Source organism: Leptosomus discolor, chromosome 2 (genome assembly GCF_034619465.1).
Source record: "Leptosomus discolor isolate bLepDis1 chromosome 2, bLepDis1.hap2, whole genome shotgun sequence".
NCBI lineage: Eukaryota > Metazoa > Chordata > Aves > Leptosomiformes > Leptosomidae > Leptosomus > Leptosomus discolor.
The window spans coordinates 23,334,745-23,456,640 of record NC_141392.1 but is presented as its reverse complement, the minus strand read 5'-3'; the positions used below and the strand labels follow the sequence as shown (position 1 = coordinate 23,456,640).

The following is a 121,896-nucleotide window of genomic DNA, read 5'->3' as shown; positions in this document are numbered from 1 at the left end:
ACATGTCTGTGTGTTTTTCCAGCTGCAGAAGTATAGTTGTCTCTGGGACTTTTAATGGCAGCTGAAGTAGTGTTGGTATTGTGAATACCAACAGTCCCTAGATGCTGGAATTGTGTATCTAAATGCTGGTTTCTAATCCAGCCCACTCATGTAATTTTTTCGAGTCATGCCTTTCTGTAGCCTTATCGTCTGCCCCGTGGTGGGATGTGCAGCCCACTTCTGAAGAGTGCTCTGGAAAGAAGCAGTGAGACAGTGGCCACTGGGCAGAATACACTATCCTGGAAAGCTGTATACAAATACAGGCTGGACCTCTCCCCACTAGGTATTTGGATGCTTCAGGATTGCAGTGCTTAGCACTGATGTGACTTAGCATGAAAGAATTGTGGGGACAGCGTGAGAAAATGAACTGATTTTTTTAAATTTCTGACAGTTTTCTTTGCTGATGATTCATTGCCTAGGCTGAACATCCTCAGTTCTTCCTTCTTCTATGAAAGCTATGACAGATTTCCCAAGGGTTTTCTTGTCCCTAGAGTAGGTACACAGGCTAGCAATATAAAGTCTTTTTTTAAGAGTAAGTATATGTTGCAGCTTTGAGAACTATTGATCCAGTACAGTGTTGGTTTGTTTGGGTTTTTTTTGAGAATCCTTTTGGAAAGCTCGAAACATTAAATAGGAGAGGGAAAGGAGTGGCAGGGAAAAGGGCTTTGAAAGGGTAGCACTCCCTGCTGCTGTCCAGAAGAATGGTACAGCAGCGTCTTCTCTGCGCGTCTGTCCTTGGCCCGGCGTGCAAAAGTAGCTTGACTGTGCAGAACAGAGGCAAATTTGTATTGCGCCAGCAAATCCTCTGAACAGAGTGGTAATGTGGATCATTTTGTAAGTCAGCTAAAGCCAAGGCTGAACAGGGTTCCAATTTTAATGAATCGCACTCTGATTGAGAATAAAAGGACAAGAATTTATTCCAACTTATTGTATTATGACTAAAATAACTTCTCCCTGTCAAGCATGGGTACAAAGTTTTCCTCTAACTCTGGAGAAGGGAGCATGGCCTGCAATACCCTTGTGAATGCGCTGGTGTGGGTGAGCAGCAGCAGATCTGCTGCTTTGTACTGGGGGGTGTGCCGTGGGCTGCAGTGGGTGCCATATGCCCAGCTCTCGAAAGGTGCGGGCTCCCCACTCTGCACAGCAGCTGCTGCCTGCCTCAACTTCTGGAGTCTTGCTGTCAGGTTCTTGGCTACTGCCAAAAAGCACAACTTTATACACCTACTGCTGATCGGCTCCTTTGTTATGTAGCCTCCTTTACAAAGCTACTCTAGTTCCAATTACCTCAAAATTCTAATAAACCTAACATTTACTAGTAATTTTAGAAGTTGCCAATACAAGATTGCACCGCACCCTAAAAAAGCATTGAGTTGAGCTGCACGCTCCTGCGCTTTGTGTTCTGAGAACATGCTGCTCATTAACTGAAAACTGAAACTGAGTTGTGTGCATTTGAAGGCTGGAATTCACATGTCTGCGATGGAAATGCTGTCAGTGCTGGATGCTGCCATGCTGCTGCAAGGGGGCGGGCCTGGGCTCAACAACTGGCATTGTACCTAGTGGTCACACAGAAAAAATGTCCATGGGGGTGCTGAGTTCATGTGAAGATCCTGCTCTTCTGCATTTTGCAGGCCCAATAACTACAAAATCTGCAGGATGAGAGTGGATCAATTGGGCAGCAGTCTTTAATTTCTTGAGTTTAGGTTTATTGACAGTGGTTGTTTTTTTCCTGGTGCAATCAAAATAAGCCTGGCAAAATCTGCCCCTATTTTCTGTACAAAAGCTGAGGACTCTTTTAAGCAAAACAACAAACTGTATGAGCTTTTATACTAGCTAAATAGGGCAGCTGTTGTTGGAGTGGTGTTCTAGCAACACCCTTTATTTCTTCTTAGAAAGGAGCTCCTGTGTTTTGCAAAGCTCTCCTCTTATCCATACTCATTTGCACCTGATGCATCTAATAAAAATGCAGCAGATTTCAAATTTGCATACATTATTTTATAATTGTGTACATTCAAGTGTAAGCCACTAAAAGCATTTGTGTCGAGACGATGTCGTAGAGAATGCAGTGATGGATACCTTAGATTTTCTCAGATAAGAAGGTGCGTTTCATTACAGCATGGGGGTGGGAACCTGAACCTGAGGGAGGATTAGGTGTTGCTGCTGTGCACAGAAAGGATGGCTAGGATTCCCCACCTCTGCCAGCAGCAACAAGCTTATTCTATTTTTATACTGGGTTTTTTTTCTGTATGCCTTTACCTTAGGTGCACTTCGGTCTCCTTGAACCTCCAAGAGAGTCTTGATAAAGGGATTGGGTTTTCATCTTCTCTGTTATGAATTGTCATGGTAAAATCTCCTAGGCAGCTGCTGGAGGGAGCGCGGGAGGGAGAGGGAAGCATATGCGTGTGCGTGTTAGCAACCCATTTTGCATATTGCTAAAAACATACTTCCCTGTGTTTCCTTTGCAATGTCTTATGGCCTGGTGAATGGTCAAGAACATTTCTTAAACCAAGCTATGATGAAAACGTTTGGTTTTCAGATACTAATATTTTGCTGAGGAAAGGTGAATCCTTTCCAGGTATTTTAACTTCATTGTCTTGCATCTTCCATACTGTTTTGTGTTGGCTTGTTGGGGTTTTTTTAACTCCCATCTTAGTGCTGGTACCTGTCTGACTAGTTTCTTTTTTCTTTAGGTTGCACACCTGAACATATTTTTGGCAGCTTTGTGCATATCTGGCACAGTACATGTGTTTGCAGTGGGAGGGTGAATGGCATCTTGGCAGTACTAGCTCTGCTTCAGAAGAAAATAGTTACAACTCCTGGCAGGAGAATCCTGAATTGTTATAAAAGGTCATAGGTTTTGCTAGTTCTCATAAAAGGTCAAAATCCTGTGCTCCCTGTGCGGTTTGGGCTGGCCCACATCCTCGGCATTTCACTTGGGAGGAGCCGGCAGCCCCTGGTCAGCCAGCTCCAGACTTCCCATCTGGCCTGAGCCCCCGGGCCAGGGCTCCTCTAGCCCACCCAGAGCTCAGGCACAGCCAGTCCCGGTCCCATGGGCGCGTGGTCCCAGGTGGGCGACATAAACTGTGGGTCGATGGCGGGTTACCGCACCAGGCTTCTCGGCGAGCCGTGGTGCCCAGCCCTCTCGTCTGGCGCGATGCAGTGTTTCCATGGCCGTATCCATGTGTGCGATGCTGTTTGTCATGCATTCAAGGGTGTTGCTGGTGGTACTTTGTTATAAGATGAATTTTAAAGGTGCTATCTGTACTGCTCCAGTAGTTCCCGCTAGTCTGTTAGGACACGTGATAATGTTTACTAATGCATAGGAATACAATTAACAATGTTAACCTGAGTCTTTGGTTAGAAGATGGCTTGTGTAAAAAAAAAAAGAGTGGTTTCCTCCTCAGATACAGTGCCTGGGTAGAGCCCATGCTTGTATTAGGACAAAATTAAGATGAAGCTACCTTTTACTCAGTTACTGTTTCACAGGCAGCAAAGCTGTGAGACTGAGCCTGACTGTTTTTCCATTTAATCATCTATGGAATTGCTAATTAAATTCCAGTTGCTGGAGCTTTATTAATGATAATGATGTGAAAGCCAGGAAAAATGCAGCTTGATTTTTTTTTTTTTTTTTTTTTTTTTTCTTCCAACTCAAGGCTGAATGTGCAGAACTGACCATTAGAAGAAAGCCATCATTTTAGTTGTTATTGAGCAATTCATATCTGAAATTACCAAGAAGCACTTGGAATGCCAGGGCATCGTCTTGCTTTTCAGTTTATAACCAAAAGCCATTCCTGCAACCTAATTGGCAGACTGTCTTTTAAGTGCTTTATAATACAATTAACATCCAGAACAGTAGTAAAGTATTTGAGCAAATGGAAATAACTTGTCTTTAAGTGACTTGCAACACCATATTTGCAACAAAGGTTATCTGACTGTATTGCATGCTCTTTTCAACTGTTATACGGATTACTTGACTTTGGAAAGAGAACTGCTAATCTAACAAAAATATATTGGTCATAATGAAGGCACATTGAACAAACTAAATTGCAGAGCTGTTTTCTGGGTTGGCATAGTGGGCCATCATCTGTCCCAGCTGCTTGTTAGTGTGTCATTTCTAAGTCTTTATGACTCTGTTGGACTTAAATTGGGTGATAAAGCCAAGGTGAAGTGCAAACCTCCTCTAGGTGTAAGCTCATTACTTTGGAGCTGGTGCTTTTCTGTGCTGTAAGGAGGGAGCTATCAAAAGCATGAATGTTTGAGCAACCAGGAGGTCGTGGCTCTGCTTCTATCACCTCTCACTGCAGATTTCAACATGTCCCTTTCTTCTCTCCTGATTGTTTAGAAAACTGCACAAGTTAGGAAGTTGGCATAATGGCCACCTGGCGCAGCATCCTGCTTCTGGAAGTAGCTTGTATGGGATGCTAAGGGAGAAGCGTAAGCAAGAGAGCATCTAAAGATCAGGTTTTTTGCTCATGCATACCCTTGCTGACTGCTCAAGACAGGGTTTACAGCGACTGCGGTTTGCATTTAGATTACCTTACATAGTATCACTGACAGACAACCCATGGAGGATCTCCTTTTGGGCCTTTCCTACTTTGCTGCCTGTCACAGCATCCCTGGGGAATGAAATGTACCATTGTAGAACGTGCCACGTGGTAAAAGTACTTCTGCCTGTTCGCAAAATGTGCCGCCTTGCAATTTCAGAAGGTGGAAGAAGTTGGAGAGGGGTTACCGCACATTACCCTCTGACCATGTAGAATGCTTTCTGGTTTTAAATTTCTGTGAGCTGGGCTACAGGGAGGTGTTGTAGAGCACTGAGGAAATCATGGTCATGAGAAGACCAGTGAGGTCAGAAATGGGACCCACTTACCCTGCCAGTGCGGGCAGCTTTACTGGAAGAAACAGCATCTGATTTGCATTGCTGGCTTTTTCCCTGCTCTGTCATGTCATTATTTTAAATACTTACATTTCTGCATGAAGTTTCTTCACGGTTCACTTCTACCAACAGATGCTCTTTCTGAAGCTAGAAGTGGAGTCTGAGTCCTGCAGCCTTACTGCAGGGTAAAGGCATATAGCCTTCATTTGAAGCAATAATGGCTTTGCCTTTGAGTTTGCTGCTGGTAAAAAGCTGCTGTTGGGAGCAGGTAGAGGCCATGCCAAGGGAGTTCTCGAACGCTATCCTTGCATTTATGTGGGCAATAGCTGTTGCCTTGCCGTGGATCTGTGGCTGAAGCCTGGCCCCTGGGCTCGGCCATTTTACTCAAGCTACCTGACAGCCTTTGGCTGGGCAGAGCGGGAGCACACGGGGAAGGGGGAATTCTCACCTGTTCTCATGGCACAGGGCATGACATGGCACCTTCACAGAAAATTTGCTTCCAGCATTTCAGATGTGTTGCCCTGTTGAACCGTTGTCTTTGGGGAGGACTCAAGCTTGCCTTTGCACATAGGGTTACAGCTTGCAGGGCTCTACAGTACCGCTAAGCCTTCCAGATGGAAATCTTCACAACTCCAGAGAGTTGCATCCTTGCTTTTTCTTCCCCAAAGTATTTGATATCTCTTTGTCAAAACCTTCTTTGCATCACTAGTGCCATACACCAGATCTCTTGTTTGTGTTGAGGTTGTCTAAGGAGGCAGAGTGAAGCCTAGAGATAGAGAAAGGATTCATTTTGATCTGAAATTTCCCTATCTGCCAAAGGGGTCCCCGTTCAGCCACTGGCTGGCTGTCTAACACAGCAGATTGTCCTCGGAGCGTTTGCTGTACAGGAAAGTCCAGTACCTGGATGCTGTTACTAGTTCAGTGGGGGCAGCTAGAGACAGCAGGGCCGGGTAAAGAACAGAAACAGCCAGGAGGTGGTTTGCTGCAAGGCCTCCACAGTGCCTGCTGTTGGGATGGGCACCCAAGGGAAGTCGTTGCCTGTCTGGAGAGCATTAGGTCCTGCCAGAGAGGAGTACACGTTACCTGTGCCCTACTGATGGGGAGACGGTGCTGGGGGCTCAGGGGGAGGCTTTTACCCATCCACTTCGAGTACAAAATCATAAGTCAGAAATGCTTGGTGAGAGTGACACATCACCATCTACTCTGTACAACGCTGTTTCCCTTGAACGTTTTCAGGAGAGTGCAGTGCTGTGCTCTTGGGATTTATCTGGCCTCCCCAAGGCACCTTTGTGGTTTCCACAGAAGCAAATTACATGGTAAACTTTTGGGGAAAGGCTGTAATTGCCAGAGGACAAGTTAAGCTAAACTAACAGGGAGGTAAAACAAAATGCCTCTGATGTGGTAGTTGTAGGACTACTGCCTGGTGGAAAGACTCAGGCAACTTTTCCTTATGTTACTTAACACACATGTGGCGATTTTAAGTAGCTGATTAAACATCTGAGCTTTCTTTTTTCACCTTTTCTGCAGCTCTTCATGAATTCCCCAATGACATCTTCACCAATGAGGACAGGAGACATGGAGCTGTGGTCCTGCACGTCCTTTGTGTAAGTTTTGTGACTTTGTGTTTCTTCTCCTGCGGATGCAGACAGGGCTCGGTGAGCTTGCCGCAGGCTGGTGCTGCCTTCTGCCCGCAGTCGGGATTGAGAGTGAGTTTCAGTAACTACACTGAGTATAACATACTTCTGTTTTACATAAATCCTTTTTAAAAGCCCCGATGCAGCCTGTGAGCGCAGATGCATGCTGTTATGTGAATAAACTCCAGCGAGTTACTTTACTGCAGCCAGACCAGCTTTGCTGAGGCCGTTGGGCAGCTGTGGTCCCCTGCCCTCCGCCTCCAAGTATGAGGATGCTGCAGGTTGGCAGGTTGAGGGAGGACGTTCATGTAATTGCCTTCAAAAATAAGTCAAGTCTTATCCCCAGAAATTTCCCCCAGAAATCCTTGTGGCACCCCTTATGACATATCTGTAGGAAAAAGAAACAGGGAATGTTTTCTGTTCAAAAATATTATCAACTGGATTAATTTGGGGAAAAAAAAAATGTTGTGGTCTTCAGAATTCTTCTGAGTATTTAAGTTGCTAGAGTGAGTTTTTCTTCCTGAATATATTAAAGAAAAGATCATAACTTCTCATTTATTAGCTGCAAGGTGTCCTGGATCCTCTTGTGTATTCTGGGTGACTTGGGGCAGGTGAGGGATTTGCCTCAAAATTCAGAAATATACCAAGAAGACTTTAATAGATGCTATTTTGAAGACTTTAGAAATATCAGAAATCTGCAATTTGGGTCTTGGAGTTTTGTGATCTCTGCCCCAAACAAGTCCACATAAGTGGTGTGCAGGGGTAAGGCCAAAACTAAAGATACTCGGGGTAAATTTATTTCAATAACCCTGGTCTGTCAGTCCACTAGACACTTAGCTGGTGTTAGAGGACCTTGCATTCAGCAGCTACAGTACTGTCACAGAGGGAAGCACTGTCCCTCCAAATCTGTTCCTCAACTTTTGTTAGGTAGATGAAGACTATTCTTTTCTTTTTTAATGTCGTCTTCGTTTAAGAACTGCCAAGTTTGTATTTCTTGGGGGAAAGAGGCATTCTTAAGCAGCCAAGAAAATAGCTGGTTCTAATGAATGTTTAAAAGCATTTAATAATTTGAAATGAGCTTAAATGAGCGGTCACCTTAGCTATGTGCAATGATTCATGATTTCTTTCTAAGTGTAAATTAGATTGTATTGCAGGTTGTAATGCAAGTGCTCTGTGTTACGATTTTATTTCAGCTAAATGGCTGCAAAAATTTGTTGAGTAACATTACTATTGACTTTGGCAAGCTCAAGGCTTCCAAGTTGCCATGGGAACATTTTGCTTTGAGACATTTTGGAAAGTGAGCACTGGACCTGACTGGATTTTTTTAGCACCCACAAGAATACTCCCAAAAATTCATACAAACCCTCTCTCAAAGTAGTGTCATGCAGCAGCTAGTCCCCCAGAGTCTCTCTGCAGTTGGTGGAGAGAGACACCTTCGGAGGATCTTCATCTCCTCTGCTGTAGGTGTGGGGTGATGCTGCAGGCTGGGTTTCACCTGCCTGGCTCTGGTCAAATCTACTGGTTTCCCCCGTGGACTGTGAGCCATTTCTGCACGGTGGTGCAACAGGATTGTTTTAAACCACTGCAGCCCCTGTGCCCTGCACCAGGGGATCAGTGCTGCACGTGGTAGCTCTTGCTCGTCCCTGGTGCTGGTAGTTAGCACGGTGCCCTCTTCTAAATGCCCAGATGCAGGGCTTGGGCTGGGCTTGAAAGAGGCACCGGGGACAGCGCTGGTGGAACTGAGAAGTGGTCCCAAGGACTGCCAGCTGGGACACCTGTCCGCATGTCTCAGGTAGCCTTTGGTCTGCTGCTTCCTGACTTTTGGGCACTTGACTTCATGACTTCAGGGACTTCAGGGACCGTTTCACAGCCACGGTCAGTGTGTCACGTAGGGCTGTTGGTGGGGTTTCGCACCTACCTTGGCCCGCGTCTCAGCTGGCGCGTGTCTGCAACCTAAGTGCTGATGGTTTGTTTTTCCAGCAGTCAGTGCTCTGTGCCTCCAACGGTGTTTGTGTTTTGACAGAAGGTCACTGCTGATCATCTCTTAATTCAAGGAGCTCTCTTAACTGTTCTTAATCCGTACAGGAAGTGTGTAAACATTGTAATGGAGTATTGAAATGCTGGTAGGCTGTTGGCACCTTTGTAACTGTACGGTGGATAATACAAAAAAGTGTTATGAGAGTTGTTTAAGAAAGGGATTAACTATATGTAGTTAAATTCATCTCTCTACTTGAAAAACAACTAGCAGACCCCTGTGCGGCCACTCTAGGCAAAAGATGATGATTATAGCAGCATGTTGGTACCTTGTAACATTTCTTAGATTTTAAGACAAAAATTATTTTTTAAAAATCTCTTTAGTTAGAGGAATAAGTTTATAATGAGACTATTAAAAATGCAAGTTGCTAAAATCATTCTTAGTCTCTGTGTGATCCATACCTCTGAATGTATTTGTCCAAGCTATTTAAAAGAGATGAGACCTGGACTGTATTTTTTCATTATTAGTAATGGTGAAATTACACAGCATTCTCATTCAGTTGACTATATAAGCTGGGTTGGGTTATTTTCCAGTATACTTTAAATTAGATTTGGATTCCATAAATGCGCTCAAGATAATTTCTTTTTCCACAGGCTTTTTTGTCAGTTCTGAATAATCTGAACATACTTTTAACTTGTATCAAAATGGGGTTTGGAGGACTGAAACTTCAAGATGAACAGGCTAATTCAGAATAAAAAGAAAGTCCGTTTTTAGTGAGAACTAGATGTAAGCATCTGCTGTCCCAACAGAAGCATGTCCAGTTTCTTCCCCTCTAGCAAGCAGCAAGACAGATACATCGGTCCATCGGTGCTCTGTCATTCTCCATAGCGATTTTATTGACTAAGAAGATGTATTGACCGTGCTCCCTGAGGTGCAGGACCCAGCTGGATTCACACTTTCTAGCACCGTGGTACTTGGGGGTGACCCCTCAACTGTCGGAGGCTGTCACAAGGTGTATGGGTCCAAGACAACGGGCATCGCTGAGAAGTTGCCTAGTGTCTTTCTGCCCCGAGCTGACAGCTCCATGAATCACAAGGAAAGCTCCCATAAGCTTCACTGTCTGTGGTCCGGCCCCTTGGGTGGAGTGAGAAGCAGAAGCAGCAATGACAGATGCTTTGCCTTCTCCTATAGCAAACTGTTTGTAACCTATTGTCAAAGAAAAAACTGATACTTGGACAAAGTAGACAACTGTCAGTATTTAGCAACCTGCCTCTTTAGTCTGGGTTGAATGGGGTTGTCATTGTATTGGGGTGACAAACCTCTAATTCTGCTTTTTACCTTCCAGCGATACAGTTTACAAATGTGTGATCAGATCAGAGCATGCACAGAAATGCACTTTGTGGGGAAAAAAAGGATATAGACAGAGAGTTGCATTGTCTCCATTGAAATTTCTTTGTGGGTTTGAGGAAATCAGACTGTAAAAGGGGCTTTGTAATGGTAGGGAGAACAATGGAGTGATGATTAGCAGGTCATCATCGTGCTTCTCATGTTTATTGACCTCCCCTTAAACTGTTTTTGTTTATTTCAGTAAAAATTTGTTCTTTCTTCCCTCTCCCTTTGCCCATACTTTCGTGATTATTTCTGAAAGACATCAAGGTAAAGCTGGGTTAACAGAAGCCAGAGAACCAGGGGGCAAACACTATAAGCTGGGGCCTCGGGCAAATGCAGTAGATGGCCGCTCAGGGGATTCCCAACATCTTCTCCCCATTGTTTAATAAGAGTGAGAACACAAAGACCCCAGCAGATCCTACAGTGGGGCTGTGCAGAATTACTTAACATAATCTGATGCTTCATGAAGATGAAAATAAATCCCTAAACATTTCAAAAATCTAGGAAAAACTGGGCAGGAGCAATTTAGCAATAGTTTTAGGTCTGAGCTGAAAATACTTCAGTTTAAAGGAAAAGTGGGCTGCTAAAACCTATTACAGGTTTGGAGCCATAGTGTTTAGTCTCTCCCTAGAAACTTCTGTGGAGCTCATCAACTGATTGCTTCACTGCTATTAATTATTTTCATGTCCCCTCTGAGAAGAGGGCATGCTGCTATGAACAGTAACGCCCCCACTAAGTCGCTGGTTTGGAGGGAGCCACGGTCTGGATTTTGGGAGTCTGGTGCTGTTCACTGCTCAGGTGTACAGCCTGCAATTTGGGAGCTCCCCAGCACTTGAAAGCTTCATTTTCCAACTTTAAAGTTGTTCCTGATGGTGTACAGGTGTCTAGGCATTTTCGTAACATTTTACTGGGTTTTAGTGTGTTCCAGCAGATGCGTACTGGTTCCCATGCAGACTCAGCCCTACCGTGCTTGTGGACCCTGGGCAATAGGCACCCGTTACCTCCACGAGACAGGGGAGGGAAATTGCTTTGCTGAGTGATTTGTAAAGTTTTTGCTGATGGCAGAGGAAGGAGGGCTTGGGTATTGCTGCAGGTTTCCCTGGAAAAGCCTAATGAGATGGGCACTGTCTTTGTCCCTGCCCTGTCACTGCTCAGCCCTCATCTGACCAGCTGTAGGCTCTGCCCCGATCCCTGTGCTATCCCAGTCTTTTGACAGTACCGCGTTCGTTCCCCTTTTCCCAGTTTTCTCCAGGCAAATCCGGAATGCGGTGCCAGGATGCGTTGTGCTGCTGGTGTGAAGAGTCGTGTGTGCAGTTGAGGTCGAGCTCCTCCCCAGGCAGAGCCAGGGCCCTGCCGGCTGAGCAGGGGTGAAGGAGCCGTGTCTGCGCTCAGCAGCCCCTCGTGCTTCTTGTGTGCCATCGTTCTGTGTAGGCGTGGGAACGGGCTGCTCCAACGGAGCACCTGCCTCCCTCGCACGAGCTGCTCAGAAAATGTAGGTCGCTCGGAATGTATCCTGTCTTTATCTGTTTCTGCACTGAGTCAAAAACCAGCCGCATCTCATTTCTACAGCACAGAGCTGTCTCGTTAGGGTGACGATTTTCCAGTGCCCTGGACATGCTTGCTTTAGCGATGCTGCACAATACAGACAGCTTGCTGCTGAGCACATCACAACACCACGGCCTGCTGCTCCCAGTGAACTTGGACTCTGTAGGTTCCTTGTTTGGTTGGGTTTTGGTTTTAATTTCTCTTCAGTAATGGAGTTTTAGGTGGTTTTGTAATTGAGGAAATTGAGGAACACCCTAGGCTTGGTTGCAGTGGTTTCAGTGTTGGCCCTTGGCTGTGCCAAGTTGCCCGGGGCAGGAGGTCTGCGGGGGTAGCAGCCAGGGACGGTCACCTCTTCCTTTCCCGACTCTCTTGGGAAGAAGACAGGGTTGCGGGAATTGATGGCTCCTAGAGCATTTAAGCTTTCTTATTGAAAGCTTCTTGCTTTAGTTCAGCAAAGCAAGTATGAAGATTGGCATGGGAAACTCAAAGGACCGCTGGACAAACATGAAAAATTATCATTTATGTCCTGTGCAATAGAACACGTATTTCACGTAAGATACTTAATCTTCTTTGATGAAGAGATTGCAATTACTTCTCTGATGCTTGTTTGTTAGAATAATTTTTAAATCAATCCTAATGTAATACTTAATCTGGGTATTTGTAATCCTTTTATGCAGGGCTATTATATTTTCATAATTTTTTAATGTCCTTTTGAGGAGGAAGAGTGTCTTTTAAGTACATTGCCTCTTTAAAGACTTCCGTATCTTCACTTCAAGCTGAACACAACTAAATGATGCTAAATGTTGCTGTTACAGCCATCACGCTCCAGCTCTGCCCACAGTACATCCGCGTTCCCCCAACGGCTGTCTTTATCTCCGATGGCTGTTTTCAGGTAGAACAGGCTTCAGCAAGTGCTGCCCTGCTGCTTTCCTTGCCTGTGCTAAACCTGCTGCTCCCATGGTGCCTGTGAGGACAGACTTCCTTGCGTTGAGGGAAGAAGCAATGGGATGCTTTGTTGGATTCTCAAGTTCGCAAAGATGGAAGCTGATACCACCTAATCAGCTGCAAAAGGTTAAATCTGTGCTGTTTGCATTCGCCACGTTTGGCATACAGAACAGACTTGCTTGCCCTGGTGCTGTCTTCCTTCTTTCCACGTAAAACAGCCTGGACTGGTGTCTGGGCTCCATCTTCACAAGTCTGACTTGGCATAAAATTAAATTTTTTGGTTGTGTTCCTGCTGCCCCAAACTCTAAACCTTATTTTGTTTTGATTGTTTAAAAACCAACCAAACAAAAAAGCGCCACCAAAAATACCTGAACAACTGTCAAGGAAGTTACAGTTCTCAAGGGCAGTTGCCAGTATTTTAATTTGTGAACCAAACTGTTTTCTAGCCAGATAGTCCCTGGACTTTGACACTTTATATGATATTGCACTCAAGCCAGTTAAATACAATTAGGGAAGACTCCCAGCCAAAACCAGATTTGTAACAATGAGATCATTAAAAATAAATGCTCAAGCATATAAGTTAGTGTGGGTTCAGCCTGATCTGTTCCATCAGCCTGGTGTTAAAATTTGTTGAAGTCACCCACAGTAATCTTACCAACTCCAGCAGGCTTTGGCTCAGTGCCTTCAGCAGATACAGCAGCACGGCGTTCCCACTACCTCCAAGACAGTTAGAGAAAGTGTGATGACGGTTTCTTCACATTTGCTTTTCTACTCTTTACTCATTTCAGTCCCCTTTTTGTCTTTTCTGTTGTACCTGATCCTACAAATGTGTAAGCACGGGTGGACAAAAGAAAATTCCCTTTTTGGGTTGTGACTGTGCCCTCTTAGGAGATGTACCTGCCTGTGAGTACCAGGACGTGGATGTGCCTTGCCGTTCTTGTTTGCACTGGAGACAGGGCAAACCCACTCCTCACATTTGAGTGCTCATTTAAAAACTCTCAGAAGGGCTTTCCTAAACTTAAACTGATGTATGTCTTGCACCTCATGTCCATCTAGACTGATCATATTTCTGGTGAGCACCGCATACAATACAGCAGCTTCACGTAATCTGAAAAAACGGTGAGAACATAGAGGAGGCAAAGACTGTGCATGTGTCTCACGTATGGAGGCAGATGCTGAAGTGACCTGATTTGGCTTTTGAGCATGTGCTTTTTTGGTTGCCTTCTCTCCATCCCCATTGCCTTGCCCCACTTTGGGAGAACTTGGCTACCACAACAGCAGCAGATTGCAGGAAACCCAAGCAGCCATATGATGCCCTGCGATTGTAGATTATGTCAAACATAGAGGATGTGCTCAGTTTATAGGGATGATGATGTACAGATTAGTGTTCTTGAAAAGTATTACTGTGTATTTCGGAAGGGAAAATGATGACATGACCCGCTGCAGACTGATATGATTAGCAGATCAAAAAATCCAGGCTGAAGTTGGGCACCCGCTATCCGTTGGATTTCAGTGAGTTTTGGCCATGTAACTGGAACTGCTTCTTATCCTTCTTCTTGTGATGCACAATGTCTGTGAGCCATTTGCTTCCTTTATCTCTGTTCATACAGTTGTCTCTTGGTATCATGTCAGCAGCTAGTGCTCCCTCTACAAGATCAAGGTCTCTGCTGCAACCGGCAGAGTTGTAGACCTGGAATTTTGCTTACGTTCATGGTCCTCTGGGCCATTTTGCAGTGTAAGGGTTTTATAAAGTGTAAGTTACATTTATTCCTGTTCATGAGTAATGACAGAGGAGCGCAAAAACTGTTCTAAGTGACAGTCTAGCACTGAATCTTCAAGATGGTGTCAAAATCATCCATTGTGATGAAATTCCCATCTCTAATCCTGAAAAAAAATCAACTTGGATTATTTTTGAGCTTGGAAAGTTTTCATGGCTTAGATTTCACAAAAATTACTGGCTTTTTGCAGCAAAGTCATAATTAAATTCTGGCAAGTTAGAATCTGGGTTTTTGGAGGGGTTGGAGGATTTAAACCTAATCCTGGAAAATTCAAATAAGAACAAAAACCCAGAGGGCATTTTTCTTGCTGCTTTCCCTCCAGAAAAAAATACTTGGGACTCCTCCCATCACCCAAGCTTCAACAGTAAGCTTCGAAAATGAGCAAAGCAGGAGGATCTGTTGGTGATGTGGTAATAACTCTGTGCTTTGACAGGATTAAGACACTGTTTTTTCTACAAATATTGGCCACTTCTCTCGGCTCTAGTTATTCACTGGAGCTGCACTGCTTGTAAAAATAGTTCTGTAATGGTACATGGCAGGTGTTACAAAAAAGATGGAGCCGTCTTTGAACTTCAGAATAGTTTTGTCTCACTTTGGGAGTGGAAAGATGAATAATGTTGTAATGTCTTTGAGTGTTACTGTGAAAAAGAAAGTGATTGATGCAGGTTCACCTGCTTTATTGGACTGGATGCCGAAAGTACTTCTTTATTGGTCTGTTTGCATCCAGGCACAGTACAGGTAGTTCTACAGGTAAGAATGTCTGTCTCTTAAAAAAAAAAAAAAAAAAAAAAAAAAAAAAAAAGGAAAAGAACACCCTAACAACTACACCCACTGAAAACCTAGCGAAATATTACAGAGGTGTACATTTCCAGTGTGAGGGGGACTTAACGTGATCAAGTCAGACAAGGGGTGTTAACTCGGGGCAGGATGGGGACCCAAGTGCCGCTGCGGGACTGTGGTGCTGTAAGCCAGCCCTGGGGCTGTGCTGTGCACTGTGCAGACCCGGCGGTGATGCTCAGTCTGCTGTTGTGGTTAACGATACGCACTGCTCCAGAGCAGCACGTGTATCTCTGTCTGTGGTGACTTCGTGCCGCATGGTGATGCAGGGGAGCATAATTTCCTTTGATGCACGGGAGCAGTGAGCCTGCAAGCCTGAGCCCGGTGTGCAGCCCCACGCAGGGTCCTACCTCTGCCAGACATGGCCAGCCAGCTCCCAGAGGGGCAATGGGAGAGGGAGAGCTCAGGTGTTCATCCCTCCTGCCTCACCGTGTGCAGCCTTTCGCGTCCCCTCTTTTTGGGTGTAGCTGGTTTGCACACAGCTGCTGCAGTTTGGTTTGTTCCAGGTTTATGCCCTGAGCCTCGCCTCTCTGTTTACATCCCCAAAATTTAAGGATCACTCTTTTGCGTCCATGCTTTGACAAGTACATAGCAATAAATAAGCCTTTGCTGATACTGTAGTCTGCTGAGAAGGAGATCCAAGATGGTAATGTAGACTCTGTCTGTGGTGGCAAGTTTTTGGTAGCACGTGCAGACAGATTGTTTTCTGGTTCCTATGGGGATGCCAGCTGTAATAGATAGGCTGCATACCTGACACAGAGGAGTGCTGCGAGGGATGAGCGCTGGCCTGTCTTGCGGGTCTTCAGAGGGTGCAGTTGTCCTCTCCTGCTTCCCCTGCTGCACAGAACACTTGACTTTAAAACTTTGCTATGGCAGTCCAGGGGCAGCTCTGCTCTCCACAGCGCGTCCCCTGGGCAACGCAGGCAGGGCTGCCCTGTTCAGGTGATGCCCTTTTTCTTGATTCTCCGTATTTCTGGCTCCATTCCTTTACTGCAGGTCTAAGTTTGTATACAGTGGTGCACAGGAATAGCCTGGGTGGCCTCAGCTATGTCTTCTCCAGTGAAGTAGAGCGGGCCAGGACGTGGGTGCAAGCCTGGCTTTGATGGTGTGCTCTGTTAGGTAGCTGACACGCTTTTCACCTTGTTTTCCCCTATGCCAATGAGCATTTTCCTATCCAGCACCAGGACACAAGTCGAGGCAGGGGATAGGGATCTTTCCCTCTGGGCAATATGGGCCAGGTTACCCTCTGTGGGGAGGATGAGAGCTTAGCTGCATGGGTGTACACCACGCTGTGCCGTTTGCCTGTCAGGGCAGAGATCAAGCCCTAGCATGTTCTGTTTAATAATACAGAAATGGCTTTCTGTTTAATAATACAGAAGTACAGGTTAAATGCTTCTTGTGTGGAATTGAAAGAGTTGATTCGCTAGATGTCCTTTCAAGTCTCATGTTCACCCTTGGGTTTCAGTCATTTGGAAGTTGTTCCTGTGTGGAGTTTAGCAAGAATTATCACTGGGATCTCAGATGACATGGCAGGGCACTTCAGTTGCAGAAAACAAACTCCTTTCCCCTTTTCAAAACACTAGCATTTCAAAAATTACTCCTCTAGGGTTTAGATTTTCACAGATTGCAATCATATAAAAGCCTTGCGCTGTACAACAGGGAGGAAAAAAGGAAGGCAAAAATATTTAAGTGTGGCTTACTGATATCCAGAGAATTAAAAAAAAAAGTAGTCTTTATAATGATGATAAAATGTTGGCAGCTTTTGATAGCTTGTAAGAACTTTTGGATTAATACTTCATGATCTTTCTATTAAATCCCAGAAAGACCCATGAATTCTTACGAGAGCTTTTTTTTTTTTTTTTAAGAAAGTATCTACCAAAACAAACCTAAGATAAATTGGGACACTGCAGTTCATTTCTGCTTGACAGTCTCTAGACTCAACATTTTTCTCTTTTCTTTTGCAGGCCGTGTATATGTTTTATGCTTTGGCAATTGTCTGCGATGATTTCTTTGTCCCTTCATTGGAAAAGATTTGCGAAGTAAGTATTAGATTATGTTACTTAAGCTTGTGTGCTGCTTTAGCAGCAGTTCTCCTTGAGAGCCTCAGAACGTGATGGTAGTGTATTTACTATTGTCTTAGAGTGTTCCCCATGCGTCTTGTTTAGTTGCTCAACACTGCATATGTGCATTGGCTCAGCTTCGTGTTCTAACTCGCAGGAGATGGTCTGGGAGTCTGCTGGTGGGTAAACTTGGCTGATGCTTCCTCTGAAAGCTAGCAGTCACCTCTCGAATAACAATTCCTATATATGCATCATACCACTTCTTAAAAATGGAGGCAATTTATAACATAGTGAAAAACATGTTCTCTAGAGTGGTGATTCCTAAACTCAGCCCCATGCTGCGGGGTCCCTGGCCGTGCAAGCTGCAGCATGAGTTTTCAGGTAATAAGCCCAGCAGAGCTTGTTAGCTTGTCCTGTGCTCTACTGCTTGCGCTGACGTACTCCTTCCTCTCTGGCTGAGAAACCATGCCCTTGAGGTAGGATCCAGCCATTGGAGACCATGAGAGGGGTGGGATGTTATTCATTGCCCATGTAGGGAACAGTGCTTTGGTTTGGTTATGGCTTCAGTCATGTCACTTGGTTCTCCTGGGACTTGGAAGATGATAACCTTTTATTTCTTGACTTTTGCATGGAAATATTCATCCACGGGGTGTTTCTGAGTTTCATACACCATTAACTTAAAACTTAGAAGCCTTCCAACCACCAGGCCGAGAAAGAAAAAAATGCACAAGGGAGTTTAGATGTGTTGGTATTTAAAAAAAAAAAAAAACAAAAAAACCCCCACAAACAAAAAACCCAACCACCACCAACAAAAAACACCACCAAAAAAAACCCCACCCAGGGCAAGATGCCAAGCTCTCAGCTGGCTGCCTGAGAGCTGGGTCCTGCCCCTGCGTGTGGTCCTGGCCCTGTGGGACAGGGAGCTGCACTTCCCTCCTGCTCCCGCTGCCCAACCAGTGAGGACCTGCACACCGCTGGTGCACTTGCTCTGGCACTTACTGGCTTCTGGTGCAGCCACCAACAGGCAGTGCTGCCTAGCCAGAGCAGGACTGCCCTGAGCAGACCCCCGCGAGAGCTGGGTTTGGCATCTTGGACTTCGGTTAGACATGATGTCTTGGTTTAGGTTCAGGACACTGCAGATGTGCAGCGCGGTCACTTCCCGGGGCCTGTCAGCTTTGCTTGTGCAGTGCCCAGTGCAGGAGTTCACAGGCTGATGGCTCTCCAGGTGCTCCAACCATTCACGCTGTGATAGTTGCTGTTGCCTCATGTTTGTGTGTCTTTGCAGGTGTCTTTTTCAAAACTCTAGGCCCTGCCCTTAGCTGGTATAAATTAAAACCTCTGGTGATTTACCCTCAGTAGAAATCATAGGTCTTGTACCTTACCTTCAAAGTCATGAGTTTCGTATGTTGCGTTGTGTTGGTTGTAAAGCAGCAGGGACAGCTAGGTCAGCTGTAAAGAGGCTCTTGAACACTTCCAGCAGATGCAAGGGACTCTGTCCCTCTTTTGCTGAGGTTGGCATGCTGAAATTTTAGAAGACAAGGAGTACATTTTAGCCTAAATCAGCTCAGACAGCTACAGGGTCAACACAGACCATGCGCCAAAATGACTGGGAGCCCTCTCCAATGTCAGTCTCAAGCGATGAAATCTTTGCACGTAGAATATACGGTTTGGTCTTGCCAGTTAGATGTCTCTGTCAGCTGGAGGACACGCCTGCTGATCTCCCTGGCAATAAGTGTCGCTCATCAGGGCACGGGCTGTCCCTGGCCCTGGGAGGAGGTGTGGGAGATGGCAGGAGAAATCATTTGTGCTGACAGCTCTGATGGAAGTTGCCTCTAAACTAAGCTGATGTTTGTAGTTCAGCACCCTGTTGTACAAGCCTTTTTCTGCATCATCATCATAAGAAAAAAAAAAAAGTCCCCAGGAAATACCACTGTTTTGGTGCATAAGTATTCAGGTAACTGAAGGGCGACAACACAAGGAGAAGCTTCTGTCCTGCGAAGTTGTTGCACACTCTGAGGCTGAATCTAGGGAAAGCCAGTGCGAGGTTTGGGGGCGGGGGGAGGGGGGGGGGGGGGGACGGACGGGACGACAACGGAGAGGTTGATGTGGAAGCAGGAATAGGAGATGCTAGAGATGTAGCCATGCTGAGTTATTTCCTCCCCTCTCCTGAGCAAGGGAACGCTGTTGGGAAACGTGGGTCTAGAAGGCCAGCTCAGGTCGCTTTAGATGAATGAAACCAGAGCTAAGTAAGCAGTGTCCAGGACAGGCTTGTATTTTGGGATGCTGTCGATATGCCCAAGGGCAGGCCTGCCACCCAGAGTGACACAGGTGGAGCCAGAAGATTGAGGGAGTTTATTGTTTCTCTTGACAGAGCATTCATTAGATCCTATCTATGAGCGTATTTTGATTAGTGGCCTTGCTTATGGCTCAGAGGTCTGATCTGGGTCTGTGGAGTGCTAGCTCCTGTTACAGCTGTGCTATGGACTCCCTTGGTGATCCTGGACAAGCTCCATTGCTTCTCTGCACCTCTGTTTCCTGCACTGGTCAGTGGAAATGTTGGTCCTCGACCGTATTTACAAATCATGGTAAGAAACATGGTGCATGGTGTTAATAGTTTCTAACTTTACTGGTGGTAAACTTCGTTATAGGGAACAAGAGACTCACAGACCAGAGAAGTCCTTCCCTCTCCTTTTACTGTCATTAGCTTTCTATAGGTGCAGGGTCTGTGCATCTCTCCACCTACCTCAGAAGGTTGGTTATAGAAGTACAAGTGTCAGAATTATGGTGCCGTATGTTCTTCTGACAAATTCTTAGATGTGTTTCGGGCCCCATGGTCCTAGAAGGCTACTTTCACTTGGCCAAATCTTTACTTTTTGGTTGTGTTCTTCTCAGTGGTACAAAACAACTCCTCGTGTACTTTAATGATTCTGAACCATCATGTTACCCAACACCACCATTAAAATAAGATGATAATAACAAGTGATTATTTCACATACACAAGTTGTGTGTGAAAGAGAAAACTTAGCAACAGAATACTAGACCTCGTAATTTCTTAATAGAAGTATGCTGTCCAGAAGAAAGATACTGTGTCATTAGAGATTATCAAAATGGGTCATATAAATGGATCAGGATTTTACTATTGTTATTGCTCCTACTTGATTCTCTCCCAAAAAAAAAGATTTTTCTCACCCTATAGGTGACCTTTGGGGGTATTCAATCCTTTTATTTATTTTTTTAATGCATAATTAAGCAGTTCTGTGATTACATGATAGCAAAAGAAATACGCATTCCTGTTTCCTGATCCAACTACTTTTCATTTTATCAGTCCAGAATGGCTTGTCTTTAAATCATCCAGCTTTTCATGGTTTGTCCTTGATGTTAGCACTCAAGAATGCATGGGAAAAGATTTGGGTCCCTTTGCAAAGGCCTCTGCAGCCTTTGATAATATCCACTCTTGCCTATTTTTCTATCAAAGGGGAGCTTTTATCACTGCCCAATGACAGCAGATGCTACACCAACCAGTACTCTCCTCACATAAAGACTCTGTGAAATGAGTAGGCTGCCTTGGAGAGCCAGGGCTGCATTGTGAGGGAGAAGACCGCCAGAGTCCTCTTCCATCACCTGATGAGATAAGACCTGTGATGTTTTCAAGGGTGTTCACTTGTTTGTTAACTCGCAAAAAATAATCATGAGAGAGAGAGAGAGGAAGAGGGGAGAGAACCCCTTGGCAGAAACTCGCATCTAAGAGGTTGTACTGGGTATGGCAGTTCATGTAATGTGCTTAGCGTGCAAACAACTGTAAATGGTAACAACTTGCTGCTGACCAAAGATCTACCATCGGTAATCCAACTGCCACTTGTCTATCCAGCACAAAAGAATTCAGACCTCCTGCCTGAATGCTTATTTGGTGTCAGAGATCAATTAATAGTTATTCTACAGTCACTCACAGTTTAGATGCACTAATTCTAAAATTCTAAAATCCTTTTCCTGGCTTAGCTTCATCTAGTTTGGAAAGCAGTTGTTGAGTTAAAACAGCAAAGAGTTTGTGATCCCAAATCTGTGTGCTGAGATGAGAATTTGTTCCAGAACACTTGCTATGGTAGACATTCACATTCTGCCTTAGTTCAGAGGTACTTACAGTAAAGCCCTGATTTTCATTTGTTCTCTAAAACAGCTTGTACTTGCATTTGCCCAGCTACTCTCCATTATTGGTGTTACACACTGTTTATGTGATGCGACTAACGTCACACGTTGATAGCAAACATTTGTCTGCAAATACCAGAGAACACATTTTTCCCTCCTACATGGTGGGCTGTGTTTTCTGCTCTGTGGTATTAACTAAATCATCATATGCATTGCAATAAATTATCTAGGAACTGTCCTCGAGGGTTTAAATTAAACCATCCCCACAGAAAGTCAGCACATCTGGTTTCCTTGGCTGATGGTCTTTTCTTTCAAAAGACACCGTCGAGTTGCAGACTGGCTATTGTAGGATGACTGTCTCTACATTTCCATAGAGAATCCTGAAGAAGAAACTGGCCTTTGGGATCTGTTTCCAGTCCTATGAACTTCTACAACAGAATCTTAGAATCATTCAGGTTGGAAAAGACCTTTGAGATCATCAAGTCCAACCACCAACCCTTCTCTGCTAAGTACACCCCTAAACTATATCTCCAAGCACCACATCTAAATGACCTTTAAACACATTAAGGGATGGTGACTCAACTACCTCTCTGGGCAGCCTATTCCCATGCCTGACAACCCTTTCAGAGAATTTTTTTTTCCTAATGTGTAGCCTAAACCTACCCTGGTGCAGCTTGAGTCCGTTCCCTCTTGTTCTGTCATTAATTACCTGTGACAAGAGACCAGCACCTACCTCTCTACAACATCTTCTCAGGTAGTTGTGGAGAGCGATAAGGTCTCCCCTCAGCCTCCTTTTCTTAAGACTAAATAGCCCCAGTTGCCTCAGCTGCTTCTCACAAGACTTATTCTCTAGGCCTTTCACCATCTTCGTTGCCCTTCTCTGCACTCTCTCCAGCACCTCAATGGCTTTCTTGCAGTGAGGGGCCCAAAACTGCACGCAGTACTCGAGGTGTGGCCTCACCAGTGCCAAGTACAGGGGGACGATCACCTCCCTACTCCTGCTGGCCACACTATTCCTAATACAAGCCAGGATGCCATTGGCCTTCTTGGCCACCTGGGCACACTGCTGACTCATATTCATCTGCTTGTCAACCAGCACCCCCAGGTCCTTTTCTGCCGGGCAGCTTTCCAGCCACTCTTCCCCGAGCCTGTAGTTTTGCAGGGGGTTGTTGTGACCCAAGTGCAGGACCGAGCACTTGGCCTTGTTGAACCTCATACAACTGGCCTCGGCCCATCAATCCAGCCTGTCCAAGTCCCTCTGTAGAGCCTCCCTACCCTCAGGCAGATCAACACTCTCACCTAATATGTCATCTGCAAACTTACTACGGGTGCATTTTTAATCCTATTTGAAATCTTTTTCCATAAAGCTGTGTTTAATCAGGTTCCACAAGTAGTGCAACAATGCCATGGTCTGCTTAAAAAGCATTCCCGGTGAGAGCACATCTTTTCCTTTTTTCCCTTGTCCCCGTAACATATGTGCAAAATTTTTTGTTATATGTGTATGGTCAGTGGATAGAGTTACCTTCTCTTACAGGCCTGGAATAGCTTTTGTGGAATCTTCGGTCCAGATAAGGCTGGTGGGAGGATTTCTGCAATCTTGTATCTGTGCAAATGTATTTTGGTAACAGTAAAGCTGCAGAGAAACTCTGCACAGCTGTGGAGGGAAGAGGAGAGAGGAAGGCTTCCTCTGTCCTACCAGGCTGGGTGTGTCACTTCAAGCAGCCAGTTCTGCTAGGGAAATGTCCCCACCACCCTCAAGCTGCCTTCCCCTTGCTTGTACAATGGCAGCCACTGACTTGCACGCATGCGAGCAAGCCAGCTTTGTGTAGTAACAGCTCAGTAGTTTATGGCCGTATGGTGGGGGGTGGCTTTTTTTAGCTACTCATTAAACTGTGGAAGGTGCCAGCAAGGCATGTGGTCTTTAACAGCCTTGTCACATTTGCTGAACAGTGACTTGTGCAGATGGAGCAGTGGGAATGCAGAAAATGTAAAGGAAGTAATTAACCAAGTAATTTTTTGGAAACAGCATATGCCAATGAAGTTTCCACAGAGTAGCAGGTCCTTTCCCTTCCAGAAACCTCCGTTTTAGATAGTCCCTGGGAACTGCTATGGGAAGGCTGTAGGAGGTAAGTATCTTCGATGGTGACCCAAGTGAAAGGGGGTGAGGAGAGGTTAAATGTCCAAGGCTGAAATGATACCAGGGAAGGCGACTGGGGGGTGAAACAAGCCTGAGTTCCAGCCCTACCCTTTCCGGACCAAAGCAGATGAGACAAGGTGTGTATTGTTGGGGTCATGGAGGAGAGAGCTGTGACTGGTGAAACTGCCTCGCTGTTGTCCAGAGCGAGGACTGCTCTTTCTCTCCTCTGTAAAGGGTGTCACAGCCACAACTTGGCCTGTCTAGAAGGAGATGCTAACTTAAGTAGCCAATGCCCGTGATGACTTCTTCCCCTATACTTAAACTCTATTGACATAAAACCTTATACGTATCAGCAGTTTCCCTTTCTTGGTGGACAATTTCAATGTTTCTACTTGAATTCCTTCAGCCTCTCAGTGTTGTAATCAATGACTCTGATGTGTTTTTCTGCAGCGCTTGCATCTTAGCGAAGATGTGGCTGGGGCAACTTTCATGGCAGCGGGAAGCTCTGCTCCTGAGTTGTTTACATCTGTCATAGGTAACTAACCTGCTGCTGCTTCCTGGAACCTCCATGTTTCCCTGGCTGTTTTTCAGAGTTGAAATGGGACTGCTAAGCACCTGTAACATTCATTGTAATACCTGGCCCTTCTCTCATGGACACGCATAGGACTAGTTGTGGCGAATCCTCGCTAGATGAAGTGGCTCTGAAAAAGTGCCATTATCCCATAGCAGGGCTGCCATGGAAGTGGTTTCATCAGACCCCGTCAAACCAGGGCCAGTAGGCGGTTCGCCTTGGCTCTCCCTTAGTCTGCCTTGCTGTAGCACAGCCAGACTGCACAGTGCTGAGCTCTGCACGTGCAGCCCTCTCCCCTCCTGTCTGCCCTCCTTCACTATCTGCCACGCCATAGCATGAAAGGATGCACCTTTGGCCTCCTGGGTTGGTACCCAGGCGAACTCTTTGTGTCCTCAGCCACAGATTCTCTGCTATCACTCTACTCTGGTTAATCTTTTAACACCACTTCCCTCTGGGAAAGCCAGAGTGGGGAGGAGAAGAGGATTTGAAGTGCTTTCTCCTGGCAACAAGTTTGTCAGAGCATCACACTGCCAAAGCAACTCTCCACTTATGGGAAGTGTGATCAAGGGATTCAGTAGTCCTTAAGTGTGTGAAACCTGGGAACCTCGTGTGGTCCTTCAATAGCCTTGAGCTAAGAGGGGACTGCAGTCAGCTGTTGTAAAAGGATGCTGTACGTATGCTACCTGGCACAAGGGGAAAGTGTCCTTGCAGTTTTACTCATCCACATCTCTGTTGGTAGGTGATCATTAGAGCAGCAGTTGGGAGGTTAAGGTGAGCTCTCCATCACTGAGGAGAATCATTCTCAGCTTATATACTTTCTCTAGAAGATACTTCTATTTCAGTTACAGCTATCAGATGCAGAGCCCAAATTAATTCATACAAAGCTGCATACTCTGCACAGAGGTCTGATTACACAAGCAAAGCCTTAAAATGTAGGAACTTAAATTGGACCAAGTTGGGGTTGTATTCCAGTTAAGAATAATGCAGTAGCAGGGTGAAAATAAAACCAGATTCCTTCAGGCAGCTTGGAGAAGCCCTAACAGTCAGATCATTATCTTGCTGTGGTGTAATCCGCCAGATACTGAGTATCACTTGGTGAGTGACTGCTTCTGTGTAATACCTTTCTGAGAAAAGGATAAAGTGGAAGAGAAATGTCTAAACTATGCTGGCCAGATAAATACTATTGGAACCTTAAAAGCAAGTGGTGAATTTAAACAGACTGACAGCTAGCAGGAGATGGAGTGTTATTTTTAGACTGACTTCCTAAGGAAAGAATTTTGTGCAGTACCATGATGCATGTGTCTGACAGTTCATCTCCCTCACTATTAACCTCATTGGCCAATTTTAACCAAATTTGACAGAAGAACTCTGAAAGAAGCTTGTAATGTAGCCTCATAACTCATCCTGAGAGGCATCATTCAACTTGCAAGTAGCTAGTGGCCAGGCAGCTCTGAATCAACTCCAACTCAAGCTTCTACTTGCCTGTTGAAGCTGCTAGGGATGGAGTTATGGGGAAGAGCAGAGGGGATATGAGGGCATGTCTTATGTGGGAGATAGTTTCTTGGAGATTTGTGTCCACTAGCTGCTCCCACAGAGCTTACTGTCTTCTATGGTGTATATTGCCATAATGTTGGATCCATGAAGTTGGTGACTTAGACAGGTCTAAAGTATTTGGTTTTCATTAGACAATCTATCCAGATCCCCTCAGAAAGCAAGTTCTGCCACCTTTATTCAACTCAGTACCTTTCTCTGCAACTTGCCCTACTAAATACGAGAAAAAGTGGCAGAACTGGTCTATGCCCTTAGATTCATTAATGGGGTGTGAGATCTGCAATTTTTTGTGGAAAAATTCTGCTCTTTCCAATTTACACAGCTTGCCTTGAACTTGTTTTTCAGGTGTTTTTATCACAAAAGGAGACGTAGGCGTTGGAACCATCGTAGGCTCAGCTGTATTTAACATTCTCTGTATTATTGGCGTGTGTGGGCTTTTTGCAGGACAGGTAAGAGCATTTAATGATTCCTAACAGTTCTTGCTTCATCCTGTGCCTTGGCTGTACTGTGAAATCAGCTGCCAGGTTCACAACCTTGCCACAGATTTCTCTGGCTTTGTTCTTTTTAATAGGGCCCTATGCTATTCATCTTGCATTTTTGAAATGAAAAGCAGAACAGCAAATATCAACTCAGGCTTTTTAAGCTGCCCAAGATATGTGGGTGGTCAAAGGAATAAAAGTTGATTATTTAACACCTCCTCTTGGTAGCTATTGAAAAATGCATTGTGACGTTTGTATCTGGTTCTTTTAGACCAAAGGAGCCAGGAAGTGTCTGTGCCTCTGGCTTATAAAAATGCACTTCAGTGAGCCATGCAAGATGCCTCTGAAAGAATGATGACACTTCTGGAACATCACAGAAGATGCTGCCTTTGTGCAAGATAGTTTCAGATGCGTGTGCTGAGCTGGCACAATGTTGTTGGTGACTGGCATGACTTACAAAGTTGTATAAGAAAGATACAGTGTTTGCTTGTAGTTTATCTCTTTATTTATATGCATAATCACTGAATGGTTTGTGTGGGAAGGGACCTCTGGAGGTCTCTGATCCAAAGCCCTCACCACCCCAACCCCCTTGACTCAAAGCAGGGCTGATTTCAAAGTTGGATCAGGTTGCTCAGGGCCTTGACCAGCCAGGTTTTAATACTTCCAAGGATGCCCCAGCTTTTTTCTTCACTAGCAGTAAGGCTATCCCTAGTATAATTTCTGACTGTTTTCCAGCATGTCATACTGCTTATGACAACACAAGCTATTCATCTGAAATTAAAGTAATTAAGTTGTGAGATCTGAGCTGCTGTCTGAATTGCAGACATGATTGACTGTATAATTAAGTATCTGAATCTGCATTTACCTTAGCACTTGCCAACATGCCCAGTATTTTTACAGTCTTATAAAATTTTATTTGAAGCGTTTCTGTGCAGACTTACTTGTAAAGAGGAGAAGCAGGATAACATTCTCAATACAGGGCGATAGGATAACTAGTTCCAGAAGAAGAACTTAAAAGAAGGGGCCTGTATAACTTGGTCAGTATGAGAAAGCATGCAGAGAGATTGGGCTTTCCTGAGAAAGTTTTAACCCCATTTTATTTGCATTAGCAATTAACCTTTTCAGGATGAAGGTGGACATTTTCACTAGGAGGAGGCTTCAGGAAGAGCCCACAGTGGTACTTTTTAGCCACCTAAGCTCCCTTGATTTGCATGGAAGGTACACGTGCTTAATATGTTAGTGGTTCTACTGTAAATCTTACTATGAAAACGCAATTGATTCAGGCCAGTTTTTAGTGACCAAAGCTTTCTCAGGGCATGAAGCGGTGTTCCTCAGAGGTGTTCTCCTATAATCGGTAGGACCTTTTGCTCAGGTTGTTTTTTTCAAGCAAATAAAGAAAAGCACAGGAGCTAATTCATCTGATTGTTACTCCCCATGGTATTGATCGCATGTCTCAAACCTACTAAAAAAACTAGCTACAGGTAACAGCTTTCAGTGGAAAAGGCTTGCTAGAGTTTGGGGGTTGACAGAGAATGTCAGTATTCTCAAGAGACCATTTACAGGTGGGAGATGTTGGTTTCTGAGGGGTATAACACAGCCAAAAAGCTCTTGCCTTTCAGGTGTGGTAGCTTTATGAAATTCAAAGGGGGGATTGGCTGCTCTAGGTCATCCTAAGTGTGCTCTGCAAATCTCTTTCAAGCCAGGAACTGAGATTTCAACTGCTTTGTCCCAACTTAGTTTTCCCTGACTCTGCTAGTGATTTGCATGTGGTTTTGTCAAGTCACTTAACCCCTATTTGCTGCAGTTTAACCCACAGAGTGTGGGTGAGAACTGGGATGATTGACATCACTGCGTGGAATCATGATTTAAATGAGCAAATAAGAAACATCAATTTAAATAATTCCAGTATTCTAAATAAAACCCCGTTTCAGTTTGTGCTTTTCATTTTTTTCCTACTCCCAACCCTTTGCCAAAAAGTCATTCACTTTTACTGGTGTGGTTCATCTTTTTGTTTTGTGTTACTACTAATAGGAATTTGGTTTTATTATCAATAATGTCTCTATAGATGCACTAACATAGGTGCTAAATTTGGTTGGCATTGGATTTCAGTTATTTCAGTTATGCTGGGGACATCAATCTCAGTTTTGAGTTGCCTTGTAATGGGCCAGGTAAGCCTGGAGGCAGACCATCGGTCTAAGCTGCCTGCTGTGCTCCTGCTCAGCTAGAGCAGGGTTTTGTCTTTTGAGCCCAGACCTGCAGAGTCAGCAGCTGGAGTCCTCTGATGTTCACATGAGACCAGTGAGTCGATGGGCAGGGATTTACCAGCCAAACTTTGCTGTCTTGTGAGCCCCTCCTCCCCAGGCTGATCAGGACACAGACCTGTTTTCTGGGACTCCTGCCCTGGAAAGCAGCATTGAGGCATCTCAGTTCGAGGCTGGAAGGCTTTCGGGTCTGACAGGTGGGAGAAGAGAAGCAGAGAATTAAGCCTGCGCCTGTGGCAGTTTCAATCTGACGATGCTTATGTGGCCTTCATTTTCATCAAAACCCATCGTTAAATGCTCTGCTGTTGGGAGGCGGCTGCTGCAGATTGCCAGGGTGGACAGGAAGGGCTGATACTCCCTTCCCCCTCTGTTTTACACGTGGGATGCCTCTGGCCAGGGAGGGGCAATTTCAAGATGATTCCACCACCAATTTCCTCAAGGGGAGTTGCGGAGGGGTGGAAGTAATCTCACCCTCGCTCTCCTCTAACCCCTGCCAGCAGTAGCAGCAGTGTTCCAGCAGGAGCTCTTATGTGTTGATGAGGGCAATTTGCAGCTGCAGTTACAACAGCAGGTTGGGATCCCGCTATCTGATCAGGACCCAACAGCACGAGCTGCTGGTCAGATGCTGGGTTACTTGGAGACACTGGCATTCCGGGAGGTGGTCGGAGAGCATCATTGGCAGCATCACTCAGCAAGCCATAACTCCATGGCAGGGCTGCCTCATCTCCTCTTGGGGTGCTCAGCTTGGAGCTGGGGGAGGAGACGTCTCTGTGCTGGAGGTCGGGGGCAGCTGCCTGGCAGCAGAGTGATTGACAGTGCTGTAGTGCCCGTGGGTTGGGAAAGTCAGAACCAAAACCTGCAGGGGACTTCTGCAGCATTTCCATAAGCACTCTATTTTTGCAGAGCTGTTCGTTATCGTGAGAAAGCCTGTTTGTTTGTTTGTTGTTTTTGACTGGTAAAAGGTTGAATTAAAAAATACTGACCAGCTCTCTTCAGGTTATGTTTTATTTTTAAAATAGGTTGTAGTGTATATGTGCTCTGTTGGAGGTATTATTCTTTGGCTTAAGAAAATACTGGGTTTAGCTACATGCACATTGTTTAAAAAAAGAAAAAAACCCACAGCCCCAAAAAGCTGGTATATATTTACTTGAACACTAACTCTAATTGATTATTTTTCTAAGCCTTTAGTGGCTGATAAGTGCTCACCTCTCAGAATAAATCAGAATAGATACCGCACTGCTGGAACTGGAGAAGGAAAATATGGTGCCTACACCTCTATATGACACTGCACACCTAAATACTGTGTTAAAAGAGCGTTGTTAAGGTTGAAAGTCAAACACTGAAAAGTTAGAGAGCAGCAATGTTAAGGTTCCTTGTGCAACCTTAATTTGCCCCCCTGGTGTGTATGCATTATTATACAGTCTTTAATTACAGGATCCCATGCTGGTTTCTCCACAGGGTCCTTGCCTCCCTCAGTGCACAGAATGGACTTTGCTCACTTAATGAGCAGCTATTCATTATTTTGTTTTCTATTCATTGTTCAGTATGTGCCCTTCTGCCTTATTTACCAGGCTCTATTCAAGCCCTGTTCCAGAGGCAGAATTATTAATTTCCTCTTGAACTTCTGCCGATCTCATTGCTATTGTATCTGAGCAGTTGATGAACAATTAATTAATTTTCCCCAAACCTCTGTGAGATGAAGGGATGTTTTAAAGATGAGGAAACAAAGCACAGCGAGATTAAATACAAAAGAATAACTTGTCATTTTAGGGGCCAATTAGAGCTGGCACGGGCCCATTTTTTCCCTTGAATGTATAGCATCCTGTGGCATGTCCTTTCTTCAGAGGGCAGCTCCCTCTGGCTCCTGATGCTGCTTCTGCTGCTCCACCTCAGCATTGCACAGGGGTTTCCTTGCTGGGCTGACCTTGGTTTAAGTGGCCATCTCAGTGTCCATACAGCCCAGCTCTACTTGGGAGCATTCCGCTGCTTTAGCCATATGAGCCCCTTTTCTTCTCCTAGGTCCCAGCTCATGTTCCACCTTCTCCAAGGGGACACACAAAACACCTTTGTCATCATGAGCCCTGGCTTCGTCCCTAGGACCACTCTTGACCTGAATTAAGCAAGTGACTTAACCACTTCATCTTCTAACATTGCTTGCTTTTGCTGGTGTGATGATGTTGTTCCTAAGGACTCAGATGCTCCAGGTTTCTTTCCATTCGATCAGTTACCCAACCCCTCCCCACCCCTCCATTTCTTGAGACCTAAGAGAAAAGCTTTCTCCAGACAGATTTTTTTCCCCCAGATCATGGATCCACCCCATAGCTGTCTTTCAAGCATCCAACTTTCCCCCAGTCCCACAGTGGTCTAGACCCTTTCTCCTCTCCCTGCTCCTCTGCTCTGTGGCTCTTTGACCTGACTCCTCCTGGCTAACTTCATCCATGTCAAGGAGGCACCTTTGGACGTACAGGAGCCTACTCTAGAGCCAGGGCAATTGCATTTTCCGCTGTTTACATCTCCTCTACCAGCTACAGACTTGGTGTACCCCACGGGCAGTTTGTGCTGAAGTATTTGCAACACATCTGCCCTTACTCTGCCCATGGCTAGAGGACCCCACCACCCCAGCTTTCTAATCCTAGCAGAGACACAGCCACGGCGAGAGGCCTCCTTCTGGGACGCGTCTCTGAAGTCATTAAAAGGCCTATAACATGGCTCCCTTACCTAGCACAGCAAGTCTAAAATGGGAAGCCCCGCCATGCCCTTGTGTTCTTCTTGCTCCAAATGCCCACCAGGTCAGGCTATGCTGCCTCTTGACTGAACACACTCCTACGGTGCTTGTCACCTCTGCCTTCAGAGTAGGGCACTTCCCCATCCACGCTGGAAGCGTGCTGGAAATCAGTGTTAAGAAACATGGAGATCTTGACCACCCTGCCTGCAGGCTCCCACTCGGGTTTCGCTGGTCTGCAGCTGGACCCTGCCTGTCTCTTGCCCTGGCTCACGTGGGAAGATGCTGCTGGGAGCTGGTGCTGTGTGAAGGGGAAAAGTGCTTAATACTTAGCAGTCAGTCTGAAGTAGCTTGGGAGCAGGCTGCCAGAAGCCCTCAAGCAAGGCAGTAATTGGAAAAGCTTCCACTTCGTTTCTTTAGTTATGTATTTAATTTTGAAATTTTAAGGAATTTGTAACCTTGGTAGCTAGAGCTCTAGTCCTGCAAGCAATTGCAGCCAAACTCATTTCTGCAGACTGAGCTGCTTGCAGGATGGGTCTCTAAAAGCCACACGACTTATTTATACTGTCTGCTGTTACACCTCACTTTAGGATTTCCAAATAACTGTGGTGGTGTTGTAATGCTCCTGAAGAGCTGCTCTCATGCTAAAAACAGATTGATATAGACAAAAATCAGCTTTAATGTATCATTGTGCTCCCCTTTTTTTTTTTTTTTTTGTGGCCCAGCCAGAAAGGACAAAGTTGGGCTGGAAAAAGGATTGGTTTGAATAATGTCTTAAGATTGGGGAGATTAACCATGTGGCTGTCATTTGCCAGCCCAGAGCTGAAGTTCTGTACGTTACAAACTCTAGGGAAGGATTAACAAATGCAAGTGACCAAAATTGCTTTAAACAACCATAAAGACATTTCTGTTAGTGTTAAGTATTATAAACCCCTTGTCTCCCTTGTTTGTTTTTAAACAGTGCTGAACATTTAAAAAATTTCAGATCCAGTATAAGCAGAGATACCTCTACCCATCAGACCCTTAAGAGTTGGTGGTGTTCTTACTAATTTCAAAACCAAGGTCATTCTAGGTTATGTAAAAAATATTTATGCCATTGTTTTCTACTGAAAAGTAGAAATGTGTGTTTCAGTAGCCTGAAAGTGACTTGATTTTCTCGTCCAATTAGTGTTGATGACACTTTGCGAATCACCAGTGAGGACTCTGGACTGGAGTGGGATTTTTTTTTTTCTGTCTCTTCTCACTGATAGGAGCAATGAACTCTCCTAAGGTCTTTATCCTTGGCACAGGAGGCCCAGTTTTCAAAAAGCGACGATCAATGCAGGCTGCCTGTGTTTCTGATGGCAAAACCAAAACACCTGTGAAGGTTGGATTCTCTGAAGTAGCATCCACACTCTGAAAATCAGATCTCTCAAAAAATATCTTAAACTGGGCCTCTGGAAGATGGAGAACTCAACCTCTGATGCATTTTGAAATCTCTGACCAAGGCATAGATGAAGTTCACCTGTGTGGGTGGCCGAGTGCAGCCCACTTGGCTGTGGCCGTGAGCCTTAGAAGCTTTTCCTTTTTCTTGTGTCCTGTTGCAATATTCTGCAGATGTCTTGCATGTACACACACACCAAGGAAGATTTGCCATTTCATCTAGCAGGAGGTGTAATTCATAAGCCGTAGATGGTTTTAGTATATGGAAATATATTAAGAACTGTCCTCATTCCCCAAATGCTGATGTAGTGCAGATTGGATGTGTCTGTAGCTGTTTCATCAGTTGTCCGTATGCCTGTGACACTAATGCATATTCTTTTAATTGTACAGCTAAGTCACATAACCCAAACATGGTTTATTTAGTGGCTGTGTCTGCTTTGCTTTCTACTGGCAAAGAGAGGGTATGAGCAAGTAAGAGAATGCTGCAAGAGGTGAAGCAGTAGCAGATGCAGCCCTTCAGACATAAGCTCAGCAACGTTTCACGGAGATTTGTGCTAGATAGCAGGGAAGAGATCCAGGCATAGAGCCTGCCATCTGCGTTGTATTGGATTGTATTGGGCTTTTTCCATGACTGCAAACCAACTGTGTATGGGGAGATTGACCTTAGCCCAGGGTCCCCTCCAAGCCTTGCTCTGTCCTGTCTTCTCTCACTCTCATGTTTGTGCTTTGTAAATTGCCCCCTCCTTCCACTGCCCTATCGTCATCCTTGGCAGGAAGGACATGGGATTCTCGGAAGCAGTCAGTGCTTGCTTAATTCAGCTCTTATTCAAGTCAGCACAAGCAATAGTTTGTTCAGTTTTGAAAACTTCCCTGTCCAGATTCTTCTCCTTTTTTGCAGCTCTGCTGCTCTCTCCTGCATGTCATCCAGCTCTCCTCTGTCCTCAGCCAGCACTAAACTGCAGCCTTTTGCAGTGGTGCAGAAGAGGATGAAGGATGAGAAGAGGTTAGTGAAAAGTGCTTAAGGGAAAGCAGTATAACCATGAGTTGCAAGTCACTCCAGCATTAAACAGTAATTTTTAATCTGCATAGCTTGATTTGTTAATTATCTTTTAACTGCTGTGTTTTTCAATTGAGTTCTAGTTTCTCTGCCTTTCCCCAGAACAAGACATGCTGCTCTGCATGGAACAGGGGACCATGAATGCTGGGTTGTGCCAGAGATGTTCTTGGTTTCTCAGAGGCTCTTCCAGTTATTTCTTCTGTTGAGGGGTCTAGTTGGTGGCCAGATGTCGTTCCTCAATATACTGGAGTGAAAAAGGACTGCCTCGACTGTCTGATCTGCCTCCTTCTGCTCCAGTGGTATTCTTTTACTTGAGGAAATAAGCTAAATTCAGAAGGCTCTTCTCTGTCCAAGTCACAGTAAACCCATGTGTAAGCTGAGGATGCCTCTCAGAATCATCAGCTGACATGCACTCTGTTTTACCTCAGTATAAAAATATACCTGAGAAATAGGTGTTACAAATAGCAAAGAGCTGAGAGAGGGAAACTGAACAGAGATTTAATAACCAGGTAGAATACTGTTTATTGAAGAGACTGGGACCTTTGTAATCTATTTTTAACCTAGTTCTGTCGTACAGTTAGCTTGCATGCATCTTAATCTTTTAAGCTTTAATTTCACTGACAACAAGTAATTCAGACTGGAGTCGTTACTGAGCTTTGGCTTTATGAGTGCATTCATGAGCTTCTTTTTTTCTTCTCCTGGATTGTGGAGGAGTTTTGGGAGGGGAGAGTTGGACTGTTGGATTTTTTCTTCATTGGTCTGTGACCATTGATGGAAAACATGCAAAACTGTGGAGTAGTAGTTTAAGGAGAACTTAATGCCAACTGTAGGGACTGTGCGCTGCTCTTGTAGTTGGGGGCACAATGTTTTTTTGTGCTGGCAACATTTTATAGTGACTATGGGCCTGCTCTTTCACCAGTAGAAGTATGTTGCAGACTTGAAAGCAAGAGGGAGTCAGGGTAATAAGCCAGACAAGGATCCAGCACTGAGACTCCCCCTGAAGACAGAATTTGTCCCAGAAGTCAAGGCTATGGTCCTGATGGAAACGTAGAGCTGCTGTACGTGAAACCTCACGTATTGGAAGAGCAGAGGGAGGGTGCTGGCGGTGTCGTTCCCACTGCCCTACAGATAGTCAGGCGAGCAATAAGCAGCTTAGGCTGCAGACAGGGCCGAAAGATGCTGATGGAGTTTTAGGACAGAGGGGCATCAGTTAATGTAGAGATGCTGTCCTCCAAGTTGAGAGGTAGCAGCCTTTCTGTATGCCCTAGTAAAGTCCTTGTACGCCCCCAGAATAAAGAGGGCGCTCCCAGCCGCAGGGCCAGCAGCAGAAATTACCTGCTGCCTCGGTTCCCTTCCCTGCTGCTGTCTGGGCAGGCAGCTGAATGGGCTCCTCTGCCTCTTGCGTCCTTTGTGTTTTATCAGAGCAGTCGAGGAGGATATTTGCCTACTGTAAAAGCAGCAGAATACTCCTTTTCCCTGGGGTTTTCCTGCTGGGATAGTTGGCACTGGCAGACAACAGAACAACTCCGAGTGATAAAGCAACTTAGATTCCTTTCCAGCTCCCCCTTTTTAACACAAGTGGTGTTATCTTGGGAATCAGGGACTTATGGATTTATGGCAAATTTGTAGCCATGGTGTGAGCAAACATGGTTTCTGTTAACCAGAAAACACTGAAGGTGACTTTGTCCTGTTCTCTGTGAGTGTCATGCCTTGTCTCCATGATGCTGCTACATGGCATCAACCTGTACATGGTGAATAAGCTCTGTCAGAGGCACCTGTTACACCATAACCCTAGTGGTCTCCTTTTGGAGAGGTCTGACAAGCTCTACAAGAATTTCGTCATTCCCAGAAGTAGGCCAGCAGCATGCATGAAGTCAGTATTCCTGCACTGGGCACCAGTTTAGCAAAGGGGCTAATAAATGCTTAGCTTGAAGCAGGGCTGCTTGCCTCATTTCTGTCTAGTGAGGCATGCAAGCCCAGACTTTGTGGTGTCAGGGGCCTGGCATCTGCATCTGCGTCAAACCAGAAACCACACAGTGAGGCCAGTGAGATTGGACTGCTGTGATTTTTTTTTTTCCTCATAGGGTCCTTGTTGCTCTTGTGACAGTACCTAGCAGTCTCAGTCGTGGATTAAAACTCCACAATACTGTGTGTTACACAAATACAGAGCCAGAACGTAGTTCTTGAGCCTGAAAGTGGTTATCAGAGTGTGTGGCGGGAGACAACAGGAGGGACCGAGCAGGCAGATGGGAAAGCACAAGGAAACCGTGATGGAGCGGCAATGTGTACGCAGCTGCTTAACACGTAATGAGTGATTTATGGGCTGTGGGGCACAGGAAGGGTTTTGTATTGGTGGGGTGTTTATAGGAAGCTCATCTCAGGCCCAGGGACAACATGAGGTACTCATAGAAGACTGTCTTTCACTTCAGGAAGATGTGATGGTGACTGGTGTAATGGGCAGATCGGGTGCCAGGGTTGCTGGTGAATGATCCAGGACTGGTCTGGCCATCATAGAAATTGCTGTGATTTTTTCATATTAGCATTTCAAAACCTTCTTCGCAGAGTTATATTCAGTAGTAGGATACAAATAGGGGAGTCAATCACAAGAGTTGAAAATGGATTCCTATCAGCATCAAAACAAGTCTAGTTCCTAATTACCACTGAACACTGTCAACATTTGAGGTCAAGTTTTCTCTGTCAAAATTCACACACAGATCAATGCTGTGGACTTACCGTTAGTAGGGTTTTTTCTTAAGTCATTTGTAGTGTAAAAGCAAGGGAAATCACAAAATCTGGTTTTATGTCTGACGAGGGCTAGTCAGTCTGAGGAGACTGGGAAATGTTTACCCAATACACGCCTTCCTGTACCATGTCTACAGCTGTCCTTGAATCCTGCTGCGAATCCTGCACAGAATTGCCTGTGGTCCAGGAGACGTCTGCAAATGCAGGTCTTTGGGGTCCTGCTGCCTTGGCTCTGCGGGAATCTGAGCAAAAAATACACGCTGATCTGAATAACTCATGAACGATTATGAGTACCAATTGAGCAGGGAAATATTTTTGGCTTTGTCGTGAGGTTTGGAGAGTGTCCACTGTTTCCATTCTGAGAATGTCACGGAGACGGATTGCTGCCGCAGTAATGAAAATATCAAGAGCTGCTTAAAAAAGCAAATATTCTTGGTGAAATAATGAGAATAAATTGAGTTGGTCCGCAGTGTACGAACCAGGAGCCAGAGCGACGGTTGAACTCTGCAGAGAATGGCTAACCAGTGGTAAAATTAGGAGGCTGGTAATTGGAAGGAAGCTTTCTTCCCAGTGAGTCCATTAGATCAGAGCTGCTCAGCAATTACTGGCTTAGAGACATGTATTTTAAGGCCTGGATTTTTTTTGGCCTGACCCATGCTATTTTATGTTTCGTTTAAGTTCAGTTGGAAGGGGTGTTTAGTATTGGTCAAAGCCCCTAGCAAGCCCAAATGCTACGTTGCAGGACTCGGATGTCTTTGCCAGGAGGTACTCATAAAGATTGTGGTCAGGGGACTGAGCCAGATACTCAGTGTCCTGGGATGTTGGGACAGCCATGACCCCAGCTTGTCAACAGCAGGGAGACATCACCATGGGGTACAGAAGGGAGCATCTCCATCTGCGCCCTAGCATTCGGTCCAGGACATCATACTGTGCTGTTAGTCACAGCGCAGGAGCCTTTGGCTGATGTTGACTGCCTGCCGGCTTCCCAGGAAGACTGCACAGGTGGCAGTGGCTTTCCATGCAGGAATCTGTCTAAAATTTCAGCTGTGGCAGAGGGGACATGGGATCAGGGACTCCTGCTGTGCTGTCATGAGATAGTCCTCTGTGTGTTTGCCTGGCAGTTTGGCAGCCAGCCTCCCCTGTCCTTCACCTGCGCAACGGGGCTGTCCCAGCTGGAGCAGGAGGTGGCTCTAGCCTGCGTGGAGAGCTTTCCCTTTGCTGCAGTTTCTCATGCCTCTGCAGCTCTCTGACTCCAGCTCCTCGCAAAACATCCAGAGGCGTTTGGACTTTGCTCTCACCAATATTTCTGTTCCCTCCAGGGACCGTAAAGTGGGAATAAGCATGATGGACTCACAGGTTAATGTCTGAGTCTGGCAGATGATCACTGGAGGAGCAGCAAGGGGGAAGAGTGTTCCCTGTGATCTGTCCTGTATTTGCTTTGCAGCTAATGATTATTAGCTTCTGATTGATTTGCTTGTTGCAGGTAGGATGTAAGGGTGCCTAAACCAAGGGAAGGTTTGTGAAAATTAACTTGCAGGTCCTGATGGTCAGGCAGTTCCTCTCTTTGTAAACACTGCTGGAAGATGGCAGTAATTACCTTAAGAAATTCCTTCCTGCCTTATATCTTCATTCCAATTGCTATAGGGCTGATATACTTAACAGTGAGAGAGGGAGAAAGTGTGTGCAGAATATTAAACACACAGTTGCTATTTCCCACCTTCTGTTTGGTCATGACCTTTCAAACAGCACAAAGGCTGCAGCCTCTGAATCACAGATATCCCCTTTAGCTCTCCATTTGCTGTTTTTCCTGGTGGCCAAGCACTGCCAGGTGCTGCGGGCTGCCTTGCAACAGTGAGTACCAGCCTCCACCCTGCCCATATCCTTGAGGAGCCACCTCTGGAGCCAGCAGAAACTCTGCCAGCCCTTCTGGCAGGATGTATTGTCTTCAGTAACAGGAAGGATTGTGACCCTGGTTGGTGGGACTAAGCAGGTGAGTGAGATTTGGTTGGGATGAAGAGACCTCAGAGAAGGTGTGAAATGCATTGGAAGAGTATCCCCAAAAGGCCAACAGTGCAGAAGGATGCGGACAGAAGTCAAGTGGCACACTTCAAACATGGATGAAGGCTGCAGACAGGAAGATGCAATTGGGACGCCAGGAAAAACGTCTCGCTGGTGAGGGCTGTGAACCTCGGATGCGTGAGGACTGACGGGAAGCCTCTGAGATCCTGCTGGACCTGCTTGGCTGATTCTGTGTCTGGATTACAAAGTGGGTCAAAGGGCCAGCAGGAACACACTACCCTCTAAACCATACAAAGTCCTGGATATGGGTTTTTTAGCCCATGCCCCTTAGCTCAGGCACAACCCCATGTTTTGCTGTGGGAATCGTGCTGGTGAAAATGAGGCCTCCAAGTACTACTGGGCAGGCTAATGAATGTTTTGCAGCAGCAAGCAAACGAAGTTGATGCTGGTAAGCTGATTAACACTAGGGCAGAAAAAGAGATAAAACGAGAGAAAAACAATCAAAACAGAGTTGCATGTGAACGAAGTGGGTATGAGTGAGAAATGAACAGCGTGCAACAACTCAGTCAGTGTGTATCTGTGACATTTGTGGGTCCCCCACTTCTGAAGGATTTCGGCCCTGTGTGGTCCCACATGCATTTATTCTCCAGTGCTGTTAGTGGGCAAAAAAAAATCTTTTATCTCCTGTACAAGCAAGGGAGAGTGCTTAGTTAGCTCACCTGAGCTTAGGCCACACAACTGGGGGCAGAACAAGGATTGTATTGCTTCAGTCCCAGGCGAACACCTCACCCTCCAGGCTAGCTCTCTTCTTTAGTATAATATGTGTGGATATGTCTCCCAGGAAATGCGCAGAGGCTATGCAGTAGCTTCTTGATGGAAGTCTTAGATGGATCTACAGCCTAATTTAATATAGAGATGAATACAAATATGGTAGTGTCACTCTTTCACATTAATATATGATGCTTCATTGATATCGTGACCAGTGAGGATGAATAGGCAGGTGGCAGAATCCTTGTAATTAGCCAAGCTGAGCAAGGAGTTCTTAAAATGTAATAAATGGCAAAGTTAAAAGGCAGAGCCTGTGCCTTGTCAAGGGAAATGGAGAAGCCCTGAGAGATCAGTCCCTGTCAGATCTGTCCCAGGGAGTGAGGCCCTTGACAGATTCACCAAAGGCAGTCAGGGGTATTCGGCTTCTCAGAAGTCAGGATTTCCCAGGCTGCTGTCAAGACAGGCAGAAGAATTTGGCTTTTCTTGCTTTTCCATACAGATTGGCAGATGCTGGAGCAGCACAAAATTGGAGGGATCTTCTTAACTTCTCTGGTTTGAGCTGCTGTGTTATGAGGGGTATTTCAGCTCGGTGCAGCAGTCATGGGATGGGTCCTTCAAGGTGTGGACTGTACAGACCAGTCTGCTGTGGCCACCAGCCCAGTGATGTATGTGGCTCACAAGTTGTCCCTGGAAGCATGAGCTGACCCACCAACTCTAGGCCTGGACCACTTTCAAAGGCTCAAAGACTCACCTGCCATCACCCGACACGTGGGAGCAACTCATCAGCTGCCCATATATTCACACACAGATGCATGCAGGGTCTCAGGAGTGGGACCAGGAGTGAGCCATGGCGCCTCGTGGTCTTCTGCTTGCACTGGAGGTAGCTTGGTGGCTTATCTGATGGGGGAGGTTGGGCACTGTCGGTGTTCACCCCCTGTGAGATGTAGGTGCCCAGGAAGGTGCCAGAGCTCTGTCACAGGAGAGCTCTGTCTGTGTGAGAGAGACACCATCTCTGTGGTGGTCAGCAGCCCTGGCTAGTTGGTGCCAGGCTTTATAACAACCTAATGACTTCAAGAGACTGCCCCAGAGGTTTGTGTGTATTCCAGAAAAGCTCCATGATTTTTTAAGCGTCACTGCTATGACTTTTCAGAATGCACCTCAGACTGTATTTAACCAAATAAAAGGCATTGAAACCTATTAAATTTTACCTAAGCATGGTGAAGCAGTTTTTCTTCTTATTTCTACCCAGCACTGACACAGATAACAAACTGCTTATAACTTTAATTTTGCAAATGAAGCAAAGTTCTATCTTTAACATAGATGTCTGGCATGCGATGATCCGTCCTTGTACGCAGGTTTTGCTGTGTGCAGTCAACTCATTTCCCTCTCTCCCAAGTACCTGGTAGAGAAAGTGTCTCTGTCGTTTCATGGAAGATATTTTAATTTTCTGCTTGGCTTGGCTGAGCAGCTGTGACTTCAGGATGATTGGTTGGATTTGCATAAGGTCATTAAGATCCATTAATGATGTTTATTGCTAAGACATCTGCCATTATATTCAGACAGAGCAAGTAAAATCGAACCTCAACTAGTATCACGGTTACTACCAATGCAGTTAATGACAACAATGAAACCCATCAAGAAGTGAAGATTTCACAGTGGACTGTAGGTGATTCTCTTCCTGAAACTCTCAACCCACTGGAGTGATGGTAGGCTGTGTGAGCCCAAGCAGGCTCTCTGGATGCTGATTTCATTGTTAATGGGGTCCACACAATACCAGGCAGTATCACTACCGCATTCTGGAACTATGCATGTATTGCATCTGAGTGGGTGAACAGCAAAACATGTATGCGCCCTGAAGCTTCTTCCTTCCTAGTTCTTTTCAGCTGTGACTCAGATACTTCAACTGATAGGCTCTGCTGTGAATGAAAGCTTGAGGGATCAGCCTCTGCTGTGAACCACCCAGTTGCCTGCCTGCTTCTCTCATCCCTAGCCTAGCAGAGCCTGGCAGTGGTACATATTCCCTCAGCTTCCCATCTCTGAGGAGGGAAAAAAGACAGCAGCAGGGAAAAGGGGCTTGTGTGTGCTGCCTCTTTTCTTAGCCTGTCTTGCAGCACTGCCAGGTAAGGCCGTCTCTTTCTACAGTTCTGCCAACTTACTGCCAGGTAAGTCATCTTTCAGGCTGTAGCTGACCATTAAAAGAAGAAGCTGCTTCTCTAGAAAAGAGCTTCATGGCTCTCAGTACAGCCTCATTCAAACTTTGTGGAGTAAAATTCCAGACCAGTGTTAAATTTGGAAGCACCCTTGGACCCCAGAGCTGCACAGAAGGCATACCCAAAGTAGCAACCATGGTCAGTCACTAAGGAACGTATACTTGTGGTGCAGTGCTGTAGGAGATATGTTTGTATTAAAACTGTGTCTAATGGATTGGAGACATTGTACTGCTTCCCTTTAAAACTCATGAGAAACATTCATCTTTGCCCGAAAACGCATTCTACTGAACAGCAACCTCTCTGTCAAGATCTAACATTAGTGAACCAAACTACACGTAAGGAGTCAACAACACCATGTGCATGTCAGCCATGAAGGAGATGCTTCCAGCTGTGAGGCACTGAGTGGTAGCTTCATTGTCAGCACGTCTCTGTTGATCTCCATAGACTCTTAAGGCTAATCTCTGTGGGGATTGTCTTTAATCTTTTGACACCCTCACCCAAGCATTCCTGCCTCTCCACATTACAAATTAAGTTATTAGCTCTTAATACCTGAAAATCTAGACCTTCTGTGCCAGAGGGTAATACAGAAACAAGATTAGGAAGATTGCTTCCAAAACCTAGCATTTCCAGGCAGTGTTTGTAGCTGATCATTCAGCCCAAGAATTGTCAAGCAAACAACAGGCCATGAGAGGAGGAAAAGCCCTGGAACAATTCAGAGTGAAAAAGATCCTTGAAGAACGTGGATGTGCTTAGATAACGTCCAACATGCTTCCCCCGAAAAGTTGAGCAGATAAAATACCCAGCAGTGCTTACTCCTCTGGACTGCCCTGCACCTTTGTTGAGAGCAGCAGAACATGTCTGATGCAGAACATGGCTGCCACTACGAGCACAAACATCCTTACTAAGGTAGTGGCAGCCATGTTCTGCATCACACACTTCATCTCAGGCCCATCACCATAATGGGGAGAGCAGACAAGTAGCAGGCTTTAAAACAAACAGCTGGATGGCTTCTGTCACCAGGTCACTTCTGGGTAGGAGAAGAGTTTCCACACTGCTAAGGGGAGAGAAATAATTTGGAAGAGCAGAAGAGAGAAGGGTCAATTTTATAGAGGATAAATGCTGAAGCCCTAGGATGGGGCATGGAGTATATTGCCACTGAGGCCCTGGGTGTCCTGAGCTAACTCAGGTGCCAAGAGCAGCAGGTGCCAGTGTCTGATTTTCAGTGATTTTTCTCCCTGGTGGCTTATCTCCATGTGTGTGCTAGATGGAAGCGATTGCGTATGCTCCATGGGGCTGCTGCTTCTTCAGGAGCCAAGAACTGCAGAAATTGAGCTGGAACTGATAAAATCTTGATTTCTCTGCTCTCCAATCCTTCGAAAAGGGAAGAAAGCATTCTGAGTAATAAATGTTATAGATGAGTTTGCAGGGCAAAAGTTTACCAGTGAGGAACCAAATACCTAATATTGGTCATTTTGCCCGTAGGAATGATGCTGCGGCATGCAGGTGAATGTGCGCTGTGGGTCGTCATCTGTGGTGGACTCATCAGGGGTTGCTGTCATTTAAGCCTGGACTAAAGAGCTCTTCCTTTCAGCTCTGGGGATGCCAGATTCAGTCCCCAGTGTAGTAAAGAGAGGGCTAATGAGTGCTTGTCTGGGATTTGTTCCTCCTTTGAAACATGTAACCTGACAATCAGCGATTTTACAGCTCCCTCCTTATGCTCAGCTCCCAAAGGACCATCTCTCCGCTGGGTTACAGTATTGCTGATTTAAAACTCAAATTTGGTCATGTTTTTACCCAAGCTGATTGCTTCCCTGGTTTCCTTTCTGCCTTAGCCTGCTAAACTGTAATTTAAGTGGTTTCCAGTGTGTTAAGATTTGTGTGGAGTCCTTGGTTGCTGCAAGACTGTATAGCACAACTTAGGCATTCAAGGTCTTGACAGTTATAACTAGACTACACGATTCTTGTCAGCAGGCTGAAAGTACTGCCATTTCCCTTGTTGCTAATTAGGTCCTTTTACCCTCAGTGCATGGTTACCTTATGTGCGTGGCTTTCCTGTATCAGATTGTTCCTCCTAGTGATCAAATGGTTCAAAGACTTCAGTTAAATGACTTGCGCCCTAAGGAGAGCTGAGATTTAATTGACCCGTAGTTACTGCATCAGGGAGACCTAATAGGATGCCTGTGAAATGTGAGCAGCCTGTACAAGTTCCAGGCAAGAGCATGTTCCCCTCGATCCAATCAGAAATCAACGCAAGAGTCCTTGCCATTCCTACAGTATCTTGGTCTATGACTTTTGTGTGCTAAATCCCTGCTAGATAGCTGCATTTAAGCATCTGGATCTTAATGTGCTCATTCAGGTGTCTGAGGAAAATTCCCTGGAAAAATATTGCAGACTACCTTCAAGATTATTGTAGAATATCAAAGAACAGGAGAGATACTAGCTTGACTCATAGTAACTGGGACATCTTGCTTTCACAGGTGTGCTGTGCTGTGCTGCATGGTGACACCCCTTATACCCAGGACAGAGTTTATTACATAGAATAGCAACAGTTGCCAGCAAGCCTGCTCACCTTATCAACACTTATAAGTATCTAAAGGGTGGGTGTCAAGAGGATGGGGCCAGGCTCTTTTCAGTGGTGCCCAGTGACAGGACAAGGGGCAATGGGCACAAACTGAAGCACAGGGAGTTCCACCTGAACATGAGGAAAAACTTCTTTAATCTGAGGGTGACAGAGCACTGGAACAGGCTGCCCAGGGAGGTTGTGGAATCTCCTTCCCTGGAGACATTCAAAACCCGTCTGGATGCATTCTTGTGTGACCTGCTCTAGGTGAACCTGCTTTGGTGGGGGAGTTGGACCAGATGATCTCCAGAGGTCCCTTCCAACTCCTACCATTCTGTGATTCTGTGATAGGAGGTTTGTCATTTGTTTCGGAAATGTAACTTTTATTATGCAGAGTTCAGTCTACAGCTATAAAATCCCCACCAGCATCCATGCTGAGAAAAGAGCATAGGACCTTAAGCAGCATCATAAAAGCTGAGTGGAATAATGTCAAATTATTTTATAAACTCTTATAAAAATTCCTCAATCAAAATGAAGGGGCCCACTATCTCTAAGATGGGAGATTTAATTAAGGATCTCTGAATAGAATTATGAACCCAGCTCCAGGTTTCTACATTTGGAAATTTCCATCATAAAGCATCTGTATTCATCTGTCCCTACATGCATTGAAATCTATCATCAGCTGGTATAAATCTAATCTGACTCAAGGATTTTAAAGGCCTGCTTTTTTATTTTAGATGGGAGTTTCTTACATGTCAGTGACTGCATAAAGAGACTTTACACTGGGTATAAATTAAATCCACTTTAAAAAGCCATAGTATGAAGAGACTGCAGAGGTTTTTAAGTATAATGGTCAGTATCTTTTTACAGCATTTGTTTTGCTAGCAGTTCTGGAAAATTCCAGTATTATAAGAGTTAACATGCAGAGAAATCTGGGAAACTATTTTTGCTAGCAGTCTGAAATAGGACCTTTCTTTAGATATCATAGAAGTGAAAATGAAGTTACTGTTTATTTGACTGAATTCATGCACCAGCATGACTGGAGTATGTGGTCAGGAAATTCATTTACACATTCAGGAGCCAGATCCAAATCAATGTAAATTAGCCATCTCCCATCTGCCTCCTGGTGGTTTACACCTGTGAAGAATGTGACCCACGGTGTTTGAAATGCACTCCAGAAATGGGAAGTAAAGATTTGAGGAAAAGCTTCTACTGACAGGACTTCCTAGGGCTGCAAAAAGTGTAATCGTACTGAAGATGTTACCACCAAATGACTGCTTTTAATCTGCTCTTTTGAATACTATTAATGAAGTTGAAGTCTAACTTTAACTTACTCACTGGTATTTTTTTCTTCTAAGATCTGAATTGCAGGCTTGTTCAGCCTACAGTGACTATTCGTCCTCATTTCTGTGCCTTTGGAAGGTGTCAAGTGACATGAACTGCACAGCAATCCCATTTTATCCTCTGTTGCATATGAATTGCTGGATTTTGTTCTTAATGCTTTGCTGGAGTGTTAACTTGCATATTTGTCCTAAAACCTCTGCAAATGCATGCGGAGCTGCAGTGATACCTGTCAGTGCGGTGGGTGAAGCCGTGGCTCTGCCGAAGTTCAGGCTATCAGTGTGCTGGGGATCTGGCTGTGCCATGCTGTCAGACTCTTGTTTTGCAGTGCGACTTCTGTTGCCCAAGTTATCCGCCCAAGTTATCCTCCCCAGAATGGGTCAAGTTGACATTTTTAGAAAGACAAGCCCATCATCCAGCAGTTCCATCCATTCCTGGAAACCTAGTGTATGAGATGCCAGCAGCTGGACTCATGGTAGATGTAGTAGGCAGGTGATAGTAGGACAAGGATAGGGAGGACCCACATTGCTAGGCAACAGCTGTCCCTTGTATTTATTTTTCCCAACCTGGGAACCACGGAGTAGGTGGAAGGAGGGGTCACGTCCTGTCCCAGAGACTCGATAGGGCTGTTCATCTCCTGTGATCATTCTCCATCAAGACGCTCATTGCTGAGCATCAGCACTGGCACAGAAGGATCCTGCTGGTAAAGCTGAGCCCCTTCCTGCTGCCCCAACAAACAGCAGTGCTCACAGCCTCCTCAGCAGCAGGCCACCCTGCATCTGCCTGTGGTTCAGCCACCTCCGGTTGCCACACGCAGCCGGACCTGGCGGGCAGCTCAGCCTGCAGGGACTGCTGCTGCAGGCTCTGTGGTGTGCGTACGGGAGGGGTTGCAGGGGAAAGGGATCAGGTAGCCTGCTGAGCTCGTGGGAGACTTTTCTGTCATCCCTATGTACTTGGGACTCCATTCCCCTTTCCATGGCTTTGACAACACTGGTAATTTAGCATGTCTGCGACTGCATGGAAGCCGTCTGCTGCCCATAACCTTACAGCTTTTACTCCTCAGATTTGGCCATCCACCCATGTCCCTAGTGGCTGTTGCTCGAGCAGCCACGGAAAAGCCAGTGCGTTTCCTGGCTTGGGTCTCCTCTTCATGTCCTAGCATACGCGGGGACAGCTTACACAGAATGACGGGCTCAACTTCCGCACACACTGTTAGCGTGGCAGTCGTGCCGGTGAGAACCTGGCTGACATCCTCTCTTTGCCTGTTTCCCAGGTCGTTGCACTGTCATCGTGGAGTCTCCTGAGAGATTCAATCTACTATACACTGTCTGTTGTTGCACTCATTGTGGTAAGTTTTTGAAGGTTATTCTTTCTGTGGAAGCCCACATGTCTATTGCCACCTGTAAAGGGAACCTGCTAAGAAATCATAGTCTTGTAGCTCAGACCCCAGCTCCAGGACCCACCTGGTTTTGTGCTTGTGGAAAAATGTACTTGTGATCTCCCTGGTTCTGTAGAAAAGCTTGGCCCAAGGGTAGGAGATCAAGGAGTGTCCGCAGAGCCCAGGGCAATAGCTGGGGAGAAGTGGGGTGCCCCAGTCGTAGCGCAGCCCCAGGGTGCAGGCTGACACCCTGTGCTGCAGCCCCACCACCAGCTCTGGAGTGGATGTGTTGGTCAGTCCGCTCCTGATAATGACCCTCATGGCTTCCTAAAAGTATTATAACTGACCTGTAAGGAGGCAGCATTTGTGCCCAGAGGAGAGAGATCCTCAACAGCTCCAAAACATTAAAGTTGGCTCTTCCACAATAATTGGGGCAGGTCTCATTCAGTGCATGCTAGCAGCAAATCCTCTAATGAAGGCTACAGTTTCAGTAATTCTTAGTGCTTCTCCTATTCCAGCTTTTATCTAGCTCAGTAAGTACTCTGAATCTCTCAGAATCAGGCTATACAGTGAAAAAAATATTAGCACAAGTGTTTAGATAAAGGTACTGCCGTCAGTTCAGCATTACCTTTGCAACCAATACCAAACAAAGTCAGGAAATATAAAAATTTATTTCCTGGTAACAGTTCCTGCTTTGCTTTTTTTTTTTTCCCCCACCCTTTTTTTTTTTTTCTGGCCTAGTCTAGGACCCTAGATTCCCTAAGAAAGGAGGAGTGATTTTGTGAGGTTAACTTCCATATGTAAGTAAGAAGGGAACTTTAGAGTCAGAAGATGAACACCAACATTTCTGAAGTTTGCAGTACTTTTATTAGTCGCAGTTTCAAGAGTGTTTTATGTTTTGCCTTCATTCTGCATGTGCCTGTGTACCGTACATATTCTGTAGGTCTAAAGGCCTATATCTGTCTAACCTCAAACAGAGGGTTTGCCTCAACCTGTTTGTACTTTTATTCCCCATACTGCAAGGTCAGCCTTTTTTGCACCTGATGAAAAATAACTTTTCTGCATAACTGTTACAATGAGCTGCAAAACAAAAACCTTTTTTTTTTGCTTTGACAGCTTGACAGTAGCCTCATACCAAAAAGTGTTCCTAAACAACAAACTTGGCCACACCCACTAATTGTGATAAATTGCACGAGCTTAAAGACATCTAGCAGGCAGTCTCTTAGTTTACTCCACGGGAAGCACAGATGTGGGCAGCTGCCTGGCATTTAGCCTCCTGTTGTTTGGATTGGGTGTTTCATTTATTTCATGGTCGCAGACAAGTTAAAAATCAGTTGAATCTGTCATCGGTTTTTAAACTCCTTAAGAAGGCTGTTTTTTTTCATGGCTAGTTCATCCTTGTGGTTGTTAGCTGGTTGAGAACCATTCTCTATCATATGGTGTCCAGTGCACCCCTTAAATTCCTAGCTATGTATCCTATGTAATGAGAAAGTAGAATGGCTCATTGAACAGACGTATCTGTTATCCTTAAGACTTTTCTCCTATACTTTCTGTATAAGCTATTCCTCATAATTACAGAACTGCAGAAGTCCATTCCTTTGGGGAGTGTACCCCATAATATCAGGATACTGTTATTTTTTCCCTAAGCCTCAGGTTAGCTTCCCTCCATATGTATACCCGCTCTTCTGCTTATCTTACGAGCTGTGAGGTTCAAGGTCCTTCGCACAGCCAGTACAACAGGACTGTGCAACTCCAGGCATTAGTAGAGGCTTGAAGGCATTGCCAGAACTCTTGTTCCCCTGTGGCTAATTGTGGCTTGGGAGATGAGGAGCGCATCCCACTTCCCCTCAGCGTTACTCCACAGCAATCATTGCAAGTAACTTTAAAACACCTGTTAAAGAAAAACAGAGATAGATGGGAGGAAGGGAAAAAAATTTAAATGGTTAAAGATTTAGCTCCCAGCTGATTTACCAACCCTTTTATATGCAATATTGCTCCCCACTTGATGGTAAATGAGGATTTATCTTTTCAGAGTCAAACTCTGCTTCAGTTTAAGAAGTTTCTCCTCCCCTTCACTCACCCAGGAACCCCGGGCTTCACAGTGGCTCACATCTTTCCTGTCCTTTTAAGGCAGAATCAAATTTAGGTGGCAGCACATTGTTATTCAAATACTGGCTCTCCAGTCCCTCAACTGGGAGACAAGCTACAGGCTCCACGCAGAGCATAGCATGACCTGCGTGCGGTTTCCCCTTTGTTAGATTTCTGTGCGCCTTAAATTTTGGAAGGCGCTTAAATGCTTTGCCATATAGGGATAATTTGCCATATCAGGGCATTGAGGCTTTGCTGCAGCTGAAATGCGATCGTCTTTTGTGAGGGATTGTATTGCTTGTAGAAGGTTGCTCCCATAGTGTTTTAAAATAGCAGCTTGGGGTGCTGTATTATAAGTTGCACTCCACTGGTGTCTTTACTGATCATAAATACACCTGAGGGGAAATAAATACATTCCTGTCAATATTGAGATTCAGCAACTTTAAAAAGCTTGATATTCTGCCTGGTAAATCAATGTGACTTTGTCTCCTTCCGTGTCCACTAGCAAAGGAAGTGCAGTGCTGCAGTAATACGTAGCAAAGCAGTATAAACTCACCTGTTTGCTCCAGGCCATTTGATAAGAATGAGTGAACTCTAAATCACAGAGATTAGAGGTGGGTAAACTACACTTACCATACTTACCTCACCTTGATTCAGCCCTGTGATTATTTTTTTTTAACCTTAAAATAATATTGCAAAGCTACTTTGTCTTCTCGTAGAGCTTGGCAAAACTGTTACTCCTTCTTTCCCTTGAAAGGCAAAAGATGCTTATGTATCTTAACGTGAAGGGACGTGGTCAGAGTCATTAGTGACAAAAGTGGGATGGGTGCTATTTTTAATGACAAAGGTCAATGCACATGCTTTCACATCCCATCACACCAACACATTGTAACCTAAAACAGGCCTTGTCAGATCAGATCACGGTGACCAGGAGCTGTAACTTGTAACACACACAACATTTCTGGTCAGATTTTCTTCCAGTAACCAATGTCACTCTGCTTAGTGCTGGCTGGCACACAATTGCAGCTGTTCGCAGGCTGTATGGCGGAAGGGAAGGGTTTCGCTGTGCTTCCAGAGGCTCCTTCCCTTTCCCGCCCTTTTCCCTGGTGCGCGGCCATGGATGTGGTCATGGATGTGGTCCCTCGCGCACACAGGGCATTTCGCCCACCTCTCCTCGCACGGCGCGGGGCCGAACGCAGGCAAAGGTGCTCGGGAAGGACGGAGAGGGAAGCAGGCCCCTTTCCGAGGCCGGCGGGGCAGAGCGGCTGCCCCTTGCTGTGTGCCGCCCCGGCGGCAGCCCGCCAGCGAGGCGGCCCCGCGCTGCCATGGCGGGTCGGCCATGTTGTTGGGCCGGTCGTGGCCGGCCCCCTGTCCCGCCGTCCCGCTGGCTGCGGCAGCCGTGGCGGTGGGTCGCGGCCCGAGCGAGAGCAGCGCTCCGCGGGTGCCCATCTGAGGTGGAGGGAGAAGCGGAGACGCGGGTGCGGCCAGCCCCCGCCGCTGCCGGCGCGGCCCGGGGAAGGGCCCGGCCGCGGAGCGCTGCAGCCACCTGCCGGCCGCCGCTCCAGGGTGGGCGGCAGAGACCCTTCCCCACTCCGGTGTAGCCTTGTTTCTTCCCCAAGATGCAGCGTCTTACGCAGGAAGAGATGTTTTTCTCTCCTGAGGAGGTTTGCGCAGCGTTGCCGTGAAGGCTTCAGGCGTGCTAGGTGATTGTCTCAGCGGTTCAAGTCAGCGGGCATGGTTGGTGACCACGTAGATCTTAAGGAAATAATGCCCTGGGCCTGGCTTTTGGCTGACAAAACGCCGCAGCAGCTGTGGAGCTGGCTGTAATTGTGCATACTGATGGCCCGGTCAGCACCCAAGAACAGGTTGGGGAAGAGGCTGTGTCTCTGATGAGAGCAGCCACGCGGTTCAGAGGCAGGTGCGGCCTGTTTTCCCTGTCGCCACTTCTGCTTCACTGCGGCAATAGCCCTGGTTACGGAAGGGTCCCGTGGTGTTTGGGAAGGAATACCTGCCTGCCTCTCCTCCATGAGAAGAAGTAGAGGTTGAAAAGTTCAAAGGCTGGACAGGAGAACAGTGCCAAAACAGACCAGCACTTGATCCCTTTGCCCTGAGCCCTGGGTTGTTCTGCCCGCTCTGTCCCCTGCTCAGGTGATGAGCTGTTTTCAGCTGTAATTTCATGCATAACATGCCTATTTTTAAACCTTTTCTCCACAGTTTATTTATGACGAAAAAGTTTCCTGGTAAGTGAATCCCTTTTAATTTTTTCTAGTTGTACCACAAAAGCTGCAATAAGTAGGCTGCATCAGTAGAGGAGGAGAAAGCTAGAAAGTTCTGTGGTGCAATTCAGGCAGTAGTTTCCTGCTGCGTGAGAAACCTCAGCACAAGATGAGCTAGAATAACTCCTTTTCTGAGCCAGAGAGGAAAGCCTAGGAGAGTGTCACTCAGACTGTTTCCCGACACAGCGGCAGAGTGTCACTCAGACTGTTTCCCGACACAGCGGCAGCAGTCAGTGCTCTCTGCCCACCCTGCAGCAGCCTGAGGATGGCAATGTGCTCAACAGAGGCAGAGACTGCTGCTTGGGTGCCACTGTGCCCACATTCCCAGGGATGTGAGCCACCTGGGAATGGAAGGGGCCACCCAAGCAGTCATGAGTAAGTGTGTTCCAGTATTTGGACTTTCATTAATTTAAAAAACAAAAGCTCCTAAGGTAATATTAAAGAGTGAATGACTAGTTTGCAAAAATAAAAGAAATATATATATATATATATATGTTAATATCCCCATTAATGTGCTTAAGTGTGCTGCAATAGGTATAGTAGTCTAGGAGGGCTTCAAACACTTTTAAAAGTGTACTTTCTGCTGTTTTGCTTTCATGGCTTTGTTTTCAGCACCTCTCAGGGCTTCTAGAGTGACAGTGGTAGCTTTGATTTCACTCACAGCCAGTATTATTTAGATTACAAGCACTAGGGGGAGTCAGGCTTTTTGGGTTGCATGTTTTCTTAAACTTGTTCTCACTGGGGGATTTATGTTTAATTTCAGAGAAGGATTTCTGAAACACAGAGTTTTGCAATGGCTTATTTTTCTTTGTTTTGTTTTGTTTTTTTAACTAAAATTGACTCGGGGCCCAATTGTATTTGACTGTGCCCTTCAACTAAAACATATCAATGCGGAAGCTGGATGTTGAACTGCCAGAAGTAGGGAATGAGATATTGATATGATTAGTGCAATGTCTCAAAATCCTTAAAGAGAAAATGGCCCATGAGTTTTAGTATATAGCAGTCTGATAATGGATGATTTCCACAAGGACTAGCAGTTTGCCATAGGAAGCTATGCAGAATACATCATTCTGGTCAATGAAAAAGATTACCTAGAGACAAGTTCTATAAGTCATACTCTATCTTGTTTTCATACAAATTTTATTTGTTTGACACAGAAACAGCAGAGAAAAATACTGACAATATCTTATCAGCATTAGCGAAAGAGCAGCTGCCCCTCGTTCGGGTTGTCTCAGCACACTCGATGTGCTTTAGCATGCTCAAAAAAGCCCAGTGACCTGCTTTGCACCCATGCAGGCAGAGCAGGACGACTGCTCTCCTCCCTGTGCCACAGCCCCCACAGGTATCGTCCTTACAGAAGTGTCGGTGTTCCTTGGGTGTGCAATTTGTTCACTGAACTTTGGGTTTAGTCTCTTCTTAGCTGGTGGGTTGATCACCGAGTAAAACCAGAGCAGAGGTCAAGAAAACAAAGGAGGCGTCACTCATGGGTGTGTGAGACATTTCTATATGCATCCCCTTTTCTAGAGGTGTGTTAAGACAGCCCGAGAGGGTCAAGTCGTTCAGCAGGTTCGTGGCATGACAGATGGGGGAACTCGGGAGCTGACTGCCGTGCCCTGCTCTGATGTGTCGCTCTTGTTTTCAGGTGGGAGTCCTTAGTCTTAGTGCTGATGTATATCATCTACATCGTTATAATGAAGTAAGTCAAATGCGCCCTCGGCTTGTTTAGATTGTAAGGCTTCCTGCTCCAGTGCTTTCCCAGAGGTTGCGAAGGTAATTAAAGAGCCACAGGCTGCGGGCAGGGTTTCCATTGCATCACCCAGCTTGCATGCCAGCAGCACCTCCAAGAGCAGAGGTTAAAGCACCTTGCCCTGTCATGTGCTTATCTGTAATTTATCCTGATGAGGCAGGGAGGGGCTGCTTATCCCCATAGTACAGATCTGAGGATCAGACATCTAAAGGTGGATGATGCTTTACAGATCTCACCCTGTGTGACCCGACCAAGGCTAATGCAGCAAGTCTGTGGCAGAGCAGAGAACTGAATCTGTCCCTGAGTCCCACCAAAGCAGCCTCCTCTGACTTCACTTTGACATCCCTACTGAGAAATAAACACTTGGGAGATTCCAGTCTACTTTTTATGGGTGCAAAACTCCACAGCAATTTGTTCTTGCTTGCTTGGAGACCCATGATAAAACTACAGCACAGTGAACGTTGATTTTCTGAGCATCTGACCTGTGTAACTTCTTTCACGCAACTTCATGCTAGCAAAGCTAGTCTGTTCTGCTGTTTGGTTCCCCTCCTCCTGCCTTGTTTTTAAAAGCCAGTGGAAAGGAAACCCAGATTTAAACTGGAACATTCAACAAAACCTACCAGCTGCCGAGCACACCAGTGCTCTTGTCTCAACAAGTAAGAGTAGAGATTTGTTTTGAAATGATGAATAGAGTAAATATTGTGAGAGCAATTCTCAGTGAGAACAGCAAAACACTCAGGCTGGGTTGAAGGGAACACGAGTCAGAATTAATCTCACGTCTAATAATTAGAAACTTTAACATGGAGGGTAGCTTCACCCTTGCAACAATTAACTGACCTGCAAGGGAGAGAGTTGTAATGTCTGAATCTAGAATGGTTGGGTTTTTTTTTCTGAAAGCAATGCTGTAGTGTCAACAGATGTTTCAAACCTGTGTGGATGTAGCTGGGGAGGTTGTCGGCATGGTTAGGGACCTCAGCCGGGTGTTCACAGTGGTCTACCCTTGCCTTTGAGTATCATGGTGAGATCCTCAGCTCGTGTTTGTGTCAGCTCCTGGCTACTCTAAATAGAATAAAAAGCAAAGATTTTGTTTGTTTGTTTTCCCCCAAAGTTGAGATGGAGCTTAGCATATGGTCTCGTGTTTCTGTGGTGGGTCTTCACAGGTAAAACAACACTCATGCTCAGGTGTGATAATGTGATAAAAAATAAATTTGGATGATAACAAGAAATCATTATTTGGCGTACAGAATATATATAAGCATACATGTCATTCAAGGTTTGTGTCTTGTATCTTTCATAGCCTTCTGGGTACGGAGAGGTTGTGTTGTATACAATTTAGTTAGAGCTCTGGCATACTGTGGCTGGATTTCCGTAAAACCAAAGGGATTTTCATCCCTCCCTTAGTTGGATCGCACAGGATATGAGTCAAGAAGACTGTCAAGAAATCCACATAGAAGAAGCAAAGGTACATCTAGAGTTTGTTTCATTTGTGCAGGTACAATGCAACCATACATCACTGCTTCGAAAGGAAGACAAAAAACTCTGCAAATATGGTGAACGGTTTAGCAAATAACACAGAAATGGACGATAACAGCAACTGCGATGCCACAGTGGTATTACTAAAGAAAGGTAACTGTTCCAGTAAGTCACCCTGCTTGCTTGCATCATTCTGAATGTTTACAAGTTTGTCCGCTAGTCATGCAGTGTGGACTGCTTCTGTCTTATCAGCCATGAAATGGGCGGGAGGTGGCCCTTTTGTAACGGCTCCTGCGCCTGGGGGCACGATGTGGTGACCCTACCCATCCTTTGCCACTGGAGGCAGCTCAGGCCTCCCCTGGGTGATTCTTGCTGCTGGACAAGTGCCTGGCTGAGAGGACTCCTCCAGCTTCAAGCCTGACTTGCCCAGGGGCTACTTATTTAGACTGTTACAGCCATGCCATTGTAAGCCCTCCTGTAGGCACTGTTATTCTGCACTGAAGATGTCCGTTTACAGGTAGATTTAACTCCATTCCAAAGCGACATAAACTGAGCAGGGGAAAAGGCCCTACTTACGCTAGCATACGCTTTCCCCGCGGTGAAGAGAGTTTGGGGACTCTATGTTGGTCTAGGTAACGTGCCCTTGCTGCACATGCTGATTTGAACATGCGCAACTTTTCCATGTAAATGATCTTTAAGTGGATTCCACTTCAGCTGAAATATGCTCCTGTTTGACTTGATTGTATTTCTTCAGCTTAGAAAAAAATTCACCCACTCCATAGCTGAGCAGCAGTAGCTCGATGTGTACATTTGCAAGCATGCACTCAACTGTATTTACAGAGAATATCTTTTTTATCTTTGCAACAGTCAACAAGCATGTGCAGTAACTGCTTGGGATTTATATGCGGCTATCCTCAGGAATAACGCCCCCCCCCCCCCCCCCCCCCCCCCGTCAGTCACTGGTTTAACTTGAGAAGGAGCTCTATCTTGTCTAAAGCAGTCCTGGTCTCTACAGATGGGCTGTCCTTTTTGTTTCACTGGACTAAAAAAAACGTAATAAAAGTAGGTCTCTTTTCCTGCAAACAGTGATTGAAAGACTTAGTCTGTGTACAGTAAGGAACTAAAGATGGAATGTAGAGGGGTTTATTTGCTGACATCGAAGTCTTCAAGTCTACCAGAGGCCAGCTATTGTGTTACTGCCCTATTGCTGAGGGAGGGCTTTTGAGACTGCTGTGCACTCTGATTTGGGGAAGCTGCTTTTATGGGAACAGCTATGTGTAGCTCTCGACAGCGAAACTGTGCTGGCAAGATGACTACACTCTGCACCAGTAAAGCTAGACTGATAAAACTCAGTAAGCATAAACTCCAGCATTAGTCATCTAGGTTTACCTGATGGCCTCAGGGTTACGCACAAATGAGGCAGTTCTGATTGTGGGATTTGGTTTAAATCTCCCCAGAATGCATCTTTGCATGACAGTGCTAAGCTGCTGGTAATTTTTTGTTTTGGATGCTTGTGGTTACTCAAACGGGCTGAGGAAGGAAGATGAAAGGATTGCTTCATTTTCTTGCAGATTGTTCCTGTCTTTACTTGGCAGTGGGCCACCAGAGGCCCAGACAGGCGAGTGGCGCTGCGGTGCACCCCAGCCAGTAGCATGGGGTCGCAAACAGCACCTATTGCAACAGGCTGCCTGAGGGTTTCAGACATGACTTTGTTTTCTGAACAGAGGACCAAAAAGAATCAAACTGAAGTATTTCTGTGTTTGGGGCAGTTCCCCCAAGTGCCGTGCAGGAAATGCCAATATGGAAATAGTCACAAGGAGAAGCTGTCTGGCTGTTTTGATTTGTTTTGAATATGGGTGACCCCACTTATCTACTCCAATCCATGGAAACCTTCTCAGTCAGAAAAAAAAGTGACACTAAGGCTGAAGAGATACTCTTCTGTAAGACTAACAGTGATAAATAGTGGTGCCATGAAACATATGCCAGTGTTCAGCACTGATTTTAATAAACCAAAGGGGAGATGTGTCGGGGAAGACCTCAGGTTTCCCAGCTGCCGAGTCACAGTCCTGGCCCAAAATTCACAGCCCAGGGTGGCATCTGGGCGCAGAAAGGGTGGACGCTGGCACTGTGCCACCCCAGAGGTAACGGGCAGTGGCACTGTGCCCCTTTTGGTGCACAATTCAGGTAGCTGCCCCATCTCCTTGTTCCTTTACTCCCACACTATGGGTCACGCCCCGTGGACTGGCACATGCACTTGCTGCCAGGTCTGATGGCACTTCCCAGCTGCAAGCCCAGGATGTAGGAACCTGCTTTTCATTTGAACTGGTACCCCACAGGACCACAGTGACAATTTCCTCACCCCCATGTGCAGTTACTGGTGGGTGAGGCCAGTATCCTCACAGAAGTGTGGATTACAACAGTGGAATTAGTTCAGCTTTACTGCAGCACCATTTCTACCTCGGAGGAATAGCAGCTGTGGAAGTGGTGATCTGCCTAATGCACACCTGTGGTGAACTGTGCAGAGCAGACTTACTTCTCTGTAGTGACCATGTTGGTGATTTATTTAAAGACAGAAATGTAGAGCGTATAAAGACAGAAATTAGGGACAGAGGAGGCATGTTTTGAATGGCGGCAGCTGAAAGAATGGTTCTTACAGAGGACTTCTGGAACCCACGGGTTTATTATTCTGAGAGCCATGTAGGACAGAGAGAGAAACTACTGGAAGACGACCTCAATTTCTTTTTGTTCCTTGGCTACAGGAAATTTCCACCGTAAAGCGTCAGTGATCATGGTTGATGAGCTGCTGTCTGCCTACCCACACCAGCTTTCATTTTCCGAGGCTGGGCTCCGGATCATGATAACCAGCCACTTCCCTCCCAAAACACGTCTCTCCATGGCCAGCCGCATGTTAATCAATGAGGTATGTCTTTTATCTTCCCCCCACATCCCCTTCTCCTCCTGAATTTGCCTTTTCCTGTAGTAATGTTTGGGTCAAAAAGGAACTCTTGTGTTTCTTCTGGATCGCTGATAGCATTTTCCCAGATTTTGTCTTTCTGATGCTGACTTGACTAAATCATCCCTTCCTATCCGTCCCCATGGAGATTTTATCAGGTTTCAAGTTGTTACATGGTTATGTTACCTGTAGCCATTGCTCACAGGAGGTGCCCCCTGCGCTGATCTAACATTAATGTCACTTGCAGTTATTTAATGATATGATATTCCATTGAGTCTGCACTTAGTCTGGCACTGGTCTTTGCATACTCCTCGAGTCGGTTTTACAGCCACTGGTTCTTCTCTTACAGAAGTTATGTGTGTGAGATCTATCTAGTCATCTGCAAGCAAGCATCGTGCTATACCTGGTCAAAATTCATCCCTATTGTTTTTAAAGCCAAAAATGTTTAAAGAACTGTACATCTCTCTTTCTGTGTTCCTCCTTTTCTCTTAAAAAAAAAAAAATTTAAAAATCTGTCTTTCAGCAAGAATTTGTGCCTGTATTTACAGAGACAAAGGCTGATCAACAGCAGGACTTACACCAATGGTGAGTCAGAAGTAGCAATCAAAATACCTATCAAGCACGTGGTTGAGAATGGAACAGGCCCCAGCAACTCCGCTGAGCGGGGTGTGAACGGCACACGGCGGGACGAAGACATGGCTGAGGCTGGGAACGAGACAGAGAACGAGAATGAGGATAACGAGAACAATGAAAACGATGAGGAAGAGGAAGATGATGATGACGATGATGACCATGAAGGGCCATACACACCTTTTGACCTACCCAGTAAGAAGCTCCTGGGTTTATGTTGTTCCAGAAAGCAAAACTCAGTTTGGGTATGCCAGAAAGCATAGCAGTATGTGTTGAGGTAGAAGTGTCTCAGAGCTCCCATCAGCCTGCACCTCACAGTGTAGTTTTTGGTCACAGGTAAAAGGGGACAGGAACTGGGAAGCAGCAGGAACTTCTCAGAATGCAGCCTCCTGTGCTTGGACACACCTCGTGCATTGGCCCAGCGCTGCTGTTGCAGTCAGAGGGGAGAGGCAGTAATCTCCACGAGGTGGTTCCTGCCCCCAAAACCTGGGTCACCCTCTGGAGAGACCAATCTCTCTCTGCTGTCTGCAGAGGAAGCTGAGGATGGTGGGGCTGCTGGCAAGGTGCCTGAACACAGGTCAGATGCATCTGCATCTAGGCCTTACCTTTGCTGGGAAATGAGGTGCGCTCTCTTACCTCGGTGGTAAGGTGTAGTGCTAGTGAAGACAAAGGAGTGGCCGTGTACAGCAAGTAAGGAAAATTTCTTTTTTTCCTTCTTTGTGAAGCAGAGACAAAAGAAGGTCGTGGGTGCCTCTGCTTCCTGCTGTTAACTAGGCACAGCCACAGTGTCTTCTCACTCTGGAGGGCTTAGAAAGTCAGAACAACTATGTGACTTACAAAAAAACACATGAGCCCCAAGTTGCTGAGCACTGCATCCCTCTTACCCCATCGAGGCTGTAGTCCCGGGATAACGTATCTGTGCCCTACCCTTGACTCACAGTTGCCACAGCTGGCAGGATCTGCTGTGTTGCACACAAACCAGAATACTGTAGGGACTGGTCCTGCCCTTTACTGTTGAGATAGGTTTTTGGGAACTCCTGTTCAGATCTGCTCACTCGAGCAGCATAGCTGTAGTTCAAGTAAGGGAAAAAACTGAGGCTTGAGGAGCGTGATTTGGATGTCCTGTGGACCATGACACTAGATTCATAGTATGGGAAAGGTTGGTATGGACCTCTGGAGATCTCTGGTTCAAACTCCTGCTCAGAGCAGGTTGCCCCAAACTGCCACCAGTTGAGTTTCGATTATCTGTAAGGATGGAGATCCCACAGTCTTTTTGGGTACCCGTTCCAGTGTTTGACCACCCTTACAGTAGGGAAAACAAAAAAAGAAAACGCACAACTTATGGTAGCATCTATTCTGCATTTCCCTTACTGCAAGTTGACTCCATTGTCTCTTACAATTTCCTTGTGCATTTCTGTGAAGGGCCTGGCTCCATCTTTTCTGTATGCTTCCGTTAGGTGGTTGAAGATGGATCAGATCTTTTCTAGGACTTGTTTTTTATGTGGTACCTGTAAGAAGTTGACCCAGGGAGGGTAGCAGGTGTGCTCTGACCTGTTACTTAACAAATTCTCAGGGACGTACTTCATACTCCTTCCCTATGCCCATCTCTGCCATCACACCGTGATCTCCTGAGCAAGGAACGTCTTGTCATTATCTGTTTGGGTAGCAGTTAGGCTGAGGTGTCCCTGACATCTTGCTTGTTAATATTAACAAAATAATAACATTCTGGACTAAAGCAGACTAGAATTGTGATTGTTCCTCTTTCTTTGTTTTACAGCTGGCAAGATAGAAATCTTAAAGTGGCTCTTCACATGGCCACTGAGTTTTGTCCTGTACTTCACCGTGCCCAACTGTAACAAACCCCACTTGGAAAAATGGTTCATGGTTACCTTTGCTTCTTCTACTCTCTGGATTGCAGCTTTCTCCTACATGATGGTGTGGATGGTACGTACCACCTAAAGCAGAAACCACAGCCCAAGAGAGGCAACAGAAGTGGGTTTTGTCAGCTTAGAAAAATGTGTAGAAAGTTCTACATACTTGCACTTTTAGATGGGAAACCTTAAGTCCGCTTCCATTTCTATTAAACCTGTCCATGCTTAGAGACAATCGGGGGCCAGCAGACATGGCCTTTGAACTTGGTTCAGGACTGGAATTTCACCCAGATTTTTTAACGTGGGAAAAAATTACACTTGCACTAGTTTAACACCTCCTTGTTGTGCAGGGCAGCGTAAAGAGGCTCTGATGCTAGTAAGAATCCAGCCTCAATAGCTTTTCCTTTTCTTGGAGCAAGCAAGCTTGAGAGACAGAGTTGTGAATGATAACACTTTGAACTCAGCATGAACAAAAGCATGACATAGCCAAGTTCTTGCACAACTACTTTAATCAATAGGAACTTAATTCTGCCTCATTATCCTCAGGGTAGAAGGAGATAAATAAAAATGAACACAAGGAAATCCAAGCATAGTTGGCCTGTTCACAGGAGAGTTTTGCCCACTGGCTGGGTCATTGAGCGTATTAGCTTGCTGGAGGCCTCGTTACATGATATGTGATGGTGAAAAGTGTAAGTTGTCCTCCTTAGGATTACAGTAATGCTGCAGCATGGATTGCATTTCTTTTGGGGCAGTCTGTACTCGTAAGCAGAATAAGACAATGATGGGGCATTGGCATCAGGAGAGGGTCTAACAAGGGAAGCCTGGTTTTGGACTGCTGCACTTGCGATGGAGTGCACTGCGTGGGACCTGAAGAGCATGGAGATATCTCACTAAAGCACTGGCCACTGCTTCCCTGCTGGGGAGGAGGAGACAACAAAAAAATCTTCACTGCCTTCACAATTCATTCTTGTACTAAATGCAAAAATGAATGCCAGGCTTTTCCCTGCGAACTAATCAAAGCAATTACAGAAGAGAGGGGGTTCTTTTGGTTTTTTTTTCAGTAACCCATGTTACCTTGAACAGGAAATAGAAAGTTACTTGTTTTCTTCTGCTTTTCATCTGCGAGAATGAGGTGTTTTTCAAGAAAAAAAGCTATCCCAGCTTTCCATAGCTGAAATACCAGAGCCTACAGGGTCACTGTGCTGCTTCTAACATATGGTTCGCATTTCTTGGAGTATGCTGCAGAGAGTTCAGAAGAGCAATTAAATGTGGCCAAGGAAATAAGTCATCATTAGACAAAGGCATCCAAAATTTTAAAATATTAATCAATTTGAAGAGCACTAATTTATCATAGACTGCATAGGAAAAGAAAGAGGAAATTAAAGGTATCTTCTCTCTGCCAATAGGAATTGTTTGCAAGCACTTGGGAATATGTCCCTGCATATAGCTTTTTCATGGTATAATGAACAATGGGGTTGTTTTAGTGTCTGTTTAGCTGTTATTTGTGTATAATAATGTCTACAAACTTCAGCAAAGATCAGGAGACTGTTACACAAGGTAGTGGACCACCGTATAGTCTCTTTTCCAGGTTAGTGTCAGGAAAATTGTGGATGAAAGGTGTGAAGCAGCTAACGAAACAGGGTACATAGGAGGTGAGTGCTGTCCTTTGCCAGGTGGTGAATACACAAAAAAACAACCCTGTCATTGCTTCTCTTTAAAGAAAGTGTGAGTTTGCACTGAGCAATAAATTCTTGTCTTGCAGCATCTTGCAGAATTGGGCCAAGCTGGAGTCTGGTTGTAGTTCTTGTAAACAGCTTGACAGTTTATTTCCTCTCCTTAGGTAACAATCATTGGCTACACACTGGGAATTCCAGACGTGATCATGGGCATCACTTTCTTGGCAGCTGGAACCAGTGTGCCGGACTGCATGGCAAGCCTTATCGTAGCAAGGCAAGGTAGGTTCATCACAGAGATGTCATACTGCTATGGAAGTGTTTCCTTGTGTCCTCTTCCTCTTCAGGTAACACAGTTGTGTCCTGAATGTGAAAACATAACGGAACCCTTTTCCTGAGGCTGAAATTTAAAACAAGAACAAAGAAGGAAATTAATTATGCTGCTATTGCAAAGCAGCTAACAGGTTCTTAATGACAGTATGGAATGAGTTTTGGCACTATTGTCCCACTGCTGTCCCCACAGCAGCAGAGGGTTAGTTGAGGGAAGGTCTCAGATGATCCTAGAAGGTGGATTCAGCCTCTTCAACGCTGCTGGCCTTGTATGATGGGGAGGGCAAAGGGGAAAGGGAAGGGATGGAGTGAGGGAGATCTCCCTTAACTATTTGCCTTAATATGCGGAAATTGTCTGGATTAGCTCAGATCAATGTATTTCTGTTTAAAAGTTGAAAGGCTTTTCTGAGGCATGTCTGATTGTACATGATTTTTGTTCCCACAGGCATGGGGGATATGGCTGTGTCCAACTCCATCGGCAGCAATGTTTTCGATATTTTAATTGGCCTAGGACTCCCGTGGGCTTTGCAGACCCTAGCAGTGAATTATGGATCATACGTAAGTCCTACATTTGTCCACGTGATTCTTATTGATTTCATTGTTTGTTTGTTTGTTTACAAAACATATCTATTTAGAAAAAAAATAAAGTTCAAAGTTCTGTGGGTTGGATTTGAAGAAACAAATAGTTTCGCTCTGTTAAAATTTGGGAGAAGTAGCAACTAATTGTCAGTGGACATTCCCCATCCTTTGGAGGACAAATACTTCCATTTCCTCCTTAAAGGCAGCAGTCTGTGCTGAAATAAGCTAATACACTAGAGTATACTGTATTTTCATGCACTTGAATATATTCCAAATAAGGAGAATCATCCTGTTTTTAAAAAGCCAGAGTGGATAAACACATAGTTGGAAAGTAAAGGATAGAGCAGACCTGTAGGGATTTTGGTAAGAGAAATTGTAGTGTTACTAAACCATTAACACACTGCAAGGTGAGGCTGTTAAATAACTGGGTATTTCAGAGCATGACCATCATCAGGAAACACTGCAGAGCTTTCCTGTTTGAGAAAAACTGCCCAACACCAATGAAACTATCCTTTACTTCCCAAATGATAAAAGAGCCACCATCTGCCCCCAAAGTTGTTGCAAGCTCCTTTCTGAGAAGGAAGAGCAGGAGATGCCATGAAGTCCTAGAGGGGAGTCACTTTTGCTGTTAGCTGGACACCACTCAGACAACAGCACAGGACAGAGGAAAGATTCTTGATTACAGTCACTGAGTGAATGCCAAGTTAAAAGACTGAAGAATCACAGAATTGTTGAAGTTGACAAGTACCTCTGGAGATTGTCTAGTCCCCAACCCTCTGCTCAAAGCAGGGTCAGCTAGAGCAGCATGCTTAGAACTGTGGCCAGTTTGGTCTTGAATACCTCCAAGGACAGAGGCTGCACAGCTGCTCTCAGCAGCCTGTCCAATATTTGACCACTCTCCCAGTAAAAAAGTGTTCTTATGTTTAAATGGAATTTCTGTATTTAAAGTTGTGTGTGTTGCCTCTTGACTTTTCAATGGATACCACTCAGAAGAGTCTGGCTGCACCTTCTCTGTGCTCTCCCATCAGGTATTTATACACATCAGTAAGATCCCCCTGAATCTTCTCTTCTGCAGGCTGAACAGTCCCAGCTCTTTCAGCTTTTCTTTGTATATGAGTTGCTGCAGTCCCTTAAATCATCTTTGTGGCCCTTCACTGGACTCATTCCAGTATTGAGGAGCCCAGAGCTGGACCAAGCACTCCAGATGTGTCTCACCAGTGATGAGGAGAGAAGGGTCATCTCCCGCTACCTGCTGCTTCTATGATTCTCCTAATGCAGCCCGGGATGCTGTTAGGGCTCCATGCCATAAGGGTGCATTGCGGATTTCAGCTTGGTGTCCACCAGGATCAACCAGTCTTTCTCTGCCAAGCTGCTTTCCAGCCAGTCAGCCCCAGCATGTACTGATACATGGGGTTATTTCTTCCCAGGTGCAGGACTTCTCATTTCCCATTGTTGATGTTCATGAGCTTCCTGCCTGCCCGTTTCTTCAGCCTGTCCAGGTCCCTCTGGATCGCAGCACAACCCCCTGGTGCATCAGCCACCCCTCCCAGTTTTGTATTGGCTGCAAACTTGCTACGAGTGCCCTCTGCCCCATCACCCAGTTCATTAATAAAGGTGTAAGTGTTATTGACCCCTGGGGTAAACTACTGGCCTGGACTGGCCTCCAGCTGGACATGGAGTGCAGCAGTTTGGCCAGTTATCAGTCCACTCCACCATCCACTTAGTCTGTTCTTCCTCTGTCTATGAGGATCTTTGAGAGACAGTCTCAAAAGCCTTCCTAAAGTCAGCATAAACAACATCTGTTGCTCTCCATCATCCAACAAGTCCGCCTCGTCATAGAAGGCTATCAAGCTGGTTAAACATGATTTTCCCTTCATAAATCTATGTCTGCTCACAATCACCTTCTTGTCCTTCGTATGTTTAGAAGTGGTTCCCAGGATTATTTTTTCCATCACCTTCCCAGTCATCAAGGTCAGGCTGACCAGCCTGTAGTTCCTTGGGTCTGCCCTGTCCTTGAATACAGGAGTGACAAAAGGAAGCAATGCTGTAGGAATAAAATCCCTTTCTTTAACAAGTAGCTTATCTGTAGCTCATCTATATTTTTGCAGAAAAGGATGAAAACAAGTGGCTGAACAGAAGCAGACAGGCATAACAATGTCACTACTGTTTTGCACACCCAAAATGTTCATTGTGCAGTGTGATCACATGGTTAGAAAAGGCAGTCTTGGAAACCGGCCTACAATTAGCAAAAAGAGTTTTCTAAGTTTTCACTTGCAGTTCCTGGATTTCTCTCCAAATTCTCAGATAATTGGACTTCAAAGCAAAACAAGCACCCGCTTCATCCCCTCCCCATTATTAGTAATAAATTACTTAAGTATTCCTAAGTTGCTAGAAAAGGCCAGACTTAGCTGAGTCAGGTGTAGTGTGGTTGACAGCATTAAGAGCTGCAAGGTGCTGTTTGTTACTCAGGGAACCCTACTGATGTGCCAGGCACTGAGGTCAGCAGGGGCAGAAGACAAGAAGCTCCTGCTCCCTGAGGTCCGTAGGGCTGAGCCTTGGGCTGCTTGCACAAGCAAGGCCTGCTTACTGTGGGGAGGTTCACAAGCCTAGGCCAACCTGCTTATCTGCTAATTGTGACGGTCAGTTAGAAGCACTAAGTGATTTCTGAGCTAATAGTCACAACTTAGTACTGCTCCTTTGGTATTTGGCAGGATCCAAATTCATCTTTGTGGCATCTCCTCCAAAAGAGGAACTCCTCAAAGCCATCGTGATGCCCCTGTCTTGTGTACAGAGGGAAGGAGAGATTTGTAAAAGACAAAAAGAGCTTGCTTGATCATGATTACTTTTGCATAGCCATCCAAAACCAGGATTGCCTCCCCAGAATGTTTTAATATAAGAGGACTGTGGCAAAGTTAAGCTTTTGCTGAAAATCGAGAGTATATGCATTTTAATAAATAAGCTGTTAAGGCAATAATAGCTTTTGTGGAAGGCAGAAAAAGTAGACTGTGTGATTTGAGAGTTAAGCTTTAGTGCAGAAGAGCCTCCCTGAAGCTCCCCCTAGCCTTATTTTTCTGGAAGTCTAAAGGGCTTTCTCCAGAGTATGGTATTTCTAATATTGTACTCTGTCAGATCCCTGTGTATCTCTTATTCCAGGCTGCCTGACTCTAAATCCCCTGTTACCAGATTTTGATCCCTGTTAATGCTGGTGTAAAGAGTTCTGGCTTGTGACCGTGCAGAAATGGAGAAGAAGATCTGCTCCCTTTTTCTTTCCCTTTGTCTGCCTCTGTGCTGCGGTGTGCACATGCACTTGGCAGCATGCTGTCCTGTGCATTCTGAACTTTGTCAGCCACATGTGGTGAAGTGGCTTCACACACTAAGCAGCCAAGTGGCTGTCCCCAGCCAGAAGGAGATCTGTAGGGTTTCATTCTGAATATGAAGAGCAGCCTCACTGCTAATGGTGCTCTCAGCTGCCTTTGTAGGATGAGCTTGTGTTTGAGCCTTCCTTAGACTCCCTAAGGGCAGGTGGGTGTTTCAAAGCCTGTTTTACAGATGGTGCATTTTGATTTGAGGTAAGCAGAGAGCTTTGGATGAGATGCAGCCTGCAAGCTTGTGGCTGGTTGTGAGGCATCAATATATTAAAAGCATTGTCCTGCAAGGTGCCAGTTACTGCTTAGTTTTGCAATACACCTGGCAGCAACCACAAGAAGCCCCGTGCAGAATCAAGACTTCTTGTTTAAACAAGTTGGGTCTATGAGATAGTGCCTAAGGGGCAAAAATACAGCTTGTGATCTAATAGATAAGACAGGAAAAGAGCAAGAGGAGACCTGTCAAAGAGAGATGAATGGCCTTGCTGGAGGTCATGCAGTAGGTAAGTGGCAGAACTGGAAGCAGACTATGAACCTCTTGAGACACATCCTGGTGCTGGGTTGCTAAATCGCAATCATTTTGATTAAATGCCTCTCCCACTTCTGACTGCCCCTTTCCCAGGCCTGTTGTCGATGGGAGTTTCAGCTTATTATTTATTTAGAAAACAATCTTTTGCTTCTCATGCTGCATCTTGGAAGCATCTGTCACCTGTTTTAGAGAAGGAAGTTCACCTTCTGTTTTCCTACTTTAAATGAAACATTTTCCTGTAGGACGTGGGTACACCACAAGTGGAGACTGCAGGGCAGTCACAGCCCCAGCCTGAACAGGGGAGCTGCAGCCACATGATGCAGTGATGTAGGAAGCTGGCACAGCAGGCAGCACTTTGCATATCCACTGTGTGCTCCGGGGCACTGGTCTCCAATATCATTCACCCTGCCTTGCCTGTGCGTATCTGTTAACCACGACCCAGGTCTGCCTCAGTGTGATCAAGAGTGTGCAATACTGGATTTTTATTCTCTTCCTTCCAGTGCTGACTGGACTTAGTCCAAACCCAAGCCAGCAAATGCTCATGCTTCTCCAGGAAAATGTTAGTGTTGGTGCAGAGAAGAAAAGGTCATTCTCTGCCCTCACCCTTTGCACTTCAACTGAGTTGCCAGTCCCACAGTTCTTGGTTTGGGCCAAGGCCACTAAGGCTTTTCCCAACAAAAGGCAGATCTAGTCAGTATCAAACAGATACTTCAGATCCCCTCGGTTTCTACAATGTCTAGTCTCTTAACCAAACCATATGTTTGTTATTTTAAGAGCCCTTGTTATTTCTGGACACTCACTAATGTCCAGGCCCTAACTCTGCCTTCCTCCGTGCTTCCCACTGGAACATCCATCTCCACTGCTCAAGAGTTCACTTGGCCACCCTCCTGCTGCAGCTCTGGCTTTCTGTTATCAACCATAGCTAATCTAGCATGCCAGCAGGACTTTTGGAGAAAAAGCAGCATCCCTCTGGACCTAGAGAGACATTTGAAAGAGTTCACTTTCTCATCTCTTCCAGCTCTGAGTCGTGGGCACGTTGCTGACTCTGTAATCCTGTAAGCATCCTTCCCCAGTGGCCCAGGCAAATCCAGAGTGGAAGGACATTTGCTCCATGTCTTCCATCCAATTGCTTCCCTCTGGAATCTTTTTTCAGATGTGAAGCTGTAAATTAGACATCAGCCAAGAGTATTTTAGAGAACAGGGATTTTAGCCTAAGGATAAACAGCCAGGTTCATTTGTTCACATCAGCATTTGGAAGTATATTCATATGTCTATCCGTCACTCCTCTGCCTGGTGACTTCAGCCAGTTTCAACAAAATGTGACAATAAGAAGTCTTAGAGACATTACACTCCTTCCATGCAAGCAGGCAGCTAGAGAGAGGAGCAACCCCAGTGCAAGCCTTGTGAGACATGGGAGAATCCAGAGGGAAGCAGACACTTGTCACTGCTTTGCTACTCGCTGACCAGTTTGCTATTCACTTTTAATTCTAAGGCACTATGATGAATCTTGTGACATTAGGACAAAGCTGGCCTTCGTCTCCTCACATCTGTGTATCTGTTCCCTGCCCCATTTTGGCCCAGGTGTCTGCATATCAGACCATCTTAAATCTGCTGAGGGAAGAGGGAGGGTAGGTTCAATGGATCTGTGCAGTCGTTGGGGCAAACGTTTTAAGTTTGAGGATAGCAACAGGGTGCTGACTCTGAGTGTCTGCAGGAGTCCCTGCTTCCCACAGCATCACCCTTCACTTCTGTAGATGTTATTCCTCCTTCTGCTCTGGGGTGCCAGAGTCTTTCCAGCTGTCACATTAGCATTAGCAATGTGATGTGCTGATATCACTGCAGCAGCAGTATGCAGCTTAGCAGGTATTAATGGATTGATTTATTGGCTGATCCCAAAAACCTATGGATGGGCATAGCAGCGCAGGCATGCTGAAGCTACCAGCTAGTCCCTCCAGCTTCCTGGAATAGTTTGCGTGTATTGAGCACATTTACTCCCTGGTTTCATGACAGGGAGACCGGGATGATTATACTGCAGTAGAGCAAAAGTGTCTGGTCCCTTCCAAAGCTCATAACAATACAGGAATTCTCTCCAACCATAACCCCTGCATTTCTTGCTTAATGCCTTGGGTGTCTGTATGCAGCACTTCATGTTGCGTACTCCAGAATGCATGCTCTCTGCAAAGGGAGTTGTGTGATACAGAGCAAACCCAGGGTGCTTTCTTATCAGTCTCAAAAAAGGTCTAAGGAGGAAATTCCATTGAAACATGCAGGAATGCAGTTCATGTTTGAAGTTCCAGTTTGTTGAGACCCCTGTCTCGTGGCAAGACCTGGAGAATGCAGGATTTACACTGAATTTCCACTGCCAGGCAGGGACACTGCAGGAAAAGGATGTTCAAACAGACGAAGGACCTGCAGCTTTTCCAGCCAAGGGACTGGAAACATAGCAGAGTCCTTCTAATATTCCTCAATGAGGTAATTTCTCTCATATTTGGACCCTGGAGCAAAACCAGTTTGGGTTTTGGCAATAGCTCCCTGTTTTCCCTTCAGCAACTGCCAGAAAAGTACTGAAGAATGGAATAACTTTTATTTCCATAGTTTTTCCTCTGCTGTTCAGCTTCAGCCTCAGTCACGGCCTGCAGGAGCTGCATGGAAATAGCTGGAGCTGGTGGCAGCATCTTTCTATTTGCTACACAAGAAGCAAGGAGATAGCCTCTGTTCAAATTCAGACAGTAGATTTTGAACTTGCAAACCTTTCATGTGGGATCAGTCAAAAAGGAGTGTTCTTCTGGCTTGCTTTAGCCACTAGATACAAGCCAAACCTCAAAGGAGAGTTTAGGAATGACGATTTTTCCTCCTTGCAGTATGAGGGAGTGCTTTATCTGCAGGCAGTTCTCTCCTGGGGAAGAAGCATTTCCTATTCTTAATGAACAGAGAACTGAGCTTTTCCTTCTATAATTAAGAAGACTACAGCTGAGGCCCTTTTCCTGCTCTTTGCTAAAAGCTGAAATTATCTCCTCCCTTACTGTGAGTTTTTAATGTTTTGCTAGCCTTGTTTTCTCTGAACTTACACATTGTCACATACCCTGAGAAAACCTATTCCATTGCCTCTTGCAGGAAATGCCACTTGCCTTATGAGAAGGCTGCTTGACCGATTTCTATCCTGACAGATCAAAGACAGAATTTTCTTAAGCTTTTACCAAATTCCAGAATTCTGAGCTCCTGTGCTCACAGTTAGAAGTCACAGTAAGAGATAGGGCAAGCTACAGTGATAATCAGAGAAGTGGGAATAGTTCGTGAGTTAAAACTCTATTTCCAGAGCTGTGGTCTTATGGGAAATTTGTGGAACAGAAGCGGGTAGTCAAATGCCAAAAAAGAAAGGATCCTTTAGGCAAGTGGAGAATTAAAGGAGAGAAACAAGAAGTAAGCAAGCGGTGGCTATTCAGCCTAGTTCGGATTTAACTATCTTGGAACCACTGAACAATACTGTGTAAAACAATTCATGGTTCTCTATGATTACTTTTTGAAATAGATAGGCGGGCGTTAGATCAGAAAATGTTGAAAGGCTACTAGAGCTGGAGAGAGGATTAAAAAAAGCAGCACGCCGACTTGCGTGGCTTTTGTGATTCTAGCCATTCCTGTGGACAGAAGGCTGTGATGTAGACCTGGGCCAAACAGGAGGGGATTGTAGGAAAACCTTTAGCATTGACAGGTAGGATAAAACAGTAGGAAGCTGTTATACCTGCCTGTTTGTTCTGCTGAGCAACCACTGCTGTGCAGCAATTAGTGCAATACTGTGCAGAGTTGCAGCAGCTTAGAGCAAATCTGAACCTGTCTCCTTTGAAACCATATGTTCTCTTTGTTGGCGATAGATGATAGCCGTGTTTGCTAGAATTAAAAGTTCTTGTTTTCATTAATATTTGGGGGTTTCCATGATATTTTCAGAGAACCATTTCTAGAGCTAGGCGTAGGCTAGCCAAGAGCTTTGGTGACAGTCCTCTGGTTACTCTTAGTGCAGGAATTAAATACCTCAGTGCCCAGCAGCAGATTTGATAGAAGGGAATATGTGCTCATACCCCAAACAATGTGTGGCCTATTTGCTCAAGCCTACCTCCCTCAGCTATCATAAATGCGGAGTGCTGTAATGTGACCTGTGCATCAGGGAAGTCACTGCTGGCTGATCTGACACTGGAAACCCCTTATGCCACTAGTGCAAGACTTACTGGAGAACATCTCTCCAAATCCTCAGGTTGCAGCCCCCTCAGATGCTTGGCAGTGAGTTTCATCTGGCTCTGAGGAGACCTTTCTTTGCTGGAGTGAGAATATTTGTCAAAAAACATCCCTCAAAGACCAGACTACCATCACATTTTGGACCTGAACAAACCCAGACAGCTTTCATTCTCTTCTTAATGTGAGCTATAAAGTCTGCAGCAATCTCAAAGCACTGTATTAGTCCAAGAAACCTTTACAGTAAGGAGGTATCTGGGCAACAGGCTTGAACAGGAATTATGTCTACAATGAGGGAGGTTTCTTATAATTGTGAATCAGCTTGCTCTAGGGCTGTCTTAAATAACCCAGAGACACTGGGCACGGTGCCTGAAGGTGTGCCGTTCTCCACATGTGTGAAAGTCTAGTGAGGTCGGGCTTACTGCGTGTGCCAGGAAAGCAATGCATCATACACAGCTGGGCTCCCTGCACACACTGTGCAGAGCTGCTCTGTGCATAAGCAGCAAGCCAAATTAATTGGACTGTTTGTGTGCGCATAGAGTAACTCCACAGCATGTATACTGCAACTCCAGTGCCACTGGAAATACACCCAGCACTCATCCGTGGAATCCACCTCCCAGCCGTCTCAGGGCAAATGTGCTTTGGGGATGGGCTTGTATCAATATCTGTTTGTTCCAGCTGTGTTTCTGTTGTTTTCCATTCGCTTCTCATTGTTTTGTAGCCCTTCTCACCTTTGTCTTTGTCCTCTTCCATCCCTTTTCTACCTGCTCCAGGGCATGGCAGGGAGATGCCATACGTGCATCACCTCCTGAGCCACAATGGAAACACCTGGGATTCTGCACAGCTTTTATAGTGCTTTTTGCTCACCAACAGTTTTTTACCCAAAGAGTTGCACTTTTTCTTCCAGGAAGTCCAGCTGTGATATGTATCCAGTTCAGCCAAATGAGTTTCCTGACAAAATGCATTCCGCAGCTAGGATTTGCTCGCCCAAGGAAACCCCCCTTTGGAAGTTTGGTTTTGATCCTGCTGTCCCATGGCAGAGTGAGGTGTTAGGTGATGACCCTAATAAATGGTCTGATTTCTTATGGAGCAAAAAGCACTGGAAAGTGAAAACACCCTTTCACCCCTCCCAGAAAATCCTTACTTTCTATGGGAACAGTCAAGCTTCATAAAGGAAAGTTCTTGTTATTTAGGTTAATTAATAGCTAATTGCTTTTCTCAACAGTGGGAGCTGAGCTAGATCCCAGGCCAGGAGCATTGCTAGTTAAGCCCAAGTTGAGAACTGTTAACCTAGAGTGAAGCTCAAGTGTTTTAATGCAAAACCACTGTGAGGGAAAATTGGTGCTCACACTGCTGAAGGGGTTGCCACGTTTTACTTTGCCCATGTGGGATCAGCATGACGTGTGTTACTGTTACATTCGTAAAGCTGTCACGAATAATTAGCATTACTTTCTACTTTTGAATAATCCTTAATAGCAACTTTTATTCCCCCGAATGACCTCCAAGGAGGAGCCTTGCAGATAGTCCAAAGAAAGCAGCTCCAAACACCTCTCTTTGGAAGCACTGTCCTCAGCAAATTAGACACAGAGGCCTTTGGAATGGTCTTCTTTCCAAATGTCTGCTGGTTTTATGGAGGCTAATGATGTAACTGAGAAGCAGCATCTGCACTTTAGGTTGAATTCAGACATTTTCCATGCTAAAATAATTCCAGCTGCTTCATTTGCTTCCTTTTCCTGTAGATTCCTTTCCGATTGATATATTTTATAGTGACAGTTTCTACAGATATTGGCAGCGGTCAGACAGAATTCCTGACTGAAATCCAGACAGGAATTTATTGTAAAATTTTATCTCTCTTTCCTAGCCAGCTGCTGCTCATTTTGGGGTAGCACAGAAGATGGCTTTAGATTTGTATTTTAGTTACACAAAGTTAGTTTAGAGGATTTTTTGCGTTTTAGAGTAACTAAAATGGAAATCCAGGTTTGCTGTTGTGTATGGACCATTCAGATTAGTGGAAGCAGGAGAAATGGACAAGTCCATCTCTACAGGGAGCAGTAATGTGTGCACAGAGCTTCCAAATTAGCTTGTCTTGGCTCCTTAGCGTAACAGGAAATACGCTGCAGGGTAGCAAAGAAAAAGGTCTTCTGGGTCGGAACCTGACGTTGTCTCTCGTCCCAAGAGCAGCTCTTGTTTCAGTAAACTTTGAGGTTTGCTTGGGGCTGGTAATAGAAGCTTCAGTGGCCTTAGAGACTTCTTCCATAGCTGCAAAGATACACTTCCTCCTGTCCGCCACTTACAACCTGCAGTTTACATTGACAGTGGGATCATTACATTTTTCACCTTCAGTTATGCAGACAGTCCCAAAATTTGCCTTCACACTCTGAAGCAATCCAACTTCATTGCTTTGGACAGTCAGTCTCGTGAGAATATCATATTTTACATGTAATGGCCACAGGAATATAATGGTCCCACTGTACCTACATACACTTACAGCTTATGTCATAAAGAAACTCTGTAATACCTTTAAGAACAAATGATCATCATGGCTGTAACCTTTTTTATGATGGCAAAAATCAGTAAAGAAGGAAAATGTGCCATTTGTGTAAGCCAGTATGTTAACATACATGAAGATAACAGCAAATCTCAGGCAGCAACAGAGCTCTGCAAATTGATGGGACACTTCTCAGTACAAGTGCTATAACAATTCCAGTGTATAGCAGCTGTGCAAGACCTATTCATGCTTGTTATGGTTTATTAGAAGTACAGCAATGCGTCATCATGCTGAATCTTGAGCATGTACAGGAGGAAACAGGAATCCTTCCAGGGCTGTCTTTTTGCAGCATGCTTCACCTTGTCTCCAACTTGGATTTGCATAGAGGATCCTGGGTGTATGGAGTTCATTGCAGGCTCAGGTTTGCAAAATGTCAGAACCCATAACCCTTTCGTTGACTCCAGAAGTCAGACTCTCCCCTCAGTTGTCCTTGGGGAATGAAGCTAAATCATTACTCTGGATTTGGGAGCAATATTTAGGTGAGAAGTTTTTCCCGACTGTGATGCAAAATGATACAAGTGCCTCAGCAGTCTTGCATTCATGAAATTGTAGTGCTGCTTATCATCAAATCAGCAATACCCACTGCTCTTGCAGATGGGCTTCTTTATAGTCTAGCTGGAAGGATGTGAGCACTGAGAAGTGGTCAGTGATACACTATGTACCATTGTTTTTTGTGTTGACAGTTGAGAAAATAATAACATAGCACAGAAGTTTAGTTTGAATTGTTTATTGGACTAAAAACAGCTTAAAAACCAAGAAATAAATCCAGCTGTTAGAAAAAAACGTGTTGTTTGAGGTGGATGAACTTTCATTCTGGGAACTGTTTTCTTGTCTGTAGATCATTTGCAGGAATGGACTAATGCTTTTGTTTTTCCTTGTATACAAATGTAGAACACGCTGAGCAATTAAGAATTGATACCAGTCCATTTAAGGAAGATCACTGTATTTACTTTTGCTGTTTGACCTCAGCAGCAGAGTGGCGTGGCTGAAAATATACCTGCGCTGCACAAAATCAAAGTCTACTAGACAAACAAAAGAAATGTCGTTTTCTAAAGCATCCTTGAAAAATACTTGTACATAATTTCTTGCTAAGATCGGTCTCTACCAGGAAACTTACATAGTCGGTTACTACTTTAAATAGTAATCAGTTGAAACTCGACTTCAAATAGGGTTTCACCACACAGAGCGTGCAGGCAGGAATACAGCGGGCAACGTTACCTTGTAGTGGCTTTAAGATAATAATTGATATTTGGCAGTCTAAAGATTTACAATTCAGTCACCTGTGGCACCCACCCTGCAGCTTCCAGCTGCCCTGTTGCTTCCTTGTAGAAGCTGACCTTCCCTAGGAGGAATTCTGCACACAGTAGTCCCTGCAGAAATGCCTTGAGAGACTCCATGTGACTGCTCCCTTGATGATACTGCAGGTGGTACTGTTGGAGAAGATCATATAAAAACACCTAAAGGGGCAATGATTAAGCTCCCCAAGAGAACAATGGGAAACTGTGGAGAAGCGTGATCCTAGCTGAGGAACAGGACTGGAGAGGTGACATTACTCCCTGTAGCCTCCTGTGTAGATTTAGGTTTATGTCATGTGAAATCATGTTTTTAAATTTTTTTAGGGCTTAAAGATGCAGGTGGGTGCCTTTGGTTAGAATCCAAAGCCTCTGAAAATGGCAATTAAATAGCTCCACAGCTTTGAGGACCTGTATCTCAGTTCTCCATTTGCACAGTGGATGTAATTGTGGCTCTGCCATGGAGACAGCTACGTCAGAGCCTGTGATGCGCCTGGTACCTTAGTGACAATATCTCTGCACAGCCCTGCAGGCAATAAGTTGTCTCTGCCTTATTCGCCTCGGTGCTGAATGGTGTTCAGCCTGTGCTAGTGTGCCACGATGCGTTGATATCAATGATTTTCGGCAGCTGAGGTTCAGGCTGTGAGACTCGTTTCCTTCACTGAGATGAGTAAGAGTAGGGAAAAAAATTATGTGTTTGTGTCCTTGTTTATTTTCCCCCACTGTGAAGCATTAGTTGGTGACTGAACGCAAAATTCCCTTTCCCCTATTTGTTCTTACAGGACTCATATAGGAGTTAATCGCCAAAAAGAAAACGTCATGCTATAACAGTATAAGGGATGAAAGCCCTGGCAGGGGCAGAACAGTTTGAAATGCTTTCAGGTCCTAAGGACGTACTCTAATAATACTCCTTCTTTGGCAATAGGGAGTAGGCAAAATAATCCGTGATGTAATGGCCTGACTTGTCATTTACAGCTTGCAAGCTAGTGTTTAGCATCTCAGCAGTTTAGGATTACAGAATTATCAGCAGAGAAAAATATTGTTGCTTGAAATTGTGACGTGGTTTTATAAACTTCCTTCTTTTACAGATTCGGTTAAACAGCAGAGGACTTATCTATTCTGTTGGTCTCCTGCTGGCATCTGTTTTTGTCACAGTATGTATATAGTCTTTTGTTCTTCATTTCCAAAAGGGTGGTTTTTATAGACACTTTTGTTACCTGTTCCTTTCTCACCTCCAGCTGTAATAGTGGTTGCAAAGTCTGTTGTTAAGGGGTAGAAATGGCCACTCCTATTGTGAACTTCCCAAGACCTTAATCTGGCACTTTGCAGAAGCTATTGCTATCACAAGATGGCTCTCATATTTCTATGTTTTTCATGGGAGGAGCCCACGAGATCCATTAGTAATCATTAGCTAGAGTTGAAGCAGATCCCTTGATGTATGACAAGATCGATTCTCCTGTTGGACAGGTAGACCAAATGCTGTATGGTTTCCTTTGGCCCTCTGTAGGAGCCTTCTGAAATACAACACAGACCAGAACAAATAGTGCCTGGACATGACAATGTTTCTATTGAAATCAGTGCCTCGCGTTCCCTGGCCTGTCTAAGTCCAGCATAGCAGACTAGAAATGATAGAGAAGAGGATTTATGTGACATCTTCCAAATCTTGAGACCAGCTGCTATAGGGAGTTGTCCTGTGCATTGCACACCAGCACAATTCCCACGTAGACAAGACTTTAATCTTTTAAGAAGTTTGTGTGGGAGCAAACTGAGCAAAGTCAAGCACAGCTTTAGACTCTGTGGCTCTAGCTCGAGATGCAGAGGGGCACATGAAGCATTTTGAGTGAAGAAAACGCAATCTGGCCTTTGAAAACGTTTCTGATTTAATTAAATGGGGTTGTTCTTGCCAAAATGAAATCTATTGCAGAAACATCAGGCCCTTGGGCCAGGACTCGAGGTGATGTAAGTCAGGGTGGCTTCAATGACTGCGAGGGGCTACTCTGATTTACTTCAGCTGGGGTCTTCGGCTCACTTGTTGCAGTACTTGCATTGTGATTGCTTCCAGGGGTCCACGATCAGTAAGGGGACAGTCATCTTCCTGCTCCTGTAATTGAGAAGGGGATTTACCACTTTATTCGAAATGTTCCTGCTGTGGTGGCTTACTCTGTGTTTATTGTAGGTTTTTGGCGTCCACCTGAACAAATGGAAACTGGATAAGAAGCTAGGGTGTGTGTGCCTTTCCCTTTACGGCATCTTCCTGTGTTTCTCCATCATGACAGAATTCAATGTTTTCACTTTTGTGAACTTGCCAATGTGCAGAGATCACTAATGCAGGTGGCAGACTGTCGGGAAGAACTTCCTTCTTACCTGTGCAATACAAACCACGGCTGGCATCTCCTGAATGCGGTGCACCTCCAAGTCGTGACGTATATCCTGTTCACTGTTCATAGGACCCGTGGCCCCATCTAGGTCTGCCCTCTCCCTGAGCCCCCACCACCTGGAAAAATCCTGCATCGATGTGAAGATTATTTTTATCAACATTCATGTGATTTCCTAGCTCAGTTTTTGAACAGTGAGACTGGGACTCTAGATGAACTGGCTGCTAACTGGCGTCGAGCCAGGCAAAACTGGTCTGCTACAATTCCTTCTTTTTTTAAGTTATTTGATGGAAGACTAATCTAATTTATGACTTAAGACTATTACTACAATGCAGAAGAGGGTACATCGTACAGGGGCTGATTTTCAAGGAGAATCATGGGAATTTGGGGGGTTTGGGGTTTTTTTTTAGTTTTTTTTTAGTCTTGTTTTTGATTTTGAGGGGGGGGTTGCTGTTTTTATTTTAATTGCCAGAGATCAATGTCCTCTCTTGCTTCTCCTTCTGAGCGCTGGATCTCCTGTAACGATCCAAAGGTCACAGAGCAGTGTAATATGGGAATACAATTCAAGGTACTTGGCTTATGAAGGGATTTACTGCGTATTAAAAGAAGATTGCCAAGGCAACAGACAATGACTTTTTACCATAAATAATGAATCTTGTTCAGGTATGATGAGGCATGCAAGATAAACATGGATTCAAAGCGTAAACACTGCTACTATTTTACTACTAATGTTGGAGTTTTATTACTAGAGTGTTTATGGTATTTCCAAGCAATAGTTTGATCGCCAGCCCAGGAGGGCTACCAAGGAGGTGTCCTGGTTTTTAATCGTCTGCACGTGGAAATGGAAGGTCAGAACTGTCTCTGCTTCATCCGATTTCTTGTTTTTGGGGGATCCAATAGTTCATGTTGTATTTGTTCTGAGAAGGACATAAGCACGTGACAGAACTTTTCTAAATGAGTTACAGACACTGGTTTCTTTAAAAGGCAAGAGGCATATTTTGCACATAGTTACTGAAGTCATAATTTGCCATTCTTTAAAGAATACACTGGACCTGGCCAGATATTTGTCTTCTTAAGCAGTTGAACTTATCTGATAACAGATCATGTGGATTCATCACCCCTCCTTTGGGAGGGAGGAAGACACAGAGAGAGATGGCACTTTTTAAAATGTGGAATATCTTCAATGCAGACTCACTCATAGATCTTAAGTTATTGTGAAAGTTTAGCTATTCATTGTTCCAATATCCCTGCTAGATTTTGTATAATTCTGTATTAATATGCAGGCAGATTCCACCCCATGAGAAACACCATCACAGCTTCATTTGTATGTATTGATACTGTGGATTCTTGCCAGTGCTGGCTCTTGTATTTACTTTAAGCACTGATCACTTCTGATTCATTTGGTATGTTTTTTCCTCTTTCTTCTATATGTTCTACTATGAAATGTATTAAGATACTACCAGCTAGGTGAATGTTTTTGTCTATGGTACAAACAGTGGCAAATATTGGTAGTAAAGGCACAGCAAACCCTGTGTAAAAGAAAGAAAGGAAAAAAAAAGGAAAGCCAAAACCACCAAATCCTAAACTATAGCAGTAAAAAAACCCTCTAACTAAAAGGAAAAAAAAGAAAAAAGAAGAAAAGAGTGCCCTGTTCACAGACAGAAAGCAAATTTTTATTTCATTTGCACTTTTCAAAGTGGATTTTTTTTTGTTTCATTTTCTTTGGGCAAAATGTTGTAAATCAAAATATTTACGCCCTGTGGATTCCATTCAGCTCAGCACCCGATTTTCTTTCTTTGTTACACTAAACGTGCGGAGGCACTGGCAGCTGTTCCATTGTGCGCGTCGAGAAGTCCAGTGGAAAAAGCCCTGTACCGCTGGCCTCGGTGAACGAAGTGTGCTTGTGGATCCCTGGCAAGAAGAAGGAAGGGTCCGGGAACAGGCAGTAGAGAGAGTCAATGACATGCCTGTGTCATCATTTTTCGTTCTGGAAAACAATTGTGTTGCTACTTGCTGAGCTACACAGCCTGTTGTTTGAGCAGCCTTCTCGTAACTATGCCCGCTGGAAGTCCTCTTGTGTTAGGAAGCCCACTGTACCTTCCTGTTGTTTTTTTGTTGCTGTTATTTCTCTTTTGGCTGTTGTTAATGAGATTAATAATAATAACAACCACTAAAATGCCTAAAATACTTCCTTAAATCAAACAACATTAGCAACAACGTGGCACATTTCCCTAAAATCCACCCCACAAACACACAGCTATACTCTTGTAGCAAGATGCAGTTGCTCGTGAGCAGAGTGTTTCCTTGCTGACAGAAGGGACAGATTTGGGGAAGAAAAAAAATAAAAAAGAGAAATTTCACATCAGGGCCTATTATTACTTCTATTTTGAATATTTATACTGCTGCTCCAATGGAGCCAGTTGGATCTATTTCTACGAAATAGCCATTACCTATCCCATGGCACAAAAACTGCATGAGTATTTTTTAGGAACTTTTCCTATTGGTGTGCATTAAATACTGTAGTATATCGTAGCTTTGCATTGTGTGTAAAACCTGAAATACCTTGTTTTGACACTTGTGTGTTGTGCAAGAATGTTCAGAAGCAAAAGGTATGCTGAACTGCCATTATCTGTGCCATGTACGATAAGCACTTCCTACGTTGACAGTTTCAGCGAGATGTGCTTACGATTTGCAACCAAATCAACCAGTGCAGACCTGGTTTGGAACAGGATAGACCAACTGAATGTGTGCATTCTTGGTTTTGTCTCCAAAAGAGAGACCCTCTCAAGTTTGTTAACATAATCAAAGCCTGTGGAAAAGTCCCCAAAGCAAAAAGCTTGAGCAATTTTATGCATCCTTCCTGTACAACATTTCCAGAACTCACATAGACAGTTATATTCAAATGCAGTGCATATTAATAGCTTTACTTTGTCCAGCCAAGCAGAGGACTGAGTCTGAGGGGTTCTCGCCTCCCGACGGTCAATTCTGGAAGCTGCCAGCTGTGCATGAGGGCACAGCCAGCACCTGGCTTCAGTTTCCCGATGGGAAGCTCTGCAGCGCCCATTGCTGCCCAAGCCATGGGCCATCACTGGGATGTGGGACCATGGGAGCCTGTCGAGGGCAGCTGCCCCCTACCCTGCATGGGTGGCTGGGCTGGCAGAGCCCCAGAGGCATGGGGCTATGGCATGGTGCAGCTGGGGCTCAGAGCAGGGCAGTGGGGTGGTTGGGGGGGGGGGGGCTGGCTGGGGGGAGGGAAGGAACTGAGGCTCAAAGGGGCTGTGGAGAGGCCGAGGGTTTGGGAGGGCTGGGGGAATCCGGGGATGAAGCCGGGTTGGGACAGGCTTTTTGAATATGACTGATTCGTTTGCATTTTTATTCTTCTGAAAGCAAGGGCCACCTTCATGTCTGAGGCTGCACTGGTCTTTGGACCAGCTGACTGTTTTTGTTTCCGTTCCTAGCAGCTTCAGATGATTCTTAATGAGTATTTCAAAGGGAGGTTAAAGAGCCTTTTACCTCAGTGGAGAGCGCTTCACTGCAGCTCTGACTTTGACTTGATGTAAATGTGAGATCCCTTGCTAGTTTCAACTGTGTTCAACATGTTGATGGCCTTCCTTTGACAGTGGTTCAAAGGCAGAATGATAGTCAGATATCAGGAGGTCTTAAGACGTGCTGGAGAAACTGCTTTTGTCCCTACCAAAGGTGAATTTTGTACTTGCCTTTTTTTCTTTTTCTTTTTCTTTTTTTTTTTCCTTTTTTTTGATGTACTGCACTTTTTGGTAGACTGCTTCTGCAATAGCAACACCACCCTGAAATGTGTGCATGGGAGGAGATTTCCACTGGTATCACCTGGGGTTTTTTCCTGTGATGCTACTTGCCTGCTTTGTTTTCAGCTTTCCATCATCAGCTGTGTCATTGAAATCAGTCAATGAGCATGCTTTGGATTTGTGATACTAGTGCTTGTGAAAACGAACGCTTGTTCTTAACATTCAGATAGATGCGTGACTGGCTTTTTTCTTGATGAAACAAATCAGGTAGAACAGCAATCTAGTTTTAGAAAAACAACGTCAGTGTAGGTGGAGCAACCTGAGGGTAACATTTAATATCCTGCTGTCAGAACAGGAATTTTTATATGCCTTTTCCAAATAACTATATTAATACTCGTGAGATGAAATGTTGGTTGAATACTGTTGGGTAACTTTTTAGAAAACCATAACTTTCTGCTGATTGACAAATGTTTCTTATATCAAGATTTTTTGGAAGCCCTAATCCTTTCAAATAAAGCTCACAGAGATGCAGTAGTGTAAGGTTTATCTATTTCAAAGTTACACCACTGGAGCTTTAAACTTGTTTAAATGTGTACTTTAAAATCAATCTCAATGGACCATGTTTAGCTGGATTTAAATCTGCTCTGTATTCATGAAGTTTCACTTGATCAGTAGCCGCTCTAAGTTAGTCTAAAATAGACTTAAATCCAGGTAAGAATGTCCATATTAGGTTTGTACAACTTTAACTGCATCAGTTTAAAGCCATGCTTTTAAGGAAAGCAGTGGAAGTTTGACTATTTGGAAGACTTGAGCCACTTCAAATTTAAGGAATTGCAGAGTTTGAGTATGCTGAATGGGTGGGTGTTCCAAGTGTAATGCAAGGCTTAAACTTAAAGGAAGAGAATTTTCAGTATTCAGTGACTTGAGTGAAAGTTGACCTCTGTTAAAATCAATGGCAAAACCCAAAATTGTTTTGTGGGGTCAGTGTACATGTTTGCAGCAGTAAGTCCTGAAAAGGACTGTTGCACTTTGGTTTTTAAAGATGAATGAACTTTTTATTTTCTTATCTGAATAGATAAATGAGTAACTATTAATACAACTAGGCACCTTTAAGGGATTTTACATGAATATTCTGTCAGCATTCAATAACCTCAAATCTGAAGCATATTTTGTAAATGCATCTACTTCCACCCAAACTGCTCTGACTTGTTTGGCTGAATCTCCAGAATCAGTCTCAGGTGTGGATAAATCCATGCCTCTTAGAAAAGTTTTCTTTATTCACAGGAAAGCAATGAGGGAAGAAATGGCAGTTTGTTTCGTTGTGCACCAGGGGATATAATTTGGCTGTGAAATCTATTGTTCACCGCCCTGAAACAGCCTGAGAGCTAGGCCAAGTTACCCAAGTTTGGGCAGAAGCATCTAATTTCAGGAAAGCTTCTAAAAAAAGCACAATTTGTTTAAAGCAGCCGATTTTGTAATGTATTTATATAGTTAAAGTGACTTTATTATGGTATATTTTAGGTAGTTTTTTATTTTACTTTTTCTAATAGCCTTGCAGAACAAGTTTTAAACCTTCCACACCAAAACAACCTGACAGAAATCTTGTCAATATAATCTTCATCTGCCGGGTAAGATTTGAATGGTGCTAAAAGTCAACATGATAATTTTACAGCAACAATTTGACATAACGTTTTTATTGCCAGTTGAGGGAAAACATAACTTTGCATGCCTGAACCTATGAGGATGGTGGTTGTTGATTACAGATCTGCTCAAACGTTGAGCATTTGCCTCTGAGGTTTTCCATCGGCATGCCTGGCAAGCAAAGCAAGGAGCTTGGATTCCCAGAGGAGTAATTCCTGTTGCTGGACTCTTTGTCTCTTGCTGTAGTGAAAGAAGGGGGCTGCTGGTGCACACCACCCCTTGGTTACTGATTGCTGCCTGCTAACTTGGAATGATATTTGCTTTTCCATAGTAGAAACACAGATTTCCCTTAGGACCAAGTCTTACCTTAATTCTGGTCAGCATTGTCTCCTAGCTGATAGGTGCTGGAACAGGTGAGAAAACGAGCGCTCTGTTCACTTAGTGCAGCGTTCACTTCGTGCACGTAGAGACAGATGTTTAATTGCAGAAGGAGTTAACTGCAGAAATGTTTTGTGGAGAGAGAGGCCCGTAAGGCAAGCAAGTTTTAGTAATCGTAGGGATATGTAACTCTGCCATTAGGAGTGAAAATTAAAGACTTCTGCACTCGTGCAATGAGCTCTACGTGCAACTGGTGGAGTCGTTTCAGCAAAGCAGTCCCCTGGGTAGCAAACCACCACATCACTGAAGGAGACCTGCGTAGTAATTCCTGTCAAAAAGGGGTACCATCAGCGAACAGGTACCTGGCTACTGTACAATCACTGTCATTTAGTGAGTGTTGGAGTCTCCAAGTTTTAAAAGGGAAATAGCCATGGGACAGCAGGAGCACCAATGTCCTTTGTGTCTTCTGGGACGTGTCTGTCTTCTGGGCAGCCTCTGGTTCCGGTGGCTGGCATGGCTCCCGAGAAAGCTGGGCCTCAGGCAGCTCTTGTCCCAGCTGATGTAGCCGTGCGTGCTGGCCGGCAGCACGTTGTGGGAGAGGCTGTCAGGGTAGCCAGAGACCGCGCTGCCCTCGGCCAGCGCTGTTCAGCTGGTGCGTGCTTCTGAGCCTGGCTCTCGCAGGGTCTCAGGGCTGCCAGAAGTGCTGCTCCCAAGGGAGGGTGGTAGGAGCACACTGCCTGCTATTCCTGGGTAACACCCCCGCCCCCAGTGCAAGAGGCCAGGGGCATTTGCACCTCGTCCGTGGCCTGGTTCAAGTCCTGGCATGCTTGAGCAGGCTTTTAAGTTGCAAGCCCAGAAAGTACCAGAGCCCTTGCTTAACTGGAAGCACATACCTGGTCATGCAGAGGTCCATGTGTCGAAAGCTAAGCACATGCTTAAGTGTTCTGAGAAATTTGGTTCAGCGAATCCAGCTTTTTGGCCTCAACAGGGTTTATTTAAGTGCCGAACAAAAGCAGCACGTGCAGTCTAAGAGTGGGGGCTCTCGTAGGGAGCAACTGCAGCAAAATGTTCCCATTTTGAGGTGCGGGGGGGCAGAATCCTGTGTGGCCAGGGAGCAGATGACTCTGATGAGGAGAGCCCGTAACAAACATGCCTTGGGTTAAAATACGGGAAGTGACTTTTAGAAGACTTTGTAAAAGTTTTGTAAACTGTCTACCGGGAGTCAGCTACTGAGCTTTTTACTACTGACGCTATTTAGGAAAGTAGATTTCCCTCATAGATTTTGCCTTGAGGTGGTCTATTGCTTTCCTGTATGCCTCTGTAGAAGGCAGCAGCCTGTGTTAGTAAAAGTCCTGTGTAAACAGGACCTGATGCTGAGCTTCCTGAAGTTAAAAGCAAGGTTTTTAAATGGAGCTAGAAGGGCTATGGATCAAGCCCAAGCCCAAGCCCAGGGCAGTCTGCTGATGCAGTTTGCACTGAACCCTGCAGGCAGACATCCAGCTGGGTGCCCCTTTCCCCTTGCTTTCTCAGGAGCTCCTGCTAGCACGAAAAGGTGAGCTGGGCAGTTCCTCTGCCTGCCATAAGCTAGTTACTTAATTCGGTGTTCTCTCACATTTCTGAAGCATGCACAGGGCTTGGGTGGGGTCCTTTGAGGTTGAGGATCCAGTTTGCTTTTGGAGGAGATGGAAAAAGAATTTTGTATTGCAAACTTAGAGCTAAGATGCCACAGCAGTAGTTCTTTCCCATGTCCCAGCTTCATGCAACTGCATCTGTAGGCGTAAAGACGGTGACGTATGAAGGGTCACGCCCAGGACTCTCTGGTGCTCTTGATTACTCTTGAGCCAGCACATGAAATTAAGTTGAAAGTCATGTAACAAAACCATGCTTTTACATCCTGACTTTGAGTCCTGGTGCAACTTGTGTGTAAATAGGATTAACTACCCTTGGCGGGACTGTGGCAATGAAAGACAGTTTGCAGGACATGGTCCTGTATTACCATCCATGTCACTTCTTGAGTTGTTGAGGACAGCCTTTGTTGAGAAAGGGTTGATTTTCTATAGGATGGCAGAGTAGGATGCCACACTGTGTCTATAGAAACCAAATGCAGTCCCGAGCAGAAAGCAAACCTTCCTGGCTGTTACAGCCTTGGATGTAATTTTCTTAGCAACTGCTAAAATAGTGAGAACTAAGCTGTTTGGTAAGGGAAGAAGGGAATGAGGCTGTGGAAGGCAGGGGAGCAGATAAACCCTTCAACACTGTAGTTTGTGATCATCTGAATGAAGAGGGCTTGAGCTTTCCTCACGCTATCTACAAATACAGAGCATACCCTCCCATCCCGCAATCAGGGGCACCAGTGTGTAGACAGATGTGCTCTGGCTGCAGCTGTGCCAGGTGAAGAGGTGCTGACCCTTGTCCGCCCGCTGCAGCAAACACCCGTAGCTCTTTGCCGAAGCTTCCCGTCTGTCTGGCAGAGCTGCTTGTATGGTTGCGTGCTGACTAGGGTCAGAGCAACAGGAGTTCGTTTAAGCAGTGCAGTGGACAGTTACTTGTAGGAGCGCAGCTGTTTTGGGAGGGCACGTCTCTCTGGAACCTGAGATGCTGTGTGTAGGAGGACTTCTGATAGAGATGAGGTACGCAGACCCTGTATAAACATCGGGACGTGCCATGAAGTCTTTTTCAAACGCAGACATCCTTGTGTACCCACAGCCACCTGCTTGTTTCCTTAAAATTTTATCTTGCTGCTTGTGTTGCAAGGATTCAGGATTTTGCTTCCACTTTCTATCTCATAAGCTGAATCCCTTTGGTTTTGAAGGCTGACCCACTTCCTCCTGAACACAGAATTTGTGCACTGGGCTAGGAGAAATAGGATGTAGGGTTTGATCCAGTAAATTGATGGGAGAAAATGCAAGGAGATCTTTGCTTGGCACACCAGTCTCAGACAACCCACCTCCAAAATGGCGTGAGCCTACTGTCTGCCTTTAAAATGCCCCAAACCATTGAAATAACCAGTCATTACACAGTACATGGGAAGACTTTTCATAGGATGTGTTTTCAAAGACTCTTCAAAGGGAAATTTGCACGTATGAGAACATTTTATATCTTAAGTTGCCTCAAAATAAATGAAATGGACACAATCCTACTCAGTTCGGGTTATGCAAAGACACTCATTATGCAATAAACATAATTGATCTGATTAAGCGATTATAGATCTGACCTGGGCCTTTTATGCTTTATGAAGCCAGACTAGACTATACTAGTTTTACCGACGGACTCGGTCGTAAGTTCATACAATTCATTGGCAGATTTGGGGCATTATTTTTTTTAAATCTATGAATGTAGATTTATATTCAAGCAACATATATATATTTATACACACTTTACCTAGTATGTCCACTGTCGTTGAAATGAAGCCCTGTGGTAACCAGCTGCCACTGCATAGGAATAAAGCCCTATCATGGCAACTGCTAAGATGCTGAGTGTATCAGTATTTAAGGTAGTCTTACACCCATCTGTTTATAAATGCAAGAGGCAGTTATTAGTTTTCACTTGTTTCCACATTGTATTAGCAAGGTATTGTGAGAGGTGCATGGCAGTTGCATATCTGTAATATAGCAGGTCAAAAGCTTAAACAGCTTATCTTTGTACATTGAGTAATTTTTTTAATAGTAATTATTGTTAGTCATTTGAAATTTCAGCTGCATTTTATGAACATAAAGACAGCTGTGAAAAAGAAGAAAGAGCATGCGCGAGACATTGAGGAAGTCAGGAAGTTCTGCACTGAAGTATTTATACATTTTGTTTGTTTATTTACTGTACACTAAATGCTGAGCCCCTGGTTCAAGAAAACATTTCACCGTGCTGGCAGAAGATTTAGGAACCCAATTTCAGTCCCCATCTAAGGCTACAGCCAGGTTTTCCTGAATCAGGGACCAAGCAGACTAGGCCATTAAAAGCATTGTACCATCCTTCTGAGTGGCCACAAAAAGTGGTGAGACCTTCTTTCTCGGATGCTTCTTGTAACTTAAATTAGTAGAGAAGCTGAGGAACACTAAGAGACCCAAAGATGCTTCTGCAATGCTTGCCTCTTGATCTGTAAGAGTAGAAATATATGAATAGCAAATACTTGTTGCACTCTAACATTTGTAATATCACTGTCACAAGGTACCATTTGATGATTAAAATTCACGTCATAAGATACCAACAGGTAGATTTGTTTTATTTTTTAGAGTTTTTTATTTTTAGTAATCTTCTTTTTGTAAGGAAGTATTCTTCCTTTGCCTAGTTTCCCCCAGCTCCCTTTACCAGTAAATGGCTCTGGTTAAATGTGAAGATCTCTCTTTAAAACAGATGTAACGTGCTGGCAAATGCTTGAGTGAAGCTAACATTTACTGTCCTAGCTTTGTGACAGGGCGTTACTGTTTACAACAGGCAAGGATCTCCACCTTGAAATCCTACAGTAAAAACAGTCCCACCGCTTGCAAGTGCGATACTTCCCTATTTCCACTGTGTTGTTTCGGTTTCAGGTAGGTCAGTAGATCTCCATCATAGAAGAATATATCACGTCATTGTGAATTACAGTAGGGCTTGTTGTTGGGAAATACAAAAGCAATGATGGAGTCATTTTACAGACAGTGTGGAGGGGGAAGGGGGAACTGGAAGCCTGTATTTCGTCAGCTCTTAAAGACTTGGGGATTTTTCAGATTAGAAAAGAGAAAATAGGAAGAGAAAGACTGATTGCATAAAGTACTACATCAGTCCTTCATAAAGATTTGTATAGTGTTTAAGATTTACATGAAGTGAGCTTCCACATTCTCTCAACTCAGCTGAGTTGTTCATCCTAGATTCTCAGAAACAATCCTCTTTCAGTAATTCTCACTGCTGAGTCAAAATCGCAGAGTGTAACATACGTTTCTGTATCTCACAATTGTATTGTGAAACTGCACAATGCTTAGGTCAAATGAGCAAGCACAGAAGAACTACAGCAAGTTCTTGACAGAAGCCAAAGCAAGATGTTTGTGGAATAGCTTTGTTCTTAAGGATTTTTTTTTAAGTGGATGACAGAAGCAAAGGACACAAAGTATGATTCTGTAATGATTCAGCACCCGTGGACCACAAGTGCAAATGAGAGTAATGTGGCATCACAAAAAGCTGGTTATTGTGTAATTAGGATACTGGCAAGTTTTGCAGGGATTGCTTTTATGTGGAGGTTTGCCTGAATGATATTTGATCTTTACAGCTCTCACCCTCCTGATGAAAGGTATTTCTTCCTGGTGAGAAATACTGCATCCCTTTATCAGGGAGGGGGGCAGCTGTGCCAAAAACTATGTCTCCAACTCGGTTCTTATCCTAGCTTCACAAGTATGCGTTTTATCTGTTACATAAATGGTTGCATAAACATGCTAGTAGCAATCTGCATACCTGAGAGATGAGCTGGTATGCAGTGGACTTTGACATGCATTGAGGCTTAGGGACAAATTTTACTTAATGTTCCTTTGAGGAATGGTTTGATTGACTTCACTGTCCGTCCTTGTAAAGGTGAGAATCATTACTAGGCCCTTAATGCAGGCCGTATTTCTAAGAGATAACTAAAGGAACAATAGATTGTGTTCATCCTCACATTTTATGTTTGTTTTTCAAGACTGAAACCAAACTAGGAAGATGTTTGTTTGGATTTGGGCGGGGGGGGGGGGGGGGGGGGGGGGGGGCGGGGGGTGCTGTCTGTTGAAGTCCTCTGTGATCTGAAATCCCTCAGTAAGGTTTGGCAATGGTTCAGGTATTCCTGTTGCTAGCGCATCCGTCAGAACTTCAGCCAATGGAGGACGTGCAGGAGGGCAGGACTGGTACTTCTCTTCAGTCCATGGTTCTTCTGGTCACAGACGTGGGGGTGTGGCAAGCAGCCCCGCAGGGTGAAGTTCACTTCTGCCTACGACCCCAGCCCAGGCATGGCAATGGGAATTCATACACTGGTAAATCAGGATTTCACTAGAACAGACCCATAAATCCTCAGGTATGTTGCACAAGTTTCAGGGGCGCCTGCCCTCCCCTGCACCACCACCACCTCCTCCTCCTCCCCTGGCTCATCTAGCATTTTTTTGGACCAGGCTTTCATTAGCTCAGCACGTTTGATAGCTCCATTTATGCACTAAAAACACGACTGAATTCTCAGAAGCATTGGGCCTCTGCTCGCCACTAAAGGGCAACGGGTGCTGTTGGGTGCAGGCTCTCTTGAGAAACTTCCTTTATTTTGTTTTCCTTGCCCAGGGCTTTGCCCACCGATGCCCCTGCAGTTGAGGTGAGTTTGCAGATATGTGCCTGTAACAGAGTGATTTGGCTGGTGTAAGAACAGCCAGTTTCTTTGCACATGGGGGCCACTTTTAGCCCCTTCCAGCCTTTTTCAGAGCCAAGCCCAAACTGCTGTATTTACATGGCACCGTCCCTGACCTAATAAGCCCTGTCAGAGCTAGCCTAGGTCTGCACCCTGTAGTCACCTTTGCACCATCAAGGCGCGCAGGGAGAGCCCCAGTGCCAGCAGCTGGGACAGGGGATGTATTTAGAGCATCTCATGGCCCAGTGGTTGGCTATCAAGATCTGATAATTTTGTGGAGCTATTACGGAAAACTTGGGTTTGTACCATTACTAAAGTGTTAGGCTGCTGAATGCAATCCCTGCTGTGGCTTGTTCTAAAAGACTGTGATGAAACCGTACAGATTTCTTTGAACTGCGTGATGAGTTTTCTACTTTACGGTGCAGTCATGGCATCAAAGCTGCAGAAAGCACAGCAATAAAAGTGACTGATACGAGCACCTTTTGTTTGATTTGGGATCAAACAACACTGTCTGGGTTCCTTCTTCCTGAGTGGGAAGAGTCAGTGATGCTTCTAACCACAAGGAAGAAAATGTAGGTGGAACTGAGCGCAAATGCACATATACTGTATGTTCACTTACAGCCAGCCAGAATAATCAGTGGTTTCTAGTAATACGATTCTACTCAAAATAGCTTTCTAAGTGAGCTTAGAAGTGTTGAAATGGTGGAGCCACAGACAAAACATTTGTTACCTTTTGAAATGAGTTACAATGGTTTTGTCATACTTGTACAAGTATTATAAGGTCAGTCTTTCTTGTATGTTTGTTTTACAACTTGTTGTAGAATAGTCTTCTATGCATAGCTGTTCCACTTGCCTGTGTAAGTTACAAATTTAACAGAAATGAAAGCATGCATTTTTCTCTGTTTGCTGGTAACCTATGAAATTAGAAACTTGTATTTCTGTGTTTTTAATGTGTTATACTATAAACAAAATTCACAGCACTATTGTCTATGGAATATCAAAAAGTTTTATTAGAATGAATTACTTTAAATGTTTTGTCATTTGATTTAGTAATGTGTCAGACATCTACACTAAGACAATATAATGTTTATCAATAAAAATATCCTCTCTTTGTACTAACTTAACACTTCAGGGTGTGCTTGGACATAGGAGTAGAGCACCCCTGTGGGTCACAATCCCAATGATATATTCATTTTTGGCATAATTCTGAGAATACTTCGTGCCACTTGTTTGACCTGAGCATTGAATGAGGGAGTGAGGGAAGGAGAAAAGAGAGTTCTTACACTTCGTATTTCCTCCACCACTTAATGTGCATTTGTTGTAAAGGGGTGTGCACCACAGTAGTTCATGCAGAAGGCAGCTGGCTTTTGTGGCCCGTACCTGTCGGAGTCCATACAGAAACAAACACTGAGGGAATTTTATTTGCTATTATATAGTGAGTCAAATTCAGCTCTGTTACAGCAATACAGATCTGAAATTACTGCACTGAAGTTACTTACTCTCTTCCAGACACAGGGTAGTGAGAGTTGATTGTCGCTCTCCCAGCTGGAAGGATTCTGTGCCTGTGACCATTCAGCCATTGACAGCCGTGGTTATGAGATCCAGTTCTTCCTCTGAAGTGATTCCTGGAGTAATATTTTCAGTAATGCTTGGAATAATAATAATAAGGAGGAGGTGCTATTTCAATGGTTCTGATGCAGCCAGTTTCCATTACAGAAAACTGTAGAAAACCTGCGGAAAGGGCTTGTTAGAAGGCATACTTCTAGAGTAGTAAAATACTTGTACTGCTTTTATGCTGTGCACCAGCTGAGCAGACTGCGGTTTCCCTACCAAATCTGAGCCTGCCTTGGTGACAGGACTCTCCTTGCTTCTACCTCGTTGCATGAGAATGTTGGGACACTTCAGCTGACCTCCCCTCCTGTTACACTTTCTCTGAAAAAAGGACTCAAGATCCTTGAATTAAAGGGATGTTACTGGGACTGCCTACCTCACGTAAAATGCCTTTGCTGATGTCTTTGTAACAGCCACTGCCAAAATGATATCTTTTTTCTGAAGTACCCAAGAAGCAGTGGTATGTCTTAGGCAGAAGAGGTTATTTATTTACACATCTGCAGCTATTTCCAGGTGCAGAAGAGTCATGCAGTGCAGAAAAGGCACAGATGCTGATCCCATGTCTCTGTCCATGAGTACAAAGATGAGGTGCAGCCTTTGATGTTAATGCAGAAAATGTCTTTCATCAGTGCAAGCCCAGCAGTTGTCTTGAAAATATTTTCCATTGGTTCGATTGTTTGCTTTCCAACTCTGTGTGCTGGCAACCCAAAGGGTATGCTGGAATCCATACAGATGCTGTGTCTCTGTAGAGACTTCCCCATGAATAGTTTTCTGGTTCAAAGGTAATCTTGCTTTTCGTCACAATTTGGAGCTGTTCCAGGTGACTGTTGGACTCTGAAGATACTCACACTCCCTACCCCCTGCCAAAGTGATATGCCAAATATGCATCTTTTTTGATTCAGCCTTGTGATTACTTCACTTCAGAAAAATTGTGTGTAACTTACAGCCTGGAAAGTTAGAAACTGGTTTTCAGAGATCAGGGGGAGTAATTCAATTTCTAGCCACTTTCATTAAAGTTAGGAAAATCAGAGTGTTAAGCCATCATTGCTTTTGCTGGAGGATGTATTTTATATTAATTTATTCACTTTTGCTTTTTTAGAAGCTGTTGTGTCGCCTTTGCAGTTATTCTTCAGCCATCACAAACCCTGCCTAAGCAACGATGTGAATTTTTAGAACAAAAAATGAAACATCAGAGCAGAAGTACAAAGTGGTGAAAAGAAAACTAGACCTCCTCTCCTTCCTGAACATCTTTATCCATCATAAAGATGTGAAACTAGGGCACAAATCCTATTTATTTTCCCTCTGGAGATCACTTCTAACTTGCTTTATAGAGGCCCAACTTGTGTCTTTGCCACCCGAAAGCTGTTTGCTTCAAAATACCACTTCCAGAGATGAGAGATCTTTTCTCTGTAAGTTGCAGGTGACAGCTCCCTCCAGGCTCTGCCCAATTGATTTTGACCTGTTTGTTACATCCTTTGCTGCTTGAACAAAACAGCATCTGCCTGTGTTCTCAGCGTAACATCCTCTGATAACTCTAAAATCTTCAGTCATCCCAAAAATCATGTCTGCAAGAGGGCTGATTATTGAATGTCTCTGCTGCCGAGGGAAATGTCTTTTCTTCTTTGTTTTAATCCTTGGAATAACATCTTAAAAAAACACACACAAAAAAACCCCAAACCCTGAGATGCAAGTTATGTGTCTGATCTTTCCTTCCCTTTATACCACAAGACAAATTACTGTATGTCCACAATACCCTAACCTGTACCAGAACATCAGACTAATTTTACTTCCAAAATGTCATTCTTAAAACCAAGGAAAATCCAACACCACACCCTGCTCCCTAAGCCTACCTTTACCTACCACAGCGCAGCTGATGGTCCCGCTGCACAACTGCCCACATCACCGCTGTGGCCCGCCGCATCTGTGGAACCAGGATTTTTATCTCATGCCTGAGGAATTCAAACACTTGCCTTCTTTTCTGTTAATCTAGTGAACGAGGGAGAGCTTGGATACAAGCCTCCACCCAAAATGTTTTTTAGCCTCTTGGCACTGCAGCCTCCCAGGACACAGGCAACAGAAAGAGCACGTCCTTGCACATACTGCCACCATTGCTCGGCATCCCAAAAGAAGTGCAATGCCCATTCAGTTGCGAAGAGCCGTGGACAGAGGCACCTCTTAAGAGAAGCGGTAGGGTTATCCGTCCCAGAAAGACTGAGGCATTTCCATAGGACGCTGCCACAGCCCTGGGGGTTTGGCTGCAGACATCTACCAGCTCAGTGGGCTGGCTAGTGAGACCTTCCACCTTGCGTGGGGTGCCTAGACATGTTAACCACACCCTGGAGAACAACTGCTCAATGGTTAGGGCTGTCAGGACCAAAATCCTTTGTTAAGCAGCCTTCAGGTTGCTGGTGGGCTGCACAGCTCCTTGAAACTAACTCTTAATCCTTGGTGCTGGGAGGTGGATGCACACAAGTACTCCCAGCACATCGTGCTTTCTAGAAAGCTCCTGAAGCAGAGGCAACGTGTGGCTGTGCCTCTGAAAGGGAAGTATGCAGACACAGGACTTGGGACAAACTGCAGGTATGTTGATTTGGTGTGTATTTTTCTTCCCTGCTGCAATGGTATTCAGCCCTCTTAGCATAGCTGAGCATCTGCCCACTTCCCCTCCAGCTGCTTGAAGTGGGCTGCAGCTAGCGTTGAGACAGAAGGAGGCTCATCTTCAACCTCCGACTGTCGGGAACAAACGGCACTCTGTAACTGGTGTGAGCCTTCTTCGCCGTGCCAAGCAAATGACTAGAGAAGAGTAGCACAGAATAAACAAAAACAATTCAATACCATGGCTTGGAAAGAGCAGGTGCAATGAAACCACTTCAAACCAGAGCAGTTGCTTACTGCAACTGCTCGCAAAAGAAGATTTTACAAGTGAGCCTTTAAAGAATGAAAGAAAAAAAAAAAAAAGTGGCATAATTAATGTATCAGCTGCAGTGGAAATGTCTCAAGTAACATTAAAAAGAGAACTCTGCTGTTTTCTTTGTGAGTGTGAACTTAAAACAACACTTGTCCTGCCTAAAATTCTTTTGTGCTGACTGCAGGGAGAGCTTGGATTTTAGAAGTATATTTTCTAATGTTGCAGAGCAATGCCATCTAGGGCATATAGACTTACAAATACCAACAGGAATGCTATCCATCCTTAGTGACAGAGCTTGCTGGATTGAATATTAACAACTGGTTCATCACATGTGCATTAGGCCTGTTGGGATTTGCTCATTTTCAGTTTCTGTTTCCAGTTTTCCAGAATATGCTCTGTGTCAGATATTAATGGATAGTTTTGTCTCAACTGGAAAATAATGAGTTTCTGTGTACACCTTATTTCCTCCGTAAATCCACTTGATAGCTTTCATCTGTCCAGCACAGCAGTGCTCTCTCTAATCTTCAACTACTCAAGGACTCCACTGTGGCTGGGATTAGAGAAGCAATACACTTAGACAGCAGATTAAAATATTAAACCTAACAGGCCAGATCTTGGCATCCTTATTCAAGAAGCTACTTACTCTGTTACTGAGATCCTCCCATTCAAACCAAGCTGCCTGTATAACATGGGTCTGTGTTAACTGAAAATATCTCAAGAACCTGGCCCAGTTGCAGCTCTGTCCTTGCTTCTGGCTGTCACAGCTCTCTCCAGGCTGAGGATTAAGCGCCAAGTAGGTAGCACTCTACTGGGTTCAGTGGAGGTCTGTGGCAATAGCTACTTATGAGCCTGGACTCGCCTGTGTTACACTTCAGGTACCATCTTGTCCTCTGGCTTCCTACCATCTGACTTCATAATGCTTGGCCTTTCTAAGGAATGGTAACAATATTTAGTGGCGCTTTAGACCAATATCGTTTATCTCTGTAATGGGTTTTCTTGTTCTACATACACGTTTGCTCTCCACTGGTGAAGAGCAAGGGCTTTAACTTTCAAGTCAATCTTGGGAGAGCCTTCAGTCTCCAAGGCTGCACACCAGCTTCTGGACCAGCCAGCTTCTGCCCACTTCTGTAGGAATTCTGCTCAGAGCTGATCATCCTCAGGTTATTGCCCTTGTATGACTTAGCTGTTTTTACAGGCAGCTCCAAACTGAAGGCAATAACTGAAGTCATTGACTATGACTTGAAAGCACATTGGGAAATGTTAATGTTTCTGCTAATAAAGACAAGAGCTTTTAACGTAGCTAGCTACAAGCATTTGTTCCCCTCCCCTTGAATAATGGCAGTCTTGTTGCTGTCCCAGCAAAGGGAAGGTCTGATTCTCCTCCAGGTTTCTAGTGATCTGGTTTGGCTGCCAAGAGATAATAAAGCAAATGGCTGCTGCTGCCTTAGAATGACATCGCCTATGGGCACAAAAATGCACATACATGCAGGCATGGGGAAGCAGTGGAAATCTTGGGAAGCGATGGGCAGATGTTGACAGTATTCATTAATAGAAATTACATTAGTGATTGCAGTTTTGTTTGGTCTAATCAAACAGTGGACTGTTAAAAAATCATGCTGAAATGACAAATAATTGATCACAGTCCTCCCTGGTGATCTGTTTCCCCATAAATTGGTATGGTGTATGTCACTTCCCATTGTAACTGGAGATTTGAAGCACAGTTGACTTTATTTAGCAAACAACTTTATGGCCAGGCTACAAACACTGCCTTTCCCCCCCTTTTTTCTTCTTAGTAGTGTTGTAAAGATGAAAGGGTGACTCACAATCATTACTTTCCTGCAAGTTAAGACAGTTGCAAGAGGAGGAGTGGAAATGCCAGCCTGTGTTTTTTGGAAGATGATGAGAGCGCGTTCTTATTTGCCAGTACCGCAGCCACCATAATGAAGGCAGAGGGTAGTTTACTCAGTGGCTGGTACTCCCGAACCCTTTAAAACTGACGTCCAAATTTGAATCAATGCACGTTGCTGTGCTTCAGCGATGGGTCCGAGACAGCATCAGTGATTCAGGTGGAGTGAGGAAGCGATTACCCAGATACAGGTCCTACTACCCCTTCCCTCCTCCCCATATGCTGTCACATAAAAAAGATACATGTTCAGCAGTGGGATCAGAATATGGCTCTGATTCTTCCAAAGTTCCTGAGAATTACTCACAGCTAGTGTCTGGCAATCATTGTCTCCCTGGACAGAGATCTCATCACTACTGTCATGTCACTTTGGCTGCGGCTGTAGAGGAAAGGAATAGCTTTTGGCACATACACCGCTGGAATGAGCTTTCATTGGCAGCTGGAGGCTCGTTACTGTGCCTGCCCTTCTTGCTCCCTGATCTAATGAGGCTGCTGATGAGGAGATGGGATTAGATGGCACGGCCCTTGCATCTTCCTTACATGGTGCTCAGAGAGGGCAGGACATGCTTGGTGCCCCTGGGTTTCTCGTGGCCTGCACTCTGCAGGGGCTCTCTGAGAAACTTGGGGTTCTGGTCCACCCGCGCTTTGAGAGCTGGGATGTCAAGGTACTCCCACATCCCTGTACTGATATACATTTTATTTGAATACTGTTTTCAAAAAAATAGTTCAAATTACAGAGAAGGAAGGTAAAGGTAAGTGCTGCTGAGCTGGAAATGCAGTTATGCAACATTTCCATTTATTCATTTCATGGTTGCAGAAAGAGGCATGAAGACTAGCCGCTGTCAGATGTCTCATCAGAACCCCATGATGGAAGTCCTTCTTGATGTGGGGGAGTGTTGAAAAGCTGTTGGCCAGATCTCCCTTCATGGGAGAAGGCTGAGTTGAACTTAAGAGCACAGCACGATGAAACAATAAAAGAGTAATTTCTTCCCATGGATGTAGTGACTAACAATCATAAACAACTTGATTCCATCCCTTTGCTATGAACCTTAAAGAAGGACAAAAAATTCTGAAGAAGCAGAAAGAGTGGCTCTGTGACGAGTACAGAAAATAGAAGACACACATTTTCTCCTTCCATATTGGAGAGTCCCTATGAAGAAGCAGAAGTGACCTAGAACATTTTTGTAACATTAGTGCAGCCTGATTTTTATCCCATTTCTGTAGCCTTTAGTTCAATAAATACAAGAGCACTGTATACTTTAATAAATGCATGCTAATGCCTTGCAGTTAATGGGATGACGAGTAACAAGTTACGTGTTCAGAATCGTGCAGCCAGAGCTGGGAAGGGAATGGCAGTCTGTTGAAAACCAGGTTAAATCCACAAGACACCGTCTCTTTCAAGAAAAATTCTGCAATATCATTGTCAAGCTTTTCACTGAGAGCAAGCAGGTAGGAATCAAACATGACACAGGTGAGTATGCTCAGCTCATCTTGAGTACCAAGGCATGTTTTCACACAGTAAGAACTTTATCAAAATATGTAGTGAAGCTGTGAAGCAAAGTGTAGTACTGGGGAACTACTCTATTACCTCAGAAGGGAGAACTGACAAGTAAGACTAAGTCCCAGTTTTAAAGCTATTTCTTTGCCTATGATCAGTGTCTGTGCTCGTGGAGAGGGCAAGAGGCAGCCTTCAGCCAGAAGTCAAAGAGTTTAACCTTCAGCCTTCTCAAAATCCAGCCTGGGAGATTAAGTCGCATCCCTTTGCTTTTTCCATTCAAATGGTGGCTCTGTCTGTGCGACAATTCAGATAGTGCCAGATAGCAACAACATTGCCCCCTGTCTTATTTGCAGGATGCTAGCATCTCATCTCACCAATTTCAGGCCCCAGCAAATTAATGATCAGCTCTGTTTTATTCTCATATTGGCAGGATCGCTCACCCCAGGCTATCTGGAAGGACCAAGATCGTTGTCTTACCTAGATGCAGGGAACACCCTCTCCTGCAGTGATAGTAGGTGTTTGCCTCATTCACGCTGAGCACTGTAACGTGGCCAGGAGGTTGCTCTCAAAGGGTAAGTGATTTTTTCAGGGGGAGAGGAGGCAAGATGGCTGTGCCACATGTGCCAGGCAGGCATGGATTAGCAGTAGAGCAAGCAATGCTCACAGATAGCCAGCCTGAACAGCACCAGCAAGGCTATGTTGGAAAGGCTCCTTTTGGGAAATTGCCAGAGGTGGGAAGGAGCAAGCGTGGGTTGCCCTGGCCTGGGATCCAGCTGCACATCTGCACCAGCTCTGCCTCACAGCCCTGGGGAGCCAGAGCTCCCAACTGCCTGGGACTTCTCTTGGCACTCTCCTTCAACTCAGCTTTTTGAGGTTCATGGTGACTCCTGTGGCTTTTGACTGAAGTTTTGGAGTATGTGGCTTATGGGGTCAGGATAGCTGCCTACGTCGCAGCAGTGAATCCTAAATTAGGAAGTACTCTCTATGACACTGAATTTTTGATGAAGATGGAGTATCCTCTGATCTGGAAAATGAAGAGGTAGAACAAGGAGAGATTCTGCGTCACCATACATGGCAGGTCACTCCTGAGCCCAGGACAACTCAGGATCCCAATACCAGCCTTGCTACAGCTTACAAAAAAAACTAGTTGGCTCAGTTCTATGGGTTGTGTTCATTTCGTTTGTGGGTTTGTGTGATGTTTTTTTTCTTTCCATGTATGTAAGTATATATGTCCCCTCTGCTCATTGTATGAAAAAGTCATTAGGAAAACTAAACAAATCAACTGGGTCTGGTTTGCTCTTAAGCAGTTTTTGTTGTGCCTCCTTCATGCAGTTTGATTCTTGTCTCCCTTCTCCTTTGTTACAAAACACAGCTGAGCACCAATGTTGTTTTGTAAATCAGAATAAGAAATCCAACTTAAAGCCCAAAGTGTAATGTGCATAACACTGCCAAGGGATAAGATTTTGAATGTACTGAGGTAATCACTGTCACATGCCATAAACTGAAACGCTCATTGTGTTTTAAGATGAGAAAAGACCACTCCAAAGTCATCAATGAACATGACCAGGCTCTGGAGGGCTGAGGTAGATGCACCTCCACGGCTGGGAGACCACACAAGTCTTCCTGTGGTGCAGCAGCAACGTGTTCAGCTCACAGTGACTCATCTGCCTTTCCTGTAAAAAAGTGCTGCTGTTCCTCTTCTCCCTCCTGCAGAGCTCACGGCAATGTGGCCAGCTTCTAGGATAGGAGCCAGTGGAAGACGGAAGTCACTTGACGTAGGAATCTTGGCTGCCACAAGAGAAGCTAGCTGAAGGAATTAATAGTTGCTGCTCCTTGCTGCAGCTGCCAGGGCGTGAGGACAGATAAGCAGGTCTCTTTCCTATCCCCTCAGTATCTGCTCAAGACACCGCACATCCCAGTAATGCTGTTTTCCTCTGTATTTGTAATGGAAATAAGAAACAGGTGGTGTGATGTTTAGAGCTGAAGTCTGTACTGCCCGGGCCCATTCAAAACCAAATTACGTGGGAAAGCCTCCCTTACCTCACAGGACTGCCTAATACAGCCATGCAGCAGCTTGGGGAAGGCTAAGTGCCATCTCTTGTCCGGACTAGTCAAGTGCTCTAGGGCATCCCACCAATGCCTAAAGCTGCCTGCCACATTGGTCTCTGTCCCACACTCATACGATGACAAATACAGCTCAGCCATTCAGAGCTTGGAAAAATCTGCTTTTCTGCAGGCTTACTGAATGTATCAAAAATCACACCAAGCCTGTGCTCACAGCTGGATTGAGAGGGGGGCTCAATCAGGGATAAATAAGAAACACAAGCCATGAAACATCACCCAATATCTTTGGTACTTGAAAGGCTGTATGTGGCAAAGTCTTATCCAGTAAATTTCCTCCAGTACTCAGAGCTCAGTTCTGCTCCAGTTTGGCAGGGCTGGCTGTGTCCTAACCTGCCTCTCATTTACCACGTCTTGTTTGCTCTTGTTTTCTTCTGCGGCTGGCAGGCACCTTACTGAACTGCTCCCAAATGCGGGGGGGGGGTGGGGGGGGTGGGCAGTGGTGTCTCCCTGCTCTCCTTAAGGGTAGCTAAGGGCTCTGACAGCTATGCCAAGGTCAGCACTGCAAAACTGGACTTCAGTACCATCTGCTAGGCTAGCTGAATAAATGCCAGCAGCTTCCAGAGGTAGCACGACTGAAAAGTCAGTCACAGTATCCCTTATGATCGGTGCTTTTTGATGTCGAAGTTCTGTGTGGTGTGTGTGGTGGAGCAGCAAGGTTTCAGCGGCCCTTGAGATGGCTTGCAGAACTCACCACTGCTTTTGCAACCAGCAAGCAGGATTACTTCAGCTGCCTCCAGCTCACGCCAGGAAGGTTTCACACCTCTCTGTCAAAAGACAACTACAGATTACATGAAAGCTGCAGCAACAGAAGCTGCTCAGATGCATTAAGCGGTTGCATCCCTGAGCCAACAGGACTCCTATGCCTGAAGATTAATGGCCACTTTCACAGAAGCCATGGATTAATGTAAATGACACCACCTTGTAAATAATACAGCATCGCTTTGTCCTACTTCCTCAAAACTAGGTAGGCATTCACCTTTCATTGTCATGGTCTGAATCTTGGAATTGCTATACCCCCTTTAAGTTGACTTTTCCACTGCTGTGTGTCTTTGAATGTGTTCCTAATCACGCTTGACATGTCAGCTGCTGTCTTCAGTGTGGTTGCTAGCATTTTTAATGGGTACTCTATTTACAGAAAAAGCAGCTGCCAGACTGGAAAGAAAGTCTTGCTCTCACTGTTTTGTTATTGAAATAACTTGCACTGAAATAAATCTAATAAACTTGTGAAACGCTGAGCGTTAGGATCCTGGAATGAACTGTGGAACGTGCATAGCCTAACAGCACCGATGCTGTCCTTTCTTTTCTCCAGTTCGTTAGCTGAAGTCAGAGGAGAGAGCACACCTACAGCTGGCAAACTAGAGAGGTGTACGAGAAGGCGGCCCTTCCCCCCGGAGGGTAACGGGGCGCGGCTGGAGCAGGAGCTGCTGCCGTCTCCCACGCTGCCAGAGCCGGCTGGCCGGGGCGAAGGCGGCGAGGCCACTCGGCCGGGCAGCACCGCACAGAAGCCCGCCCGGTCAGAGGAGCGGCCGAGGCACGGCCGTGCCCGGGCTCTGGGAGCGCCTCTGGAGCTCGCCCCGTCTCTCCGGCCTCGGGCTGTCCCTAACGCCGTTACCGGCCCTTCCCTCTGCGTCAGGCCCGGAGGGAGCAGCGGGCGGGCCGGCGGAGGGGCGAGCGGCGGCGGGGAGCTCCCCTCTGCGCGGCGGCAGCCCCCGCCCCCCGCAGCACCGCCTCCCGGCCCGGCCGGCCGTGCGGAGCGCCCCGGGCCCGCCGGCTGCAAAAGGAGGGAGCGAGGGAGGGAAAGCCGGCGGCGGGGCGGGGGGAGGGGGCATGGCGCAGGCGCCTGGCCCCGGGGGGGGAGCCGGCTCCGGGGCGAGGGGTGGGGCGGCCCGAGCCGGGCGGCCCGGCGCGGCGGCACAAAGCCGCGGCCCCGCCCCACGCGTCAGCCTGGCCCGGCCGGGGGCGGCTCCTGCCGGCGCTGCCCGTTGCTGACCGGCGGCGTGAGGTGAGGGGCGGCTGAGGCGCGGGGGTCGGGCCGCTGTGGGGATTGCGGCCCGCGGGCGGGGGGAGCGAGGGGAGCGGGCGGGCGGGCCGGCTGGCCGTGGGCGGGGCGGCGCGGCGCTACAGGGGGGCCGGAGCCGGGCGGAGGGGTCCCGTGGGGACGGGGCTGCGGCGGTTGCTGCTGGAAGCCGCCTCCCCGAAAACGCGCCGCGGGAAAAGGAGGGTGGCGGAGCAGGCCGGGGCCGCGGCGGTGCCGGCGCGGGTTGAGCCCCGGCGGCCGCTGGGGCTGCGGGGTGCCGGGGAACATCGCCCTCTGCCCCGCCGGGACGCAGGTGAGGAGCCGGGCTAAGCCGGTGCTCTCTTTCTCGCCCCCTTCCCCGGCTGAGCTGCCTCCCTCTGCGGTGGCCGCGGCTGAGGGAAGGCCGGGGCGCGCCCCCCTCCCCGCGGCAGCTCCCGGGGGACGTGCTCCAGGCCCCGCGCACCCCGGGCTGATGCTCCGCCGCTCGGCGCCAGGCCTGGGGCAGGGGCTGGGGACCCTCGTCGTGTCCTCCCCGCTGCGCCGTGCAGCCAGCCGTCCTCCTGCTGCTCTTCCCCTCGGGGTGACTGGGCCGTACGGGCTCGGGAGGAGAAGCTTCGTGCGTGTTTGCAGTGCGGTGCTAACCCAGCGTGGGGCCTGTGGGCAGTAAGCGGTACACGAAGTAAACAGTCCTTGAGCCAGGCTTAGCGAAGAGTTCTCAGCCCGGGTGCCTGCATCCCTTCTCTGATTGGAATAGAGGTTACTGGGGCCCAAAAGACAGGGATCCAACGTCTTGCTGGTTCCTCTTAAATGCACAGGTCTGACTTGATAGATGTAGAAAAGCAGAAGGTGTACTTTCCTCTGTTAGCTTGGTTCCTTTGTTTCCTCATCCTTCCAAGCTACTATAGTGTGTTTTATTTACTTATTTCCTAAAGTGCAACTCTTAAGCCCCTCTAAGTAAGGAACGTCTTTATGTGCCTTTGCCAGCACAGCTGTGTTGATGAGGATTGAGCAAAACATGATTTCCACCTGGTATTTCGGTGCAGGAAAAAGCCCCTGGAGGTAAACAGGGCAGTGCTTGCGGGAGTGCCCTTTCTCCGTTAGAACATAGGTGGTGGGGAGCAGCTGAGGGACTCGTCAAGTGACTGGAGTTAATTGTATTTGCAGAAGCGCAGGCTGGCCCAGGTGTGGGCTGTAAGGCTGATGAGGCAGTGCTTAGAAGGGCAGGCCCTCGGCGCGGTAGGCTCGACCACTTCGCAGCGACTCCGTCTTCAGTTCGCCTGCCCGCGCTGACTCTGTGAGGAATTCTGTGGTTTGCTGGGGTAAAATATGCTAGTATAGCTGTGGAACCGAGCTCTTTCCTTTCCTCAAGGCAGACCTATGTTAAGTTTCATTAGTTTTAGATCTGTTTAGCTCTAAAAATAGTTTAATTGTTAATAGGTTACTTGGGAGCTGAAATTTAAGTAGATGAGCAGGAAGACTGGTAAATAAAGCTGTCTGTTAATTACACAGCTATGCAAGAAAATTGTGCTGTCGTTCTGAAGGCATTTATATGGAACAGTCCCATGTTTTACCATATGTAATCCTAGGATGCATTTAATTTAATTGAGAGGATTTGTATTTAATCTACTGCCTCATTCTTTGTGTTAATTAAAAACACAAACTAAGTAATAATTGCCAAGAATGTCAGTAGTATTGACTCTTCTGAAAATGGTGATGGAATGTCTGTGTGGAACAAGATTCCTGTACGTTGCTGTAGGAATGCACTCACCAAATGGGTTTTGAGCCTTTCTTCTTCAAGGGACTTCTGTAGGTTTCAGTCTGTTTATGTTTGGTGAACCTGTAAACGTTTGGATTTTTTTGTTTGTTTTTTCCCCTCACCAGGTTTGGGATCAGACAGTACTGTTGGAAATGGGCTTCCAGGGTAGTATATCCCTGGTAGGTCAGTCTGTCAAGTCTCAGTTGTGTAGTAGCTGTAATGTAGGTTTTTCTCCCCAGCTAAGGCTTTAAAAGGACAGCTAGCATAAATATTAGTCTGTTCTGAGAGACTGATCCTGTTAAGTGTCAGGATTTCAAGGTTGCTTGAAAAACTTCTCGTGACTTGAGAAACTCTTGTGCTAAACAAGGTGCAAACCCAGGAATGCGTAATCTTTGCTATTCAGAGCACAGGTCGCCAAACTGTGGTGTTGCTTGGTTTTGTTTTGTTTTGTTTTTCCAGAAGTTCACAGTCGGGGCTATGCCACATGAGTGGTACGAGGCTGTGCTGGCCAGGGGTCTGCTGGCAACCTGTGCTCCTGGCATGGCTGGATAAGGTGTCGGGGGGGGCTCTTGTGGCTGATGTTGGTGGATTGCTCTATCACCCAGCCAACTCAGTGTCCCTCACTCCAGCTCTGAGGCCCCACTGGGAGGTGTGGTTGTAGTCTCTGTGTGAAACTCTGCTCCGGTGTCCCCCTCCCTAGCTCCATGGAACATATGGTATGTGATCAGCTGTGTGTGGCTAACAGGACCAGGAAAGTTGACTCCTCTTGCTCTCGGGTATGTCTAATGTAGAAGATGACTAGCTCTTTTACTTAAGGCTCGGGGGCATTTTTGGATTGTCTCTAAAAATAGATCAAACATAGTTACTGAGGCACTGAATGAACAGTATGATGACTGATTTTTTCATAAGGGAGCTACTGCTTTAAAAAAGGAAAAGGGAGAACAGCGCTGTCAATACAGCAGTTAAAGAGCTTCTGTTATCTACTAGAATAATGTAGCTGTCACATTGTAGTGATAAGTAATGTAATTCATCTCCCATCAGCAGGAGGGAATTGATAGTGTTCTGTATGAAGTAGATACGGTCTCAGTCCTTTTCTTAACGCGTGTTACTAAACTGCAGTCACATCTTAATTAGCCATGTAGGGTCACTGAGGGGCTCTGGATCGGGAGCTGAAAGGGGCTCAACAGCAAAATCATGGTCTTACCTTCCAGACTCCAAGCACAGAGTGGTGCAACATACAGAAAACTGGTTCTGTGGTCATCTGTATTGCAGGCTCCATGGTTGTGCAGGACTTGCCCATGGCTCTAAATACTTGGCATACCATATGGATCTTGAAAATAAGAGGTTTACATGCCTCTAATCTGTGATTGGAGGTTTATCAAGATATGTCTTGAAAAAAAAAAAAAACAACTTTAAAATTCCTTACTTAATTGTTGCTTGAGGAGAATGCTAAGCAGTCAAGTGTTCCCAGTTAAACCGGTTGTTTTGTTCAAGCCACTTATCATTCAATTGATAGCGTGTATTGGGAGAGGGGACAAAAGTGTAACTAAGTATTTGGTACCCTGTGTTAGATTGAGTCATTGTGTAACAAAACACACAGGTGATGTAGTAGGAATTGGATGGATGTGAGGCTCTGATTTCCAATACATGTCATAGTTTGGAACACTGCAAATAAATTATTCCTGAGACATACAGTGCTACAGCAAGACACATAATGCAATAGTTATCCTGTATCTTCTTGCAGAGTATGCTAATGAGAGCCAGAAAGGATGTCACGTCCATTTCTTGGTGTTATGGTGCTTATGACCTAAAGTAGTACTACTTATGGTCGTTAGTTTTTTCTGATATTCTACCACCTGTAGTTACCCAGTCCTAAGGCATGCTGATTCAGTCTACCATACTTGTTCAGGAGTCTGAATATTTGCAGTTTGAGCAGGACAAGGAGAAAGGGTTGGCAGGGATGTGGAATTTTCTTTGTCTCTCAGCAGCTGTGAGCCGCAACACTGTTTGTTTATGGAAGGGCGGCTGCTGCCACTTCGTGTTCTTGGCTGTAGTGTCTGAAGTGCTCACATGGTCTGATCCTGCTTTTGGGCTGGGCTCTGTGTGATACTTACCTGGCAGGGGAGACGTTCTATTCTATAACCCAGCCTGTTTTAACTTGGCTTAGAAGGCCTCTTGTAGATGCACCAAGACAAACATGTACAGTCTTTCCTCTGCCTTCTTGTTCTGCAATGCTGCCGCAGAAATGGAAGGTGATAAAGGACCTACTGGGCATCACATTGAGTCTCGGCCCATGGCTGCCTGCACACTGGACCCCCTGCCCTGAAAAGCACCTGCTCTCCCAGCTGATGATGTGGTCGGCAAGACAGAGACAAAGGTCCTTGCAGTGTAGAAGCACAAGTCCTTTCCTCATCCGGGCGCTGCACTGATTGACCCATTCATGGCAGCCCTTGTGAATAGCGTGTGTAAAATGCACGCTGCCACTCTGTGAGCAGGTGGTTCACGTGGAGCTGCCCCAAGAGAATATGGGAACAGGGAGGCATTCATGCAGCGCAGGCCATGTTGTGAGATGTCACCCCGTAGCACTTTGTCAGAGAGGGTAAGTGTGGTAAGTGTCGACTCGCCAAGCAGCAAACATTTCCCTGTCGGGTGTGCTCTCTGGCCTGTCCGGCTGAACGGCTGTGGGGCTGGTGGTGGAGGTGAGGGCCTCCCCCTCTGTGGCTGCAGCCTGTGCCCCAGCAGTCCCTGTGGTGTAGGCAGGCATGGCGGGCCCCAGGCTGGCCCCATTGCTCCAGTGGCTCTGGCCCAGCCTCCCCTTTGACACCCTTCTTGTGGAAGTAGGGCTGATCTGCCTTTCCCCTTCGTAGGCTGTCTGGCTCAGCAGAGCTCCTGGATGGGAGCTGGGTGAGGAGGAGGAGGCTGGTGGCGGAGGAAGCAGGGCAGGAGTCACTACAGTGTTAGTAATGGCTGTTTTTCAGCCAAGTGCCTAAAGTTTTCAGGCAAAACAAAACCACACCAAACCAATAGTGTTAGCTTAGCATTCCCAGGATCTCTAATGCTCCTAAAGTCCATTGTTGTCAGGATTGACAGTTGAAGGAGGGTGGGCCTAGTTTTCCTCTCTTGTCAGCAGGTTTTATACTTACTCTGTTAACTTCAAGGGAGTTGCTCCTGAGTTTATGCTGTTAGCTGTGGTTGCTGAATCAGGCCCAAGAGCTTGATTTTATCATTGTAACTTTTTATTACCATTTGTAGTTTTTGTAAGCCTACTTATGTAAAGCCCATGCTTAACTCTTAAATAAAATTGAAAATTTTGCAGGATGGCCAAAGCCGTATTTCTATCCATTTTGGTTTTTTTCTCTCATATAGCTTGTTGAAAGTTTGCAGAAAGATTGAAATGTGTTCTCTAAGAAAAGCAACTAAAATTGATTGTCTTGTAATTGCAAGAATGATAGCATATCCATTTGTTGTATGCTTAGGAGAAGTTGGAGAATTTTTTTTTTTGTCTGAAGTTAGCCATTGTTTGAAAATGGTCATCTGTCTACTGCAATGCTTTGAAAAGAAGCTGGCTGATAATGCAGGTGTGGATTTTTGGTGGCTTTGTTTTTCTGCCTTGAGATCAGCAGAGAGAAATTACACATAAAGGAAAAGAAATTGTGGAGTTGCAGTCACATTCTCTTAGTAGATTAATTCTGTTTTTTTGGAAAAGCTGTTCTAAACAATTAGCTCAGTTGAAAATTACTGAGTATGAATGCTATACTGTTCTCTTCCAAGTTGGTAGGGATTCTACCATCAGTGTGAATATGGGAGAGAAGTATGAAGATCTTGCCATGATAGTGTGAAAGTAGCAACAGGAAGTTACTGGAGTCCTACCAGTCCTCTGACAGGAATGACAGTATTTTGTGATTTGTAATTATCGTATACGATTTGGAATTAGTGAACCTGTTTGAGTATTGAGTAAAAAGACTGTTTATGATGCTGCACCATGGAAGATTGTGGTCTGTGAGGATGATGTATAATTGAGAGGGTAGGATGAGACAAAGGAAGTGCATTTTTCCTCCCAATCTTGAAACAGGGTTTCCAAGATAGCCTTGTAAATGAAAGTTCTTGGAAGATCTTACCTGTGACTTGCCTCTGAAGAGTAAAAGCCCCGCTTTGCGCATAAGCAGGTACTATCTTCCTGAGTTCTGAGAAATCTGAAAGCACTGAACCGTTTTTTATGGTATTTGAAAACTAAGAGACAAATTCTTAGTTGCAAATTACTGCTGCTCCTTTACAACCAGTGGAGAACTGCAGATTGACTCTGGTGAGGGATGCTAACAATCATCTTTCCCGGTCTCATGTATACAGGCTTAGAGGCAGAAACAACTTTATTCTGAGGGGCTTTCCTCAAAAAAAAAAAAAAAGTATTCTTGCTCCTCACTCCAGCAGCTCTAGAATGTGAATGTCGCCTGGCCAAATGCCCAGGACTAAACACAGTGCTCTAAACATGGTCTTAGAAGCAGCTTGTAAAGGAAAAGGGGAAAAAAAAAAACTTTCTGGACTTTTAAATAGTTCTCTTTTTCTGCATCCAAAATGATGTCTTTGGCTTCTGTTTTATATTTGCTGAATACAAATCCGTGCTTTCCAGTAATTAACTCCAGGGCTCTTTGACCCTGACTTTGTTGAAACATACTTCCAACATGAAAATAACCGAAAGTCTTACTGGTTTTCCTTTCATGCATGATGTGTATTACATATGCTGACATTGCCTTTCTTAATTTGCCTGTGGTTCCATAGCCTTGTCTTCCTCTTAATCCTTTGCTTAATAATTTCTCTTAATGGATGATGCTTTTTGAGCATATACCAAAATGTATATTTAAATACATTTGAGAATTAATGTGTGGAAAGCAAGGAAATATTTACTTGACTGTGTTTCTCAGTGTACTGGTTCAGCCGAAGACTCAGAGGAGTGGAGTATGTGAGGAAGGCAGAAGTCAGGTCTGAGTGAGTGATTGGAGCAGCACATTGAGTCGGTGCATGGAGAAGTGTTATTTACTGTAAAAGAGTACTGTCTCTTTATCTTCCTGCCCTGCAGATGCCTGGTCAGGGGCTTAAAGCAAAAACCAAATGCTCTGGCACAGGGTGGTTGCTCTTGTGTGGAGCAACGGACAGAATTGCCAGCTTTTGTTTTCCAGCTCAACCTGTGCCCCTGGGCCAATATGGCAAGGTGCTGCCTTTTACTCAAGCTTCATGCTGATTCTCTAAGTGAGCCTTGTGATAACTTTAACTTAGGAATTAAATAAGGCCCAGACTGAGGTCTGGGTATGCCTGCTGCCAGTTTTGGATCTGCTTGTATGGGAAACTGCTCAGCACTCTTTGCAAAGAGGTTAAGTTTTTAAACATAATTTATCTTCCTTTTTTTTAATACAACCACAAAACAAAACCATAACCTTCATAAAAATAAACATGTATCCTTTTGACAGCCGAGGCCTTGGCATGCTTTGTGATGCGTAACTTGTTGAGACTATAATTTCTTAGGAAAACAGATACTGGCAACTATGAAATGCCAACACTCAGTAAATTGTTGTAATAAGCTATTTTAGCTGCAGCTGGGGGTTTAAAAAATAATAATTTATTCACAATGTTCATGGTAGTTAATTCAAGATGAAAAACCATAATTTAAACACTTCGAAGAGCTTGGGAGAAGGAAGCTGGGGTTCTTGCAGTGTGGACCACACCTGTTTAGTTTGCCTGTCCAGGAACCTTCAGGGTGCTCTTGATTATTTAAATTGTGTCTGCCCATGTGCCACAGTATAACTCCAACTTTGTGCATAGGCTTTACTAGCATTTGTCTAGAGTCAGCTGTTTAAAAGCTGTTTAAAATAGTGGTCGTTTTGGAAGTTGGCAAGAGTTCAATTTTGGGAGGTGCAAATAGAAAATGTGAATTTTCAGTCATGTGACTTACTGCTAGTAGTTTGAACTTGATTGACTTGGACAGTAGTTACAGCAAAATTCGTACCCTGAAGTGTTTCTCTGAATGTCTGTTAGACATGGGAGTTGCTGCTGAACTCTTCATAAACTGCTTTTAAATACTTTATTTTAGAAAATTATCTCTGAGCCATGAGTAAACCTTTCCACTAGTTAAACGTTGGACTTGTAAAACTGTTAAGTCAGTTACGAATGTGGGCCAAGAGGCTACTAGCCCCTCTCCTGTGTCCCAGAAAGGTACCATCCCTACCCGCCCTGCCATGTCAGAAGTAGACTGTGGCTCTGCTTTAAAGTGGGGTAGAATCCGTGAACTTTGAACACAATAAAAACAGTGAGTGGAAATTACTGCACAGTAGCGATGTTTGACTCTTACCAACTTGTCATGAGGAGTTGTGCAGAAAGCCTCACTTCTGACTTATATCAGTGATCTTCATTTTATATAGTACATACTTCTTTGCAAACAGCATTGCTTGGGATTTTTGTCTTATTTGATCAGAGAAATAAAAGAAGGTTCACAGACAAGAGAGCAGCTAGCTTTCCTTTGCTTCATTCAAATTTTCTATTTAGTGGTTCCATAAAAATTCTTAATTCATGTTTGTTGCACTGATAAATGCACAGTCATCCATTTTGGCAGGAATTCCCTAGAAAGACATTCTCAGCATTTGTTTTGCAGCAAGTCCCTTAAAATATGTGACTTTATTGCAAATTTTTTTCTAAGAGGTATGATCTGCCAAGGTAAGTTTTTGTTTTGTTGTAGTGTGGATTAATTTTTTCATGTCTATATGAAAAATGTTATTTCATCCCTTGGTATTTCATGAATGACTGGGGATGCATTAGCTATCACTTGTAGTGTATTTCCCATGTGGTTAACAGCAGCTCTGGAAGCCAGGGAGGTGTGTTAGCTCCATCTTGTTCCTTGCTAAAGATAGTATACTAGCATGTGCATGCCCTTTTGGCAGACATACTGGGCATCTTCCTTTACTGCTGGTAGCCTTCTATGTGCCATGCCCTACTCTAGACTTGAGGACCATTGCATTTACTACTCCACAGTGAGCTGGAGGTATTTTTTCCTTTTTTAGTATCACAGCCTGAGAGCTGTGTCTAAATTCAACCTTTTATTTAAGGTTTATTTCAGGCCAAGGAATACCTGATATTGTGACCATTTCACCGATGATCTCTGTTGCTTTTATGATGTTCTGTGTTTTGCTTAGTGTTTAAAGTTGTTTTACATGTTTTAAGAACAGACAGTAGGGGATGGTTGTCTTTCAATAGTTACTAATAATGTCCTAATAATGGCTAGAACACTATTATTTCCAGTGTTGACCATCTAATAATAATGTTCCTGGCTGGCTTTTGCTTACACGGAATGTAAAACTAAGGAAAAGTCTTGGTCCTTGGCATAAGCAGAGTACTGCGTTTAACTGAGGATTGCTGGATGGAGATACAAACTTGGAAGTAGTGAACTGAAGAAACTAATCTTAGTATCAACACAACCGCCTTCTGCTTCCAAAACAAAAGCGTGTGTTTATCAGTGTAGTTAAAACTCCTGCTAGAAGGCAGTGCCTTGGTTGTGATGGGGAGACTCCTTGGGTTTTTATTCCGTTGGGCCTTCCAGTTCCCACGTGTGGATGGATGTTGCCATCCTTGCACAGTTCTGTCAGTGAGGATGTTTGCTGTTTCCTTTCCAGGCGGCAATGGGCTTGTGACGCTGGTTACAAGGGTTTCCTCTGTGTTGAGGTGGAGCGTGCCCTTTGGGCCCAGCAGAATGGGAAGATAGGCTTTATTTTGCTAGTGGAAATCTTCATTTGGAACTCTTTACTGGCATCTGGTGCATTAAAAGGACACCAAAGTTAAGAAAGGTAGATCATAGGTTCAGCTCGTGCTCAGTAATCTCTTGTTAAAGTGTTAATACTTCATATATGTATAATTCTAGCTATGAATGGTCCGTCAGTTTTTACCTGTTCATGCTTTTCCTAAAGGGCGCAGCTTGTTAAATGAGCACTGATGCAGCATAGGCCCGCAGATCACGTTTAACTCTTGAAACTACGGCAAAGGCCCTGACATAAGTAGAACGCCAAGTCTAGCAACTTACAGTTTGTGTCCTGTAACACTATTCCTGATGTCTGTAAAGCCCTATTTAGTTTGAATGTACAGTCTCCAAGGAAAGGTCATGCAAAGTTTTGGCAGAGTTTATGTATGATGCCTGTAGGGTGACTCTTTCAGCGTTGTATGGAATCCCTTACTTTTCTTTATCCACTGTCCGGTGGCTAGCATAGAAAGCCAGTTGTCAGTTGAAAGCTTTTTGTCTTAAGCTTGCCAGCTTTTAATTGAAAGCAATATGGTTATTTGCTTGGCTACTTAAACCCGTTTCTAGGCTAGAATCTTTTCTGTGCCTTTCAAACAGTCACTTAACCCCAGCAAGGCCTTAGACCTTCCTCTTTCAGATGCAGTTCAGCAAAGTACCTCCACTGGAGTCAGTGCCACTCTAGCGTGTTGAGTCCTGGAGTCTGTGTTGTGAATGTGTAGGCTAATTCTGACTTGCACACAAGATGATCATCATTTATATGCTGGGCCTCCCAAGGCTACACATAAACATCTTGGGTTGTTGGAAAGCAGCTAAGTTACCATTTCCAGGGGCAGCCTCTCAAGTTCCAGCCTTGGTGGTCATGAAATAGCAAATAAAACTGTTAACTATTCCAGGCCCGAATATGATACGGTGGTGTCAGTGTAATTTATCTATAGGTGTAAAATGTGTGAGTGCAAGGATAGTTATGTTTCTGTGTGAATTTACACATTTGAGAAGACTGGAGAGAGATGCCTTTTTGTGGAAAGCTGCTAAGAAGCACGACAACTGTTTGAAGGTGCTCATGGGCTTGGAATGCATTTCTGATCAAGAGATTAACAAGCAGAAATTGTCTAAAGTTCAGTGAGCATACAGGCTTCAAACAAGTAGCCATTGCAGGAGAATTCTGCAGTGTTGGTAGCACCAGGTAGTTGGTGTTTGGTGCTGTACAAAGGAGCAGTGGTAGAAAGCTTAGACTAACATGTCACTGGCAGGGTGGACAAAGCGTGGAAGGAGGAACGAAATTGCAGAGTGAAAAGTGACTTAGATATTTTTAAAGCTGGATTGCACTCTGTGTCTCTTTCCACTGTCCATTGCTGAACAATAGATTTCCTGGACAAGATGGGGACCACTGCAGTTATATTCTGCAGTATATAAGTTCTATCGGAAGGGGAGAAGGGTCAGAAAAAAGGGTTCTAGCCCTTCAAGCTAAGAATAAACTTGAGAAACATGAGCTGAATGCACTCAGACTAGCAGCTGACAGCAACAGTTTCTGTTATACTTTGGGCTCTAAGGGCAAGCAAAAGAGCTGAGCTCCTGCTTGAACCCTGTAGCGGCATTAGGAACTGCCCCTCTGGGTTGGTGTGGGAAAGAATATGAAGAGTGGACCAGCAATCCCTCTAGGCTTATGCTTTCCTGATTGTCAAGGGGTACTCAGCACCAAATGCCAGCTAATTACTTGGGGAGCAGGGGGTGTTTGCCTCAGCAGGGTCTTTCTGGGCAGCTCCAGTTGTCCTGTGTGCAGGCCTTGGGGGAATAATGGAGTGTGCTTGACTCCTGTCTTTAGGAGGAAGCTGATCCCAGCTCCTTGCTGGGCATTGTTAATGTTCACCTTCATTGTAGGTGTTGGGGTAGGACTTTGCAAGTAGGAGGAGACGCAGGACAGTCATCCTACCCATGTGAGGTCATGGTCCATGAACTGTGAAAGAAAGATTTTTGTTTTCTCCTTGATTTGCCTTTTGGTGCTATGGCTTTGGAAGAAAAGCAGAATGGGAAAGAAATAATGAGTTTTAGGGGTGGATTGAGTTCTTCTAGCTGAGTCACAGCAGGTCAAGTAACTTGAGAGATTTGTGACTCCCCAGAGACATGGATTTGTGTTTGTGCAGGGGATACATCATAGCTGAGGTACAGAAGAATAGAGATAAATGAACTTGTCAGTGTTTATTTTAAGAGTGGTTGATAGACTTTGAAGGGGGTTTTTTCATGTTGCTGAATGTATACAAAGAAGCTGTATAAAAATAACTGGCACCAAATCTAGAAGCAATAAAATAATGCCGTGTTAAGTCTTGAAACTGTGGTATGTAACCACAAGAACTAGTTTCACTCACTGGCAGCTTCCTCTTTATTATCTGCAGAAAGAGAATGATGGAATCTGTGCGCTGTTAACCAATGTCATTTTTCATTTGTAAAAGGTCGAAGTAAACCTGTATCCCGGAACACTTAGTCCCAGCTCCCCATATACAATGATTGTCAATGTTTGTTGCTAGCAGTCGTGGGAATCTTCTGGCACCGGTGTGTCAGCAAGAATTAAACCTAGAAAATATCTTGTCATCTGACTGCTGCCTTACTGGGTTTGATTGCATTTAATTCAGATCAGAAAGAAAAAATGTGACGCTAACAAACTCTTTATCGGACCTATGTACATAACGTAACCCCTGATACAGTAAAGATGTGGAGTCACCAATGTATTTTACTTTAGAATGGTCTGCTGTTGTCAGTACTTTGACCCAGTTTCACCATTTCAAGAAATGAGGCTTATTTTCTTCTAAAACACTTATTTCGAAACATTTTGTCCCAGGAGAGAGAAAACAAATTGTTTACACAAGCAAACTAATAGTGGAGAAATAAACACCCACACTTCCTTCTTCAGGAGTTCCCCTGCTAGTAGTTTCTATGAACTTGTAAGTCTGGTGAGGAAAGAGAAACTTTTAGTAGTAATCAAATGGGTCTTGATGTGACTACTGATGCTGCTGAGCAAGCAAAGTGTGGCAATAGTGATATTCCCTATACTGTGTGTGGGGTCAAAAATAGGTTGGACAGAGAACAGAAAACCGCTCATCCCAAAATCTAGGGAGGGGGGAGGACCTTCTTTCTTCCTTGTTTGGATGAAGACAGCCTGGAGACTTTAAGCCCTTCTCTTTACTGTAAGAGCTGGTTGGTGGCTGTAGCATCAATACCACCCTCTCTATATATGGGAGTGTACATGTCCTGGTCTTCTGAGGGACTTGAGGAAAGAAGCAGATAGATGAATTATTGGGGTGATGATCTTGGACCAACTTCTCAAATATAAATGTGATGTTGGAAGAAGGGGGAAGGATGAGAAACCTGCTCAAATCCGTGTAAAATTCCAGGTCTTGGAGATGTGGTACAATATGAAATACAGCTGTCTTTCCAGGATGTTTATGCAGATGGCTAGGGAGAAGGGGGTGGAAAAGAAGAGCAGCTTTAGTAGGAAATAGAAAATAGTGAAAACTGCAAAATGTGAAGAGAATTGGGTTGGTAGATGGAAAACTTACATATAAGGGAAGATAACTGGCAAAGTCATGGGATTTCATCCGCAGGGATTCAGCTGCAAGAATGAGGGCAAGTTGGGTGTAGGGGCTGGGGTAGGAGAGGCTGGGGCTGGTCAGGATAAGCAGAGTGAGAAGAGAGAGCTAGTGATGGACAACCTGATGGAAAAAGGCAAGAGAGCCAGGAAAGCAGCAGTAACCTTTGTGTTGTTGATGAATTGCAAGTCAGTGGTGACAGAAGATGATGGAGGTACCTGAGATGGTTATCAGAGGGAAAAGTTATAGGGAGAGGTCAGAAGGAACAGTTGTCCTCTGAAGGAGGATCAGGAAGAACAATATGGGGACAGGAAGGATGACCTGTGTTTATGTGATTTCAGTGTTACACAGATTGAGACCCAAGCCAGGAAGCTTAATTGAAGCTAACATTGTTGGTCCCATGGTGTATGTATTTAAAAAAAAAAAAAAAAAACCAACCACCAACCAAAAACCAAACCACAGGAAAAGGAGTTGAATTAACTGGGAACAAATACTTCAACAGCCTTCAGCTTTGAATTTCCTGGGTTTCATTGGTGAGTGTCATAACCTTTTTGTTTTCACTATTTATTTTTTTTTCATAAATAAATAGGATGGAAGAAGAAACAATAAACATTGTTTATCAGAATAGTATGTGATGTTTGGCTTCTCTCATTTATTTGGTGAAATTATATTTAGAAACTAAATTGTAGATTCTAAATACTTGAGTATCTGAAACTCACTTGTCCCTCAAAAAGAAAACATCTCCCAAGTGAATCCCTCCAGTCCCCCAAATAAGCAGTAGTGCAGTTGTATGAAAAAAAAAAAAAATTTCAGAGCATAGTTGGTCAAAGTTGTGGGTGAATTTTCTCATAAAACAATCACTCTTTATAACCAGTCTTATAGTCTTGATCCCTAGGGAAAATGTACAAGTGTTTCAAATGATTTTGAGGATTTAACCTTCCTTCCTAATTTTTCCAAGTAGGTCAGATAGAGGCCATACCTTGTATTATGCTATCTGCAGACTTTGTTCTGAAGAACTGTTAGATTGCCCTGTTTATGCCTCCTCCCTGCCCCCAACCAGATCCTCAAACAGGCAAGAAATAAAGACTGCTCAGATTAAGTTTGTTGTCTTTCTGGGATTGTGTGGGGTTTTGGGTGGTTTTGTTTGTTTGGTATCATTACAAAATAAGTTGAGACATTTCATCTCCTATGGCATGCATATGGCATAGCCGAAGGGACAATGAGAGCACCGTGCTTTGGGGTTTACTGCTTGCTGTGTTGGCACACTTGTACGACAGTGAACTGACTCAGGTGTGGCTCAGTCTGTTTTTTCCACTCTGTGTAGTCGAAGTGGAGTTCAGGAACAAATTACCCATTCTGAGCTTGATGGTAGCTTTCCCTCTACAGCATACAGGTTAGCAGCACTGTGTTGTAGTAGGGCAGAAGGCGTGAAGTCTCTAGTGGGGCTAACTCAGTTCACCAGTCTGTCTCCCTGAATCCAAGGCAGTGGTGCAAACTCTCTACATTGAATAGCTTATTATTCAGTGCTAGTGGATCCTAACTAGATTAGGAATCTTTCTGGTACAGGTGTAAGTGTTTTGCTGTCTGGTATATTTACAGGGGAGGTCTTTGTATGGAGAGCAATGAGTTTGGTTTAATAAAGTGAAAGATTTTCTTGCAGTCTTTTTTTTTCTGTGCACAAAACAAATAGATCAGATTCTTTTACAGTTCTTCCAGTGAGAATTTTTTTGTTCATTGAGAAATAAATCTTTTATTTGGTATTCAGCTTCATGGTTTGCTCTATTTGTGCACTGATTCTACAAGAAGAGTTGATAACTGCTTTGGAAGTGTGCCACAGAAAGTGGTGCTCAAAGCAGTTGACAGTGTTCCGCAAAAATAAGTAGTGAGTGCTGGGTGAATAAAGGAGAAAACTAGTGTCTGTGATGTGCAGGTGTTTAAAATGAACAGCACAACCACAAAAACTTGCATGTGATTTTCCTAATATAGGTTGTTTGATTACATTAACCTCTTGGTCAGAGAGCAGTAGTGGGAAGTGTAGCTAATGACATGCAAATACAATTGTTCTTGAACAAAAAGCAAATCCACAACTGCATAGCTTGACTGCACTCAAGTTAGTCGGTTGGTGCTGACCTGGTGTAATCCAGTATGTATGAAGAGCTACATTCTTAAACAGCTGCATTGAAAATTTATCCTTTCATGATCGAAGAATTTCAGCAGATTTACACTAGCTGACCCAAAACACGTAGTCTGCTTATTTTAGGAGGGAATAATGAAATTCAGTTGCTCTACTTTTTTTTTCCATTTATTTAAACTTGGATAAATGTTCACATATCACTCACTAGGTGAGCTGCCAACTTTTGGTATGCATTTTCAGGGATAGATAAATAATAGTTGTGGTTTGTTTCATCAAATTGTTTCTGTAGAAAGTGGACATCCAAACTTTGCTTGCTCCTGCTGATACATAGCTCTAGTAGTACATTAAAGTGCTTGCTCAGAGTTTAGTGCTTTCTGCACCTGGAGGTGTTTTCTCGCACAGCCTATGAGTTAGTATACTCAGGTGTGTGTCATTTGCTAATAAATACAAAACTAAGTCTTTAAGCTGATATGATGCTTTTTGATTTTGCGCTTTCTATTGGGTAATGTGAATGTAGTAATTCCTGTGTGATGAAAAGTAAAATTGGGTTTTAGGGGAGTGGGAAGCTCCCACCCCTGTGAGAAACGGAGAAAGAAAAAATAATGTTTTTCCTCTGGTAACTTGTTCTTTCAAAACAAGCAAATGAAAAAGCAAAAAAAAAAGTAGTGAAGCAATCTGGAATGTGAGGTCTTACATTTTATTTTATTGTTTGTTGTGCATTACACAGAAATTCAAGAAAATACTCCAGTGGTCAATGGGAAGACACAGACCTTTGTGAAGTCTTGGCAAAAACCAGAGGTTGGAAGGGGGTTCCAAAGGTCAGCTAGTCCAGCCCTCCTTCCAGTCAGATCAGGGTGCTCCAGGTCTTGGCCTGCTGAGTTTTCAGTGTCTCCAAAAGTGGAGACACTTCAGGCTCTCTGGGTCCCTGTTCCTGTGTTTGAACACCCTTGTAGTGAAAATCTCTTTTTCTTATGTTGAGTTGAAAGCCCCTGTGTTCCACTTCGCTCTTTGTCTTTTGTCATTCTAGTAATGTGCTTTTGGGAAGAGTTTGGCTCTCTTCTCTGCACCCTCCCATTGGAGTTGTACGGCATTAAGAGCTCTCCTGGCAGAGCATTGTGGAACAAAGAAAATTTCCTTGAGCTAAATGGATGTAACACTTTGTAGTCTGGGGGTGATGTTTGTGTGTGTGTCTCAGTGGATGTGAGTTTCCTTCATATGCACTTTTGATATTCATTCTTCTTTTACGTGGTCTTTTCCTATTTGTTTGTGATATGTCCCCCTCTTCTGATCATCTCTATCTTCTGTATATGCACTGGTAATTGTAAAGGGTTGTTGTACGTCATCCCTGTCTTTACAGTATCTGAAATTCTTGTCAGTGCTAAGTGGTTTACTCCTTGAAAAAACCCTGTGATGTAGGGCAGTACTGTTCCCAGTTTTTCATGGGAAACGAAGACTAGTTATACGTCAAAGTTCTTGCCAAATCCAAGACTGGTTTCTTAAATCTTGAGAGTGCATTAACCGCTCGGACTTCTTGTCTTAACAGAACTGTGCATGGGGTCAAAGAGGACACATATGCTTCCTGAAATCACAAGAACATATTTCTCTTTTAAAGATGATGCCACACTGTTTAGATTTGTCTCATTTTAGATGCACGTGTAATCTGAACAGTGATTTAAATGCTCCCCTCACTGTTGGACTGATTCTTTTAAAAGTGGCTGGAGGATGAGGTATCAGCAGGATTTGCAAAGCAAGCCAGCCTAGGGAGCTGATAGCATGAGCATCGACACTAGCAGGTGCTACAGAACACGATGGCAGCTTTCTCCACTGCTGCAAGCAGTAAAGGCTGTCGCTTCTTGCACTGATGCTGCTTTTTGGTATTGTTAAGGTTACTTAACCTGCTGGCTAATATGTAATCACAGAAGCAAGGACACTAGTGTTGAGTACAGGCTTGCACAGCTGTAGTATCCTGTGAGGTTTGTGTCTTGGGATGAGTTACTGTGCAACTTCTTCATACTGCAAACCTAGTTTTCGGTGTACAGCCTGAGTTTATATGGTCCATGAAATTACTATTTCATGTAAAAAGCTATAACTTAAATAAAGAAAAAAAAAAAGATTAAATTGTTCCTAACTAATACTAAGGGCTAAATTGAGAAGTGGTGCAGGTGGTTACATGTCTTAACAGTTTTTACCAAGAAATTCAAATATTAGCCCTTACTGTGGACTCAGCTGCAATAAAGCTACTGTATATTTAACTGCCTTGACTTGTTAACACTTGCAGGAAGAGCAGCCTGTGTACTCAAGAGAGGCAGCTGCTGTCACTGGGAGCTATCTGAAAAACAAGGTGTCAAGTGTAGTACATTTCTGATGATCTGATTCCATAGCTAATGGGTAAAACTTTAGATCAGTGGGGGTCCAATGACACAATTTAACATATTTTCTTTTGAAAGTTGTCACATGGAAGATGAGCTGAAGGTCAACACCAGAATGAGAAAATGCTGTTTGTTCTCTAGTTAATCATTGCCTTGATGACTCATGCTGTGCTGAAGTTGAGGTGCACAGCAAATGCCACTTTCAGCGTTTGTATTCAATAGTCTTAGGGTGCAAGTGTTTAACTAGAGCTTGGAATAACAGGTGTGCTCAGTGGCTTACTGGTTTCTTAGAGACTTTTCTTGCGTACCATTTAGTGTGCTCTGTACTGAACCTCTTTCTGATACTTGTGGACATTGATGGAAACCTTTCTATTGATTTTATGAAACATAGGATGTAGCTTCTTAGGCATTGGCTACGTCCTGAACAATAGCTTACTACTTTTAACTACAGAGTTGAACAAAGAATAATCTTTGCAAAACATTTCTTAAGGCATAGTGAAACAGTTGCTGCAATTATAAAATATTTATTTTTTTATAGGGAGAGATCTGTTAAGCAGATCAGTGATGCAACAAACAACTAGAAAGTGCGACTACATTATAATGGAAAGAAGCTATGTTTTGTCATTGTTCAGTGGTGTACAAGCTATTTAACATTTGATTTTATTATTGTTTGTAATAGTGAAGAGCCTAAAAGATATTTACAGTTATCTATTAACTGAAAAAAATATACAGCTTTTGCAGTTCTCTTAAAGTCACTTTTCTATCTTGCAATCCATAGCTAACTTTTATTTTTAAGGTCAAACAAAAAACTTCTAGTTCTGTCTGCTTCCCTCCCCACCCCACTTTCTGTGTGCTCCTTTTCAACAAATTATATGAAGAATTTTTCAAAAGCAATTTGTTTTGCCCTGTCTCTGAAAATGGAATTGCTTTTACTGGAAATCAGCTCAAACTTGCTGCTCAGTATTTCTGAAAACACTGAGCAAAATGAGCTAGAGCTCTGATGTACATCATACTCTGCCACACTGGAGAAATGTTTTAAAATCAGAGTCGTGCATGTTTTAGAGTGCTGGAGAAATTTAGCCATTTGGCGTATAGAAAACAGTTTGGACCTGATGATGAGTGCTAGAAATGCAATCTTTACTGCTTATGCTAACGTGAGTACGGGACCTTACACGTAGTCTGTGATGCTTGTTTCATTGCCTCTGGTGCCATACACTGAAAGTATGTATTAGCACTTGATGGATGTCGGGGGAGGTTGTGCATGTGCAGAATGCGGTAAATAGTGTGCTTGCCTGTGCAGTGAGGTTGTGCTTCTGTTATCAGACTAAGAAAATAGATAAAATTAATTCCTAGCTGTTGTTCATAAAGTCTCTCAGGTACTTCAGCAGCATGTGGGGAGTTCAAGATTGAAATTATCTAAAGAAAAGAACATTTTGTGCGTGAATTATTGATGTCCAATGTTAGAGGAGTGTGTTGGGTGGGTTTTTTTTTGTTTTTTTTTGTCAGGTACTGTGATATTTCAGTTAGCTTTTGTGAGGTTTCAAGTTGCTCAGTGAATTTAAGGTACTGGAAGTCAATTTTGGTTTAAAAACAGTTATTGTAAGCATGGGAGTATCAGCCACATCATCCTGGCTTTTATATGTGGCTGGCCTGCCTTATTGTGTTGAATTTGAAAAGGTTTGATATGTACCTGCTAATCTTTCTAAAGCATATCTCTGTGGCTTAATGAAAGAACTGGCAGAGGTTAACTTTTCACCTAGGGCGGCTTCTGTCCCTAGGCTTTCCCTGTAGCCAGGGTGGGTAGAGGCAGGCTTAGGGGACCTCTATTAAGTGTCTGTTGTATGTCTTCCTCTCCAGAGTTACCCTTTCTCTGCTGACTGAGAGGCACCCAAGAGTGGCCCTTGCTGAAATAAAGGTAGTCGTTGTTACTGTCTATTGATGCGATATAAAACCCTGCAAAGGAGCAGAAGTAGAGCATGTGTGGGATTAATCCCATCAGAGGAAAGGCCCCCAAATTCTGGCAAATAAATCGTAGACTACAGGCATCTTTCCGTGTCTAGTACTGAATTTATCATTGCTTCAAACATGTATACATCAACCATTAGGTACAGATACCTTGTATGCAAGAACCCCTTGCCATAGTATGGATGTAAGTTGAAGTTCAATGTCCTGTATTAGTGTTGCAGGATTTCTTTTCCTGTATATTACAGATTCACGGAATGGCGATAATGGAGAATATTGATCATGAAGTAGTCAGAAAAATTTACAAATCTGGAGAACAGACAAATACCACATAGTAGTTTTAAGAACGTTGGTGTACAATTTGGCAAGTCCTTAAAAATGTAGGTGAAGTTATCCCTTTCCTTCCATCAGGTTGGTGGTTTTAGCAGGAAAATCTTATTTGTGCTTTCTCCCCTGTCTTTTGAAGTTTTGCGTATCTACAGATACTGGGCATGCATTTTGTAAAGCATAATGTGTATTGCAGGTGCTGATTTTCAAAAGCGTGCTGCAGGGTCTTTACCTGCTTTCAGCAGAGTCAGCATGCCCGTATGGTGGTTTGGTTTTTTTTTTCAAACACGATGAAATAGAAATTACGGTGTGTATCAGTAATTGTTTGGTGCAGCTGTCTAATGCCAGAACAAGCATATTTAGTCACTTAACCCTAGACCATGGAAATAGTTGAGTAGATAAGTGTTTAAGCTCACTGAATGCACAGTAAGTCAGGTCTCTGCTTCCCCCTTTCTACATGGAGGAATGTTATCTCTGGCAGTGGTATGGTCACAGCTTTGCTTGAAGCCTCTGTCAGGTAAGAATGTAGGAGTTAATGCTGTGAATGCTGAAACCCTCATCCTTCTCTGGAATTCATGGTACAGGAGATAGAGGTGCTTTACCCAGGTGCCTAAATAACCCACAGTCAAGCCCAGCGGGTGGTTATCTTTTCCATCTCTGTCTAGATGCAGGTGCTGTAACCTCCCTCTATATTTGACTTAATGCTTCATTATGAATTCTGAAGTTTCTCCAGACCTTGAAGCTATATTGTAATGCAAGCAATTAGCTTTTCTTGCTTCTTCCAGAACTGCAGCTCAATGTTAAAGGTTTCTTAACAGTTTTGAAAACACATTTTTGAATGTTTTTCACTTTTATTATTTGCTAGTTTTGGCAGAAATAACAAATGGAAATTACTGAAATACTGCAAGAAATTCTAGTTTTGAGAGATCCAGGCCAGGGAATTTGGGAAGAATATGACCCTTCTGAAAGGTTATCCAAATCAAAGCCAACCTTATAAATGTATTTCTCTGATATGTCTAGAGGCAAAACAAGACATAAATATATCAACGTACAATTATTCTCTTATAAGAGATGTGGTAGTATCCTTCATGATTAAATGCTGTGCCAAAGGAAATGACTTGGGTTTCTGTTCCTTTTCAGTAATGTGGAAAGTATGCCATGGGAGCAAGCAGGAAGAGGTTGTTTAGTGGAAGAGAGGAAGAAGAAACTTTAGAAGAGGTGCAGAGAGACGGCACTAGCCGCAAACATAATCTTCTTGGTAGTGAGCCATGTGCAGCAGAACTTAAGAACTGGATTTTCTGAGGCGTTCGGTGTTTGCATAACTGTGTGCTCCTGTTGGAAAGAGTAATAAATGTCTGTTCGTGTTGGTGGGAGCAGTCAGGCTAACTCTTGCGCACTTTTCAGGTGGGATTTTCAGATACTTTCATTTCTACGT

The 121,896-nt window shown here is 44.7% G+C and overlaps 1 protein-coding gene across 1 annotated transcript; it reads left to right on the top strand.

Annotated features, from left to right (window-relative positions):
* The first annotated feature begins 16,976 nt into the window (after nt 1-16,976).
* On the top strand, nt 16,977-76,340 carry SLC24A3 (solute carrier family 24 member 3). The gene is made up of 14 exons (XM_086460753.1): nt 16,977-17,054; nt 23,806-23,890; nt 25,823-25,926; nt 46,332-46,406; nt 50,739-50,764; nt 52,443-52,496; nt 54,040-54,185; nt 56,780-56,940; nt 57,522-57,798; nt 59,381-59,547; nt 61,315-61,429; nt 61,923-62,035; nt 75,103-75,168; nt 76,191-76,340. The coding sequence occupies exons 1-14, from the start codon at nt 16,989-16,991 to the stop codon at nt 76,338-76,340; spliced, it is 1,605 nt and encodes a 534-aa protein (XP_086316879.1). The 5' UTR covers nt 16,977-16,988.
* Nucleotides 76,341-121,896: the final 45,556 nt, after the last annotated feature.

Excerpts from the sequence above, each read along its gene's own strand:
- SLC24A3 (XM_086460753.1), top strand. The coding sequence starts at position 16,989 with ATGTTTTATGCTTTGGCAATTGTCTGCGATGATTTCTTTGTCCCTTCA. Across the intron at positions 50,765-52,442 it reads TATGACGAAAAAGTTTCCTG|GTGGGAGTCCTTAGTCTTAG; the intron begins GTAAGTGAATCC and ends TCTTGTTTTCAG. Across the intron at positions 57,799-59,380 it reads CACACCTTTTGACCTACCCA|CTGGCAAGATAGAAATCTTA; the intron begins GTAAGAAGCTCC and ends TTTGTTTTACAG.